This window comes from Eulemur rufifrons, chromosome 24 (assembly GCF_041146395.1).
Source record: "Eulemur rufifrons isolate Redbay chromosome 24, OSU_ERuf_1, whole genome shotgun sequence".
NCBI lineage: Eukaryota > Metazoa > Chordata > Mammalia > Primates > Lemuridae > Eulemur > Eulemur rufifrons.
In genome coordinates this window covers 5,241,845-5,357,114 of record NC_091006.1, presented here as the reverse complement: position 1 = coordinate 5,357,114, position 115,270 = coordinate 5,241,845, and the positions used below count along the sequence as shown (strand labels likewise).

The window sequence follows — 115,270 nt, the reverse complement described above, 5'->3', positions numbered from 1 at the left end:
AAAATACATATAGAAAAAATTAGCCAGGCATGGTGGCGCATGCCTGTAGTCCCAGCTACTCGGGAGGCTGAGGCAGGAGGATCGCTTAAGCCCAGGAGTCTGAGGTTGCTGTGAGCTAGGCTGACGCCACAGCACTCACTCTAGCCCGGGCAACAAGCGAGACTCTGTCTCAAAAAAAAAAAAAAGTTTAAAAATATTTTATAGAATGACAACAGAATACAAAATACATATGAAGAGACTTAAAAGTATACTATAGTACGTTCCACAGTGAGCCACACAATCAGCATTATTTGTATTTTTGAGTGGTAAATGTGAATGTATCATAAATTGTGATTATAAAACACATACATCACATAGGATGTAGAATGCCATTCACTAAACTTTTCCACTCTAAATATCACCATTGTCTTTTGATGTCTTAACAATACAAAAAATAATAAGTCCCACTATTTTTAAAAGAACTTTATTGTACCAGCTACATTTTCTCCACCTTTTTGTAATAAATGTTAATGGCTATATAAAAGGTGTTATTGAGCCCTTTTTGGAATAACAAAGCAATGTTTTTTAATGTCCTTTGATAAGCCAGCCAAAAACCTTACCAAAAACATAGTTATTTATGTTGAAAATGCAAAGCATGCAAAGCTAAGGAATAGTTTAACCTGATATTCAGTAAACCAAACACTGTAAACTTGATTACTCAGCACATTGACTATTTGACAAAAAGTAGAGTTGCCCTTATATATTAATATTATCCACTATTCATATTTTCTTAGTCTTGCTTAAGATGTCTTGCAGCAAATTAGTAGAAGAGATACAATACTCTTTATTCAGGTGTTATAACTCAGAAGTGTTTCATGCTGGGACCATGAAGGATAATTTATTTTCTTTTTTGCAAATTAATTAAGCAATATCCATTTTTATTCTCTATAAATTTCTTTGGGAATGTCCTGGACACTAACCCCCAGGTTTTTCATTATTCCAATGTTTGGGGAAAAAATAACTGTTTTCTTGAGCTGGCATATCATACATATAAAAAAAGAAATGGTTGGTAGACTTAATCATTCAGCAAAAAAAAAAAAAAAAAAAGAAAGAAAGAAAGAAAGAAAGAAAACAAATGGCTACTTGGAATCGATATTTTTCAAGATTTGCCTCTGTGTAAGATTGCCTGAGCCAGAATGAGAAAGAAGATATAACCACAGATATAGACATGATTTTAAAAATGATAGAATGATACCTCATACAACTCTAGATCAACATTTTTTTTAAACAGGGGAAATGGATGCTTTTCTGGCGAACTATAAGTTATGATAATTGCAATAAGAAGTAGAAAACTTCGTAGAACAGTTACCATTGAAAAATTTGGATAAGTGACTGAAGATCTATAATGGAAAAATGCTCCAGGCCTAGATGATTTTATGATTAATTCTATCTACTGTTTTAAAAAACAATACCAGTGTTATTTATTATATGAATATAATATAGTCCACAAACTGTACTTCCCATTTAATTTATGAAGTCAGAATAAGTTTAACACCAGAACCAAATAAAGATAGTTGGAAAAAAGAAAACTCTAGATGAGTTTTATTCATGAATATAGAATAAAAATTACAATTAAAATAATAGCAAATAGAATTCAGGAGTATATCTGAAGAATGACATACTATTATGACCAAGTAAGAGTTGCCAAGAATGCAAAGCCAGTTCAGCAATAGGAAATATGCCAATAAAATCAATATCTTAAGAATCATATGAACTGTCAATAGATGCTGAGAAAGCATTTAATAGAATTTGCAAACATTTCTAGTCTAATAAAACATAAATTAAACTGTAATATATGACAACCAAAGAGATTTTTTTTAACCAAAACCTCATAGCATATATTGTGTCAAAGCCATTTTTTTATAAATCAGGAATTTAATATTGTCTTGGAGGTTTCAGTGAAGGCAATAAAAAGAAAATAATTGGTATAAGCAATGGAAAATAAAAGGTAAAATGACTCCTTTTTTGCTGATGATATGGTTGTATACTAATAAATGATAATTTTTAGTATCTGATAATTTTTTTTTTTTTTTTTAAGACAGAGTCTCGCTCTGTTGCCCGGGCTAGAGTGAGTGCCGTGGCGTCAGCCTAGCTCACAGCAACCTCAAACTCCTGGGCTTAAGCGATCCTACTGCCTCAGCCTCCCGAGTAGCTGGGACTACAGGCATGCGCCACCATGCCCGGCTAATTTTTTGTATATATATTTTAGTTGTCCATATAATTTCTTTCTATTTTTAGTAGAGACGGGGTCTCGCTCTTGCTCAGGCTGGTCTCGAACTCCTGACCTCGAGCGATCCACCCGCCTCGGCCTCCCAGAGTGCTAGGATTACAGGCGTGAGCCACCGCGCCCGGCCTGATAATTTTTTTTGAGTTAAGATAAATTTTCTAAGAAGGCAGGGTACCAAGATGAAGAGCCATTCTCCATACTAACAGTAAACACCTAAAAATGTGATGGATTTTTTAGTAATTACACTATATCTTCTTGTTGTTTTTTTTTCTTATATGAAATGATCTAAAATTTCATATGGAAAAAGAAATGCCTGAGAATCTAGATAAGAAAAGTATGAAAAAGAAAATACCCTACCAGATATTAGAAGATAACATGAAGTTATTCTGATAAAATTAATATTGTGTTGGCAAAGAAACAGATATTAATAAATATATCAGTTGGAACAGAATAGAACGTTCAGAAATAGATCTTGGTATATATGAATTTTTTCATTTTGCAAAAGGTAGAATCTCATACCATAAGAGAAAAGAGTAGTTTATTTAAAAAGAATTCTGGCACAGTTGGCTTTTAATCTTGAAGAAAGTTGAACTAACAGTACAAACCACATCCAAAAATAAGTTACAGGACAGTTTAAGACTTAATATTTTAAAATAAAAATTTTAAAAGAAAATCAAAGGAGACTACATGTACAATCTAGAGGTTGGGAGAGATTAACTTTACCAACACAGGACACTCAAAAGCTATTTAAAAATAAGTATTTGACTACCTAAAAAGTGCAGTCTTTTCAATGGCAAAAGATGACATCAGTCTGGATGTGTTGGCTCAAGCCTGCAATCCCAGCACTTTGGGAGGCCAAAGTGGGAAGATTGCTTGAGGCCAGGAGTTTGAGACCAGCCTGGGCAACATAGTGAGACCCCCATCTCTACAAAAAAAAAATTTTTTTTTTTCAGTTTTAAAAAAATTAGCTGGGCGTGGTGGTGTGCGCCTATAGTCCCAGGTACTCAGGAGGCTAAGACAAGAGGATCACTTGAGCCTAGGAGTTCGAGGGTGCAGTGAGCTATGATCAGGCCACCACACTCCAGCCTGGGTGACAGAGCAAGACAGTATCTCTAAAAAAATAATAATAATTAAAAAAGAAGTGTCTCTAATCACCATGGAATTCTAAAAAATGATGACAACAACGTCAATAGATTAAATAGATTGGGAAAAATATTTGTAGAGCTGATCAGAGGAGAAAGCACTCTTCAAATTGACAGGAAAAAGATAACCCAATAGCAAAACATGGCAAAAATTTGAATAGACAAATATGAGAAGAGCAAATGTAAGTAGCTTATAGACCAATGCAAAAATGTTTAGCCCTAGTAGTTGTTGAGGAATGCAGGTTAAAGTTATAATGAGATAACACTATGCAAAAGTGATTTTTGCTGTGAGAACAAAGGGTATTCTTATACACTGTTGGTAGAAACATAAATTTTGAATAGCAATTCAAATTACTTTTGAAAAGCAATCTGGCAACATCTGTTAAAACTGTAAAAACTTGTGCCACTTTGGAGAATCTTCTTAGAAGTATTTTAATAAAAGCCCCAATATATAAAGGACAGATGAACATGGACATTTATTACAAAATTGTTCCTAATGGAAAAAAACAAAACAAAAAATGAGAATCAAAGAAAATAATATACCCATGAATAGGGAAATTGGAGAAAGAACTACACCAGTGTACCCATTCCATAGAATGTTTATAAAGCCATTAAAGTGGACAAATTAAAACTATGCTAGTGGGCGTGAATGGAATTCCACAAAATTTTCTTGAGTGAAAAAAGCAAGATAAATATTAAGTGTGTAAAATATGACCTCATTTTTGTAAATCATTAGCAAAATATCTATGTGTTTATGAGTGATAATCATGTATCCGTATATGTTTATGTATGCTTTTATATGCATGGAGAAAAGTATACAAGAATATGCATCGAGTTTGAGGGAGGTGGGCGATGCAGGTAGGTTATGGGGGAGTTAGAGGGAGAGGAAAAAGGAAAACCAAAAAGAAAAATAAATAAATGACTGAACCAAGTATATCACAAATGTGTAAGTAAAGAAATTTGGGTGGGGAGAGGAGAGCTACAATTCTAATTTGTGGGGACATTCATGGTATATATTGTTAAGTGAAAAGGGGAAATTGCATAATAAACGATTCTATTTTTTAAAAAATTAAAAGGCCTGTATGTGTACATGTATATGAACAAAGAGAAAAGTATGGAAGGGTATGGACCAAAGTGTTCATTAACATGGTTACCTTGGAAAAGAAAGATAGTAAGTTGTTTAATTTATATATCATTGTATTGTTTTTAACTTGTTAACAACATGTATTGCATCTGTAATTTGAAAAACATAAAATAAAGGGGGAAAACATTTCAGAATGCATGAAGCCTTGAAAATGTTTCTGTTTTCTGACAAGATGGCATCCTGGCTTGGTCTAGTTACCTTTCCCCCAGCTCAGTCCTGGGGATATCACCAGAGTAAAAGGAAAGTATATAGATCTGAAGAGCAAAAGGAAAGACTTTGGGAAACTCGCAAGTAGAGAAAAGTCTTGTTTTTATTTATTTTGAAATAATTTTAGACTTACAGAAAAGTTACAAAATAGAGTTCTCATTTGGCCTTCACCCAGCTTCCCTTAATGTTAACATTATATATTTTATATAATGTTTTATATATTTTTATGTATTATATAAAATTTTATATACATATATATGAAACATGTATTTTATATAAAATGTTACATATTTATATGTAAAATTTATATATAAATATATAACCTACATTTTTTCCTTATATATAAATAAATATAAATAATGTTATATTACATATAATTTTTTATATATTTATAAATTTTACATATAAATATATAAAATATTTTATATAAAATACATATTTTATATATGTATATAAAATTTTATATAATGCATTATATAAAAATATATAATAAAATTTTGTATAATTTTATATATTATATAACTGCAGTACAATTACCAAAATAGGAAATTAACATTGGTATAATACTAATAATTAAATTATAAGTCCTTATTTGAATTTCACCATTTTCACACAAATGTTCTTTGTCTAGCGCAAGATCCAGTCCAGGACCTCACATTGCATTTACTTGTTATTTCTCTTTAGTCTCCTCCAATCTGTAACAGTTCCTCAGTTTTTCTTGTCTTTCATGATTTAGACATTTTTGAAAAATATTGGCCAGTTATTTTGCGGAATATCCCTCAATTTGGGTTTGATTCCAGTGTCTTCTCTAATTATATGGAGGTTATGCATTAATTCAGAAATACCACAGACGTGATGTGTACTTCTTCAGTGTGTCATATCAAAGGGTACATGATGTTTATGTCTTCCCCCCCAGCTCTTTTAAGATATTTAATATGATTGAGAAAAATTATACATAATGGTATACAATGTGATGTTTTGATATATGTATACATTGTGAAATGACTAAGTCAAATTAATTAATATATCCATCACCTCCCTTATTCTTTAGTGGTGAGAACATTCGCATTCTAATCTCTTAGAAATTTTCAAGTATCTAATACATTATTATTAACTGTAGTCACCATGCTGTAATATGCATCTCCAGAACGAATTCATCCTAACTGAAACTTTGTACTCTTTAACCAACATCTGTTCCCCCCAACCCCAGCCCCTGATAATTACCTTTCTACTCTCCACTTCCGTGAGTTCAACTTTTTTAGATTCACCATGTAAGTGATATCATGCAGTACTTGTTTTTCTGTGCCTGGCTTATTTCACTTAGTATAATGTCCTTCACGTTGATCCATGTTATCACAAATGACAGGATTTCCTTCTTTTTCAAGGCTGAGTAGTATTCCATTGTATATATACATCACATTTTCTTTATCCATTCATCTGTCCAGTGAACCCATAGGTTGTTTCCAAATCTTGGCTATAGTGAATGAAGCTGCAGTGAACATGGGAGTGCAGATATCTCTTTCACATACTGATTTCATACCCTTTGGCTACATAACCATAGGTGAGATTGCTGGATCATAGGGTAGTTCTAGTTATAGTTTTTTGAGGAACCTCCATACAGTTTTCCATAATGGCTTACTAATTTACATTTCCCCCAACAGTGTGCAATGGTTCCCTTTTCTCCACATCTTTGCCAATACTTTTGTCTTTTGATAACAGTCATTCTAACAGGTGGGAAGTGAAATCTCACTGTGGTTTTAATTTGCATTTCCCTGATGCCTAATGATGTTAAACATGTTTTCATTATACCTGGTGGCCATTTGTATGTCATCTTTTGAGAAATCTCTATTCAAATACTTTACCTTTTTTTAAAATTGGGTTGTTTTCTTGCTATTGTTTTGTCTTACTGATGATATTAACCTTGAGCACTTGGTTAAGGAGCTCACTGCCAGATTTCTCCACTGTAAAGTTACTATCTCTTTCTTTGTAGTTAATAAATATTTTGGGCAAGATACTTTGGAGAGAGTTTTTTAAATACTTATTAGCAGGCTCTAGTACCACATTATTTAAATCTAATGTTTTAAAAGAAAAGCAAACAAAAACACATTAAAGTTTCATTTAGAAGGCAACTTTTACAATTGCAAAGCTTCCAAGGGAACCATAAGGTTTGTTGGTAGTTATCTAGCAAAATGATAGTTGACCATAGAAAACAATATTATGACACCATTAAAAATAATGATAAAGATCTACACCTACTTAAACAGTAATCATAGTATATTTTGACATGATAAAAGTATGTTATAGTACAGCATGCATATTATGATTACACTTTTAAAATAAAGTCAGGAAAAGATTTGCTGTAAAAATTTGAAAGTGCTCACCTCTGGTAGGATTACACATAATCTTTTTTATTTTTGTGTTCTTCTGTTCTCTCTCTTTACAATAAGAAAACATTAATTATACAAAAGGAAAAAAACAGAGCTGCCTTCAAAAACATAATTATAATTCTGCCAAGAACTAAGACTCTATGTAACACAATTTATAGTGGAGTATTGGTGGAAGCACAGATCTATATAGGTCACAGCAATAGAAAACATGACCCTAAAACATAAGCTAATATAAACACAAATATATTAAGAAGGCAGGAGAACAAATGATGAAGGAATTGCTGAATAAGTAGTTCTGAGATAGAATCTTTCTTTTTTGAGGAAAGTTTATTTTAGACCTTAAATTTACATTTTAAAATATATCTGATTAATAAGTTATATATAAAATTTATAAATATATTAGACAGAAGTGTTAACAGGGTGCAATGGGTTGAACTGTGTCCCCCCTAAAATGATACACCCTAACCCCTGGTACTTGTGAATATGATCTTACTTGGAAATAGGGTCTTTGCAGGTATAATTAAGATGAGATCATTAGATGACCCTAATCCACAGACTGGTGTCCATATAAAAGGAGAAGAGACAGAGATACACAAAGAGAATGCAATGTGAAGATGGAGGCAGAGACTGGAATGATGCAACTAAAAGTCAAGGAATACCAATGACTGATGGCTGTCACCAGAAGTCAGGAGAAAGGCATGGAACAGATTCTCCCTTGTAGTCCTCAGAAGGAACCAACCCTATCAACAAACTTGATTTTGGATTTCCAGGCTCCAAAACTGTGAGACAATAAATTTGTTTTACGCTACCAAGTAATTAGTATTTGGTACTTTGTTACAGTAGCCCTAAAAAACTAGTACACAGGAGAACCTTTGATCATGCATATCCTGACTTATCTGTTTTAAAGAATATTATAAAGGTAAACAAAAGGACCTTACTTTCATTCAACCAGTATGAATTCCCTCATGGCGAATGAGGTCTGAGCGACTACCAAATGCCTTTCCACATTCCCTACAGTCAAAGGGCTTCTCACCAGTGTGAATTCTCTGATGTCTAGTAAGGTTTGAGCCTTTATTAAAGGCCTTCCCACATTCATTACATTCATATGGTTTTTCATCTGTATGGATTCTCTGATGTTGAATAAGTTCTGAGCTCTGAATAAAGGCCTTTCCACATTCTTTACATTCATAGAGTTTCTTGCCAGCATGAATTCTGTGATGGTTAGTAAGTGTTGAGGCACTACTAAAGGCCTTTCCACATTCCTTACATTCATAAGGTTTCTCACCAGTGTGCATTCTCTGATGCTGAATAAGTCTTGAGTGTTGAGTAAAGGCTTTCCCACATTCCTTACATTCATAAGGTTTCTCACCGGTATGAATTCTCAGATGTGGAAAAAGTTGTGAACTTTTAGTAAAGGCTTTTCCACATACTTTACATTCATAAGGTTTCTCACCAGTGTGAATTCTTTGATGATCATTAAGGTTTGAGCAATAATTAAAGGCTTTTCCACATTCTTTACATTCATAGGGTTTCTCACCAGTGTGAATCCTCTGATGTTGAGAAAAATATGAACTACAACTAAAAGCCTTGCCGCATTCCTTACATTCATAGGGTTTTTCACCAGTGTGAATCCTCTGATGCCGAGTAACAAGTGAGCCACGACTAAAGGATTTTCCACACTCCTTACATTCATAGGGTTTTTCACCATAATGGATTCTCTGATGTTGCATAAATTGTGAGTTCTGATTAAAGGTCTTTCCACATATCTTACATTCACAGGGTTTCTCTTCATTATTAGTTTTTTGATGTAGAGTGAGAAAGGTAGGTTGAATAAAAGTGGGCATGTCTTCATGAGTAAGTATTACTTGTCTGAAATGTCTCTTCTTTAGGGACAATATCTTGGTCTCACACATTGATTCCAGATCTGAAAGAAAATAAAAAGGCAAATACTCATTTTTTCTATTCTGAGGAAGTTACCTAAAAAGGATATGGAAGGATTAAATTGAAAATAATATGCAGGAAATTAAATGCTTAGGCAATTTTCAAATATGGCTAAGCAATTTATAAAACTGACAGGAAAAGAGCAGACATTAGAGAGGTAATAGAAGAATCTGAGGATGGTGATTATGTAAGTATTAATATTAATAGATGACCTCTATCATTCTCAAATTTTGGTGTAGATCAGAATCACCTTAAACCTTATAGAATACAGAGTGCTCAGGGTCAGACATCCTTGATATTATATAGCAATTCCAGTCATATATACATGTATATAAATATATACTCATATATACAGAGTACCATACTGTATGTTTTACAATTTGTGGATAACTGTCAGACGTACATCAAAGGACTATTGATCCAGCAATCTCACTACTGGTTATTTATCCAAAGGAAAGGAAATCAGTATATCAAAGGGATACCCGCACCCCCATGTTTACTGCAGCACTATTCACAATAGCCAAGACACAGAATCAACCTAAGTGTCCATTAACAGATGAATGAAGAAAATGTTATATATACACAATGGAGTATTATTTAGCCACAAAAAAGAATGAAATCCTGTCATCTGCAGCATCATGATGGAACTGGAGGTCATCATGTTAAATGAAATAAGCCAAGCACAAAAAGACAAATATTGTATGTTCCCACTCATGTAGGAGGCAAAAAAGCTGATCTCATGGAAGTAAAAAGTAGAATCATAGTTACCAGAGGCTGGGAAGAGGGGTGGGAATGAAGAGAAATCGGTTAATAGGTACTAACATACAGCTAGACAGAAGGAGTAAGTTCTCATGTTTGAAAGCACAGTAGGGTAACTATAGTTAACAACAATATAGTGTACATTTCAAAGTAGCTAGGAAAAGATTTGAAATGTTCCTAACACAAAGAATTGATAAATGGTCGAGGCGATGGATAACCTAAATACCTTGATTTGATCCTTATACATTGTATGCATGTATCAAAATATCACATGTACCCCATAAATATGTATAATTATCAATAAATTAAAAAAAAATCTTGTTAGAGATCTAATGTACAGGAGGGCTATAGTTAGTAATATTGTATTGTATACTAGGAATTTGCTAGAAGAGTAGGCTTTAGGTATTCTTACCATAAATAAAAAAAGAAAGGAAGAACAGTTATAGTTATGTGAAATTATTTGCTTGACCAGTAATTACTTCAGTGTGTATATGTGTATCAAAACATCATGTTGTACGTTCATACAATTAAAAATAGCTTATTCATAGAAAAAATAAAAATAAATTTAAATAAAATATATGGTTGATTTTTGTTATTCATAGTAGTTATGTTCTATGAATTCACTGTGAACACTGAATTAGTGAATACTGAACTACTGCTTTTGTTAGTTGATCAATATATAATGGTTTAGATATGCTTCTGTTTAAAGACACTTTCTTTAATATGTATTGTTGATTGATTACCACTGAATCCATGGCCAACAGCTCTATAACTCATGCCTGAATAAAGTTTAGCTAACACATGTGTTTTCTCCATAAGGCACATTAGTCTTCATGTGCCCAGGGATACTAGGCAGCACTTCAGCACTATGCCTGGGAGGTGATTTTAAACATTGAATCATGAAGAAAAGCACAAAAATGCAAAAATTGTGCCCCTAAATAGACTACAAAAAGAATACTTTTTTACAGATTGAGAGCTAAAACAAGAAGGCAGAGCAACACCTTGTTTGACCTCACCTGGGAATGTGTGCGTTAGGAGATGCAAATTTCTTGAACTCTACATATGTCCACTAAAGCTCTGCAAGTATTGATATTGGGGTTACAAATAAATTTTAGTGAGTTGGTGAATTTGTAAATACAGAATCTGTGAGTAATGAGGAATGACTTTATTTTTAATAAAAAAAGGGGCATAATTTCTATTAAAAATGGCAAATTATACATATGTGTTTAGTATTACTTGTTCATAAATCCACAGTAAAATTATACTAAAAGCTTAACAAAGGGAGGTCAGGAGTTGAAGACCAGCCTGAGCAAGAGCAAGACCCCATCTCTACTAAAAATAGAAATAATGAGCCAGGCAACTAAAAATAGAAACAAAAAATTAGCTGGGTGTGGTGGCATGTGCCTGTAGTCCCAGCTACTCGGGAGACTGAGGCAGGAAGATCGCTTGAGCCCAGGAGTTTGAGTTTGCTGTGAGATAGGCTGACACCACTCTGTCTCAAAACAAACAAACAAAAAATGTGGTGATTGTGGGAACCCAGCCCTCAACTACCAGAATAAAGTATCAAGAAATACTTTTATAATTTCATGTATCACAAAATTTCAAAATAAGCATACTATTCAAAACATGAAGGTAAGTACCAGAAGTATCAAGGTGAGAGTTGAAAATGTGTTCATTTTGATGAGAGGGACTGGGGCAGTCTGGCTGGGAATATATAGATGGAAAAATATGCTGCTGTTTTTCAATATAAGCTTTTCAACACTGTGATTTTAAATGCTGTGAATGTATTAATAAATATCAAACTGAATCTAAAAAAATGAAAAAGGAATAAACAGGGACCACAAGTAGAATGATATGAGGGTCAAGGGAAGATAGAGAAGGGCTTGAATTAGCAAGCTGGTAGGAAGGAGAAGTGGTAAGAGAGAGACAGAGAGAAATGAAATACTTAAGGGCTGCTGAGACCACTGATGGCTGGGAAACAGTGAAGATTCAAAAACTGCCTATGTTCCTAGAGCTTTGTTGAATCCAAATTCTTTCTTAATGGAGGCACAGATCTTCTATTATACTTCCAAAACTAACTCCATAGGTGACAATATCTGCTTCTCTAAGTCTCCAACTATTAACTTACTACTTGGATCAATTTCACTTCTATATTTTTTGACTGTTTTATAACTTTCTTCTGAGCTTCCTCTTTTATATTCTCATGCTGAATCCATTCTATGGAAATTATTTACAGAAATGTCCTAGCTCCTACACTGGACAATAAGTTTCTTAATAAGCCTACATATTTTCTAAACTGCAGCGCCTAGCAGACTACTTAGGTAGTTTTTACAAATCAAAAAGTCAGGCCGGGCGCAGTGGCTCACGCCTGTAATCCTAGCACTCTGGGAGGCCGAGGCGGTTGGATTGATTGAGCTCAGGAGTTTGAGACCAGCCCGAGCAAGAATGAGACCCCATCTCTACTAAAAACAGAAAGAAATTATATAGACAACTAAAAATATATAGAAAAAATTAGCTGGGCATGGTGGCACATGCCTGTAGTCCCAGCTACTTGGGAGGCTGAGGCAGGAGGATCGCTTGAGCCCAGGAGTTTGAGGTTGCTGTGAGCTAGGCTGATGCCACGGCACTCGGCACTCTAAGAGTGAGACTCTGTCTAAAAAAAAAAAAAAAAAAGTCAAATGTTTTTAGAAGATCTGCTATTTAAAAATGTTGATTCTCTACTGAGAGATTCATTTCAAACTGAATCAAAATGCCAAGTTATTTTTTATGAGAATATATTAATATTAAAGCTAGTTTTAAAATTTATATGAAAATGCAAAAGACTAAGAAGAAGCAGGAGAACTTGCTCTACTAGATAAGATTTATTACCTGCTACAGTATTAATTTAGTATGGTATTGACATAAAGGTAGACAAATAAGCCAATGAAAAAGAATAAAATTCAGAGATAAAATCACAGATATATTGTAGAAACACAGGATTTATGACAAAGATGGTCCTACAGAGAGTGGGGATAGGATAATCATTTCAATAAACACTGATGGGTCAATTAGATATTCACATGGAAAAAAATTAAATTTGACCCCTACCTCACAACATACACAAATATCAACTTCAGGGAACTAGATGTAAATGTAACAGGTAAAACAATAAAACTATTAGAATGTAACATGGGAAATATCTTCATGACTTTGGAGTAGACAATGATTCCTACCCAGAATACAAAAAAGCAACTATAAAGAACATTATAAAGAAAAAGATAATAACTTTGACTACATTAAAAATTAATAACTTCTTTTCACCAAGACACCATTAAGAGAGTAAAATGGCAAGCCATCAAGTGGTAGAAGATATTTACATCACATATAACCTACAAAGGGCTCATATACAGAATATAGAAAGAACTTCTCCAAATCAGTAAGAAAAAGATAGACAACCCAATAAATTTAGCTGAAAAATTTAAACAGGCACGTCACATAACACACACACCAGAATGGCTAAAACTAAAACATCTGGCAATACTGAGAACTGGCAAGAATACAGAACAATGGCAACTTTCATACTGCTCGTGTAAGTGTAAATTGGTATAATCACTTTAGAAAACTAGTATCATTTATTATACCAAAGTTGAACATACACTTATTCTATTATCCAGTAATTCCACTCCTAGGTAAATGCTCAAAAGAAATGTGTACATATGTTCACCAAAAGGCATATGCAAGAATGTTCACATCAACATTAAGTATAATAGCTAAAAACTGCAAACAAACCAGCTGTCGGTAGTAGAAAGGATACTTAATTTATAATAATAATGAAGCATGATTTAAGATATATTTACAAGGTGGAATACAACATATTCAATGAGAATGAACTAACATCAGATACATGCAACATCATTAAAATATCAAATAAAAACAATGCTGAACAAAAAAAGCCAAAGGCAAAAGACTAAATACCATATGATTCTATTTACATAAAAATCAAAAACAGATAAAACTAATCCATGGTGCTAGGATGATGTTTACTTTGGAGGAGGAAAAAGCGATTGGGAAGGGGCAAAGAAAGAGTTCTGGGGCATTAGTAATGTTCTATTTCTTTTCCCGAGTGGTGATTACATGGATACATTCACTTCACACAATTCATCATGCTGTAAAATCATAATCATGTAGTTTTCTGTATGTATGTTATATTTGAATTTTTCAAAAAGTAAAAAATAATCAAATGTTGACAAATGAAAGAATGTACTGCTAATCTAGGACAAACTGATCAAAGAGGTTAAATAATTGGAAAGCAGATAAAATGAAAATTAGTACAAGGAAAGAAAAATACACATGTATTTCTTTAGGGTGGGAATATCAACCGTTACACAAGTCTAAATGCAGCATATCCTAAGTAGGAATGAAATAGAAAATGTAGGTAGAATAACTGCTTTGCAAATGAAGAAGGAAATTAATATTAATATGCTGTATTGGACTAGAAAGAAAGTGTAAGAGGAAAAAAAGTGTGGTAGCTCATATGGAAGAGGTCTTGGGCCTTTAAGGCGAGCTTCCTGATAATATCTCAGAGGTAATGGCCCTGCTCTTGCCCTACCATCTATGATCTATTACTTACCTGAACAGAGGCCTCTGGTCAGCTCTCTCTCAACCATCCATGGCTCTTTTCCTTGTTCCAATAAGGAGATCACAGCTGGCTTAGAATTTGAAAGTCCTGCTCACAAGAAAAGACATGGGACATGGTTATGCTGTGGGTGTCCCAGAAATCAGATCAGTTCCTTGGTGATCAAGGAAGAGATGCCACTACAGGAAGGCCCAGAGAAAGATGGAGAAGATGAAGCTTCAGTCACAGCCCACTGGAGCTGCCTATTTCCAACTCTTTCATTCCATTCCAGCTCAAACCACTCCTTGGGGAACAGGGAGTACAAATTCAGCTGGTTACTTGAAGTGAATATTTAAAATGGAGAAGGGAGACATTCCCAAGGGCAGATTTTGAATTTTTGGGGATAGTTATTCTTACCCACTGAAACCAGGTTGCTGAAATTCTCCAACATCACTTCTTTGTATAAATTCATCTGACCAGAGTCCAGACATTCCCATTCCTCCTGAGAGAAGTCTATGGACACATCCCTGAACATCACTGACCCCTGAAACAACAAACATGCTTCACAATGAAGGAGTGAAGAAAAGGATGGTAGTAGAGGAGATGGCAGAAGGCCCTGCAGTAAAGGACAGAGTGGGCTAGGACTCTTATCATATCAGTAGAAGACATATCTCCTGTACACAGACAGATATGTCTAGGAATGTGCAAATAGATGAACTTTTCCACTGATGTGAAGCAGCAAGCATTCAGCTCAATGAGTAAGCTTCTTCTCTATTCCTTTTTTCCCTTTAAGCCCCAAGAGAAGGAAAAATCTGATGGACTTTCAAAAATATTTTATAAGATATTTTGGAGTAACATTTCAGAATGTCAGGGGAAAACAGAACTTTCTAAAAGCTTCCAGGAAAACACAGATCATATAACAATGTTCAGGAATCAGAGTGGAGATGGAATTTTCAACAGCACCATTAAAAATAAGAAAACAAGCAATTACTTTAATATTACAAAGGAAAATAAATTCTGACCTAGAATTCTATGTCCAGTCAAATTACTAAGCTACTATGAAGATTAAATCAAAACAACTCTAGATCTGCAGGGAATGATAAAATTATCTCTGATGTAGCTCTTCTTAGGACGCTACTGGACTATGTGTTCCATCAAAACTAGGGAGTAAATTAGGAAAAAGAAAAGGTGTTATAGTCAGAAACTGGAAACTAACATGAGAATGGTAAACAAAGTCCCAGTATAATTGTAAAAGGCAAGTCCAGCATAGTATCTGGCAGCAGATTTAGAGAGCAGCATCTAGGAACAGAAGAACAGAGGACTATAGGAAAGAGGTCTCCAAGGAAAAATAAGAAGCTAATATATTTGATCACACGGAAAATATTGATAGGCAACTGACAGCAATGTTGGAGAATTTGAAAAAAAAATTAGCAACACATACATGAAACCAGGCAAATGAAGAAATAAGGCAATTTATTCTCAGAAAAATACAAATTGTACTAGAAAGAATCCAGGATTTAGCATACTAATTGGCTTATAGTAACACTAGCTACAAGTCCTAATCACAAGCATAGCAATGATTTTTTTTTTAATTGTGATATAACTTTATTGCACGGTCAGAAAATGAGGACTGTGGTATGGGAAATATCAATCCACATTTATCTACCAGGAAGTCACCAAAAATGTCTATTAAAAAATAGCAATACAGGAATAATAATTTGAAATATAAGAAAAATGCCAAGAGAAACAGCAAAAAGAGTTCAGAGTAGCCACCTAAGGAAATGGGATTGGGTAGTGGCATAATGCCTTGTCATTTTTCACAAGTCTTTTAACAATTCTTGAATTTTTTAAATGCAAAATTGTTCAAGCATTAATTTAAAATATTAGTATTTTAGACAAAAGCATACTTCAAATTTTTTGAAAATTGTACTTCTTTTAAGACTGTTACAAGAATTATTTGCTATTAGCATAAATTCTTTAATTTATATAATTTTATGGTGGCAGAAATTTCTATAATATACATATTACTGAATAAACCTTGTATTTCAGACATTTTGTTAGGTAAAATCCTTAAGATCCTTCCTAGATATGTACTCTCCTCCCCGTACCTTGTCCTATGCATCTCTTCCATTTTGCTCCTCCTTAGTTGCATCTTTTATAACAAAACTATAATCGTAAGTATACTGCTTTCCTGAGTTCTGCGAGTTGTTCTAATGAATTATTGAACCTGAGGGAGAGCCATGGGAACATCTCAATTTGTGGTCAGCTGGGCCTTGGGGATAACCAAGACTTATGGCTGGTGTCTCAAGTAGGGGCAGTCTTGTGGGACTGAGCTCCTTTAACTTGTAGGGTTTGTGCTAACTCTAGGTAGTGTCAGAATTCAATTGAATTGTAGGACACTCATAAGTGTCCAAGAATTGGTTGTTGTTTGGAAAAGGACACATAATACCATCTGATAGGGGAAATGAGGCCAAGTAATGGAGGCCCTTTAGACTCCAGGGTCCAAAGTGGAATGATGAGATTCTTCATGAGAATTTTTGCTATATTCTCTGGAGTTTAGAGGGCACCAAGACTGGTACCTATTCCTCTCCCTGAACCAGGCGTGGACCCAATGAAGGGATAAAAAGACCTCAACAAAGAACTGGATCACAGAATGCCAAAGTATATGTAAGTAGCCATTTCAAGATGTGCTGCCCATATCACAGAAAAAACAATTACAGGTTTCCAATAGGGACTTCTCTGAGAAACCCATAAAAAAACTCTATTAGAAAAGGAGTGTTAAACATCCATCAAGGAAAGAGAGACCAACACCAAAACAAGTCAAGAAAGACTTTCCTTTTCCTTACCTCCTTTTCCCTGCCTCTGTTCTAATCTCATAGGATCCAGAGACTGCCTATTAGGTGGGAGAAAGAGCAGCTCAGGATAAGGAAATTGAGAAGTTTAATATGTCCCCCTTTCACAATGCAAAGTTCTAGCCTGAAGCAAGCCTGAGCTCAGAGAAGAAGCTTTAAATAAAACTTACATATTATTCCACTGAGCTAGGGTTGTAATTAGTAAAATGAGACTGATCTTGTGACTGAAAACCATCAAAGGATACCAAAGAATGATCAAAACAATTGTAGAGCTTGCACAAGTTTTTATCCAGGGCAACAAAAAATTAGCCCACAGAGATGGTTGAGAGTAGAAATTATGATGATTAAAAAAGCAATTTATTTTGCTTACTTAATAAAGAGTCTTGCTTATTTCAAAGTGCTAGTTAGAAGTAGATTTGCTTTTCCAGGTACAAAGTCATATCATGTATTAAAAGTGATAATCTTATATCCTCTTTGGTAATTTTTAACCTATTTTTTTCTTGTGTAAGTGTTTTAGTTAATGTCTCCAAAATAATGTTAAATAACATCAATAGTGCTGTATATCCTTATTTTTTTTACAATGTTAAAATATTTCCTGGATTAAACATTAGGTTAGCTTCTGAGAACAAAATTCATTTTATTCCTTTTAAAATTTAAATTTCACTGCAGTATACTGCTTCCCTAGTAATCCCCTTAATATTGGGCGGCAATCTTCACTGTAGAAATGGTGAGTGTAATTAGAGGCTGATGGGACAGAGATATCAGATACTCTATTTGGGCTTCAGCACTGAAGACAAGATTGAGAGACTCAATCCTCTTATAAAGAAACTCAGATAAAAAGGCCTTACACTGAATAGATTTAAGATTTATTCTTATTCTGATTCTGTTTGCATCTATATCAAACACATACATTTTAAGAATTGAGAGTAAGCCCACTCAGAGTTCCAAATTTATACCTTGAGAAAAAAAGATTCCTATTTTGAGTCCTCTACCCTAATATGGACCCTCTAATTTTAGATAATACTATCATATGGTGAATGGATAACCTTACAATTTTGTGAGTTCCCCAAGATTAGAAGTGCTGAAACACAAATTAAGTAAGGACATTTTTACTACCACTTGGGGGAAGAATCCAAAAACTCTAGTTGCCTGCCATGCCTGCTGCCTCCTCATGAGATGAGGTAAAGTTCTTTTGTTTAATATTGCTTCGACTTGAGCTAAAAGTATCAACTGTAAAAACCAAAAAGAGACTAAGAGGGGAAAAAAAAAAGAACAAGAAATTTTAACCTATGTTTAGTTAGAATCTGAGAAGGAGAAGAAAGAGAAAGAATGAGACATGGGCTCCTTGAAGGGATAATAACTAAGGATTTTCCTGAACTAACAGTAGACCCCTATACACAAATTAAAAGACTCCTACAAACCCCAAGCAGATAAACAAAAAGAGAAGCATACTTATATATCTTACACTAAAATCACAGAGAACCAAAAACAGACAGAAAGTCTTTAAAACAGCCAGAGAAAGAAAAGATAGATTACCTTCAAAGAAGAGCTAAATTAATCAAGACTTTGTGATACTGGCACAGGAATATATAAATAGATCAATGCAACAGAAGAAAGAGCTCATAAATATATCCCTGCACATAGAGACATTGGATATATGTGAAGACCAGTACCAACATATGGTACTGAGAAAATTGGGTATTAATAAGTCGGGAAAAATCTGACTCCTACCTCACAGCTTATACAAAGGCCAGTTACAAGTGGATTATCTAAACAGGAAAGCAAAACTTACAGCTTTCACCATAAGTACAGAGGAATATTTACATGACCTTGGGACAGGTAAGGGTTTCTTAAATAAGATACAACAAAGCACTAACCAGAAAGGAAAAAAATTGATAAACTCAACTTTGTTAAAATTAGAACTTCTGTTCATAAAGTCATCTTAAAGGAAGTGACAAAACAATCTAGATACTAGGAAAATATAATCAATAAAGGCCCCATATCTATATTATATAAATAACTCCTATGAATCAATAAGAGCTATTCCAAGAGAAAAACAGGTAAGGATTTGAATAGACATGTCAAAAAAGACACCCTAATAACCAACAAACATATGGAATGGTGTTTGATCTCATTATTAACCATGGAAATCCAAATTCAAACCTGTGGGGGTGCGGTGTATGTATCAAAATATATATATATATTTTCTTTCTTTCTTTCTTTTTTTTTTTGAGACAGAGTCTCATTCTGTTGCCCAGGCTAGAGTGCTGTGGCATCAGCCTAGTGCATAGCAACCTCAAACTCTTCAGCTCAACCAATCTTCCTGCCTCAGCCTCCTGAGTAGCTGGGACTACAGGTGCACACCACCGTGCCCAGATAAGTTTTTCTATTTTTACTAGAGACAGGATCTTTCTTTTTCTCAGGCTGGTCTTGAACTCCTCAGCTCAAGCCATCCTCCTGCCTTGGCCTCACAGAATGCTAGGATTACAGGTGTGAGCCACCAGGCCTGACCATAAATATATATTTAAATAAGGATTTTAAAGTCTGACACATATGCTCTGAAGAAAAGTATAAACCATAGCTCTCTCATACAAAGAAATATGTATCTTTGAAAAATGGTATTTACCAAGACCATCTGATGACACAGGAGAATATTTATGATACTGTTTAGTGAAAATGTAGGATATAAAATGGTAAATGAAGTAAAATTTGATTTTGGAAAAATAATGAAAATACATTAATATTAGTTATTTGAATGGTCAAATTTTATTTTTTCTTGGTAATTCCATGTTTTTGAAATCTCTAAAATAATCATGCTTTTATTTTAAAATCATATTATATTTAAAAAGAAAAAAATTTAGCAAGCAGAAGTGAAACCATTTTTCAAATAATTGAACATTAGGTATATGGAGGGTATTGGGCTTTAATACCAAGCTCAACAATCCTTTTCTGCAATGGGGAAATTATAGGGACCTATAATCTAATGACATATCTTTATTAAGCAAGAATTTTCAGATAAAAAAGAAGAAACTCCAACACACCTTCGATATTGCTTGTAGAAGTTCATCATGCATTCTTCTCTTCTGAGTTATTCAACTGGAGAACCATGGAAGTGGAAGAGGAAAAAAGTAATTGCGAGATAGCAGGCTTTTCTTAGTACCCAAACGGGTCAGGTCGGAGGTCATCCCCAACCCCATCCCCATTACCCACCACACACAAGGAATGGAGATCAGAGGAGAATGAGGGAGGCATCCTGTCCAATTCATGGAAATCAGGGATAGGCTGAGTTCACTGTCGTCTAGGGCTAGAATCTGATCGGACCTCAAAAAGGTTTCCTAGGGACAGAGTTCTGGAGTCACAAATGTCACAGCTGACAGGAGCCCCACACCCCTACACACAGTGCTACGTACAGTTAGGCACAGTCATTCGTACTTAAACCATGGGGACACACACGGTAATACAGTTACAATCACACATCCATCACGGGACACACAATTAGAGTCGCTGGCACCCTACAGCGTCGCGCACAGTCAAAAGACAGACACACACGGTCACAACCCCACCATGACAGGCATCCCATATCCGCACATAAAACCGTGGTGTCACCTCTTTTTCACAGACAATTCCACAACCTCCCCTCTTCAGGCCCCTCCACCCGCTCAGGCCCCAGGCCCCAGCTCCCCACTGGCCTTGGGTATTCTCACCTAGGGGCTTTCCGGTCTTTCAGGATCGGAACCTACAGACTGAGCCGGTTACCCGGGGAACCAGAATCTCCCACCTCTCTGATCGAACAGTCCCGCCAGGCGTGACGAAACATTCAGGTTCCTGTGAGAAAAGAGGACACCAGGCCCTCTGGGAAATGTGGTCCACAGAAAAACCCAAGCCGATTTCGTCAGCGCCCCACTGTGTCCACCCGAAACAACTGCTCCGGCAACTCTCAACGGCCAGCTGAGGTTCAGAGTTGCGCGTCGCCGTAGCGCCGCGGACCCGGCGCACCCCAGCTCCCTCACATAGGAAACACTGACTGCTTCCGGTCGGAAGTCGAGTCGGGCCGCGAGGCCTTCTGGGAGGTGTTGTGCTCTGGAACGTCGTGGGATCTGAGGGATGGTTTGGTGTTACCGGCGTCTGTCCAGGTCTTATCTCCCGGTCAGCTTCTCCCAGCCTCTCAGAAACTGCGAGCTGGATGCACATTCTGGCGTTTCCAGCAGGTGACGCTGCCGAGTCCCCGTAGCGAGGGGTGAGGGAGGGACTCGTACAGTCTGGACTCTGGACCATACCGGCCGCAGGCGGCTGACGGGACGGAGCCTCTTAGGCCCGGAGTGCCCGGAGTAGCAGCAAGGGGGAGGGCTCGGGGTGCGAGTACGCTACTGGTGAGCTGTTGGAGCAAAAACTGTGGTGGGAGTTAGTGTGGGTGTGTGATTGTGATGCCATGAGTAATTGTGAGGGAGAGATTATGATGTGGATGTTTGTGTAACGGTGATGTTTTTGGTTGTGACTGAGATGAAGTGTGTGATACGTATGTCATTGTGATTAAGGGTGTTGTGTAGTGAGTGTGGGCGTGGTGAAGTGTGCGTGTTTGTGATAAATATAATAGTTCTTTTCTTACTTGAATTGACTTCTCTGTAGCATTTGGTATAGGAGGTAACCGCTTTAAAAAAATTCTATTTTTTAGTGATTCTTCTCTTTTGCCTACCCCTCCTTAGTCTCCTTTGCTGCTTCCCCCGCCCCCCCAACAGTCTTTGGCCCTGTTCTGTAGCTTTCCAGTTTTCCTTGGTGATCTTCTTCAGGTCCATTATTATTTTATGGCTTGCTTCCTTTATTTTGTGTATTAGTTAGCTATTGCCATGATAATAATGATGTTTAACAAATCACTCCTAAACTTAGTGACATACAAGGGCAAGTATTTATTATGTTCATAGGTTTGCAGGTTCCCTGTGTTCAACTGTTCTAGGCTGGGCTTGGCTGAGTGGTTGGGCTGCAGGATGAGTTCAGATCTGCTTGGCATGTGTTCTTTCTGGGGCTCAGGCCAAAACGACAGTAATTACCAGGGCATGTTCTTATAATGGGTCAACAGAACACAGGACAGATCATGCAAACATCCTTAAAACCTCTGCTTCCAAATGGACTAATATTACATTAACCAAAACAAGTCGCATGGCTAAGTTAATATCAATTATACCCACAGGTGGAGGGCAGGGCAAAGTTACCTGGCAATGAGTGTTAATGTATTAGTATAATTCTATTAGAGTGGGGTGAGGAATTCGGACCAAAATTCCAATCTGCCACACTAAGAAACATACCTCTTTATCCTGGTGAGTGCCTTTTAGTCCAAGTTCTCTTTTGTCTGATAATATTGCTTTTCAGGTTTTGTTACTGTATTTGTCAATAATTTAATTTTCTAGCCACTTTCCTATGTCTTTATGTTTCAGATCTGTTTCTTATAAAAGAGCATATTCCTGGGCTTTTTACCCTTTTATCCTGCTTGACTTATTTTAATAGGTGGGTTTACTTCAGTTGCATTTATCATGATTGTTGATAAAATGTTTTATTTTCTATTACTTTGTATTTTTATACCTTTTAAAGGAAATTTTTATTGATATATAGTAGTTGTATATATTATACGTTTTTAATATATATTATAGCTTTGTGCAGGTTCACTTTATCCCTTTTTCTTTCTCTGCTAGTTTGGTTTCTGCTTTTATTCTTGAATTTTTAACATGCATATTTAACAAAATCCAGACATGAGTGAGACTTTAAAACACTTGAACTCCAAACTACACACTAATTTCTATGTTATTGTTGTCTGATGTATTACTTTCTTCTAGTTTTAAATCCCCAAATTAGCAGTAGTAGCTCATTTGTTCTATATACAGTTGTCCCTTGCTTCCAAGGACCCTCCACAGATACTAAAATCCACAGATGCTCAAGTCCCTTATATAAAATGGTACAGTAGTATTTGCACATAACCTACACATACCATATCTTGTCCCACAGGAAAGTTTTCAGGGATAATAAACTGCACAGAACTGTCATAGTCTATGACAATAACACTGCCTTCTGGAATACCTCCTGAAAGACCTGCCTGAGAATGTTTTATAGTTAACGTTGCTCTTGGGCAGACTGGTCTCAAACTCCTGAACTCAAGTGATTCTCCTGCCTTGGCCTCCCAGAGTGCTAGGATTACAGGAATGAGCCACCACACCAGGCTGTATTATCATTTTAAGTATTATAAACTGTACATAATTTTATATGCTACACTTTTATATGACTGGCAACAAAGTAGGTTTGTTTACACCGGCATCGCTACATATATGTGAGTAATGCACTGCAGTAAGAGATGTTACAACGGGGACAAGATATGGAGGTGAAAGACAGTGATATTGGTGATCCTAACACTGTATGGACCTAGACTAATGTGTGCGTTTATGTCTTAGTTTTTAACAAAAAAGTTTAAAAATAAAAAAAAATTTAAATAGAAGAAAGCTTATACAATAAGGAGGTAACAAAGAAAATATTTTTGTACAGCTTTACAGTGTGTGTTTTAGCTATGTTATTACAAAATAGTCAAAAAATTTTTAAAAATTTAAAAATTTGTAAAGTATAAAAGTTACAGTAAGCTAAGGCTAATTTATTATTGAAGAATGGAAAATATATTTTTATAAATTTAGCATAACTTAAGTGTGTATAGTGCTTATAAAGTCTACAGTAGTGTATCATCGTGTCCTAGGCTTTACATTCACTCACTACTCACTCACTCACCCAGTGCTATTTTCAGTCTCGCGGGCACCATTTAGTAAGTGACAGGTATACCACTTTTTATCTTTTATTGTGTATTTTTACTGTACCTTTTCCATGTTTAGATATATTTAGATATACAAATACTTAACAGTGGTGTTACAGTTGCCTACAGTATGCAGTAAAGTAACATGCTGTACAGTTTTGTAGCCTAGGAGCAATAGGCTATACCATATAGCTTAGATGTATAGTAGTCTATACCATCTAGGTTTGTGTAAGTACACTCTATCATGTTTGTACAACAACAAAATTGTTTAATGACACATTTCTTAGAACATATTGCCATCATTAAGTGACGCATGACTGTACAACATAGTTTGTTAGAAGGTGGTAATCGTCATGAAAAAAATGATAACCATATGAGGGGTATTAGGAGTATATCCCAAGCATAGCATTTCTTAAAATTTATTATAATTTAATGTTTTCTATTTTATTATTTCTGTTCTATCATGTAGGGCAAAGATTTACTTTCTTATGAATCTTTTTTTACACTTTGCTCAGTAAAGACTCATAGCAGTTGGTAATTTAATATGTCTTAGCTTACTTAGTAGCCATTTCTTTTACTCATCCAATATAATTATGACATGGATATAATTCTTACTTCAAATGAAAGGTCTTGGAATTCTAAATTGCAGCTCTCTGTACTTCAGTGACCAAGGTACCTTAGATAGGAAATGGAATAGCTGGACTTTTAGTGAAGCTCTCTTTTGCTCCACATCTGGAGTTGCTGCAAATCTTAGTGTTTTTTGACTTAACTTTGTATCTTTCACTGCATTGAGCCTACACCTTTTTACTCATAGAGGATATTTTAAGAGCAGATAGGTGAACATCACTTGTTTCTAGAATCTTGGTGTTTCTGTTGAATACTTGCTTCAGCTTGGGTTGGATTGCCTACTCTTTGAGTTTTCCTCCAGAATCCTGCTAGTCTTTGCATTCAGCATCTCTGGTCAGTGACTTCAGAGAATATGAGTTACAAGCAAGGAAAATTAGTGTTTGGGGATGTTTTAGTTATCTATTATTGTGTAATAAATTACCTCCAAACTTAGTGGCTTAAACAACAGTAAACATTATTTTAAGGTTTCTGTGGGGAGTGACTTAACTGGCTATTTTGGCTTGGGTATCTCATGAAGTTGCAGTCAAGATGTCGTTAAGGCTGCAATCATCAGAAGGCTGGACTGGGGCTGGAGGATTTGTTTCCAAGGATGGCTGGCAAGTTAGTCGATAGGAGGCCCCTCCCTAGGGCTGATTGAATGTCTTCATGGTATGGCAGCTGACTTCTCTCAAAGTACATGATCCAAAAATATTAAAGACAGAAGCCTCAATGTCTTCTATGACTTAACCTTGGAAGTCACACACCATCATTTCTGCAATATTCTATTGGTTATATAGGTCAAATCTATTCAGTGTGCGGTCTACAACAGGCATGAATATCAGAAGCCCATGATCATTGGGGGATTACCACAGGGAGCCAGTGAGTGAATAAGGCATCAGGTAAGTTGAATTTATGTCCTAACCTACAGGTCCTGGCTCCACAAGGATAAAACAGATCTATGGTTTGTGTAGAAAGAAGCCTGAGGAACAGAATCTATCATGGAAGGAGACCTTCTGACCTGAGACCTGCCTCCGAGGCTGGAGAGTCCTGGGAAAGAGTGGATCCCTGGAGTTGCTACACCTGCAGTTTATCTTGACGCTTCTATCCAGAGCGGGAAAGGTGTGAATGACTTCTCAACCTTCAGAGATCAGCAATAGCTGTGTGACCATGGAGCATTTGACCCAGATATTGGAAAGGAGAGGTGAGGTGGCTCAGAGGTGGGCAGAGCTTAGGAGAAAAGGCTGTATGTTCAGGGACAATGTAAAAGAGTTAAGAAATTCAGTACTCATAGCAAGAAAGTTCACATGGGTGTTATTGACTGTGCGAGGTAGATATTTCTTTTTTATTTTATTCACTTGACTGTTTGACTTTTTAAAATAAACTTTTAGATATTTCTATTTTTTTAAAGGCACATTTAAATATATTTTTAAATGCTGTTATTAATATATAACTACAAACAAAAGTTTCTTATCCCATGCCTCCTCATCCTCTACTTTCATTCCCCAGAGGCAACCACTTTGAACTTTTTTGTCTGGATATTCTGGTATTCAACGCCATTTTTCTGAATAACATCCTTATATTGCTAATGCTTGATTTCTCAGGTTTAGATATTTTCTGTTGTTTTTTGACAAGGTAAGGATTTAGCTCTCTTTAACTACCTAACTCCTTCCTTGTCACCTGCACACCAATACACTCGACTCTTTGTTCTTCTTTCTGATATGGTTTATTGGAGGTTGAAAGTTGTCAAGATCTGTTAGGCATTTTCTTTTGGGGTAGTCAATTTTCCCAGCAAGAAGTTCTAAATGTTGCTTGAGGAGAGTATAAGCCGGAAATCCTGCATTTTGGGAGGCAAACAAAGGAAGTGGATGGGGGAGGGGGCAACTTATCTTACAGTATGAGAACTTTCACTTCATTCTTTTTTGTCTACATTGCTTTGGCCCCACTTTTATCTGGGTCTGGTATGCCTGAATCCAGAGCCTATCTCATTCAGTATATCTAGAGAAAAAAATCTCTAATTTTCTGTTGCCATTGTGAGGGAAATATCACCATACTATGTGAGGTGAAAAAAGGCATCATGTGGTCTTAGCATCTTTTTATAACATTTTACATTCAGTTCCCTGTTTTTCAGCCCTACTCAAACTCCTGACTGCAGACATACTTAGTACCTCCATTCCTGAGCCTCACTGGAGTCCTGCCATGGCTTTCCTGCCCTCCCCTTACCCTCACTTAAGCTTCAGCTGTTTCTGGTTGAGCTAGATACCACTCATCTGTCTGCTCTCATTTTGCTGACATCACTTATATGCTGAAGTCTTCTATATTCTTTGTCCTTGTGGGTTTTAGCTTCCTTTGTTCTTTTACTAACATTGTGGTTGGGTTTGGGAGAGAGCAGAAATAAATGCAGGTATTCCATCGTCCATTTTTAACCAGAAGGCCCTGAATTTTCGAGGGTAAAAAATAAATCAGGTTTGTAAAAAAATGTCATTAAAGTTATGACTGTATTTCATTTTACCATATGAATATTCCACATTGCATATAACTAGTCTCTGATCAAAGTTTTTTTCTAAATTCTTTATGGTAAAAAATATCTTTTTTTTTTTTTTTTTTTTTGAGATGGAGTCTCGTGGCTTTGAACTTATCTACTCAGACAATCTTCCTATCTCAGCCTTCCAAGTAGCTGAGACTAGACATATGCACCACTTTGCCCAACTTAAAAATATCATTTTAAGGCCGGGCGCGGTGGCTCACGCCTGTAATCCTAGCACTCTGGGAGGCCGAGGTGGGCGGATCGTTGGAGCTCAGGAGTTCGAGACCAGCCTGAGCAAGAGCGAGACCCCATCTCTACTAAAAATAGAAAGAAATTATATGGACAGCTAAAATATATATATAGAAAAAATTAGCCGGGCATGGTGGCTCATGCCTGTAGTCCCAGCTACTCGGGAGGCTGAGACAGGAGGATCGCCTGAGCTCAGGAGTTTGAGGTTGCTGTGAGCTAGGCTGACGCCACGGCACTCACTCTAGCCTGGGCAACAGAGTGAGACTCTGTCTCAAAAAAAAAAAATAAATAAAAATAAATAAATAAATAAATAAAATAAAATAAAAATATCATTTTAAAGATCATCCTAATCCTTAAATCTTTCTGGTGTTTATTATTATATACTTAAGATAAATTTCTTATTAGGAGTAAAACAGCAAGACCCTAGTGAAATATTATATTGCCAATGGATTCATTGAGTGCCCTTCAGAAATCTCTGTCAGACCCCATATGATTAAATTAGTTATCTGTATACATTTCACTGTCTTTGTAACTAGATGGTTATTAACATTTCTCATGGCTCTGAGGATCATTCATCTTTATGGGGTCTTATAGCCACCTGGTACTGAACATTTCTATATTTCTTTTTCTGGAAGTCTTGAAGCAAATCTGTTCTGTTTCTTTTCCCTCAGCTTGGTGTTCTCAGGACTCTGCCCTTTCTGAGGAAGAGGAGGATACAACCAGATCCCTTGTACGTTTTAAGCATTTATTTGTTTCCTGCATTATTTTGAAATGCAGTTACAGTGTGTTACTGTAACTTACCAGTTAAGTTAGAAAAACTAAATCAATGAAAATCAAAATGAGGAAAAATACAGATAGAAAATTAGAACCAAGGAAAATTTGGGATATGGCTATACAATGCAAAAGCCAAGTACATGAAGAATTACTAAAGTTGAGTTCAAATTTGAATATGATCTGAAGAGTCAAAGTAAACTGGAACACAAAAGTTTATTTCATAATTTGCACTATTTATGAGGAAAGAAACTTAAAACTATTTAAGGAAAGAAAAACCTTTTCATTGGCACCTAGCCAAAAAGAAATTCTAAAATACAGTCAGCCTTCCATATGCATGGGTTCTGCATCCATATATTCAACAAACTGGGGATCAAAAATATTAAAATGGATGGTTGCATGTATACTGAACATGTACAGGCTTTTTTCTTGTCATTTTCCCCTAAACAATACAGTATAACTATTTACATTGTATTAGGTATTATAAGTAATCTAGAGATGATTTAAAGTGTATGGTAGGATGTGCATTGGTTATATGCAAATACTACATCATTTTATACAAGGGACTTGAGCATCTGTGGATTTTGGTATCTATGTAGAGTCTTGGAACCAATCCCCCATGGATACTGAGGGACAACTGTAATTCTATAATTCTTAATAATTTTAAGCTTAGTTTTTATGAGTCTTTGCTGAAGATCAAAAACTAAAATTATCTAGAAGAATAAATGGAACATGTGTCTTTCAAATGATCCTACATATATATGGTCTTCACTTGAGCTTTTAGTACATGTTGAGCTAAATTATGCTAATATTCCATGGCAAAGTCTTGTAGTTCTGGTATCCGTAGCTTTTACATCTTCTTTATGGTCATAGAAGATGCAGTGTTCTTCATTGTCTTTTCTAAATTATTCTACTCTGCCCTTGATTCTTTTTGTTTCCACCTCTGAAGTAAGTCACACTCCAGTGTTTTGAACATTTTTCACTTCACTGCCTCTTTTTCCTCAGCTCATGTCTTTCCTATCATGAAACACACACACACATCTTTGACCATATGATCATATGGCTTATCCAGTTATTTCTCCTGTTAGTATGGTGGTTCTCTGGCCCTGGACAGACATGGGTTCAGATCTTGGCTCAGTGATATATAGAAGTGCATGACTATGGGCAAGTTCCTTAATCTCTTTGTGCCTCAGTTGTATCATCTCTAAATGGGGATAATAATGGTACTTATCCCATAGGAATGTTGGGAGAGTTAATGCACATAGTAAGTGCTCCTTAAATGATAGGTATTGTTAATCATTATTAGCTATACAACCTTTACTGCCTGATACAGTCTTTGGATGTGTTCACTGTATTCATTGGCCTCTTTTTTTAGTTTAACATGTATCCCATAAGATGAAAGAGAAGGTTACCTGATTTGGGTTTATAAAATTAATCTTTTTCTTCAGTAAACCACCATGAACACTGTAAAAAGACAAAGCTGGTAACAGTTTTTGTAATGTATATATAGCAGAAATAATATCAACAATTCTTAAAAACCAATAATTAAGAAAATAGAAAATTAGATGAAGAACATGAAGAAGCAATTGGAAGAAATGTAGATGGGCAACAAATATTTAAAAATAATATCACAAAGAAACTGACAATTCAGATTTGCAGATATATTCTTCAGGCATATTTTGAATTTGGGGTTAATGATCATCTTTTATGAGAAAATTCCACATTATTAGTTTACACATGCATTTTCTTTACAGAGTAAAAAGCTGGAAATTGTGTCAAAGGAATTGTGATCTGTAAGTGGGACACTCTTAGCTGTCAAAAAGTTCTGCAGTTTCTTCCAGATACTAGAGCCAGATGGTTTGGTTTAGACTATCAAATAGAAATGGACTGCTTACATTCTAGGCCATGCAGGTTCAAACTCATTCTAGAGTCTTGATGTAAATATATTCTATGATAGCTCTTATTTATATGTGAATAGCATACACAGCAGTTAGAAAAGTCGTCTGCAACAATAAGTGTGCAGTCATCCAGTGGTATGTGTGGAAGATTGTTTCCAGGACCCCCCACAGATACCAAAATCCATGGATGTTCAAGTCCCATATATAAAAAATGGTATAGTATTTGCATATAACCAACACACAACCTCCTGTGTGCTTTAAATCATCTTTAGATTACTTAATACAATGTAAATGCTATATAAGTAGTTGTTATACTACATTGTTTACAGAAATGTTACTCTTACGTAGCTCTATTCCCTCTTCTTCCATTTTTGTATTATTACTGTTATACATGTTACAAATTCAACTCATTGTAATTATTACTGTATATAGTGGTATATCTAGTAAAGAAGCAGAGAAGAGAAAATATATATTTATTTATAACATTCATTATATTAACCTTCTTATTCACCATTTGTTTTTGGCGGTTCAAGTTCTCATGAATCTGCTGTCATTTGCTTACTCCATTCCAACTTTGCATTCTGGATTTTCTCTTTGACTCTCGCTTTCAGCATTTTTGCTATGATATTTCTGAGTGTGGGTCTCTTTTACTTGGAGTTCATTGGAGGTATAGATTATTGTTTTTCATCAAATTTGGGAAATATTCAGCCATTTTTTCTTTGAATTTTTTAAAATTCTTTCTTTCTCTTCTCCTTCTGATATCCTCCTCCCTTTTTATATTGGTGCACTTAATGGTATTCTACATTTCTCTGAGACTGTTTATTTTTCTTTATTCTTTTTTCCCTTTGTTCTTTCAATTGTATTATCCCTATCAAACTGTCTTCAAGTTTGCTGCTTCTTTCTTCTGCCAGTTCAGATCCAACCTCATCTATTGAATTTTTCATTTTCGTTATTGTACTTTAAAATTGCACAATTTTTTATGACTTCTGTCTCTGTATTGGTATTCTTTATTTGATGAAACATTGTCATCATGCCTTCCTTTCTTTAATCATGACTTCCTTGAGTTCTATATCTATAGTGGCAGCTTTGAAGTTTTAGTGTGTTAAACCAGACATCTGGGCCCTTTCACAGGCAGTTTCTATTGTCTGCTTTCTCCCTATTGTATGGGTTTCCCTTTCCTTTCTGTTTGCCTGTCTGGTAATTTTTTGTTGAAAACTGAACATTTGGGTTATATATTGTAGCAACTGTGGATACTGATTCCTTTCTCCTCTTTTCTTTTTTTTCTTTTTTTTTTTTTTCCTCTTTTCTTGTTTTTGTTGTTTGTATAGTTACTTGCCTAGATTATCTTAGTGAAGTCTATTTCCCTCAAACTTTGCATGTTCAAATTTTCATATCTGTCCTTTCTCCTGCCTTATTTTTCTTCTCTTCTATGCCATGTTCCCCTTCTTCCTAGATCACACAACCACCTGGGCAGGTTCTGAGCCAGTTACCTATGAGTCTTTCAACCCTTCATCTCTGTCACAGCCCAGTAAAAATCAGTGACCATTGTCTGCAGCTTCCTGCATAATGTTGAATTATAAGATTGCTGACACAATAATTAACATATTCTTACAGTATATTTCTACTATAGTTTATTTTCCCCCACAGTATCATATAAAACTTGGTAGATACGAATACCTGATAAACAGTTTTTAATGAATTCTTACCCCTGAATACTAGCTAAACAAGTTCTTATGTGTTTTGTTCATAATGCCTAATTTTGATGACTTCAAATTAATCAGGAATTCCTCTGTTTTTACAGGTGACAGTGACATTTAAAGATGTGGCTGTGGACCTCACCCAGGAGGAGTGGCAGCAAATGAAACCTGCTCAGAGGAACTTGTACCGGGATGTGATGCTGGAGAACTATAGCAACCTAGTCACAGTGGGTAAGAGTAGCTTTGTAATTTAACGGAGAATTCCTTTCCATTTCAGAAATGTGTAAAGACTTTAACTTGCCAGATGAGCCTAATCTTTGCTTTCTTCACATGATTGTACGTGCTCCAGTCTTAGGGTAAAGGCTAATTACTTTGTGTCATTATGGGAGTTCATTCTCCTCCTTCATAAGCCCTCAAGCTTGGCCTCAGCTCAAGATCTGGATGGATGTCTCCAGCATTAACATCCAAGTCCTTTGCTGTTTCCCATAATAGGCTGTCAAGTCACCAAACCGGATGTGATATTTAAATTGGAGCAAGAAGAGGAGCCATGGGTGATGGAGGAAGAAATGTTTGGGAGGCACTGTCCAGGTAAAAAAGTGAAAAACAGCTCTGAATGAGAAAACCACATGATAGTTGTTCAGTGAAGGATTGAGACCATTTCACATTTTCTAAGATTTTCTCAAAGGCCCCAGTCTTCTAGAATGACAAATGGTATGGAATGCCTTGGATTCCTGTGACATTTCTAGATATTCTTTCTGTATTGCAGATATTTTCCTTTTTCAAATTTTGGAGGGCCAGCGGCTCTATCCGATTTCAGGATGACAGCCTTCACTAATCCATTCGCAGCTTTACTTTGAGGACTTATTGTCCCTCTCAGTGATCCTTGGGCTCTCTCTTTTTTTTTTATGATCATGGTTTTATTTCCTTATACATTCAATATTTCATGGTTGTGGAGTATTGTAAAAACATATCTGTTTCACACTTAAGTTCCTTTTAATTTCTTTCCTTCCATTTCGAAAAACGTCAAATTACAGTTGGTAACAATAGTCTTAATTCCCATTGTATTTCTCAACTCTCACAATCCCGTGCCTTAGACGTTTAAAAGTTTCTGGGTTAGAAATCTCATGGTGTCTCCTTGTTTATTCCCACCTTCCAGTCCTTTAATTATTTGAAAATATAGTATATGCATGCTTAGTTAAAAAACATAAATACTCCAAAAGATACTCTGAAAAGCAAGTCTCCCTCTTTTCCTTGACACTAAATCCCTTCCTTTCTTGTGTTGCATACACTTCTTTTTCAGAGTTATCTGGCTATTCTTCATTGTTCATTTTACAATGTGAATTTTAGACTTAACTATCTACTTCCAGAGAAAAACCTGCTACAATTTTTATTGGGATTGTGCTAGATGTATAGATTAACTTTCAGAGATTTGACATCCTTATATTGCCAAAGTTTTCTATCCAAGAATGTACTCTGTCTTTGTTCAGATCTTTATAATCTACTTTTGGGTCCTTCAGAAATGGAGCTTTCTAAGTTTTCCTTTTGTAGCTTTTGTATATTTCTTGTTAAGTGTATATCTAACTATTAGACAAGAGAACAAAATCAGCACTTTAAGAATTGGAAAGAAAACTATAAAAACATGTTTATCTACTGATGATAAGATTGTATTCCTGGAAATCACAAGGGAATCAACTGAAGAAGTGCAACAAATAGTAGGAGAATCCAGTGAAGTTGTAGGATATCAAATTAACAAATAAAAATCAATAGCTTTCATATATATTTCCAACAACCAAGTAGAAGATATTAAGGAAAGGAAACCACATTTGTAGTAGTAACGATAAAGATAAAATATCCTTCTGGGCATGGGTATATAACAGTATAAAAAACAAAATCCTGTCTGCATTAGCCTATAATTTAGTGGAAACTAGAGGCTTTTTGTGTATGAAAGCTAAGGTTTTTCATATAAGAAAGTATCTTTTTTTAAAAAATACATTTGGTTGATAGTTGGCTGTATATAAAATGTTTTTGTAGATAGTTTCTTGAAGGCTTTAGACAGTTCTCTGTTGTTTCCTAGTTTTGAATTTTGCTTGGAGAAGTCTGAAGCCTAATTATTTCCCTTCATAGATGACTTGATTTATTTGCCTGGATACCCATAGGTTTCTTTTTTTTTTTTTTTTTTTGAGACAGAGTCTCACTCTGTTGCCCAGGCTAGAGTGAGTGCCGTGGCGTCAGCCTAGCTCACAGCAACCTCAAACTCCTGGGCTCAAGCGATCCTCCTGTCTCAGCCTCCCGAGTAGCTGGGACTACAGGCATGCACCACCATGCCCGGCTAATTTTTTCTATATATATTTTTAGCTGTCCATATAATTTCTTTCTATTTTTAGTAGAGATGGGGTCTTGCTCTTGTTCAGGCTGGTCTCGAACTCCTGAGCTCAAACGATCCGCCCACCTCGGCCTCCCAGAGTGCTAGGATTACAGGCACGAGCCACCACGCCCGGCCCCCATAGGTTTCTTATTCTTTAAAGCTTAAGAGCTTTATTAGGCCATGTCTTGGTATTGATCAGTCAGTAATCGTTTTTCCTTTCAACTTTTGAGTTCAAGTTTTTTGTTTCTTGTAGCATCATTGTATAGATTTGATTGTTGGTTTCTTTTACAGTTATCATTGTTCATCTTTGAATGAGTGTATTTCCTGCTGGACCCACTATTTACAGAAGGATAGCGTTGAAGATTGTCCAGAAAAATGCTCTGAGCTAGTAGGAAGCCTCTACCTCACACTGGCCTCCTTTATCAAATACAAGGTTTTGTGTTGAGAGTTGGTTTATCCTTTTCTTCTAAGTTGAAGAAGAGATTATCATTTGTGTACTTCATGTAGAACTCAGTGTCTTCTACCTTCCTATGCCAACAGACTGTTTATACAAGAACACTGCCTGTTTGCATCTCCTTGTTCAGCCCTGCCTTCCCTATCATTTGTCAGGGCCAGTGAAGTCTATTATTTTCTGCCACCAGTCTCAACACATGTGGATCCCATTGTTGCAAAAAATGATTTGTTTATTCTGCCCACAAGGTTGCACGTCTGTTTTAGAGAACTCTGTTCCTTGTGCTTTGTGCTTTCTGTCTAAGATAATAAACACTGTTTCTGGGATTCTTCCCTGGCCTGATCCAATCTATCCTCTGTTCTTTCCTCATATTCTGGAGATGGAGTTTAGCTGCCTTTTAGTTCACTGAAGACATATTTTCTTCTTCTGATTGTTCTTCTTTATTTTTGCAGAGTGGAGAGGAGACAGAGATGTTTAATTCCACCATATTAAAACAGGAAGGTCTCTATGTTATATTTGATCCTATGAATTATCCTTCTTGGAAGTATCTTTCTTCTTTTCTCTAAAGGATTCTGATTTCTCCTTGGTTCCTGTTTATTGTTTATTTCTTCTTCCTTTATGAAATATCTTTTCCATGGTTCCTTTTCTCAGCTCTCACTAGACATTACCCAAAGCAGTTCTAATTTACCTATGGACTCCTTTTTCCTCCAAGTATCTTCATGATATATCTGTTCATGCCATTAAATTGATATTTAACTCCAGAAATGACAGTATTAGAATATATATCTTTAATGCCTCTAGAATTGTGAAACTCTTTACATCTCTGCCTTTAATTGAGAATGCTCTTACCTATCTAGGTTCTAGTAGTTATTTAACTTTGGCACTATTGACATTTTGGAGCAAATAATTCTTTGCTCTGGAGGACTGTCTTGTGCATTGTAGGGTGTTTAGCAGCATCCCTTGCCTCTATTCACTAGATGCCAGTATCACCATTCCTCTTTACCCCCCTCCTCTTCCCAATTTTGAAAACTAAAAATGTCTACAGATATTCCAGACATTGCCAGATGTCCCTTAGGAAGCAAAACTGATCAATCTATCTGTTACTATCAGTTTCTTTATATATGTTAGTTTCAGTAACTAACTTCAGTACTGTTAGTTCAGTAACAGTAACACCAATACTACTAACAAAAAAAGATAACTAAATGTTATTTAAGATTTCTTTTATTCTACTATGGATATACAAACTGCCACATGTAAAGTCACTTAAAGTAATTCTTCTCCATGTGATTATGGCCTTAATTTCATAAGTAAATTTACTTGTTTCCATTTGTTTTCAATTTTTAAGAGTTGCTTTGACTTTTCTCCTTTTTTAATTTAATTTTAATTTGGTTATGTAAAACATGTACATGATTCTAATGTCAAAATTATAAAGTTGCGGTCAGAGAAATCATGGTTCCATTCAGGATATATAAATGAAAAAAATCAATGTGCAGAACAGTGTTTAGAATATACTACCTTTTGTATAAAAAAGGGTCAGAAATGTGTGTGTGTGTTTATGGAGGTATATATATAGTAATATAGATATGTAATAAAGTTGACCCTTGAATAACATGAGTTTGAGCTGCATGTTATATGCTGATTTTCTTCTGCCTCTGCCACCCCTGAGACAAGACCAACCCCGTCTTCTTCCTCAGTCTACTCAATGTGAAGACAATGACAATGAAGATCTCTATGATGGTCCACTTCCACTTAATGAATAGTGAATATATATTTTCTTTCTTATCATTTTCTTTTTCTTTTTTGAGATAGAGTCTCGCTCTGTTGCCCAGGCTAGAGTGCAGTGGCATACTCATAGCTCACTGCATCCTCAAACTCCTGGACTCAAGCAATTCTCCTGCCTCAGCCTCCCAAGTAGCTGGGACTACAGACATACATCACCACGCCCAGCTAATTTTTCTATTTTTTTTTTTTGTAGAGATGAGATCTTACTATGTTGCTCAGGCTGGTCTTGAACTCCTGGCCTCTAGTAATCCTACTGCCTTGGCCTCCCAAAGTGCTGGGATTACAGGTGTGAGCCACTACACCTGGCCCATTTTCTTAATAACATTTTTTCCTCTATCTTATTGTAAGAATACAGTATATAATATAACATACAAAATATATGTTAGTTGTATGTTATCAGTAAGGCTTCTGGTCAACAGTAGGCTACTATTAGTTATGTTACATGTGATTTTTCAAATGTGGGGGGTCGCATTCCCAATCTCTGTGTTCAAGGGTCAACTGTATATGTGATATATATATGTGTGTATGTTATATATAAATAAATGTATGCTGTATATGTACATGTGTATATGTGTATGTTGTTTGAAATAGTGGAAGTATAATCTAAGAACTAATAAAAATGGTTACATGTAGGGCAAAGGAGGAAGCAGTGTAGAAAAGGGTAGAAGCTAGACTTCCCCGAATATACTGCTCTTTGATAATTTCCCAATTTTTATCAACTTTATATAAATGGAAGATGAGGTTTAGTACTCTTACAGCACCGCCACCACTTCTCCTTTCCCTTTTTTCTGAATATAGACACATCACAAATTTTGGCTAGTTTAATTTCATTGCTTACTTTGTTATGATTGTGGACATACTATTTACTACTGAGCCAAGAAATAACTATTAATTACATTTCCTTGTATAACTTCTTGTCATTCTTAGAGTTTTACTTGCCTTATTTTTCTGTTTTCTTGGTTTTCTATGTATTTTTAATTTAAATGATACTCTGAAAGTCTTTGTTTAAATAAGGAATTCATCAGTGTCATTAGTTTACCACACTGTTGCATGAAGGGATAAAAGGGAAATTATAAAGATGTTGTATTTCACAAAGAAATTTGTTATACTTTTTTGACTAGTGGACTGTACTGTAGAATGGTTGAATCAGAACACAGAAGTTTTGTGTGTAGTTTCAAATGCCAGTATCTATAGGTCTTTTATTTTTTAATCTTTTCATCTCCTTCCTACCTGAAAGTAAATGTCAGCATTCATGAGGCTAAGCAACAGAAAAGGATTGGAAGTCTCTTGCTATTTGATGTATAAACATTCACATAATTTTTACCTTTTTAGTTAGTATGAGATGTTTCCTCTGCATCTGTCTGCTTCACTTGTTCCTAAGTCTAGAGCTTCTCTGGTTCATTTTCTCTAGAAGGTAAGCCGTCCTTTTCCTGCTTGCATTGTGGAGAAATGGCCACTTCCTGTGTGAATCAGGGGATAGTCGTATATTGTTCAAGGTTTTAGATAAAAAAGTATACTAGCTACTAGTTTAAGAAGGAAGGAATTTATACGAAGAGATTAAATGGCTTACAGAATCTTTGGGAGCACTGAAGAGACAAGCTATAAGATAAGCTTCTAGGAATCAGGTCTCAAAGCTCTACGCAAAAGTAAGCTTCTAGGGGGAGTTCTTTCTCCCAGTATGATCAAGAAGTTGCTTTTGGCTGAACCAGGAGAATGCTTCTACAGCTGTGAGCTCTAGAACCGTACCACTTCTATTACAATGTCATAAGCAAAATTGTTGTAATGTCATAAGCAAAATGCCCACTCTCTTTCTTCTCCTAATTTAGTTATGAATTAAAATGTGTGAGTGCATGGTGAATCTAAATCAGATGAGAACCTTACATGTGATTATGTCTAGAAAATGTAGTTTTAACTGCCTTAGCCTTTGCAAGATGGAAAAATAGTAGGAGATTGGAACAGATGTTACTTAAGCAGATCCATAACACCTGACTTGCAGTCTAACTGTTCCTTATTCAGACTTTAATACTCTTCTTTTTAGTTGCACTCTTATCCTACTATTTTTGTTTTGTTTTGTTTTTGAGGCATGGTCTCACTGTGTCGCTCAGGCTGGTCTCAAATTCCTGGATTTGAGCAGGCCACCCCAGTAGCTAGGACTTCAGGTGGGGCCACTGTGCCCAGATTTTTTTATTAATAAACTTTATTTTTAAGATCAGTTTTAGGTTCACAGCATAATCAAGCAGAAAGTACAGAGACCCCTTCTACCCGCCTGCCACAACACATGCACAGCCTCCCCCACTATCAACATCTTGCACCACAGTGGTGTATTTGTTAAAATTGATGAACCTATACTGACACATCATTATCACTCAAAGTCCATAGTTTACATTAGGGTTCACTCTTGGTGTTGTACATTCTATGGGTTTTGACATAGGTACATTATAGTATCATACAGAATACTTTCATTGCCTTAAATCTGTGTTCTTCCTATTTATTCCTCCCTCTCCTGTAACTTCTGGCAACCATTGAGGTTTTTACTATCTCCATGGTTTTTCTGTTTCCAATATATTTGGAATCATATAGTGGGTAGCCTTTTCCGATTGGCTTCTTTCACTTAGCAATATGATTTAAGATTCTTCAGTGTGTTTTCATGGCTCGATAGCTAATTTGTTTGTAGCATTGACTAGTATCCCATTGTCTAGATGTGCCACCATTTATCCATTCACTTACTGAAGGACATCTTCCATGTTTTGGCAGTTATAAACAAAGCTGCTATAACTTCCCCATGCCAGTTTTTGTATGAACATAAGATTTTAACTCATTGGAGTCAATACCAAGGAGCATAATTGCTGAATGATATGGTATGAGTATGTTTATATTTTGAAAGAAACTGCCAAACTGTCTTCCAAAGTGGCTGTAACATTTTGCATTTCTACCAACAATGAATGAAAGTTCCTATTGCTCCACATCCTTGCCAGCCTTTGACTTATTAGTTCAATTTTTTTGTTGATTTTTTCAGATTTTCTACATAAAGATCATGTCATCAGTGAACAAAGACAGTTTTAGGTTTTTTTTTCCTTCCTAATCTATATACCTTTTATTTCCTTTTTTTTACCTTACTACATTAGCTAGGACTTATAGTGCAATGTGGAAAAGCAGTGATGAAAGGGAATATCCTTGTACCTGTTTATCCCTACCTCTGAATACCTGAATCCTCTAATTCTTAAGCTTTTCCAGTGATATTTGGCCGAGTCACTTTGGTGCATATTGGGATTTGCATCTTTATGATACTTTTACTTTAGCTTCTTAGTGCTGCTATCCAGTTTATAATTCCCTAAATGCCTTTTATTTTGGAGTATTTTGTTGAAACCCCTTGATAACCCTGTTTACACTTCTATATCCTTTTTCTTGTGGGTTTGACCCTTTATTCTTTACTGTTAATTTTAAAGGAATTTTAGGAAGAAGGAGAAAATAAACATGCATTCAATCCAGTGTGTTTAATCACAGTGTTAATTTTATTCTCTCATCATTTGACTCCCTATCCACTCATTTTTATGTTCACCCTTTCATTTTAATTATTCATTTTACTGATTTCTGCACTGTGCAAGAACACTTTTAAAGTCAGTCAAAGATACTTGGGCCTATGATGTTTTCTATAGTAGTTAACTTCTCAGACCTTAGAAACATTTCACCTAGATTTCTTTTATATTGGTTGACTACAGCCAACATCAAAGATTAAACCCTACACTAGCGAATTTCTGAAATGTTATTAATAGTATAGTGGTAGAAAAATATATAAGTAATAATTTTTGGTCCTCCGTTTTAGAAGTTTGGGAAGTTGATGAACAGATCAAGAAGCAACAGGAAACACTTGTGAGGAAATTCACACCCGTCTCCAAGAAAACTCTGATTAAGGAAAAAGTCATTGAATGTAAAAAACTTGCAAAAACATTTCCTCTGAACTCAGACATTGTTACTTCGAGACAAAGCTTCTATGAATGTGACTCATTTGATAATAGTTTGGAACATAATTTAGGCTTAAATAGTTACGAGAAAGGCTGTGTAAGAGGGAAAAATTATGAATGTAATGAGTATGGGAAACCATTTTACTGCTGTTCATCCTATGTTGTATCTCCCTTTAAGTGTAATCAGTGTGGACAAGACTTCAGTCATAAATTTGACCTCATGAGACATGAGAGAATTCATGCTGGAGAGAAACTTTATGAATGTAAGGAATGTGGAAAAGCCTTTAGCAGGAAGGAAAATCTTATTACACATCAGAAAATTCATACTGGGGAAAAACCATATAAATGCAATGAATGTGGAAAAGCTTTCATTCAGATGTCAAATCTTATTAGACACCAGAGAATTCATACTGGGGAGAAACCTTATGCATGTAAGGATTGTTGGAAAGCCTTCAGCCAGAAATCAAATCTTATTGAACATGAGAGAATTCACACTGGAGAAAAACCCTATGAATGTAAGGAATGTGGGAAGTCCTTCAGCCAGAAGCAAAATCTTATTGAGCATGAGAAAATTCATACTGGGGAGAAACCTTATGCCTGTAATGAATGTGGTAGAGCTTTTTCTCGAATGTCATCTGTTACTTTACATATGAGAAGTCACACAGGGGAGAAACCCTATAAATGTAATAAATGTGGAAAAGCTTTCTCTCAATGCTCAGTATTTATTATACATATGAGAAGTCATACTGGTGAGAAACCCTATGTATGTAGTGAATGTGGGAAAGCTTTCTCTCAAAGTTCATCTCTTACTGTACATATGAGAAATCATACAGCTGAGAAACCATATGAATGTAATGAATGTGGAAAAGCCTTCAGCCGGAAAGAAAATCTTATTACACATCAGAAAATTCATACTGGAGAGAAACCTTATGAATGCAGTGACTGTGGGAAAGCCTTTATACAGATGTCAAACCTCATTCGACACCAAAGAATTCATACTGGTGAGAAACCCTATCCGTGTACAGTGTGTGGGAAAGCCTTTAGTCAGAAATCAAATCTCACTGAACATGAGAAAATTCATACTGGAGAGAAGCCCTATCATTGTAATCAGTGTGGGAAAGCTTTCAGTCAGAGACAAAATCTTCTAGAGCATGAAAAAATTCACACTGGAGAGAAACCATTTAAATGTAATGAATGTGGTAAAGCTTTCTCTCGAATCTCATCTCTTACTCTTCATGTGAGAAGTCATACGGGGGAGAAACCTTATGAATGTAATAAATGTGGAAAAGCTTTTTCTCAATGTTCATTACTTATTATACATATGAGAAGTCATACTGGTGAGAAACCCTTTGAGTGTAATGAATGTGGGAAAGCATTCTCTCAAAGAGCATCCCTTTCTATACATAAGAGAGGTCATACAGGTGAGAAACACCGAGTGTACTAAGTGAAAGAAGGCCTTCTCTTAAATTCAACATATGTTTTACTTAAAATATCTTGGTGTAAGCTCAAAAAAATGAACAAGATCTTTACGGAAAAATTATAATACTTTGTTGAAGGTTGTAAGACTTCAGTTAGTGGAAAAAAATACCATATAAATAGTTAAAGAAGCTCAGAATCATAAAAATCTCCATTCTAAAAATCTATAGAGTGAATGAAGTTCAAAACAAAATCTAATAATAATTTTCTAGGATCTTTACAAAATGATTCTAAAATTTATGTGAAATAGAAGTCTATGGATTGCTGAGACAATTTTGAGAAAGGGCAGAGGAGAGACCTTCACCATATACTACACATATAAAGTTATAGTCATTAAAATGTGGATGGTATACGTGTATCAGTAGCTACATAAGCAGATTTTAAAGAATACAGTGCCTAGAAACAGACCCGTCAACTTGGTGTATATTAGACCTGACATCATGAGTTAGTAGGGAAATGATGGCATGACCTAGTCAGTAAAAATTATTGGTGTATTTGACTCTCCATACTGAGAAAAATAAAATAAAATTACATACAACCTTACAACATGTAAAGAAATAGTATTCGAATGCAGTTGAATACCACAATGTGGAAAGCCAAACTCTGAAAATAGAGGGTATTGTTTGTGACCTTGAGGCAAGGAAGCATTTTTTTTTAAAAGACAAAAAGACCTTACAATTCCACTTCTGAATATATATCCTATAGAAACTCAAAAATATATATCTAGCTGGATGCAGTGGTACATGCCTGTAGCTGTAGTCCCAGCTAATTGGGGCTGAGAGAGGAGCCTCACTTGAGCTCAGGAGTCTGAAACCAGCCTGGACAACATAGTGAGATCCTGTCTCTAAAAAAAGGAAAAGAAAAAATTATATATATAATACACACACACATATATATATATGAATTGAAAACAACCTAAATATTCATCAGTAGGGTAATGGATGAATAAAATGTGATATATTCAAATGATAGAATAGTATACAGCAGTTAAAAGCAATGAACTAGATCCATATTGTATAACATGGATAGTTATCTAAAACAATGTTGAGTGGAAAAAATCAAGATACAAATAAAATATTGTATAATGATATTCTTGTAACTTGGAATGAAATCATTTATGAAGAACAGAACTGTTTTTATTACTGAGATATGTCTGTAAAACTATTTAAATGGACTAGAAGGATACATACCAAATTATTGATAGTGTTGTTTCTGGCAGGAGATTGTGTTTGGGGGTATTGGTTAAAGGGGACCTTTAGCTTTAATTTGTAATTTTTATGCCTTAAAAAAGACTGGTAGCATATAAAATAAATCATAAAAGGTAATGATATGCAATGATAATATGAATGTCTTGTTGTAATAGTGTTTTTCTAGTTATTTCTCAGATGTAGTGGGCCTGGGGAAGTTTGTGCCCATAAAAAGAAATGTTATAATTGATTCATATCTCCTATCAGTTGCTAAACTATTTCATCAAAAAATTTCTGGAAAATTAGTAATTAGAATAATCCTGTTTACTATATAACATGAAATTAGCATGTTTTGTCAATTCTGTGGTGCTTTTGTTACATTTTAACATTTCTAAAATTGGACTCATCTTTCAACTGATGTATTAGATTCAAGTAAATATTTAATTATTAAACATTTAAGAATCAGATGCCAGTGTACCAAATGAAATATATTTTTATTTACTAGTTCAGGGCATGATGGTCTAATCATGGTCCCCTACCTCTTTGTGTGTCTAGCATTATTTGGCAACAATTTTTTTAGGTTTATAGGTAACTAATTAGCAATGTGTTTAGAATCTTTAGGGAGAGAATAAAATTTACTTGAGAAATTGACTTTGAAATATTAGTTTTCTTGCCCTGTGATTTTCCATATAACCAGCATAGGCATTAATATTATTGTCATTATGATATTTTGAAATGAGAAATTTTATTTCCTGAGATGGCCACAAGCAATTGTATAAAGTTGTTTCAGTCTTAACCTACAGACCATTTTATTCTTTTCACAACCCTTGACTTATACAATGTATCTAGTTTTGGTTGGAAGTAATGGTGCACCCTGAGCAGTAATAATAGAATTCCTCTAAATGAGTCTCATTCTCTGTAACAATACAAGAATCAGCCCTGACTCGGGTAATTTTTTATTATCTCTACAATATTTGATAAACAGAAAAAACCAGTAGCCTTTTTTTAAAAAGAAGATAAGAATTGAGCGTTAGTCAAAAAAGATCTTTAGTTTTTATGTTTGAACATTAACTGCATTTGTTTAAAGTTGATTTCACAAAAGTAAATTTTTCTGAAACTAAAGTTAAAAAGTACAACCATGACTATCAATTTTGACTGTTATTAGGTATCTTTGAAGATTGACAGTGACTTGTAATAAATAGGGGCTGATTTTAATGAAAACAAAACTTAAAATTTACCAAAACTTAAATTTCTAAATGAATATTGTCATTTCATAGTCTGTTCTTAAATAGGTTTTGTGCTAAATCCAGTTTTGCCAGCATACCTAATATTTGTTGACCTTTCTTAAAAAAAATAGTTTTCAAATTTCATATGTTATCTACATGAGAAACCCTATGTAAATATTTGTAAGACATTATTTTTTGCCTAAACTATTGTTTTTCTTTGTGATTTTCTTCTCCATGTTTCTGTATTTGGCCCATACTTCATTCTTTAAATTTTCTGCCCCTTTCTGTATGTACCTTTGGAATCAACAGAGAAATTTAAAATTTTGTGTAAGGTTCATAAGGACCTTAGGTCTTTTTGTTTTGTGTTTTTTGTTTGTTTGTTTGTTTGTTTCATTTTGTTTTTGGCCTCTCTCTCTCCCAATCAAGACTGGCTGAGCTTATCAGGTGAGATAAAGTGCCTGAGAGTAAACATGAATCTGAAGTCTAAGAAGGGTGTTTTACTGATTGTGTGTCAGCAAGCAGATGATCTGGTCTCTATAAATTCATTTTTTTCCCTATGTTCTAAGGGGTGGATATAATAAGGTAGGTATAAGTGACTGAGTTAACATCTGACAAAATCATTAATCAAATCAAAGTTAATTCCTCTTTACTAGGACACACATGAACTGAGAGAGATTCCATTCTAGATTTCAAACTTAAGATTGGATTCCTGTGAGTGACCTTGGAAGACACAGAATAAAACATATTACATATATATATACTCGGGTATCCACCTCTCAGATCAAAAAATGGAATATTTCCATTCCCCCAGAAAGTCCCCTTGGCTCCTTCATAGATAATAACTACCATCCCATTGTGAAGTCACTACTCTTCTGATTTCCCTCTCCATAGATTAGTTTTGCCTGTTCTATAACTTTATATAAATGGAATCATATAGTATCTGGCTTCATTTGCTTAGCTATTGTGAGAATCATCCATATTTTTGTATGTCTTGGTAGTTTTTTTGAAGTGGGGGTTGTGTTTTGCTTTTTGGGGTTTTTTTTTTTCCTTTTTTTTTGAGACAGGGTCTCACCATGTTTCCCATGCCAGTCCCAGCTCTGTTTGTTTTTGTGGCTGAATAACAGCACCACAATTTGTTTATCCAATCACCTGTTGATGAATAGTTGGGTTGTTTCCAATTTGGAGGCTATTACAAATAAAGCTACCATGAATATTAGTGTACAAGTTTTTGTATAAACATATGTTTTCATTTCTCTTGGATAAATACCTAGGATTAGATTGGCTGGGCAGTGTGGGAGGCATATATTTGTGGAAATTCTTAATTTTTAGTGCTGTCAGTTCAGTCTCAGTAGTTTCATTTTTCTTAGCTTGCTAAGCCATGTAAATACTAACCACAGTGGCATGTCGTTTTGACTGATAACTTTAGGTACAAATACAGATGAATGTCAGCTGCACTAGGATTTGGGTATACTGCCAGTGCAAAAGCCAACGCAAAGGCTCAGCCTGCTTCTGGAGCATAATGACTGTGTCCTAAAGATATTTTAATGTTACCATATAACCAGCTGCTGTTGCTCCTCTAACTAAATTTAACAACTGACAGCAGCATGAACAGCCATTTTACAAAATACTCCCAATATAGTTTCTGTTAAATGTGCTTGGCAGATGGCTGTGTTATGCCTGGTCCCCTATTTCAGAGTTGTTTCTTATCATTGATGATAACCTTTCACACATTAGAGAGGTCAAAGTCACATACAAATTTGTTATATTAGCCTCAGAACCTTTGTGAAATATTTTTTCTTGCATGTTAGACAATAACTTTCTAATATATCCTGTGTCCAGAGTGCGAGCTTGATTTCTGCTGTGTCTGGGCATTCCTCAAAGAGATAAATACTGAATGCAGAAAATAAGCCGTAAGTGTTATCTGAAATATGAGGCATCTGAGCCTGATTTTCATTGAAGTGAAGGTGGAAGGTATCCATCTTTATTATTTTGAGCTTGCAGCAGATGAGAAGGCATGTCCCATGCGGTTACTGATGCCTCTGATGTTAGAGGTGGAAGAGGACCACCTCTAAATAAATCATCCTCTGTACTCTCTTACTTAAGACAATGGCCTTTAGTCTTTGGGGATACACAAGCGCTATAGGAGGGACTTGTATCTATACAAAGACTTGTACAACTGGGCTTCAAATTTTCATTAAGGATGTAAACCTATTTTCCTGGGAGTCTTTGGTCATTGTTATGGTTTTAATGTTTATTCCCTCCAAAACTCATGTTGAAATTTAAGTGCTATTGTAACAGTATTAACAGGTGGGATCTTTATGAGATGATTAGGCAGTGAGCACTCCATCCTCACAGGTGGGATTAATGCTCTTATAAAAGGGCAAGTTTGGCTCCCTTTTGTCTCTTTGTTCTGCTTTCCACCATGTGAGGAGAACCATGTGACGTGAATCTGGCCAATGAGATATGAGCAGAAATATTTGGGGGTGAGGGGTGTTTGAAAACATTTTCTTTCTTAGTAAGTATAGTAATCAGCTGGCACAGTCTTTCCTCTTAATTTTCGTCAATAGCAGACACACCAGCATTGAGTCCCTGATACCATATCATTCCTTTTTGGAACCAGCTGGCCACCTGGTAGAAGGCCAATTACATTGGGCCTCTTTTATCATGGATAGGACAGAAATTCATCCTTACAAATATAGACAAATATTCTGGATATAGATTTTCTTTTCCTGCCCATAATGCTTCTGCCAGCATCACAACCATGGACTCACAAAATGCCCTTGTTCTTAGGAGATACATGCTGATGTATTTAGTACTGAATATAATGGTACTTGAATTTATTTTCAAATGAAAGAGACAGTGAATCAAAGTGGCAATTGTTAACAATTAGTGAATCTAGGGGACAGGCACACGTAAGAGTTCTTTATATGATTCTTTCTATGCTTCTGGAGATTTACAATTTCTCAAACAACTGAAGTAAATGTGTCTCTGAGGTGACTCCACTCTGCCACATAAGGAGAAATAAATGTGGGAGGGCACTGAGCTCCTTGGGGATGAAGCCAAAGGCCCACTGGAATAGACTAGGGAATTTGTTTCTTTAAGAGAGGAAGTTCAGGAGAAGGAATGTAAGAGTTTCTATATCTTAACTGGGGGAGGGTGAAAAAGTTTCTCAAGTAAGGAGGAAGGACAAACTTATCAAGGACATGGCTTTCTGATGAATGACAGGTCATTCCCACCTTTTCCTGCTCTGAGGGAAGATTTCCTCATCCAGAGAGTGGGGTCAGACTCCAAAATGGGTCCTGAGGGTGCTAGTAGAATTATGTTCCTTCTGTGGGGTCTCGGGGAGAATCTATTTCCTTGCCTTTTCCAGCTTCTAAAAGCTGCCAGCATTCCTTTGCTCATGGCCCCTCCTCCATCTTCAAAGCACATCATTCCAATCTCTGTTTCTGTTGTCAGATCTTTTCTCTGACCCTCCTGCTTTCCTCTTATAAGGACCCTTGTTAGGCCTACTCAGATAATCCAGGAGAATCTTCCCATCTCAGAAGGTATGCTTCCCTTAATTGAAGCATACCTGCAAAGTCTCTTTTGCCATGTAAGATATATTCACAGGTTCTGGGGATTAGGATTTGGACATCTTGAGGGGCAGGGCATTATTCTGTCTGCCACATCATCTTGTTAGCATCATTTGATATATGAATTTTTTTTTCCTTTAATTTGTTCATGCAATGCATTTTATCATCAGAGTTCTTAATGTTCTTCCAATATTAGAAAATCTTTCAACATAATTCATTGTATAAATTTTATACATTATTGAAATCAGCCTTTTATGTGGAATTTTTGTATGTATAACCACAAGTGAAACTGATTAATACTCATCTTTTAGCCTGTCTTTATTGGGTTTTATGCTAGTTAGACAAAATTCATTACAAAGCATAAATTGGATATAAATGAATTGAATAATCTTTAGTCTAAAAATTAGCTAAAACTCAGCTATAACCATCTGTGTATGGTACCTTTTTAATTGTACATATTTTTAAATATCTTTAAATTTTATTATGGTTATTCTGTTCAGGTTTTCTACTTCTTAGTAGGAATTAGTAATTTAAATTTTAGTAAAAAAATCTACTTTTCCTCTACTGTGGTTATAGAGTTGTACATCATAACAACTAGAAATATTCATTTTATATTTAACAAAATTTAATAAGTGATGTTTCACAAAAAGGAAATAATAATGGCCAAAATAGAAGGGAATATAATATTCTTAAACTGAAAAGAAAAAAGTCATTCACAATTGCATATCCCAGAATCAACTACTGTTAACAAATGTTAGTGTAACTTTACAGATATTGTTACCCAAGTGCCTATATTTCCGTGTTTATTTATAAAAATTCTAAACTGGCCGGGCGCGGTGGCTCACGCCTGTAATCCTAGCACTCTGGGAGGCCGAGGCGGGTGGATTGCTCAAGGTCAGGAGTTCGAGACCAGCCTGAGCGAGACCCCGTCTCTACTAAAAATAGAAAGACATTATATGGACACCTAAAAATCTATATAGAAAAAATTAGCCGGGCATAGTGGCGCATGCCTGTAGTCCCAGCTACTCGGGAGGCTGAGGCAGTAGGATCGCTTAAGCCCAGGAGTTTGAGGTTGCTGTGAGCTAAGCTGACGCCACGGCACTCACTCTAGCCTGGGCAACAAAGTGAGACTCTGTCTCAACAAAAAAAAAAAAAAAAAAAAAAAAAAAAAAAATTCTAAACAATACTACATAGTATATAGAGTTTAGTAATACTTTTTCCACCTAAAGTACTTCTCGAACATATTTCTGTCATTAAATATCCTACAACTTAATCTTAAAATAATGACATATTAATAGCATCCCACTACATTCATGTTCTATTACTTCCAGCGCGGACCTAGCGTTATCCCTCTTTAGCTTCCTCCAGTCCCTTGTTCTCTATCCTGAGCCCAAGGTGGTGTCGCCGCGTTCCCAACTGCAGATTGCACTTCCCAGCGGATCACTGTACTGGGGCTTGAATTCCCAGCCCAACTTGGCCTCTCGGCTTTATCGGGATTGTGGCGCTCAGGGCTGAAGCGCCCGGTCTGGGAAGGCTCCTGATTCGTGGCGTGGCAGGGAGTCATCGTGCGCGGCTCCTGGTGGCGGGAACTCTGAACGGTCTGCGCCCTGGCTTTTAACTGCAGTTCTTAGAGGTCCCCGGGCACCCTCCCCGCTCGGGCGCTGCAGCGGGTTCACTTTGCGGACTCGGGAAGTCCCGGCGGCGGCCCGCCCCTCCCCTCCCCGGGTTTGGGCTACATTTCCCAGAAACCCCCACGGCCCACCCCCTTTTTCTTCCCCTCGGCGGCAGCCAGTTGCTGTCCCGGCCGGTCGGTTCGCCCAGGTCCTGGGGGAGGCTCAGGCGCGGCTGGGCGGGCTGGACCGGACTTCCTCAGGGAGGGTTTGGAAACGGACTCGACTCGGCGGAAAGGACTGCCATGCCGGCCCAGGCCTGGGTGGTTCTCCCCGACCCCGGGACTGCGTTTCCCAGGGGGCTTAACCAGTTGTCTGGCCTGCGGTAAGTTGGCGCGAGTCAGGATGCAGAGGATCGGGACGTTGCGGGCGGGCTGGCTCCCTGGTTTGGGCCGAGCTTGGCCAGACCGGACTGCAAGGACCCTGAAGCAGTGGACGGTGAGGCGTCCCGGCGCGGGGCTGGGGTTCATCTGGAGTTTAAATGCAGGCGGCTCTCGGGCGTGTCGGGCTGCGAGCTAAAGGACGTCCGAGCCGCGCGACTGGGAAGGCAAGAGTGTCGGGCCGTGCCATCGGGATGCGAGGGGAGTATCCGGGTGGTTCGTCCACGCTCTGGCGAGGGCGGTATCGGGGCGGTGGGACTGTGTGGGTGGGTGTGGTTTGAGACTGGCGCAGGAGCGGGCTGCGAGAGTACGAAGGTCTAGGGTATTGCAACTGTGTGCCTTCTTACAAGGACAGAAAGTCGGTGCGCTGCTCCCTGGACGTGGATTGTGGGCCCGGCCCCAGGTGTTCGGCGACCAGTGCCTGCGGGGCTGTGGTGGGTTCCCTAGCTGAGCGGGACTCTGTGTGTCCCTGGCTGTTTGTGTGTGTGTGTGTGTGTGTGTGTGTGAGAGAGAGAGAGAGAGAGAGAAGAGCCCCTCATGTGGCCGTGTCCTCCACTCTGCCTTTGGGAGATCTGGGAGGCCCTCGATGCATATTTTTCAGGGCGGGGTCTGCCAGTGGATGGGTCCTGGGCATCTAGCTAAAACCCCAGCTGCGTTGTGAGCCTTTGCAGCTCCCATTGCACTTTCAAGCCCAGCCGGAATACACACAGTCGCCTCCACTCAGTCTCTAGGGCCTTGAATGGTGTTCCCCTGGGGGCTACCTGTGGTGTGTGTTGAGGGGTTGGGGTGGTTCTAGAGTTTGTAGCTGGGGAGCCTCTGCTAATTCCACTTCTCTGTTTTTTTCACCCTAGTGTTTGGGGATCTATTCCTGTAGAGATGCCCCAGCCTAAAGGACAAGAGTGAGGGACCCTGACAAGTGGGTCCACTTAGGCTGTGTCTTGGAGCCACAGACTTCGGCTTAGCGTAAAATGCTGGGCCTGAAAGTTCCCCACCTCAGGTTCTTAAAGAAGGAAGAAGGCTACATACAGTCTGGGAGTCTCTCCCAGGACTCCTGTTTGGGCCCCTAAGGTCGCCTGCTTTTCTTTGTGAGGATGAGAGAGGGTAATGGGTTGCAGGCTTCTTTGGCCTCCCTTTTCGTGCCTGGGGTGGGACAGGGATTTGTTCTGACTTGGCCTCCTCTGGGATTTAGGAAGGGACTGTTGTCTTAGAATTTCTTAACACTTTTCCACCTTTTTCTTTAAGAACCCAGAAGAGGAGGAGAGAATTGCTGTGCAACTAAAGTCATGGCGGTAAGTTGCATTTGCCACTTTCTTCTCGGAAAGAACTTCCTTGGTTTTCAGGACATTATCTTATTTCAGGAATCCATCCAAAAGGTTTACATTAGTGATTTGGAGAAAGGGGAAGAGGAAAAAACTGCATGTATGGAGCAGTTGTCCTAAACTAGCCCCATGGCTGTCTGTTTTGCGTACGTTGTCTCATCTGATCTAGAATTTCCACTTTGGATTTTGTTCATTCTCAGAACATTCTTGACAGTGAACATGCCTCAGTGATTTGGCAGGGAAGCTGAAGAACAGAATAAGTTTCTTCGGTCTCACTAATTTCTTTGTTGTCTCTTCCAGGGTCACATGCAGCAATATTTTTGCTTACAAATTTCTGTCTTTTTAAAATTGCTTTTATTAAATACTGAATTATAGAAAATGTATAAGGTATAAAAGATGACTGAACACCATGTTTAAGAACTAGGATATTAATTATTGTTAGAAACCCCATGTGTGCTGTGATCATCCCAATCCAGTCTCCTTTTTTAGTCTTCAGAGGTAACTATTATTCTGAATTTTGTGTTTTGCATTCCCTTGCTTTTCTTTTCAGTTTTAAGCACATGTATTTATTTTCTTTTTTAAATTTGATATAAGGAAATCATATTAGTATTCTCCTGCAACTTCATTGCTAGTCTCTCAGTGTATATTCAGGAGATTCATTCATATTGTGAACTTATCCTACTGTATACCCATCCATTGTATGAATATATATTTTCTTATTTATATTGCATATATTACTCCTGTGAACATTCTTGAACTTGTCTTTTGTTATCTTGTACAAGAATTTCTCTAAGCATGTAACTAGAAATGGAATTGCTGGGACATAGGGTGTGTGCATTTTCAACCTTACTAGACACTGCCTAGTTGTTTTCTAAAGTGTTTATACCCATTTACAATTCCTGTTACTTCATATCCTCACCAACACTTGGTATTGTTAAACTTTTAAATTTTCACCCACTTGGTGCATATGAATTGATACATTATTTTGATTTCAAATTTGCATATTTTGGTACTAAATGAGGTTGAACCCCCTTTCATACCTATTGGCATTCATGCTTTTTAAACTTCACTGAAGTACCACTTACGTAATTTTCTAATTTTTTCTGTTCATTTTTATATTTTAAGTTTTTTTGTTCTCTTTAATACTTTGTAGGCATTTCTTAAATATTGTAGATTGTCCTCCTTTGTCAGTTCTATGTGCTATACGTGCTTTCTCAGTTTATGGCTTGACTTGTAACCTTTAAATAATGGTAGAAATTCTCAATTTTAATGCCATCAAATTTAAGATATTTTCCTTTACTAATTTATTTATATCCTGTAAGTGTAAAGATTTTCTCTATTGCTTTCTATAAATGATATTGTTTTGCCTCTTACATTTACCTCTTCAGTTCATTTGGAATTAATTCTAGGGTATGGTATATGGTAGGGGTCTAATTTTACTTTTTCCATATGGAGAACTAATATTCTAGGACCATTTATTGAAAAGGCCATTCATTGCAAAGGATTAGGCAAACTGCACAGTCTGAGGGAACAGTTCTCAAAAAACTGCCATCACTTCAGACATCAGCTATAAGTTCAGGGGTTCCCACAAACCACCCTCAGGTATAATGATCCAGTAGAAAGACTTACAGAATTCACTGAAAAATATTATATTCAAAGTCACATTTGTAACAGCGAGAAGATACATTCACATCAGCAAAGAAAAGAGATGCACAGGGTGGGAACTGGGAGGATTCCAGACATGAAGCTTCCATTGTTCGTTGGATATGTTACTTCCCCAGTATTGATGTGTAGCACTATACATAGAGTATTGTCAACCAAGGAAGTGCACCCAAGCTTCAGTGTCCACAGTTTTGATTGAGGCTTCATTACGTAGGAATGATTATTTGAATCATTTTCTGTGTGCTTGAACTTAGTTTCCAGTATCTTCCCTCCCTCCTTGCCTGGAAGCCCAAAGTCCCAAGACAGATTACATGGTTGGTCTTTCTGGCATACCTAGAGTCATTGCATTAGCATAAACTAACAGATATGGTCTTAGGGGTCCACTGTAAGTAACAAAGACATTCCTATCACTTAGGAAGTTCCAGGTGCTTAGTGGTTACTTCCCAGGAGCCAGGACAAAGGCCAGACTCTCTTTGGAGGCCAGGTTCCTTACTACACTGTCATCCTTTTTACTCTGTACTTCAGTGGCCAATTCGGTCATAAATTAAGTTTCCATTGGTATGTTCTGGGCTCTCCTTTCTAATGCACTAAAACCACATTGTCTTAATTAAAGACAGCTTTGTAGTTATGTTTGCTATTTGGTAAGTCATGTCCCTCCACCATAGAATCTTATTCTCTTGGAGTGTCTTTTAATCATTCCTGGCCTTTGGGTTTTCCATATAAATTTTTAGAATTGGCTGATCAGCTTCTGAATGCATTATTTTTGTTTTGGAAGATTTGAACAGTATATTTCTTTCTCCTGAAACTTCCTGCCTCTCTCTAGGAACTTGCTCCCCACTTCTTCCCATTCCAGTCAGTGGTGCCACCAAAGGCTGCTGTCCCTTCAGTGTTCTCCAACAAGTGTTTAGATATTCAACAGCAAACCACTTAGCATTTCTTAAGTGCATATCCTTCAACCAAGAGTACCAATGGAGTAGGAAAACTGACCTTTGCTGGAAGTTTTCCATCTCCTTTCTTAGAGTTGTGATTTCATGAAGTGTAAGTGAGTGGTTAAGTGGAATCACATGTTGCAAACTTGGGTTTTCCAATTAGAAGGGAATTGATGTTGACTTGTTTCAGTCTCAGTATCTGCCAGTATCTTTAGCTCTCTGAGGTTTTTAGGACTAGAGATATGATAGGGATATGATAGATGGAGCGTATGGAGTTATGGGATATTCCCAAGGAGTCTATGCCAGATGGATACCAATAAGTGGGTCCATTTTGAACTTGTGTTGCGTGTGCTCGTCTGGATCTTTCTTCATCAGATTTGGTAGCTTGGGAACAAGGGGAATATTATAGTTAAGGATAATTTGTGGTTACAGGAACCATTTAGCCAGATTTATAAATTATTGAGAAATAATGACTGTTAAAACTGCAGAAGAATCTTAGAGAACTTATCCAAACTAGTGCTGCAACATAAGAACATTGAATACATAAGATGAGGTGTCAAGCAGCCAGTAAAAATGATGTCTATTTAAGAATTTGTGGAGACATGGAAAAGTGGTTATGATTTAGTTGTTTTTTTTTTGTTTTTTTTTTTTTTGAGACAGAGTCTCGCTTTGTTGCCCGGGCTAGAGTGAGTGCCATGGCGTCAGCCTAGCTCACAGCAACCTCAAACTCCTGGGCTTCAACGATCCTATTGCCTCAGCCTCCCGAGTAGCTGGGGCTACAGGCATGCGCCACCATGCCCGGCTAATTTTTTCTATACATATATATTTTAGTTGGCCAGATAATTTCTTTCTATTTTTAGCAGAAATGGGGTCTCGCTCTTGCTCAGGCTGGTCTCGAACTCCTGAGCTCAAACAATCCACCCGCCTCAGCCTCCCAGAGTGCTAGGATTACAGGTGTGAGCCACTGTGCCCGGCCCAATTTAGTTTCTTGAATTGGAGAATGAGGAGGAAGCAATGAGAAGCAGTGTGTGCTGAACATAGGATGTGCTATGTGCTACATATGCTTACATGCACAGTTTCATTTAATTGGGAAGCACCACTTATCCGGACTTCCTCTTCAAACCCGGATGGATGGTGGAAGTGCCCAGAGTTAATCTGCAGAAGGAGGCATGCTCAAGAACCATGTGGGCACTTGATTGTGATCACCCTTGTTTCCTTTCTGACACATCCCATGTTGAAGGGTCCAGCACAACCTGTTTTCCCAATGAAGCTCCACTACTGAATTGCTTTTTGCATTTTCTCTTTTATACTGTCTTAAAAATTTTGTCCATTAATTTCACAAATACTATATTTACTTGTGGTTTCAGGGCTTGAAGTTCAAAGATGTCATCATTTACTTCTCTCAAAAGGAGTGGGAATGCTTGTACTCTACTCAGAAGGATTTATACCAAGATGTAATGTTGGAAAATTACAATAACCTGATCTCACTGGGTAAGTTTGTTTATCTAACCCCCACCCCCAAATTCAGAATTAGCCTCCTGGAATTCTATGTTCTTTATTGTGAGTTTTTCATAAGTGCTTTTCAAGTACCTGGTTGAGTTAATGATTCTTGCTCACCAAAGAATGGTTTGTCTTTTGTGAAGTTGGAAATGGGCTGTTCCATTGGGCATCTTTATTTTCCTCATGTGTTTCTTAATCTACTTGCTCCTCTTTCTTGATAATCAGGGCCTGATTTTAATTTTGACACCTACACCATAACCTTGTTCCTTTTTTTTCTTGAGCAGGACTTTCTGACACTAAGCCAAGTGTGATCTCCTTATTGGAGCAGGGGAAAGAGCCCTGGATGGTTAAGAGGAAGGAGACAAAAGAATGGTGTCCAGGTGAGTGATAATGAATCATACTGGGGAGGCTGTGGTGACTTGTATTAAGTCGCCTAGCTGGCCTGTGAGAAGGCAACACTTCTGAGATGTTGGTAAGAAAGCTCCCTAAAAAGGACTGATATCTGGTCAAGAAAGTTAAGGATGTTTCAGCATAAGGCCCTAAAATTTTACTTCATTTACCACTCTCTCGCTACCCTTCTATCATATTTCCATCTCATTTCAGATAGGAAGTGCTCTCCTCCCTCCCTGTGACTTGTACTTCGGGTCCAGTTTTGTCCTAAGTTTTTAAAATAGCTTTATTGAGATGTAATTCACATATTATAAAATTCATCCATTTAAAGTATATACTTCAGTGGTTTTTAGAATATTCACAGAGTTGTGCAACCATCAGAACAATTTAATTGTAGGACATTTTCATCCCCTCAAAATGAAATCCTATACCCATTAGCAGTCACTCCTCACACCCAGTCCTAGGCAACCACTAATCTACTTTCTGTCTGTATAAATGTGGCTACTCTGGCATTTTGTATTAATGATGCCACACACAATACGTAATTTGTGATTGGCTTCTTTCACTTAGCAGAATGTTTTCAAGTTTCATTCATATTGTACATATATCAGTACCTCATTTTTTTATATTGCCAAATAGTATTCCATGGTATAAATATACCACATTTTTGTTTATCCCTTCATCAGTTGAAAGACATATGGGTTGTTTCTACTTTTAGGCTGTTAGGAATAGTGTTGCTATGAACATTTGTATACAGGTTCCCTTTTTTCCTAGTTTGTTGAGTGTTTTTGTCATGAAAGGATTTTAGAGTACTTATTTCAATAACTTTTTCTCCATCTATTAAGATGTCCTCTGGTTTTTGTTCTTTGTTGTAATAATTTTGATATATCACAGTGATAAATTTTTGACTGTTAAACTAACCTTGTATTTCTGGGATAAATTTCACCTGATTGTGTTACATAATTCTTTCTCTATGTTGCTGGATTTGGTTTGGTTTTATTTGTTGAGGATTTTTGCATCTATATTCATAAGGGATATTGGTCTGTAACTTTCTTGTGATATCTTTGCTTTGTCTGGTTTTGATGTCAGGGTAAAACTGGCCTCAGAATTAGGTGGAAAATGTTTCTTCTGTCTTTTGGAAGTGTTTGTGAAGGATTTGTATTAAGTTTCCTTTAAATGTTTAGCAGAATTCAGCAGTGAGGCCATTTGGTCCTGGGCTTTTCTTTGTGGGAAGATTTTTGGCTACTAATTCAGTCTCTTTATTTGTTATTGGTCTATTCAGATGTTATATTTTCTCTTGAGTCAGTTTTGGTAGTTTTGTGTCTTTTTAGGAATTTGCCCATTTTGTCTAAGTTATCTAATTTGTTGGCATATAGTATTGTTTATAGTAGTTCCTTATAACCCTTTTTATTTCTGTAAGGTCAGTAGTGATATCCCCTTTTTAATTCCTGACTTTGGTATTTTTTTGTTGGTCAATCTGGCTAAAGGTTTGTCAATTTTTTTATCTTTCTTAAGAACCAGCTTTTGTTCTCATTGATTTTTTCCCGTTGTTTTTCTCTTCCCTATCTTGTTCATCTTTACGGTAATCTTTATTATTTCCCTCCTTCTAAAAACTGAGTTTTCCTCACTCTTTATTGTCTAGTTCCTTAAGCTGTACAGCTAGACTCTTGATTTGAGATCTTTCTTTTTTTTTTTTTTTTTTGGTTTTTTGTTTTTGTCTGAGTAGTTCTGTATTTTCTCATAAACTTCTCCTCCCTAACGTCCTCATTTTAGACTGAAATACACTTTTGTTTTCTCTAAAATTTTCCCTTATGTTTTTTCTCTAAAATTTCCCCCTCTTGGTCACATTTGTTTTTAACAGCATTAACTCAAAATATTTGAAGGCAGCAGTAGTAAATCTACTTATCATATCCTTAGACTATTTTTATCCATATTATATACAGAAGAATAGCCATGTTTCCAAATTGTACACCTAAGCATTTGTTATTTACTTTCCAGCTGGTGTGATGGGAGTAGGATGGTAAGTAAAGAAGAAGTAGGCAAGATTGAAAGCTGTGCCTCACAGCATTTTAGGGAATAGTGACAAAGGTCTTTCATAATGGTATGGAGAGGCACTATTCAGATGACAAAGTTGCCAAGCACTGAGTTTACTTTTAACATTCTTTACCCTCCCTCATGGCATCCAGTGACTTCATGATCTCTTATAATTGCAAAGAACAAGCATCTCTATCTATAGCTCTTAGGCTATAAAACCTATGCTCAGGTTTGAGATTACAAATTGCCTGTTGGCCACATCTACCCAGGGATGTTTTTTAGTTTGGTCTGCAGGGCTTGAAGTGATTAACTTGACATTAATTGAACTATGTGCTGCGGACTGGTAATATCATGGTGAGTCAAAGAAATATTATACTAGTTCTAGGCCACTTTGGGGGAAATGATAGCAGTAGATAAATTGATGAAGAAATAAACATGTAATTCCAGGATTGAGAAAAAGATAGTAAGGACAAAGAACAGGGTGCCTGACAGAAAATTAAGATATTTAGAATGAGAGAAGCTGGTTGTACAGAGATCCTAGAACAGAACATTCACAGGACTGAAACATTGTCTCAAAGAGTCTAAGATGAAAAAGCAATTGGCATGATACAGGAGTTGAATGGAGGTGAGTATAGTGGACATATGATAAATAAAGATGAGACTGCCTGAAAATGAAAGTGATAGGGATGTAGGCTTCAGATAATGCAGAGTTTTGCAGGTCTGGTAAAAAAGTTTAGATTTTATTCCAAGTACAGGGGGAGGGCACTGTATTTAGACAGTGAGTCTCACACTTGCTGTTGCCTCAGAATCATTGAGGGAGAATAACAAAAGTACCAGTGGCTGTTCATTCATAGAACAAATAGTTATTGAGTATTTACGTTATGCAGGCACAGTGAGGGGCAGACAGACAACACAAATGCAAACAAGTTAAAGTATAACATAATCTATTGAGTTTAGAAGTGAAGTATACAAATGTCTGGAATATGGATTGATGGATGGATAGATATTTGATAAGACAAATAGAGCCAGATGTTTGTTACAGAATCTAGGTAGTGGGAATATGAAGGTTCTTTTTCTGTATGTTTGAAAATTTTTATAATGTTGGGAAAATAGATAAGATGATGTGACGATAAGTGTGCTATGGAAAAATAGGGTAAGTAGAGTGAGTGGGGTCTTGTTCTGTAAAGGGTGGTCTTTTAAGTTGGCATTTGAATAAAGGTCAGAATGGAGTAATTGAATGAGCCATATTGATATCTTAGAGAAGATATTTGCAGGCAAAGATCCCGAAAGAGGGGTGTGCTTGGCAAGTGTGAAGAACATCCAGTAGTGAGGGAGCTGGAGGAAAGTCAGCTAATAGGAGAAGACAAGAAACAAGGTCAGAAAGAGGTAGTGCGGGACAAGTTTATGGAAGGCCTTTTAGACCAGTTAAGGACTTTGACTTTTACTCTTAATGAGGAGATCCAGTGGAGGATTTTGAACAGAAAAATGACAGCTCTGACTTATTTTGACAAGAACACTCTGGTTACTGTGTTAGGTATGGAATATTAGGAGTGCAACAGTGGAGAAAGACCAGTTAGGTTAGTATTCTGTTACTCTTGGTAAGAGATGGCTTTGGACAAGATGGCGGAAATACAGGTAGAAAGAAGTCAAAATCTGCATAAAGTTTGAGAATAGAGATAAGAGGATTTGCTGTTATAAATGTCTTAGTCCTTTAGATTTTTATGAAAAATCACTGCCTTTGCCTTTATGAGCTCTCTTCATTTTCTCTATTCTCATTCCCCCTTCCCTTTTTTTCCAAATTGCACTGTAGTGTTAAGAGTTGTTTAAATTATTCACTATTTTTAGTTTGTCATTTGTGTGTTAGAAATTTTTTTTTCCTGCAATGTGGAAAATGCCTCCTGTTTTCTTTCTTGTTGCCTTACAGATGGGGAGTCTGGAGAAGAAACCAAGACTTTATCTCCAAAAGAGGACAGTTATGAAATTAAATCACTGCAGCAGAAGATGGTCAGAAATAACAGAAAAATCAAATGCCCAGTGGAGAGACAACAAGGGTATCAGGAGGGATGTTTCAGACAAGTTGTAATAACCTCTGAAGAAAGGTCCACGTCTATTCAGTGCACAGCCCATAGAGAAGATCAGAGAAATCATACTGGAAAGAAATCCTATGACTGTAAGCAATGTAAGAACACTTTCAGGTGCCAGTCACATCCTATTCAACATGAAAAAATTCATAATGAGGAAAAGGATTCTGAATGTGGAGAATGTGGGAAAATCCTTAATAGTAGATCAGACTTGATTAAGCATCAGAGATGTCATGAAAGCAAAAACTGTAATGAAAATAAGAAATGTGCCTTTATTCATGACTCTGGAATTACTCAACCTCAGAACATTAATACTGTTGAGAAACCTCATGAGTGTAAGGAATGTGGGAAGGCCTTTCATTCTAGTTCACAACTTAGTCAACATCAAAGGATGCATATAGGTGAGAAACCCTATAAATGTAAGGAGTGTGAGAAAGCTTTTCCATCCACTACACAACTTAATCTACATCAGAGAATTCATAGCGATGAGAAATACTATGAATGTAAGGAATGTGGGAAGGCCTTTACCCGTCCCTCACACCTTTTTCGACATCAGAGAATCCATACTGGTGAGAAACCCCATAAATGTAAGGAATGTGGGAAAGCTTTTCGTTATGACACACAACTTAGTCTTCACCAGATAATTCATACTGGTGAAAGACGCTATGAATGTAAGGAATGTGGGAAAGTATATAGTTGTGCTTCACAGCTGAATCTACACCAAAGAATTCATACTGGTGAGAAACCCCATAAATGTAAGGAATGTGGGAAAGCTTTTATCTCTGATTCACATCTTATTCGACACCAGAGTGTTCATACTGGTGAGAAACCCTATAAGTGCAAGGAATGTGGGAAGGCCTTTCCACGTGGCTCAGAACTGACTCGACATCAGAGAGCTCATGCTGGTGAGAAACCCTACGAATGTAAGGAATGTGGAAAAGCCTTTACTTGTAACACAGAACTTGTTCGACATCAAAATGTTCACACTGGTGAGAGACCCCATAAGTGTAAGGAATGTGGGAAGGCTTTTATCCGAAGGTCAGAACTTACTCATCATGAGAGAAGTCATAGTGGTGAAAAACCCTATGAGTGTAAGGAATGTGGGAAGGCTTTTGGTCGTGGCTCAGAACTTAGTCGACACCAGAAAATTCACACTGGTGAGAAACCCTATAAATGTAAGCAATGTGAGAAGGCCTTTATTCGTGGCTCACACCTTAGTCAACATCAAAGAGTTCATACAGGACAGAGGAGTGAATAAAGACATGTGGGAAGGCTCAGCATTTTATTGAGCCTTCAATAAAATTCAGAAAATTCATATTAGTTTGAAAGAAAACAAATGTATGATTGTAAGGAACTTGGAAAACATTTGAGTCTAACAATTTGCTAAATATCAGAATTCATACTGTAGATATAAGGCCTGAAAGACCTTTATTTAAGGGCCAGAATTGATTTGACATACGTTACTGATGAGAAATCTCATAAATGTTGGAGTTGGGAGGGGTTTATTTGTGTTTCTGAATTTACTAGACATGAGTTCAATTGGTAAAAAATTGGAAACTCCATGAATGTTAGAAAAGTGAGAAGGCCTTTTCAGTGTACAGGTCAACCTCAGGGAATTCATAATGGGGAGAAGCTTAGGAAAGCAGTGAATGTGTTAGAGAAATTAACCATTCAGACTTTTGTCAATATCAGAGTTATTACCGTTAGGGGAAATCACCAGATTCATAATATTAATGCCATATATGTGGGATACCAATTTTCTTTAGCTAACAATTCATCTGACTATTGGTACTTGAGGAGTCCTACATTACTGTTAAAAATGTAGCACATTCCTCCATCCCACTCAAATCTTGTTAAATATTTGCAAGCTGATTCTCTAAAATTAACCTGAACTGAATCAACATAGGAAAAGATTTAACCAATGTTTACTTTTTACTCACCCTCACCATTATAACTCATTTTTTATAGGAAAAATCACTTAACTACCTCTAAATTTTCTCATTTATACATTAGTAATACTAGCATCATATTTCTTACTTGCATTGTGAGGGTAAAATACATTTATATCCTTTAGAACAGTAGCTAGTATTGAAAATGTGCAAAGTGAGAGCTGCCTTTATTATTCTTCATTATTTTCATAATTGTGCATTATTACAGGTCATATGAGAAGGCCTTATATGTGCAGTGACTATAGAAACGTTTTGCATTATCTCTCTCTTTTTTTTGTTTTTTTGAATGTTAGGTATAATAATTCCTTCTGGAGAAAAATTTAAAACAGCACAGCTTTCATTCGTAGTTCTTACTTATGGGATTCATAATTTAAAGATACCCAGTAGAAAAAAGATGAGTTGCTATGACGTCAAGGGGTAGATTTAGATTATTTATTAAAACCTTAAAAAACAAGATATGCCATAATATCTGACATCTGTTACAGAGAGTTAGAAAATAACACAGCCTTAGCCAAAATCTATTTCTCCACTAGGAAATTTAAAAGCTACCAGCATAAATAATTTTCATATTAAAAAGAAAGTCAAGGCAAATTGCCATTAGGAATGAATGACAAAGACAACACTACATGTCAAAATTTGTATTATGTGAACAAAGCTATACTCTGAGGAAAAACTAACTTTTAATATGTGTAGAAAACAGGGATGACTAAGGGCCAGGATTCACTCTGAGTTCACAATACCTGGTGCATTACTTATTCCTAGCAGATTCTCAGTAAATATTTGATCAAAGGAATGACAGAGTGAATGAATAAGCATTCAACTCTAGTATGTATAGAAGCTCTAACAAAATAAATGCAAGGCAAAAACAAAACAAAAAACTTTTGAAAACTTTTTTTTGGAATGAAAAAGATTGGACTCTTACAAAGAAAAAAATTCAAGCATTGTGAATGAGAAAGCATGTGTAACTATAGAAATAGAGGAGATGTTACAGAAATAATACCATATTGTATTAGCAGACACTTGATTGCCTGTCCATTAGTGTTAACTGTTCTCCCTTTCCCAGGATTGCCTGCTGCTCACCAAAGTCTATAAAATGCCAGGTGCTTGCTCTCCTAGCTTGCCTTGCATATGGTCGTATGTATAATAGTTCTGGACAAAGAAGATCTGAGCAAAAGTCTGAAAATGGACTCGTTAGATTTTCTTTCCTAACAAAATAGGAGGAGGCCGGGCGCGGTGGCTCACGCCTGTAATCCTAGCACTCTGGGAGGCCGAGGTGGGCGGATCGTTTGAGCTCAGGAGTTCGAGACCAGCCTGAGCAAGAGCGAGACCCCACCTCTACTAAAAATAGAAAGAAATTATATGGACAGCTAAAAATATATATAGAAAAAATTAGCCGGGCATGGCGGCGCATGCCTGTAGTCCCAGCTACTCGGGAGGCTGAGACAGGAGGATTGCTTGAGCTCAGGAGTTTGAGGTTGCTGTGAGCTAGGCTGACGCCACGGCACTCACTCTAGCCTGGGCAACAGAGTGAGACTCTGTCTCAAAAAAAAAAAAAAAAAAAACAAAATAGGAGGAAATGGTCTCCTTAGATACAGGATATATGTCTGTGTGATACCTGGAACTCTGGCCATTTTGCAACCAGAGGGTTAAGAGGCTGAGATTGGCACAGGCAATAGATTGGAATTACCTGTGTCCTTACATTTCTGATCTCATGAAACAATTTGGAACTACCCTTTCCCTGTACTTGTATGAAATAAGAAACTCCATGCATTTGTTTTAAGTTTATACTCAACTTTTTACAATGTATCTGAGCCCTGGAAAATTATCCTTTTAAAAAATATTTTTACATATACACACATTCAACTTTAGCAAAATGATAAAATGTTCATGTTTATATTCAGCTTTTTATAGTATAGCTGATATTGTAGAAAAGCATTATTTTCTTAAATATTTTCTTATATAAAGTTGAAATATATACATATATTCAACTTTGATATAGTAAGATATAGGAACTATTTACATTCAGCATCATCTTACAGTGTATGTTTATATTCAGCTTTTTAAAGTATGTCCAAAATCCTGTAAAAGTATTATTTTCCTGAATAAAGTAAGAACCAAGAAGAAACTGATAAAACGGCTATACCATATAATTCGTCTAGTACCAGATTATCTTATTGATTAAGTTTTCTACCGCTTGAAGATACAAAGAAATCATGGCTATGAAGCTAGCATCACCCTTTTACCAAATTTGGAAAAGGACAGCATCCAAACTCAGGTGTCAAAAATAATCTATTGTACTTACAGTATATGAGTATTCCAATTAAAATAGCAAATCAAATCCAGCAGCCTATTAAAAGAACATGATAGGTTATTTATCCAGAATGTTCAATCACCTGGCCTGTCCAATTGTTATTATGTAAATATAGTGTTTACACATTGGGAACTAGACAACTAAACTATCTATTACCCACTGAAAGTAATAACTGAGAACTAGTACAACATATTATATGCAACTGCTTTGAAGTCACTGCAGTTGTCCACTCGATCATACCTCCTGGTCTGTAGACATTCACAACATTTAGAATAATCACCATCCAATAGATTCCACTTCTACCCCACACAATAGGGAAATAATATATATTTTAATTAAATGAAATGTAAACAATTTGTTATGTGGTAAATAAAATCAATCCTCCCATTGTAGGGCAATTTATAACAAAAAATTTAAGCATCAGATTTTTCAAAGGGAGAAATAAATACCGTTTTCTGCATTGCTGTACTTACTTCAAAAGTTTGTTCTTGAAAATTTTAAGTATTCTTCTAAGAGGAGAATTTGTACCCATCGGAATGATTAATAAAACCAGGCAAAAATAGGTGTCATTATAGTACTGGTTACAATTTCTAACCCTTTTGAATTACAAAAATTGTTGAAATGATTCTCTTTCATTTTCTCCTTACGTATACATATTTCTCTTTTCAAGACTTGAAATTTCTCTTCCAAATCTAAATAACGTATTTCACCAAAAACCAGAAATAATACACAGTTATCCCCTCAGTATATGTGCAGGATTGGTTCTAGGACCCCCTGCATATACCAAAATTCACACATATTCAAGTCCCACAGCCCTGCAGAACCATTTTTATATTACTCTCGTTAGACACGTATCACGAAAACAAAATCCTTTAAATACATATTATTAATAACTCAGAAGACATAGTTGTTTTCATTAAACCAACATTATACTAGTCCTTTTTAAACAGGTTTAGCCAAGTCTTGTGAACTAAAAGTTATCTGAGTTAGTTTTTATTTTTCTGATAAATTATTTAAGTGCTTTTTTTCAGCCAATTAGAGATATTTCATATATTTTGGTAGTGAAATATTACATATACATAACATAAACATAGGCATACAGACACACACACACACAAGCAGATCTTATAGCTCTATAAGATTCATTTGCCAGTTTTCAAATAGTTTCTCTCACCCCTGTAGACTATCAAGCCCTATCAAACAATTGTTAGCTAAGCAACCCTAAATTTAAACTCCCAAAGACAACTCTTATGTGAAAATTTACATCCCAAAGGCACAGAACTTAACACCACTATTTGCTGAAACAAACAAACAAAAAGGGCTCAGGTAAAGGTTCAGTCTAGACAAGACAGCTGGGCCATGCCTGGGAGGCTGAGGAGGGAAGATTCCTTGAGGCCAGGACACAGTGCTCTATGATTACATCTGTGAATAGCCACTGCACTCCAGCCTGAGCAACACAGCAAGACCTTATCTCTAAACAAGCAAACAACAAGATTGCCAGGAAAAATATCTTAAACAAAGGTAAGCTTTGTTATGTAAACTTTAAGCCACTGCCTTCCCTATAGTAAGTTTCTAAGGGTTTAGGTGCAGCAAGGAAGATGCCTTTACAAACGGAAATTTCCTTTATAGATGTAAATTTATCTTACAAAGAGTTTCAAAATAGCCAGCTAAATGCCAGAGTATTTTATTTCAGAGACCAATCTAGTTAGATAGGTGGCCTTTTCAACTTGTTTCTTGATTAGATTACTGGTTTCAGGGTGGAGGCCCTTTAATGAATAGGGCAAAGAAAGCATTTGCAGTTTTTAGGGCCTAATATTTAGATATGTGAAAAGCAAACAAAGGTGGAAGGCAGTGCATCTAGATCTTTAAAAATCAAGGATCCCACTTTTATACTGAGTCCTGGATTCCATCCCCCGCCCCCCCCACACACACACAAAGAGGGAAACAACATAAAACCAAGCCACACATGCTTCTATGGTGTGTTTTGCTGCAAGGCTAGTGTGTGACCAACATCAATCAGCTCATTCTGTGATTAGCCCATTCCTCCCCAGGAATCTTTTTGTTGTTGTTGTTTTTTGAGACAGAGTCTCACTCTGTTGCCCAGGCTAGCGTGCCATGGCGTCAGCCTAGCTCACAGCAACCTCAAACTCCTGGGCTCAAGCAATCCTCCTGCTTCAGCCTCCCGAATAGCTGGGACTACAGGCATGTGCTACCATGCCCAGCTAATTTTTTCTATATATATTTTTAGTTGTCCGGTTAATTTCTTTCTAGTTTTTAGTAGAGATGGGGGGGGGGTGTCTCACTCTTGCTCAGGCTGGTCTCGAACTCCTGACCTCGAGCGATCCTCCCGCCTCGGCCTCCCAGTGTGCTAGGATTACAGGCGTGAGCCACCAGGCCTGGCCTACCTCCCCCAGGAATCTTATCCTTTGGTGGAGAGTATAGCCAACTGTAAGTGTTCAAACCTGTCTTATTTTGGTAATTACACAAAGAAAAGAAAAAGTAGCCCCCTGCAGTAACAACCATTTACTGCAATTGCTGTCAGCAACTTCCAAACCTGCAGCTTTTACCAGTGACTTTTCAGCCACTGAACACACAAAAGTCAAGTTTGCTCTCCCAGTACAAAGTAATACCTGGTACCCCCAAATCCAAAGATATTAGGCAATGCAATGCAAAGGAGAGCACCTGAGAGGAAACAATTTGGATGCTACGATGAAAACAGAAGACCTCAGTAAAAGGTTATTGGTGTTTTTTTTCTGCATTCCTCCAGAGGTCTCAGAGACATTAGAATCTCCTCTAGATTTCTTCATGTACTATTGAAAATGGCAAAAGGAAAGAGGAACAGAAGTGGAAGAAAATGGAAGTGTAAAGGCTTACTAGAAAACTTATGCTTGCTCGCTAGGTGATCGATGTCCGCTTGACCTAAGTCTATAATTTAAACCTATGTTTGCTCGCTAAGTGACTATGTTCGGCTTTACTTATGTCTGTAACTGGAAAGATGTACCCTGCAGAGATAAAACAAAGCAATTAACTTGTAACTAATTGTTTAAACTTTTCAGCTGCCTGTCGTGAAATTTATTGTGCTTGCTTAATGCCTGAAAAAATGTTCCTTAATTGGTGCCATCTGCTTCTGTAAACCTGTTTTCTTAAAGATTGTAACCAAAATTGTGGGGGAGAGGTCCGGTCCGAGGCTGGTCCCAGACCCCACAGCTGTAGAAAAGATGATATAATGTTGTTTCAACCACCGTGCCTAAAGTCACGTAGCTCTAACTTAGGAGAGTATAAAACCTTCCTGTTTTTTTGGCTCAGGGCCATTCTCTGTACCTGTACCCTAACAGGGCAGGGGGTGGTCGCTGGCCAGCTAATAAAGACTCATAACTTGGCTCAATTAGGTCTCTAGGTGGTCATTTCTTGCACTCCATACTATAACAGAAGAACAAGTCTTAAAGGATCCAACTTGGGGAGACTTTAAACTTTTTAAAAGGCCAATGAAGTTTTACATATTTCTCAGCAAAAATCATGAAAACAAGATAGGAAACAAACATAGGGGTAAAACATTTTAAAATTTCAATTTAGTCAACTGAATAAATTCCCAAAATTACAAAAGAAGACAAAAAGCCTCCTTAAAAAAAAAAAAAAAAAAACAGTTACAGTCTAACTATCAGCTTTTAATTCAACTGATATCTGACCATAGTGTTACTGAAAGCTCAGCACCCTGTCCCCAAGGCTGCATCAGGAATGAGGAAAGGTGGTTTGAAAAAAAGAAAATGGAGTTTGTTGATTTGCTGGCAACTGAGGAGGATGGAGACTCCTGTCTAAAATGCCATCATCCTAATCATAAGCAGAAATACACAGCTTGTAAAGGGAGGGCGTTCAGTCCTAGAATATCGTTGTTCGACTACAGTTGGTGATTCTGATTGTACCATCTCCATCTCATAAAATCCCAACCTCTGCACACTGTCTCCACAGTTCTGCTGAGCCATCTCCTGAGCACAAAGAACAAAGGACACTACCCTGCCCCTCCCAACTGCTGGCCCCAGTCACAGATGCAGGGTCTAGCTCTCAAAAAGGACTGCGGCATGTTTCAAAGAGACAAAAAATATTTCTGCCATTTATTTAGGCCTTTCCCTCTGTTACATATTCCCCACTGTCAATTTTACCCATTCATATGGATGAGATGAGGGGAACACAGTCATTAACTTACTTCCACCTGAATTGGGGTGATGTCTTAGAAGGAAAATTTATATTTATGTATATCAGGCAAAGCTTCAGCAGGATGTTTACAACAGATTACCAGGCAAAAAAATGTCATAAGCAACAACTATAATAGTGAGTATTGAAAGGTAAAATGGACTGTTGCCTTGTACACAATGTTGGAAACAGGGCTGGGTTAAAAACAAACATGGGATCTCTGAGTGTACAGCTATTACTTGCACCGTGTAGCTGATGCCAGAGACCAGCTTTTGCAAATCAGAAATAATATATGCAAACCTTTGCACCAAACATGGTTTAGGATGACAAACCCAGCCGCAAGACAGAATAACACAAGAGGTGATTGATTGGCCAGGAGACCTCATTAGAAAATTGTCTCTCTATCCTATAGATAGAAAAAATAAACAAAGAAAAGTTAGCAAAAGTATCAATATTTTCAATTTTTCCTTTTTCTCAAACAGGTACTTTAGATCGCTTAAAGGCTGGCTCCTCCAAAGAGACGGTGGAGAGGCTCTATTCTACTTAGCTTTCCTTCTCTAGAGCCCCTTCCTCCCCTTCAGCTTGGATGGTATGGCCTAGGAAATCTCTTCTCCTTGTGTTTCCTCCCTTAGTTTGTGAAAGCCTGGGGGAGATGGGGGCTGACTGGAACCTACAGGCATAGGAGAAACCTCCCCATGGGGAGGGGCTGCTTTACCCAACCTAAAACAACCACATCACATATGAGGACAGAAATCTCAGAAGGAATCTACTATCGGCATACAGGACAGGTACAGACAGACTTCAAGCAAAGTGAAGCTATCTCCACTCCGTTTTGCCTCTGGTGGTCACATCTCTCCTCATGGCCCAAGGATTAGAAAACAGCATGAGGTAGGGACAGTAGGTACCAATCAAACCGTGGTCTTTGGGACCACCACGCCACCTTTGCTCTGCTTCCCTTATCAACGTTGATGGGCAGTGGGGAGTGATTTCTCCTTCGTGGGCTGCCACCTCTCCAAGGTCACCCCTCTTTCGTTGTCCTGAATCTTTTTCACGGGCCTAGACTTTTCTGCTTCTGGATCCATCTTATCAACAAAATATTTCTCCCAATTCATACACGACAACATTATTGGGGATCCATTTCTCTACCCTTTTTACTTACAGACTGGGCATGCAGAGCTTCCTTTTCATGCCTTGTGCTCACAGGGGAAACCTGGGTCACAAGGCCCCACCTTCAGATGACTGACAGCTTCACATTGAATGAGGTGTAGCCCAAGACCTCAGGAATTTGCCTTCGAATGAATGTGGTGTTTCCCTTCATCTGCACTTTGTTTTTCCTTTACACCTATGGGGTAAGGGGGGGGGGATGCGCATACTTACTGCATTCCTGGGGTCAAGGATGGGGGGGATGGGGGGGCCAGGATAGCAGCGCAGAACCCTTTGGCTGCTTCTGCTTTCACACGGAAGAAGGGACTAGGGATTGAGTGGGTGCAGGTGGGGGAGTCGTAGTGGTCCGAGTTGTCGAAGGTGGGGCTTTCTTTGCTTCTCGAAGGGCTCTTTTGCCTTCAGGCAAGATTGCCCACTCTTCCCTGGGACTCTAGCAGCAGGGCCAGTGTGGTCCCACCTATGCTTGGCTTCTCCCGGACTTTGTCAGGGCCTTGAGTGCTCCTTGGGAGCATACTTGTGGTCATTGTCAGTCTGGGAATAACCCAGAGCTGCTTCTGAAACAGCTGCTTCGCTCCACCTGCCCTTCGGGGATCCCATTTCCCCCGGTGGCCTAGTTGCGGTCACCTTTGCAGTCCCTCGCCCACTTGCCTAGGTCGGTGTTTCCCCCTTTGCTGAGCAGCGGTGGGGATAAGCAAGAGCCTCTGGCATCTGAGGACAAGGCAATACCTGGTAGGCCCAGGTCCCAGAGAGGCAGGCAGCGGACACAAGGATCAGACAATTGTCAGCCGACCCCTGCCCTCGGGGACTCTGGTAACCTGAGGTCCGCCAACCAGCCGAGCCCCCCTCTCCACATTTCGCTCCCACCACCGTGTGAGCCCATCCCTGTCCACACCATGCAACCTGAAATCCGGTCCAAGGGGGATGGCAAGGGTTCTGCCCTCACCCTGCAGCTGGGCCTCGACGAGGAAGAGACCCAGAGCTCGGTTCCAAGGGGGCCAGAGCACAAGACGCTTTTAGGATCTGGCCCTCGGTCCCCGCCGCAGCCTCCTTGCAGCTCCCGGACAACCCATCCACAGCTCACGCCCCATCCTGACCCGGCTCTGGGGCCAGCGCGAGGCAGCATGGCTGGCAAAGCCTGGCTTCTGGGATTCCCGGCCACCTTGCAACCGCGCATGCGCGTGTCACGGGTCTGGCGCTTGGCGTCACAGTGACCGCTGTGGTTGCCTAGGGACCGTGTCAGTGCGGCGTTGAGGCCTCTGTGTCCCTGCTTGGGTACTGGGCACCAGCTTGCCCTTCCTATGAGTCGATGTCTTGTTATCCGGAAGCCTAGGGGCGGTATAGGGCGCTGCGGAAGGTCCAGGAAACGTTGGGAGCAGCGGGGACTCAGGGAGAGATCCGTTGCTGCCTCAGGCCTGCCTTGTCTGTGTTTATGTGAGTCACCCCCAGTGTTGTGCCCCCTGTGCCCTGCACGGATGACCTGCCAGTGTGCCCGTGGGCTGGTCTGAGCCCAACGAGGCTCCCTCGCAGGAGGCAGAACAGCACTGGCCCAGGAGTCCCCTGTGTTCCTGTGTGTGTCCATGCGTTTGTGTGTGAGTGATTCTGTGGGAGGGGTGTGTGTGTGTGTGTTTGTCTGTGTTTTCCCTGTGGTGTGTTGTGCGAAGAATGTGTGGTTTGAGCTGCGGACTGGTGGGGGTGGGCTCCTTTCAAATTAGCTTTACCACTATTGAGCCCCTTCCCGTTTCTGCTTGGGCTGTGTGGCCTACGGAAGTCTGTGTTTTTTTTTTGTTTGTTTTGTTTTTTGAGACAGAGTCTCACTCTGTTGCCCGGGCTAGAGTGAGTGCCGTGGCGTCAGCCTAGCTCACAGCAACCTCAAACTCCTGGGCTTAAGCGATCCTACTGCCTCAGCCTCCCGAGTAGCTGGGACTACAGGCATGCGCCACCATGCCCGGCTAATTTTTTTGTATATATATATTTTAGTTGTCCATATAATTTCTTTCTATTTTTAGTAGAGACGGGGTCTCACTTTTGCTCAGGCTGGTCTCGAACTCCTGACCTCGAGCGATCCACCCGCCTCGGCCTCCCAGAGTGCTAGGATTACAGGCGTGAGCCACCGCGCCCGGCCGGGAAGTCTGTTTTTGTTGTGGTTCCTGCCTGAGTTGTGAAGGCCTGGGTGAATTGGCGGACTGACTGGGACTGGTAGACATAGGAGTAACCTCCCCACCCACCGGGAGGGGCCCCTTTTTCAAAGTAAGATGACCACTTGACAGTTGAAGATAGTTGAGGAAAGCTCAGAAGTAACAAATAATCTGATTAAAAAATGGGCAAATGATCTGAATAGACAATTCTCAGGAAAAAAAAACCCATGCAAATGTCTATTCAGATCATTTGCCCATTTTTTAATCAGATTGTTTTTTCTTTTGTTTTGGTTTTGTTCAACATGAGTATTCATCAGGGAAATGCAAATCAAAACCACAGTGAGACTGGCTATTACCAAAAAGACAAAGGATAACAGATCCTGGCAAGGGTGTAGAGAAAGGGGAATGCTAGTATATACTGCCAGTGGGAATGTAAATAGTATAGCCATTATTGAAAACAGTGTAAGGGTTCCTCAGAAAACTGAAAGTAGATCTAACATGTGATCCAGCAATCCCACTGCTGGTTATATCTAAAAGAAAGGAATTCAGTGTATTGAAGAAATCTGCCCATCCATGTTTTTTGCAGCACTATTCACAGTAGCCAACATACGGAATCAACCTAAGTGTTCATCAATGAATGGATAAAGAAAATGTGGTATATATACACAACGGAATACTGTTAAGCCATAAAAAAGAGTGAGATCCTGTCATTTGCATCAACATGGATGAAACTGGAGGACATTATGTTAGGTGAAATAAGCCAGGCACAGAAAAATACATATCACAGTTGTCACTGATATATGGCAGCTAAAAAAGTTCAGCTCATGGAGTTCAGAGCAGAATGATGGTTACCAGAGGCTGGGAAGTTGGGGAGGGGGGGATGAAGAGAAGTTGATTAATGGGTACAAAATTACAGTTAAATAGAAGGAATAGGTTACAGTGTTTCATAACAGTATGGTGACTATAGTTAATTTATTGAATTTTTCGAAGAGATAAGATTTGAAATATTCCCAATACAAAGAAATGATAAATGTTTGAGATGATGGATCTCTTACTTACCTTGGTTTGATTATTACACATTATATGCATGTATCAAAATATACCCCATAAATATGTACATTATACATCCTTAAAAAAAAAAAAAACCAAAACACTGAGGTGAACTGTTCACATCACATGCTACACCATCTAGAAGTTTCCTTGATGAGCACTAAAAGGCTTTCTGAAAGCACACCCAATGTGAAGCCTCAAAAGACATTGTGCGGCCGGGCGCGGTGGCTCACGCCTGTAATCCTAGCACTCTGGGAGGCCGAGGTGGGCGGATCGTTTGAGCTCAGGAGTTCGAGACCAGCCTGAGCAAGAGCGAGACCCCACCTCTACCAAAAATAGAAAGAAATTATATGGACAGCTAAATATATATATAGAAAAAATTAGCCGGGCATGGTGGCGCATGCCTGTAGTCCCAGCTACTCGGGAGGCTGAGACAGGAGGATCGCTTGAGCTCAGGAGTTTGAGGTTGCTGTGAGCTAGGCTGACGCCACGGCACTCACTCTAGCCTGGGCAACAGAGTGAGACTCTGTCTCAAAAAAAAAAAAAAAAGACATTGTGCAAGGATGGAGTACTATCCTCCAGAATGCAGTATACATATACAATTATTTGGCACTGTGTTGCAAATAAGAATACTACTGAGAACCTTTATTTGTGTTATATAAATAGATACAAGTTACTTTTCCCATTCTTTTAATCAAACAATCAAAATTTAATTAAAAATGTAACCATTTTGGGGGTCAGGAATTTGGGAAGACCTCAACTGGGCAGGTCTTGGTTGGAGTTTCTTGTGTGGCTCAAGTTGGATGTCAGCAAAGGCTACAATCATCTTAAGACTTGATGTCCAAGAGGGCTCACTCACATGGCTGGCAGTTGATGCTAGCTGATGGCTGGGAGCTCAGCTGGGGTTGTTGACTAGGGTGCCTACACATAGATTTTCTAACATTATAGTCTAGGTATGATTGGACTTTTTTCATGGAAGCTAGCTTTCCTCAGAGTTCAAACTCCCAAGCCTAATTTCTTTCCTTTTAATTTTCCTTTCTTTTTTTTTTTTTTTTTTTTTTTTTTTTTTTGAGACAGAGTCTCACTCTGTTGCCCAGGCTAGAGTGAGTGCCGTGGCGTCAGCCTAGCTCACAGCAACCTCAGACTCCTCGGCTTAAGCGATCCTACTGCCTCAGCCTCCCGAGTAGCTGGGACTACAGGCATGCACCACCATGCCCGGCTAATTTTTTCTATATATATTTTTAGCTGTCCATATAATTTCTTTCTATTTTTAGTAGAGATGGGGTCTCGCTCTTGCTCAGGCTGGTCTCGAACTCCTGAGCTCAAACGATCCGCCCACCTCGGCCTCCCAGAGTGCTAGGATTACAGGCGTGAGCCACCGCGCCCGGCCTAATTTTCCTTTCTTTAGTATGAATTCTTTGATGTTGTATAAGGAGTGAGCTATGGTTAAAGTCATTTTTACAATCACTTCATTTGAAGAGTTCCCACCCAATGTGAATTTTCTGGTGTTGTGTAAGATTTGAGCTATTGCTATAAGCTTTTCCATATTCATCATTTGCATATGACCAGTAAGATATAGGCTGTGGGTAAATGCTATATTCCTCCCCACCCCAACTTCAATATACTCATAGGACTTTTCTCTAGTTAGAATTCTCTGGTTTTGGGCAAGGGAAATTCTGGATGCCTCCTTTAGTATGACTTTTTTATTTCAAAGAAGGCATTAACTGTGGCTAAAGGTAATCTCACATTTATTATATATGTCTGGTATTAAGATTTGGGCTGTGGCTAAAAGCCTTTTTGCATGCATTCCATTCACATTCCCAGTTTTCATAACAATGCTGATAGTTTCCCTCTAGCATAAATTCTCTGGTTTCAGCCACCAACATATTGATAAAATTCATAGTTGTTTCTCTTCAGAGTGAATTATCTCATGCTGTGAAAGTTCTGAGTGGTTTGGCAGTATCTATCACAGCTGACTGAACATACTTACGCTCTAAGACCCAGCAATTCCATTCATAAGTATATACATGAGAGAAATGCATATATATAGGAAAAGACAGATAGGTTTTCAGAAGCATTATTTATTATGACCCTAAGATGTAAACAGTGTAAAAGTCCATCAACAGAATGGATAAATTGTGATATAATCATGTAATGGAATTCTATATAGAATAAAAATAAACTTCTGCCACATGCACTACTAGTGATTAGAGACATAATGATGATTGAAATAAGCCATATATAAAATAAACAATATATAATCCAATTTATATAAAGTTTTATAGTGTGTAAAAACTAATTTATAATGTTAGAAGTCAGAACTGTGGTTAACTTTGAAGAGGTAACAACTAATTTTTATTTCATATTTGCAATGAGAAATACAGTTCACATCTCCTTTTTATTCCCCTGCTTTGTCCATGTTGAGAACATACCTCCTTTCTTTTATAGAACTTCTATTCACAGTGTAGTTCATGGACCACTGTCAGTTGGCCAGCTGCTTATTACTGGTTCACAAAAAGATATATAGAAATTTAAAATAAACAATTTCAGGCCGGGCGCGGTGGCTCACGCCTGTAATCCTAGCTCTCTGGGAGGCCGAGGCGGGTGGATCGCTTGAGGTCAGGAGTTCGAGACCAGCCTGAGCAAGAGCGAGACCCCGTCTCTACTAAAAATAGAAAGAAATTATATGGACAACTAAAAAATCTATATAGAAAAAATTAGCCGGGCATAGTGGCGCATGCCTGTAGTCCCAGCTACTCGGGAGGCTGAGGCAGTAGGATCGCTTAAGCCGAGGAGTCTGAGGTTGCTGTGAGCTAAGCTGATGCCACGGCACTCACTCTAGCCTGGGCAACAAAGTGAGACTCTGTCTCAACAAAAAAAAAAAAAAAAAAAAACAATTTCAAATGTTTATAACAATTTGACAGAAGTAGTTTTCTTCTGCTGAATCTAATAAAAAATTTGGGCTTTTATTTCAATGATTTTTTGTCACTTAATTTGTCTAGTAATATTTGGTGTGTGTGTATCTTACAGGCTAGCTGCTAGTCTAGCCAATAGTAGGTTTATATATGGTAAAGTACCTTAAACTGTTGGATATTATTACACTTGCAAGCAACATATCATGTACGGGATTTACTATGACTTAAAAGTTTTTTTTACAAAAAAGTCCCATTACTTACTGAGTTCCCATGGTTTCTACCTTGTGAGTTTTCTGATGGACAATGAGGTTTGACTTACAACTGAAGAACTTTCCACATTCTTTACATTCATATGGTTTCTCTCCTGTGTGAGTTTTCTGATGGCGAATAAGGTTTGATTTCCTACTAAAGGCCTTTCCACACTGAGGACATCCATTGGATTTCTCTCCTGTATGTATTCTGTGATGAACAGTGAGGATTGCCTTCTGGCGGAAGGACTTCCCACATTCATTACAAATATAGGGTTTTTCCCCTGTATGAATTCTCTGATGAAGAGTGAGGGTTGTCTTTTGGCAGAAGGACTTCCCACATTCGTTACAAATATAGGGTTTCTCTCCTGTGTGAGTTCTCTGATGGACAGTAAGGGTTGTCTTCTGGATAAATGCCTTTCCACATTCATTACACTGATATGGTTTCTCTCCTGTGTGAGTTCTCTGGTGATCAATGAGGTATGACTTCTTTCTAAAGGCACTTCCACACTGAGTACATTCATAGGCTTTCTCTCCTGTATGTGTTTTGTGATGTCTAGTGAGGGTTGCCTTCTGGCGGAAGGACTTCCCACAATCAATACAAATATAGGGTTTCCCCTCTATATGTGTTTTTTCGTGAAGAGTAAGGGCTGTCTTCTGACGGAAGGCCTTTCCACATTGATTACAAACATATGGTTTCTCACCTGTGTGAATTCGCTGATGTTCAATAAGGTATGACTTCCTTCTAAAGCCATTCCCACAGTAAGGACATTGAAAGGGTTTCTCTTCTGTTTGAGATCTCTGATGCATAACACAAACAGACTTTCTACAGAGGAATTTCCCATATTTGTTGTAGGCAGAGGGCTTCTTTTCCATAAGACTGTGTGGATGGATGTTGAGATTTGACTTTTCGATGAAGGCAATTCCATCTTTATTGTATTCAAAAGTTCTTTCTCCTCTATGAGCTCTAGTTTGTGTAAATAACATTCCTTTCATAAGGAAGGATTTTTCACATTCCTTATGCTCAAATGGTTGTTCTGGAGTTTGAACCTTCTGATACTGAATAAGTTCCTGTTTACCACTGAGATCTTTTTCTGTTTGTTTATGGAGATTCACTGTAGGATAAATTTTCTCATGCTTCGGATTGAGAAGTGATTTCTCCCATCCATTACTTTCTCCAAACTTCTCTCTTAAGGGGCTTATATTTCTAATGACTAATTCTGAAATATTTTTCAAAACCTTTCCATCAGGTTTATATTCACATAGTGTTGTTTTTGAAATAATATGGTTCTTGCCTAGAGTAAGTCTTTTACCATAAATATTACTTTTCTCCTTAATTAGTTTTTTGTGGTTGATGAATACAACTGATCTAGAATGTCCATCTTGGTATTCTTTGAACTTCACTAAAACATCTTCAGCTTTTCCATCTTCTAGAAAAGAACATGATTAACACTGTAAGTTTTCACATAAATACTATATATTAGATGTATATACAAACAAACTATTGTGGGACTATCTTGCTATTGTGGTCTACAAAAAGGCCAGAATAAATTACCTCTTGGTAGGGAAAATATACAAACATAAACACAAATCGTGCTATACTGTCAAAATGGAGAAAAATCAGCATAAGCAAAGAATACTCATATCTTTGACATGTTGTAAATATAAGCTGCATGGAGAAAGTGTAAGTGAGCTGAAGACAAAAAATGATGAAAGAGGGATTGTTCTTGGAATGAGAAGATTCAGAGATAATGAAGTGAGCCTACTGAAGATACAAAACAGTAAGCAATGTTCAAGGAAAACTACTTAGGAAGAGATGGAAAACTGTACATTTATCCCCTCCTAAGTAAGTGTTGTAAAATGCTTACATTGCTTTCTTCCTCACTTCCTTTTAGCCCACCCATGACAAAACAACTTTCTAAAGCTCATTTCCTAGTGTTTACAGAAACACTAGTCTACAGTCTAGGCCCTAACTCTCCATATAACTGTGATGTATTTTCTCTTGAAAGCAGAGAATCAGGAAAACATTCCCATTAGGAATTATAAAATAAACCAGAAGACAAAGAATATTTGCAACATGAATATAATTACTGTTGAATTCTGGTTGCTGCTATCATCAATTTATTCTTCCAAAGATGGTAAATAATGAAACTCTCTTGACTATCAATTCTAACTTTTCCTTCTTTCAATTTGCTGAATTACTTTTTTCAGTTATGGAAAGATGGGTTCAAGTTTTCCTCCCAATGCAGTAACATACCTTAACTCTGCTCCCTATTGGGGCTGTGAAGGACTGGATTCTTCATTGTATGTGTAGGGTACTGATTAACCTTAACTATTATTTTTCTATAAACTCTTGACTATATTCTTACTGTTGCTGCCTTACTACCACTCATATTTTGGGGGATGGAGCAACTTTAAAGATGGATTACTCTTATCTACAATTTGCAATTTTATTTATAATAGCTTCATATTGGAAACAGCCCACATATCCATCAAAAGATAAACAGGTAATACTGTGTCATGTATTTATACTATGGAATACTACTACCTCAGCAATAAAAAGGTAAAAAACCTACCGATAAACATTGACAACAAGGATGCATCCCAAACATTTGGCAGAGTGTAAGCTTTATGCAAAAGAGTACATATTGTACAATTCCATTCATGTGCAGTTCTAGAATAGTAAAACTAATCTTGGTAACTGAAGTTACGTTGTTTTCCTCATAACCTCAAATACCTCCAGGTACATGCTACTATCAAATTTTTCTTAAAGCCTTCACATAGTATTTCTACCCTGTAGTGTCTAATTTGTCTGAAATTGTAGTATAATTTTGGTCTGGCACATCCATTTCAAGAAATATTCCAAAAACCTGGTATTTTAACATAACTATTCTATGTAAAATTCTCAATTTGATAATACTGCTTTCCCAACTAAAACTTATGTTCTTGGAGGTCAATATTTTATTGACTATCTTTGAAACCTTCTGGGTATACATTAACACACTGTTAATCTGAAGTGAGGGGATGTGATCTTGGCAGGTCTGCCTAAAAAGAACTTACCAGTAAATGATTTCTGAAATGGATAAGAAAGATGTTTTCCTTGCATGGTACCACAATCAGTTAGATAACTACTGAATACCTAGCCTCTGTTACAAGCTACAGTAAGGAAAGGTAAAAGAAAGGACCTTATTTTGGGGGAATTATTAACCAACTGGAGAAAGAAGCCTCAGATAAACGAGTGTTGAATTAGGTACCAAATTATTAGATCATATCAGAGGATATGTCTGTTCACATGTTACAGACATTAAGTAAAATGGGAATGAAGAAAAAAGAAATAGACCTTGTCTATAGTAGTCAAGGAATATTTTGTGGAAGAAGTGAAACTTGGAGGATATATAATATTGGGTGGTAAATAATTTAACCTTCCAGTAAGAGAGGTCTGACCTTTGACTCTGGCTTCAGGGAGGTAATCTTTAAGCCCTTGGAACATCATGGCTAATAGAAGCTTATTTGTTTGCCTGGGAGACTTTAGACAGCCAGATAGCTACAATGTGATTTAGGGTAAGGGCTTTGGGTCATGCAGTATCAGGCTGACCTCCTAAGAGTGTGGAAACTGAAATTAGCCACATGGGCAGTCAATCATGTGTATCTGATGGAGCTCCAATAAAAACACTGGATACTGAAGCTTGGTTGAACATTCCTGCTTGGCTGTACATTGTATGTATCATCATACATTGTTGCCAGGAATGCTGTTTAAGACTCCATAGAGAAAGGATGACTAGAAGCTACATGTTTGGTACTTTCTTGGACTCTGCCCTATGTCCTTCTTCCCTTGGCTGATTTAAATCTTTCCCTGTAACAAACTGTAACTGTGAATATAACAGCTTTCAGTGAGTTCTGTGAGTCCTTTCAGCAAATTATTGAACCTAAGGGTTATCCTGGGGACCCCTGAACTTACAGTTGGTGTCAGAAGTCTTGTGTAGACTACAGGATCCTCAAGCTTCATAGTTGACTAACTTTGCAAGTATTTATATCAAACATATGGTATGTCATATAATGAAAGGTCCAGCTGTAAGGAATAAAACCAATTATAGTTGTCCCTCATTATCTGACCCCCCGAGGATACCAAAATTTGAAGATGCTCAAGTCCCTCACATAAAATGGCATAGTATTTGCATATAACCTATACACATCCTCCCATATACATTAAATCATCTCTAGATTACTTAAAATACCTCATATAAATGCTATGTAAATAGTTATACTGTATTAATATTATTTATATATTAATATATCTGTGCTTGTATGTGTGTGTGTTTTTATTTTTTTGAATATTTTCGAGCTGCAGTTGATTGAGTCTGTAAATGTGGAAACTGTGGATATGGAGGGCTGATTGTATATAGAGTATATTTAGGAGACTTGAACAAATAGAGATGATCAAAATTTCTTAGTCAAAGAGAGAAACAGATTTAGAATGACCAAATGGGGTACTATTCTCTCAGCCCTTGAAGAAGGAGAGCTATAATAAGTCATATATTTTTAGCAAACTGACAGAATAAATTTAAAAAAACTGTGGAAAAATCATGGTAAATCCAAAGAGTCATTACAGCAGTCCACACCTGAAATGACAAGGCTCTCACTTTGGAAGATGTCAATGGCAAATGAGAATATAAAAGGATGTAAAGATATTTCACAGGCTGAGATAATATAACACAAATTGTGGAGAGACTATTAAGAAAGCATAATAGAGATGACAGAGTCAATCTGATACTACCGGGCTGATTATAGAAACAAGAGAATAAACAAATAAAAGATAATTACTATTCTGATATACTGATAACCAAAAGGATAAGACAACTGAGAGTCATACTCTCATATGAAGATAAACATATACCACTAGAGTTCAAGTATGAGAAATGGGCTGATATGTCTATCTGAAAGCCAGTCATGTAAAACAAGGAAATCACAACTTGAGAATGGGCCAGATTATTATAGTCTGCAGGACTTTTATGAAGATAAGAACTGAGGGGGAAGAAAGATCCTTTACGGACACATCAGAAAAACACCAATCAGAGGCCTAATGAAACAAGATTCATTTGTTCAACAAATATTTATTGTCCCAGGCAATGTAGATAAAGGAAAGAAAAGCAACCAAGATGTGAAAAGGTACTCAAGGAAATAGGATGAGAATGAGTTAGTATTTTTCACCCAAATCAAGGTGGGTAGATATCAACAATGCTCAGCACTATGATATGAAGCACATACTGGAAAGAAATGGTGATCCTGAAATTATCATTGGCATATGGATTTTGAAATCTGATGGTAAGTCTCATGGCGAAAATGGGACATGAAACTGAGTGCAGGAAACAAGCATAAGGCATTGCACAGGAAAAGAAAAGAAAACCAAGAGGAAAGCAAATATTAAACAATGATTTCATTTTTATTTTTTAGATAGATTTAAGAATTCTTACAAATAGGAGATTATAACAAAAGAAGGAATATAGAGGACTGAAATGCTAAAGAAAGAGAAGAAAAACAAGACGAAACAACTAAACCACTAGTTCCCAAAGTGTGATACATGAACTTCTGGCACTTGAGACCCTTATGTTGGGGGTGATGGGGAGTATCTGCAAGGGAAAAACTATTTTCATTAATAACACTTCATTTGTCTTTTTTACTGTGTTTATGTTTGTACTAATGGGTAAAAGCAATGGTGAGTATCTCATTTGTACCAATGGATTTTAGTTTATGGAGTGACTGAATGACACCATGGAGCAGCTAGTGCTGTTGAAAGAAGATTATTATTATTTACATTTTCTGAAATGAAGGGGGCATGCCACACTACAAATGGCCACATGAGGAAGCACGAAGTTTGGTCAGAAGGCAGAAAAGAGCAAGGGGGAAAAGCCTAGGCTACAACTTTCATTGGCGTTTCTAGGGGAAAGGCAAGGCAGGGCAGAGCAAACAGCTTAGAATTGGCTAGTTTGAATAGTGTTGGCAGGCTATGGGTTATAGGAGTGGTCTTTAGTTGTCTGGTACCTGGACTTAGGTGATTTAGGGCAGGGAATATATTGGCTTAGTTTTTGAGAGCTGAATAAAGGAGGTTGTTGGGAGTTTGGGCTTAGGTTTGGTTGGTTTGTTATGAAAGGTGAGCTCACAGATAAGTTGTTTACTGTCTCTAGGAATTAGCTAACTCTGGGAGGGCAGTCTCTCTCCCCAGGTAGCAAGGTCCACCCCCCCTGCCGTCAAAGATGTCAAAACATATAGAAAATTAAAAATTTGATTAATGCAGTGGGTAAAATGCTGGTACATGAGCATAAATCATTAATTTTATTAGATTTCCATCCTTGAGTACATATCTTTTTAATATTCTATATGATGATTAAAGAAGCATGCATAAAGCACTTCTATCGTATACCAGAGTATGATATATATATATATTTTTTTTTATTTTTAAACCTTTTTTTTTTTTTTTTTTGAGACAGAGTCTCACTTTGTTGCCCAGGCTAGAGTGAGTGCCGTGGCGTCAGCCTAGCTCACAGCAACCTCAAACTCCTGGGCTCAAGCAATCCTCCTGCCTTAGCCTCCCGAGTAGCTGGGACTACAGGCATGCACCACTATGCCCGGCTAATTTTTCTATATATATTTTTAGTTGTCCATATAATTTCTTTCTATTTTTAGTAGAGACGGGGTCTCGCTTTTGCTCAGGCTGGTCTCGAACTCCTGACCTTGAGCGATCCACCCGCCTCGGCCTCCCAGAGTGCTGGGATTACAGGCGTGAGCCACCACGCCCGGCCCAGAGTATGATATATTTTGTAAGGAAAAGTTACAAAAATTATTTGACTTGAGAACTGAATATTCATAGTTTTGAGGGAAGATCATTTTTACTTAATAGTACAACTATTATTCAGATATGGGTATCTGGCAGACATTTTCTTGAGAATGAACAAAGTGAACCTGTTACTCCAAAGAAAATATCTGCCAATATTCGTTGCCAATGATAAAATTTAAGCTTTCAAGTACAGATTATTACGTTAGAAAGCTTGAATTTTCTACTGTGAATCTGTCAGTTTCCCAATACCTAACAGACTTTTCTGATGAGATTGATGATGATATTAACAAATGTGGGTTTTGGCTTTTTTATATTGTATATGGAAATGTGTCACCATTTGAAAGATCTGTATTGGTCAGTGAACAGATACAGCTTTATTCATAATGGTCCTAAATTGGAAACATGCCACATGTCTTTCAAGTGGAGATGCATAAACAAACTGGTATATTCATATAATTGAATACTATTTCACAATTAAAATAACAAACTACTTATGTGTGCAAAAACGTGTATAAATCTCTCAGAGATTAAGTTGAGTGAAAGAAAGCAAACATGAAAAAGGTCTAGAATAGACAAAACTAATCTCTGTTGGTAGACATCACAACTGTGCCTGTCCTAATGGGAGGGACTGACTTGGAAGAGGCCTGAAGGAACTTAATGGGTTAATGGAAGTGTCTTTTATCTTGACTGGGGTGTGGGATACATGGGCTTATACTTCTGTCAGAACTCAAAGAACTTTACACTTAAGATCTCCATGTACCTTATACCTGGAAAACATGAAATAGATTCTTGGTAAAGTAATAGCATCCAATATTTCTATAAACACAGGCAAACAACGAAACAATTTACATCAGGAGTAATGTTCAAACCTAAAATTTAGATTTTAGAGGCATGAAAGTCAGCCATGTATAGGTACTTCACAGATCTAAGGCCTTTAGAAATAGATTGCTAATAGGATGGCTACTCTCAAGAAAAGAAAATAATAAATGTTGGTGAAGATGTAGAGAAATTGGAACCCTTGCGCACTGATGGTGGGAATGTAAAAAGGTATAGCTACTGTGGAAAACAGTATGGTGATTGCTCAAAAATTAAACATAAAATTACCATACGATCCAGCAAATACTGCTGGGTATATACCCAACAGAACTGAAAGCAAGAACTCAAATTGATATTTGTATACCCATGTTCACAACAGTATTATTTACAATAGCCAAAAGATGGAAGCAACCCAAGTGTCCATCAATGAATGAATGGATAAAAAAAATGTGGTGTACACACACACACACACACACACACACACAGGAATATTAATCAGCCTTAAAAAGAAAGGAAATTCTAATAGATGTTACAACATGGATGAACCTTGAGGACATTATGTTAAGTGAAACAAGGCAGTCACAAAAAGGAAAACTACTGTATGATCCCACTTACAAGAGGTACCTGGAGTAGTCAAATTCACAGAGACAAAAAGTAGAATAATGGTTGCAGGGGTTCAAGGAGTGGGGGTAAAAGGAAATTATTGTTTAATGGGTATAGAGTTTCAGTTTTATAAGATGAAAGTTCTGGAGATGGATGATGGTGAACTATAATGCTGCTGAACTATATGCTAAAAAATTTTTAAGATGGAAAATTGAATATTATGTATATTTTATCACATTTAAAAAATAAATCCCTAAAAACATTCAAAGGCATCAACTGCCTGAGATTTAATGTCCATTGGATTTTATTTGTACAGACTCACCTAGGTAGCTCTGACATGGAAAAATTCCCTGTGTCCATAGCTCTTCTCCTTGTTCCAACTTGCGGATCATATCAGGCTTAGTCATGCGAAACCCTGACAATGAAAAAATGAGACTTGGTCTAAACTGTTTGGGCTTTAAAACTATTGAAGTAAGAGGCAGATACATGTTCAAGGTAGCAGATGACCATCACCTTGCATTATACAAGTGAGGATATAATCATATTTTTTGCTAACGTTTTGGGATCAGAGGATTCATCACCTCTGATCCCTGAAATTCAAAGTTCTGTAAGTCTCAGGAATGCCTGGAAAGAGATACATGACACTGAAAGATTCAAGGAGTGTTCCTTACCCACAGAGATGAAGTGGCAATAGTTTTCCAACATCACATCCCTATAGAGGGCCTTCTGAGCAGGGTCCAGTTGCTGCCACTCCTCCTGGTTGAAGTCCACAGTCACATCCTTGAATGACACTGATCCCTGTAAGGGCATACTCTAATTCATCCTGAAGTGATCGGAAATGGGTAAGAACTAGATATTGGAGACCTAGTTCTGACAATGTTTGATGGTCAGACTAGTTTTCTTATTTGTGTTTTATATTGTACAAAAGCCTCTCTGAAAATACATTCATCTGTATTTACTTATTATCTCATGCTAAATATACTGAGATCACACTATTTGTCCTGAATGTAACTGGTTGCCTGGTAGACTAAAATGAATAAAACCATGACCCTGCTTATGAGAAGTTATAGGCTAAGAAAGAGGCACACATGTAAATACATGCACTCAATAGGTATTATAGATGCAATGACAGAAATACGTACAAGGTAAAGTGTCATAAAGCAAAGAAAAATTTCATTTTGTACTCCGAGGCTTCATTGAGGACATAAAAGTTTTGTACTCACAATGAATTTGTTTTGTAGGAATACAGGGCATCAGCTTTTAAAAATTCATGGGGAGAAAAAACCAGTTAGTACATTCAGGAAATAGCAAAAGGCATAGTATGTTAGTAAACAGTCTCTGAGCTCTAAGAAGGAAAAGGCACATGGAGATAGGTAGTGGGCATATTATGGATAATATTAGACTTTTTTCCCTACATAGCAGTGGTCTTAAAAATGTACTGAGCACATTCCCAAAATTGTAGTTATTTATAAATCATCAATAGGCATTAGTGGCAACCCACAATGTTAATGATTAGTGCTCTTGAATGTAAACTGTTGGTATTTTCTTTTTCTTTTTTTTTTTTTTTTTTTGAGACAGAGTCTCACTCTGTTGCCTGGGTTAGAGTGAGTTCCATGGCGTCAGCCTAGCTCACAGCAACCTCAAACTCCTGGGCTCAAGGGATCCTCCTGTCTCAGCCTCCCGAGTAGCTGGGACTACAGGCATGCACCACCATGCCCGGCTAATTTTTTCTATATATATATTTTTAGCTGTCCATATAATTTCTTTCTATTTTTAGTAGAGACGGGGTCTCGCTCTTGCTCAGGCTGGTCTCGAACTCCTGAGCTCAAACGATCCGCCCACCTCGGCCTCCCAGAGAGCTAGGATTACAGGCGTGAGCCACCGCGCCCGGCCAACTGTTGGTATTTTCTTTCCTTCCAATATACTGTCTTATACATTCCACTGTGAGGCATGCCCCACTTTGGGTCTTTAAGGAATATAAAGAACATGAAGAAACTAAGTCAACACACATACGATAAAATTTATACTTGAGAGGCAATATTCTTGAATACTGGAAAGGCTTAAGGTGTGTTAGGTGGGAATGACAAGTAACCATAGTTAGAGATGCCTCCTATATTAAGGTAGTGTTAGTGGGCTGACAGAGGACAATTGGTTCCTACGTGATACACTGCAAAAGAATTGGTCATAAATTGGTTGTAGAGTGGACAAAAGAGAGGCAAAGCTCTTGGGTTATCTGCATAGGCAAGTGTGTGGCTGCTGGGACTAGAAAATGAAAATGGGAAACAGAAGAAAGAATAGGCTGGCCCACAAGAGGTAATGAGGTAAACCTTGGAAAGATACTTAAGTGTCTGTGGAACCTACAGGCAGTGATAGCTGCTGGAAGTTGAATACATGATTCTGACACTCTGGACAGAAGTCTAGAATGGAGAGAGGTATTTGAGAGTCAGATAAGTGTAGCACTGAGAGTGAATCTGTGCATAAAGAAAAAGAGACTGAAGAGAAGAGAACCAGTTAGCATCTGGAGAAAATCAATATTTTAAAAGTTGGTAGATGAAGAGGAATTTTCTGAAACAAAGATATGAAAACAGGACAAAATACTGTTTGACTCAAGAGTAGAATATTTCAAAAGTGGACTAGTGTATGTGTTTCCTTCTTCTGTACCCACATATAAAAAATCAAAAGAAACTAAAAAGATAAGAATAAATCTATAACAGCATTGGGTTATCATTTGCAAGGTTTTCATTTGCAGGCCATAATTTGTAGGAACTGCTGGCAGACATGGATAAAATAGGGAGATCAGAGAGGAGGAACACAAAACCTCAATTTTCTGTATAAGCTTGCAATCAAATCTCTATCCTAAAAACCTCACAAAGAAGGACATCTTTCCACAAACTAATAATGTGATCTACCAATTCTACCTCTCATTGTATCATTGCAAAACCTAGGTTAGTGGAGATGATCAGGGTTTTTCCATGTCTGCTCCTTGACTACTCAACAACTTAGATCTCAAATCAGTGTCAAGGTAGATTAAAGTAATATATACCCACTTAAACCAAGATACCTTTCTGTTCCCACAGGACTTTTGTGAGAAGATTGAGAAAGATGATGAATGATACACCCAATCAATATGTGAACATTGGCTACAACTAGAAGGTGCACTTGGAGAAAGCTTAAGTTTATCTGGTTGGAATGGAGAAATTGCGAACAGGGTTGAGAATTGGGTAAGTCAGGTGAGGCACCTAGAATGCAAAATTTAGGAAGGCACAGCCCTGAGAGTACGCCATAAATACTGTACCCCATGCCACTTGCTTGCCTTACCCTAATTTGGGCCCTGATTAAATACCAGTTTCATGGAAGAAAATACCAATATCCAGGAAGTTTAAGGACAGAGAAGCAAGTGTTCATATACCCTGAAAAAAGGTTATTTCAGAAGGAGAGGAAACATCAATCTCACCTGAGACATGGCTTTGAGATTTGTAAGAGATGAACCTTCTCTTTTGAGCTCTTCTTTTGGAAAAAGGAAGAGTCCTGAGAAGGCAAAGATAGAGGATACAAGTATGTAAGATCATTCTTGACTTAGAGCTCGCAGAATAACTCAGTTAAATCTGCATTAATGTTCACTGTTTCAGCACCTGCTCAGTCTGCATACCCTTCAGAAATCCAAGACAGAGGTTAGTGGGAAAATGGACACATCCTGTTCCCTCACAAACATCAGAAACTTAGTCTCATGGTGAGGTAGAAAGGATTCTGGAGAACCTGTTGTAGCTTGAAGAGAGGTAACATTGTGTTTTTCCCTCTGCATGTCTACTTTCCATCTCCCATTGAGCAGGGGTTTACTGTTTATTTCCAAATTGTTCTTTATGGACTTTATGCCAATTTACACTGTCACCAGCAGTGCATAATATCTTCCTATGCACTGATGAATACAGTTGACAACATTTTAATCTTTGCCCATCAGGTCTATATTGTAGTTGAGAATAAGCTTCTTTTAATATGTTTAAAGACATTCCTTATTTCTTTTCTGCAATGATATCTCTTTATAGTATGTCTATTTTTCTCTTGGGTTTTTATTTCCTAGTTAGTTGACATTATCTTCTTCTGTTTTTTTAATTTAAGAAATTAACCCTTTATCTACTTTAAGTTGAAAATACTTTTTCTAGGCCGGGCGCGGTGGCTCACGCCTGTAATCCTAGCACTCTGGGAGGCCGAGACGGGTGGATCGCTGGAGGTCAGGAGTTCGAGACCAGCCTGAGCAAGAGCGAGACCCCGTCTCTACTAAAAATAGAAAGAAATTATATGGACAACTAAAATATATATATACAAAAAATTAGCCGGGCATGGTGGCACATGCCTGTAGTCCCAGCTACTCGGGAGGCTGAGGCAGTAGGATCGCTTAAGCCCAGGAGTTTGAGGTTGCTGTGAGCTAGGCTGACGCCACGGCACTCACTCTAGCCAGGGCAACAGAGTGAGACTCTGTCTCAAAAAAAAAAAAAAAAAAAAAAAAAAAGAAAATACTTTTTCTTAGTTTCTCATATGACTATTAAATTGTCTTTGCCTTGTGAAGATTCTTCCCCTGTATGTTTTGTGGTTTAGCAATACCATATATTGTATAATTCGTATTTTCTCAACTGATGTGAAATGCCATCTTTATCACATTTATAATATATCATAATCTTTATCATTTCCCTATATACTTGAGAATATGTCTGGACTTTAATTTCTCTACTTCAACTCTTTGTTGATTCACTTGTATAACGCTACTTAAGAAGCATGGTTACTGAAATTAAGTATTATTTATTACTAACTTGCTAATAGTTAATTTAAGTATTAACTATTGGACAATACTTTTTAGTAGTACAGGTATGGAAATAGAAAAGAAACTGGTCAGGTTGCTGGGTAGAAAGCCACTCTGCAGGCTTCCAGGCAGAAAGAATAATATTTTGCTAAATGATGCCTGAAGTACTGACCACTACAATGAACACTTTACTTAGCAAAATAACTATTTTAACTACTACAGTGAGACTAGCTTTGTGATTAAAAGTGTATGAAATACTATTGATTATTTTAGAATGCCTGAAGAAGCTATTGGTCTTGCCATTGATTTCATCCAGGAGCAGGAAACCTCACCCATATAGAAGTGTTGAAATTGGTAGTTATGGGTAAAAATTGTTTGTTTTTTCCTGCATGTCCCCCATGGAATGGTATTCATTTCAATACACTAGTTTTAGTTATTATAATATAGTGTTTTCTGGCAATAAATTTACCATCTGGGAATTATGAAAACCTTACTTCTTCCTTTACAATACTTATGCCTCTTAATTTGCTAAATTGCTACTTAGTTACACTTTTGGAGGCAGGCTTTAATGGCTTACTATTCAGATAATCAAATCTTACACAACCAACTAGACATGGTCATAGAAGAGTTCTTCAATCATTCAAATATTTCGGTTACCATAGTCACAAAACCATCAGAAATAACAGCAGGTTACAAACACATGCATAGTCATAGTCAATCAAACATCCTTCAGAAAACCAATCCATAGGCCGTTGTCATTCACAATCTCAGCACATTACACAATTCCAGGCAAAGTCACAATCATTCACAAATCACTTTCAATTCTCCAACAGTCAACAGAGTTTCAAATACGACTCACACCTAATCTAAAAATAGACACATGCAGAGGGAATCTCACGCAGCAACACGAAAATCCGTCCACTTTACACACACAAACAGCTTCAACATCTTAGAGTAGCATGCACCTAAAATGCAGCAGGTTGGGCACGGGAGACCACTCCCATTCGGCGCGCGCTCATACTAACTCTCTCTCTCTCTCCCCCTCCCGCCCCCCCAGCGCCTGCTGGGCGCGGGAACCCGCTCCCCGCGATGTCGCTTCCTACGGGTCAAAACAGGCAAAATACCCCCTCGCGGAGCTCGCTCGCGGTCACCCTCAAGGTCACGCCCACGGACCACACCCGAGGCCCTGGTCGTACTGATATGAGCGTCTGGATAGCGCGGTCCCGGTTCCCTCCTCAGAATTACCAGGCCCAGCTCGGACTCCCGGTTTCTTCCCTGGCCTCCCCACCCGGTTCCGCTTCCTTAGTCAGCTCTCCCGAGAACGGATCTCCCAAACCCCTCCTCGGCCTCCTCAGAGCCCCTAAGACCCACCAAACCGCACCCCCGGCCAAGGCTCACTCGTCTGCGCCTGCGCACTCGCGTGTGGGCGTGCGCTCCCAGGAGTCCCCGGGGCGGCCCGTTAGGAGCTGCACGGCCCTCGCTGCCGGCGCTCCGCTGTCTTTGCTTCAGCGTTGGATCTATTCCGGCTTGGACTACATTTCACCTCCGACCCTACGGCTCTGATGAACTCCCGCTGGTTCGTTTTCCGCTGACCTTGTGGTCGTTTTCTGTGTGCTGAGTTGAGGTGACCCAGGTCTGGATGCGAGAGGAGCTCGCGGTAGGAGCCCTGCGTCCCCGTGATAGGGCAGGTGGAGGCGAAGCCCCAGGCCCGTGTGTAAGTCACTTGCTGAAGAGGGTGATTGTGAGTGTGTGTACACGTGTGATGGGGTCGGGGTTGTGCGCGCTGGGGAGGCCCTGACTGGGCCCGTGGGACTGAGTGGGGGCGGGGCCATTCGTAAGACCGTGGTTAGCGGTGACTGTGAGGTGTGTCCTATTGTGATCGAGTGATCCTGTGACAGCGCTGTTGTGACCGACTGGAGACTGTGATCAAAACTGGCCAAGCGTGGCTTTTGTTTTATTCTTAGGGAAGTAGCGTTTCATTTTTGCAGTTCTGGTACTGAGGAATATGTGGACCGTATCCCCGCGTGGCTGGTTATGTGCATGTGGAAGACTCCGAGGCCTCCTGTTCTAAAGCATGGCCTCTGTTGGTTTCATCCGTGCACACTGTATCCATCGTTGAGCCTAATGCTTAATACACAGTAGACATACAGTGTAGCCAACCCCTGGGGCCAATTTTAAGTACCATGATTTCTTGGAATTTGTTGCACAGGGTTTTGTTTCTGTCATTTCACCTTATAGCCACACTGCACGGGGTGCAGTCAAATGGCAATGAAAAGGGAAGTTGGATATTTGAGACCTAGAATGAAGGTTGCAAGTAAAAAAGCACAGCCTGTGTTTGGGATGGAGATTTTAGAGCTGGAATTGCCCGCAAGGCAGGGTCCTGGGAAGACAGGATATTGAGACCCCAAGAGTAGGATTACTTCCTCCAAGATCCCTCTTAGAAGCTCTGTGGGGGCAAGTTGAACATTGCAGATTCACATTTTCATAGCTCTGTCTACAGGAAGCTACTGTGAACATAGAAACAGATTCCAGTCCCAGGCTTCAATGAACCTGACTTTTCTTTATGATAAAGGGGAAGGTCAACAATATTCCATTGTTTCTTATTATTCCATCTGGGTATGTTTAATGTGGTGGATGGAAGCTTGCTAGTGGTGAAGAATGTGTTCTTATTTTCCTCTGTCTGGGCTCCAAGAAAGGCCACGATTCCCTTTTCTTTCCATGTTTTGGTATTTTCCAAGAGAAGAGCCCTGAGAGGAGAAAAGCATTGCCGTTGTTGCTCATCTTAAAGTCAAGCTAGAGGTCATTTTGAGTTTTTTCTGTTTTGTGAAATGCGTTTTTGTTTTTCTGAGTGTAGATATAATTTCATCTGAAATGCCCTGCCAAATAGTGACTTATCTATTTACCTGGTCTCTAGTTTTTCTCTTCCCAGTTAATGATGGTATAAGGGGGCTGGGCGCGGTGGCTCATGCCTGTAATCCTAGCACTCTGGGAGGCCATGGCACTCTAGCCCGGACAACAGAGCAAGACTCTGTCAAAAAAAAAAAAAAAAAATATGATGGTACAAGGGGACAAATCTTCTTTCCCAGTACTTCATCAAATGCCTTTCCTAGAGTTAATTTTCATCTAACCACTTGCCAGTAGGTTTAATTCCCCCATGTGCTGTTTTTATCTAAGTATTCTCATGACACAGTGGTTTGTTAAGGACGAGACCAATGCTTAGGTAAAATTACACATTAGATCTTTTAGATCTTCTTCAGAGACATTAGTGGAAAAATAGCAAGGTAAGAGATGGTTTGATTGGTTTTAATAAGTAACAGTTGTCTCTTTTGGAGGACTTTAGGAGTTAAAATATTATTGGGGATATGTGTAGAGAGAGCTGTCAAGAAGGGCAGGAATTTTTTCTGAGGAAATCCATTAGGAGATATATGTGGTACCAGCCAGTTCTTGTGTGAGGTTTGACAGCATCCAGTTTTTTTCCAAGTCACATAATTGTGTAGACTATGGGAGATCGTACAGTATAATGGTCTCTGAGTCTAGAGCAGGGGTCAACAAACCATGGTTGTGCAGGCCAAATCCAGCTTGTAGCTTATTTTTGTATGATCTGTGAAGTAAGACTAGTTTTAACATTTTTCAGTAGTTGACAACAAATAAAAAGGAGAGTAATTTTCGTGACATATGAAAATTATATGAAATTCAAATTTCAGTGTCCATAAAGTTTTGAATTTTGTCAATAAAAAATTTGTAGAAATTTATCTCTCTTGTTATATAAATTCTTATATAATATACTTGATTTTGCCTGTTAACCCACAAGGCCTAAAATATTTACTATATTGTCCTTTACAGAAAAGTTTGCCAACCCCTAATCTAGAGTATCTGAATCAAAATCTAGGTTTTGCCACTTACTGTTTGTGATTTTGGGCAATATACTCAGTATCTTTCTGTTCTACAGTTTATTACTTGTTTATTAATACCAATTTCAAAGGGGTTTTATGAAGATTAGAAGAGTTACTATTAACAGAACACTTTAACAGTGGCTGACAATAATAAGCACTTAAATTAAAAACCTATTATTATTATGTGGATATTCTAAGTCATTCCACATTCATAGATCAGGTGCAAAGAAAATATGAAGTTAATTGTGATGGGCATTTATAAGTAAGAAAATGAATCATATGCTCAGATGGTCTAGAATAGGCATACTTCACCTGAAATAATTTGCCTTGGAATTATATGCCAAATTACTGTATATTTATTTTATTAATGCATCTTTTTCTGGGGGAAAATGTCTATAATTTTATGAGAGTATTAAAGGTGTACATGACTCCAGAATGTTTTGAACCACTGACCTATTAATAACTCATACCTGGAAATGAACTTTAGAAGTTTGTACAAAAACGATTTTCTATATTATGTAAATATTAAGTTAATCCTTTACATCCAAGTGATGTAATACTATATAGATGATAAAAATTAGGAAGAGATACTAATATAAACAATATAAGATGTAGGCTGGGCGCGGTGGCTCACGCCTGTAATCCTAGCACTCTGGGAGGCGGAGGCCGGTGGATCACTCAAGGTCAGGAGTTCGAGACCAGCCTGAGCAAGAGCGAGACCCCATCTCTACTAAAAATAGAAAGAAATTAGCTGGACAACTAAAAATATATATAGAAAAAATTAGCCAGGCATGGTGGTGCATGTCTGTAGTCCCAGCTACTCGGGAGGCTGAGGCAGTAAGATTGCTAAAGCCCAGGAGTTTGAGGTTGCTGTGAGCTAGGCTGACGCCATGGCACTCACTCTAGCCCGGGCAACAGAGTGAGACTCTGTCTCAAAAAAAAAAAATGTATATATATATATATATATATATATGATGTAATATTATTCAACACTCATATTTATGAACAAAAGTACTCAAGAAATTGCTACATTATAAATCAGTTTAACCATGATAGGCATTTATTAGCAGTGTTTCAAGGATTATATCTAATGTGATACACTAATTGGTCATTCAATAGAGAAAGGCAATGGGATAAAGCCACATTTGTTAAGCCTCTACTGGGGACCAAACACTACTTATTCAGTCTGAAAGTGCCACTTACCTCAATTGTGTATATTTGAAGGAAGATCTTAATATTGAAAATGTTTCATTATATTGATAAAATATGGTAAAAGGATGTAAAAGATTTAGTAGGCTTGTCTCAGTCTGGTTTTAGTGCTGTTCACTCTCATTTTGCCAGCTTATTTGCTCACAGTTTTTGTATTAAGTAGAAGATAGCTTTCCCTCCCAACTCTTTAGAAAAATGCTTTTAATGGATTTGGTTTTATTATGTATTCCTGATGACAGAATTAACACAGATGTAATAGTCTTTTTTTATTTATTTATTTTTTTTTTTGAGAGACAGTCTCACTCTGTTGCCCGGCTAGAGGGCAGTAGCGTTATCATAGCTCACTACAACCTCAAACTCCTGGGCTCAAGTCATCTTCTTGCCTCAGCCTCCTGAATAGCTGAGACTAGAGGCGCACACCACCAAGCCCGGCTAATTTTTCTATTTTTAGTAGAGACAGGGTCTCAGGCTGATCTCAGGACAAGTTTATTTCTTCCTTTCCAATCTGTATGCCTTGTATTTATTTATTTCTTCTTATTCCATTGGCTAGGATTTCCAATACTACATTGAATAGGAGTTATAAGAGCAGACAGTTTTCCTTGCTCTTGGTGTTAACAGGGAAGTATTTAGTCTTTCACGATTAAATACAGTATTATCTCTGTAGGTTTTTTTGTACAGGTTGAGAAAACTCTATTTTATTAATATTTCTATTTTGCTGAGGTTTTTTTTTTTTTCTCTAGTGCATTTTAACTTTTTATTACTTTCTATAATGCTTGCAATACTCTGTGGAAAAGTGTTAGGAACTCAACAAAGAAAGTGACTGACTTGATCAAGGTCACAAAACAAATAGAAATGAGAAACCAGAACTTTCTAATTTTCCTGTATCCTAGTATGGTAGTCATTTATGTCAAACACATTTTACATAAAGTGTATTTGACTGGGTTGCCCAGACTTTGCTGAGTTTTTATCATGAATGGGTATTTTATCATGAATGGGTATATGAATTTTGTCAAATGTTTTTTCTGTACTAATTGATACAATCATGTGGTTTTTCTTCTTTATTAATATAATGGATTGGTTATATTGATTGATTTTTTTTTTTTTTTTTTGAGACAGAGTCTCTTTCTGTTGCCCAGGCTAGAGTGAGTGCCGTGGCGTCAGCCTAGCTCATAGCAACCTCAAACTCCTGAGCTCAAGCGATCCTCCTGTCTCAGCCTCCCGAGTAGCTGAGACTACAGGCATGCACCACCATGCCCGGCTAATTTTTCTATATATATTTTTTAGCTGTCCATATAATTTCTTTCTATTTTTAGTAGAGATGGGGTCTCGTTCTTGCTCAGGCTGGTCTCGAACTCCTGAGCTCAAACGATCCGCCCACCTCGGCCTCCCAGAGTGCTAGGATTACAGGCGTGAGCCACCGCGCCCGGCCGATTGATTTTTTGAATATTTAAACAGCCTTACATTACTAGGATAAACTTGCTCATGGGGCATTATTCTTTTTATTGAATTTCTGGATTCAATTTGCCAGTATTTTATTGAGGATTTTATGTCTATGTTCATGAATGATATTCGTCTGTAGTTGTCTTTTCTTTTACTGTCTCTGTCTGCTTTTGATATCAGGGGAATGCTCCTCATACTATGATTTGAAAAGTCTTCCTGACTCTTCTATTTTTCTGGAAGAGATTGTGTATATAATTGGTGTTAATTCTTATTTTTAACTGTTGGGTAGAATTCATCAGTTAAACCATATGGACCTGAAGATTTCTTTTTTGAAAGGTTTTAAACCATGACTCAATTTCTTTAATAGTTATAGAACTATCCTGGTTATCCGTTTCATTTTGGGTGAGTTTTTGTAGTTTGTGGTTTTTAGGAATTGGACCATTTCATTTAAGTTGCAAATTCATGTGCACAGAGTTCATGGTATTCTCTTATTATCTTTTAATGTCTGTGGGGTGTGTAATGCTAACTCTCTTCAGTTTGTGATATTCATAATTTGTGTCTTCCCTATTTTTTCCTTTGTCAGTCTTGCTAGAGGTTTATCAGTTTTATTGATCTTTTCAAAGAACCAACTTTTTATTTTACTGATGTTCTCTGTTTCTATTTCCTATTTCATTGATTTTTGCTCTTATTTTTATTATACCTCTGCTTGCTTTAAGTTTATTTTGCTTTTTTTCTAGTTTCTTGAGATGAAAATTTAGATTGTTGAGATCTTTCTCATTTTCATATAATCATTTAATGCTGTAAATTTGCCTCTAAGCCTCATTCATTTAGCAGCCTCCTGAAAACAATGATATATTCTACTTTATTTAAAAATATTTTCTAATTTTCCTTGACACAGTGATTATTTAGAAGTGTGTTGTTTAATTACTAAGTAGGTGGAGAGTTTCTTGGTTACTTTGTGCTATTGAGATCTAATCTAAACACATGGGCAGAGAACATTCTTTGCATGATTTCAGTTCTTTTAAATATGTTAAGGCTGGTTTTATGTCTCAAGATACAGTCTCCCTTGGTAATTGTTCCATGTGCACTTGAAGATAATATATGTTCTGTTATTATGGTGTGGAGTGTTTTACAAATGCTAATTCAGTTGGCTGATGGTATTGTTTTGTTCTATATCCTTGATGATTTTTTGTCTACTAGTTCTGTTGATTATTGAAGAAGAGGATTGAAGTCTCAAAGTATAACAGTGGATTTGTCTGTTTCTCCTTTTAATTCTATGTCATGTATTTAAAGCTTCATTGTTATATGCACGCACATTTAGGATTGTTATGTTTTCTTGATGAATTTATCATTTTGTAATGTTCTTTTAGATCCCTGGTAATTTTCTTTACTCTGTGGCCTACTTTGATCATATGAAAGCCACTTCAACTTTCTTTGATTAGTTTTTTCAGGATATTCTTTTTCTATCCTTTTACTTTTATTATAACTATATTTGAAAAGGGTTTCTTATGAATAACATGTAATTGGATCATGTTTTTAAAATCCACTTTGACAATCTCTGTTGTTTAATTAGCAGGTGGTAGGCAGAGTCTAAGATGCTCCCCAATTATCTCTGTTTCTTGGTACTTGTGTCCTTGTGTATCCTTTCCCCTTGTATGTGGGCAGGGTCTGTGACACCTCTTCCTTCTAACCGTTGGTTAACAGAATATGGGAAAGGTGAAAGGGTGCCACTTCCATGATTGCATTATATTATATATTATGACAGCAGCCTTGCCAAGAAATTTTCTCCCTGAGGCTGGCTCTGATAAAGGAAGCAAGCATATTGAGGAGGTCCATGTGGCCAAGAACTTAGGGTAGCCTCTGGCCTATAGCCAGCAAAAAACAGAGGCCCTTATTTCAACAGCCTGCGAAGAACTGAATGCCACCAACAAGCGTATGTGCTTAGAAGTGGATTCTTCCCTCAGTTAAGCCTTCAAGTAAGACTCCAGCCCTGGCTTACTACACCTTGAGTGCAGACTTGTGAAAGACTCTGAAGCAGAAGACCCAGCTAACTGTGCCTAGATTCTTGGCTTGCAGGAAACATTTATAGTGTGCTTACCTCATCTTACCTAGAACCAGTAGCTCTGCACTTTTTCCCCAAATGCTCCTGTTAGTAGAACATAGCTAGTTAAATCTGATTTCAGTGTACAACTTAATACATTAATCTTTGAAATTATTCTTGCTTTCTGACACAAGATGTGCCAGGCTTACCTTCCAAATAGGCACTTGAATTGTTGACAAGTGTATTTTCCTGGCCATCTCATTTTTTATTATCGTTAGATATTATTTTTATTGAAAATGTTTGTAAAAACATTTTTTGATTTTTATAATGTTACAGTGCTGGCCTCTCATAGCCACATCTGGTGGTGTCTGTGTCATATTGACATGACCAATTAGAATTTGAAAGCTTACTTCTTTCTGGCACAAAATGTCCAGGGCTCATCTTGTTCTTCCCTGCCATAGATCACAATTCAGCAATGATGTGATGTTTTTAGAATCCTGGCTTTCTAGAGTATTTTTTTCCCCCCACATTGATATTTCTACAATTGACCCAAAGCTCATTTAGTAGATTGCTTGTTTATTTCCAAGTGGAATGGTTTTTGGTTCACAAATCCCTGTTTATTATAGCCAAATAACATTATATTATTTCACTTTGTTATACATACCATGCTTTAGTCTTAGGAAAATTATACTTGATCCCATCTCATGCAAGGTTCATCACTTCAGATATTCTTTAGGTTATTTGCTAATCTTTATTGCCATCATCTAGCCAATAACCAATGTATCACATAGAACCCAAGGCACTCTGGTCCCACAAGGACTTTTTCCATCTTATTGAATTGGCATATTCTCCATTGTAGCTCCAAGCCTCTTTGCTCACAATTTCATAAGCTTTACAGTATTTTATACCTTTTGCAATATCTGAAAAATATTTGAGATGCTTTTCTAAGAAATATAAGGATGGTTGGCCTTTGCTATGCTAATTTGGATATGTTTTTATTCTCATCTGAAATGGAAATAATATAGGAAAGAGTATGTTTCATTACTCTAGTAAACTATGAGAGAGATATGAGTCAAAGACATACAGTAACTATTGCTTAACTCTTTGGGCTAAATATTTTGATATTCATCTATCTCTTTCAATAGCTTATCTAATATTTATTTTCATTGAAATTTATTTTCTTTTATTCATTAACTTGTTCTGTAATTAACAACTGCATTAGGAGTTTGTTATGTAGTGCTGTGTATAAGAATGATTGTATCTGCCCTTGTGGAGCTTTAGAGATAAATAAATGCATTAATGTAAATAATAAAGTTATTAAATAATAAAATAAAGAGAAATCAACATATAATGAAGGCAAGGAAATAAGTGCTGGAATAGAAAGACAGGCAAGATAGGGTCAGCTGATAATATGTGTTTTGAGTAAGTGACCTTTAGAACTGAAGGATAAAAAGGAGCCAACTATATATGGAGCCCATCTGTGAGAGATATAATAAAAGAGATGGGTAACTCTAGGAGAGAAAATACTGTATGATCTGGGAACTAAAAGGAAGAGAATTTTAGGGAAGAGGATATAATGGAGTAAGTCTTAGAAGCAAGACCTTGTTATTCATAAAAAATTGCTTGGATTTTATTCTAAGTAAAAAGGAACCATTAAAAAATTGTAAGTAGGGACTATCAAATATTGATATGCAGCAGTATTAACTAGTAGAAATATTAAAAAGACAGATGTTTAGGACCTACCCTAAAGATGGTGATTCAGTTCATCTGCATTGGTTGCTATCAATACTTACAACAACTTTCCCAGTTGATTCTGATCAACACCTAAATTTCAGAACCATAGATATAACTGTTTGCTCTTTTATAACCTCCACATTTTATATATAGTGTCCTCATTCTCTGTTTCTTGCTTTACTTCAAATTTCATAGTATTATTTTAGCTATTGATTGCTAGTGTTATTTTCGACTTGTTTCTTCAATGTCTTTAATAGCAATTTTATTTTTCTGATACAGGGGAAATAAAATCATTTGTTTCCTTTCTTCTGTTCTTTCAGATTTGGAGTCCAGATGTGAGACAAAGACATTTTTTGGGGGAAAAAAAATGGCTCCCAGTGGGAGGTAATGGAAAGAAGTACAGTCTTTGACCTTAAGGACTCCATTTTCAGAAATGAGTGGCAAAACAAAAGCAAGACTGAGACAACGGTCTCAAGAGGGATATTTTAGGTAAATGAGAATTAATTTCTGAAAATGTAACCAAGTATAAAAAGCATAAATCTCTTTTCTATATTAGGAAATTTATAAGAAATGCTCTATGAGTAAAGAAATATGGGAATGTTTTTGAGTTAGGTTCAGAGGTGTTCATGATGAATTTTTCTATTGAGAAAACCTATGAATCTAAGGAATATGGAAAGGCTTTGGTGTGTACGAATAATGAGCTGCATATCTGAAAATTCCTACTGTTGTGAAACCTTGTAAGGGTCCAAAGTGTAGGGAATGCCTTAGGTTTTCACAGAAATTTTAGAGTATACCAGAAATAATATTGATTGTAACACATGTGGAAACTCTTTAAAGTATATGGACTACTTAGTGGGTATCTGAAAATCCATATTGGTAAGAAGCCCTATGAATGTGAAGAGTGTGAAAAGACCTTTAGATTGCATAGAGAACATCAAATAATTCATTTTGTTAGAAACCTTATAAATGTATGGAATGTGGGAAGGCATTAGATTTTGTTCACAGCTTAGAAAACATGAAGGAATTCATAAGGGTGATGTTCTGGAAGTCCACACCCACATTAAGAGATTCACCAGAAGGGTTTATAGGACTCAGCATGTAGTTGTACTCACGGCTAAGATTTATCACCACAGTGTACTAAGGATGTATAGCTGGATCATAAAGGAAAAAGACACAACACAGGTAGAGTCTAAAGGAATCCACATGCAGGTTTCCTTATGCCCTCTCCCTCCCCTGAGGGGTCACACAGAGTGTACTCTTCCCTCAGCAGCAAAAATGCAGCGACATGTGTGTGACATTTCTCTTCAGGGAGAAAAATCACTGCCCAAGATTTTAATTGGGAGCTAGTCACATAGGTACCCTCTGGCTAGCAAGTACAAAAAAACCAATCTCCCAGAAGGGAAGCATGTGTTCAGTATAAACTATATTGAATGCAGAAATAGTTTGGGCACTGTGATATCCACCCTTAGCAGTTAGGGTATAGTGAGAATACTTGTGAAATGAAAGTTTCCAGATACCAACTGAGGACCAATTTTGCAATCAGGGCCTTTCTAATGATAGCAGTATCAGACCTGCTGTGTTAACCCTTTTCTGCTCAGGCTTTTTCTCTGGCTCTTGGCCAAAGCATCTTTACAGCAAAATTATTATCAATAGAACCCCTGCAGCACAGTGTAACCAACCTGCACTATTGGCCTTAGTTGTATCCTCCAGGGGTCCTCAATTTAGCCTGTTAAAACAAACACTACATTGAACCATAAAGTTTTATCTTAGAAAGCCAAGTGGCTTTTTCCTTAATTTCCCGTATTATCCTTTCGTTATCTGTCCTGAGGCATCAATTTAGGCACAGCACAACTGTGTCAGTATGTTAAAGCTTATCTGGGTGCTTCTTGGGCTCAGACAGTGCCATCAGAAAGTATATACAGAAGTACAATCCTACAGGACATATGTGGTACTCCTGGAAACAAACGAATTTATAATAAATTGCTAAGGTATCCTAAGCAGGACATTCATTCTTCAGGCACTACTGGTGTAGTAAGTTTGAGGATTTAGGGGTTGATCAGGAAAAGACAGGACCACAATAGACAGTAACATATGTTATCAAAAAGACCACGAGATCTGCAGAGTGAAAAGGAGAGGCTTTTGTTCCAAAAAAACAATCTATATATTGGGGAGTCACAGCATTTGGTGACAAGTGAAAATGTGCTTCAGAGAACAAAGGGAGGGTTTGGCTTTTATAAAGAGAGTTCTGCCCATGTTCCCAGTCAAGCTCCCGTATGCAAATGAAGGAGTCAAACTTGTTTAGCTCCTATTGGTTGATATAGCTGAGCCCTGTTTGGTTGAGGCAGCAGAGTCCTGATTGGGTGACCTTCAATTCTGAAACCACAAGCCTCTTTTTTTATGTTTGCTTTTAAAAATTTTTTTTTAATTATTATGGGTGCATAATAGTTGTATATCTTTATAGGGTACATGTGATGTTTTGATACAGGCATACAGTGGGAATTTGATTGAAGATTTTCAGCTGGTCAGTTGGAGAATTTTCAGTCCTTGGTTCCAGGATCTACTCCCACTTGGGGTTGTGCAAGCAGGATGTTTGTCAAGGGCTGTATTTTCTTCTGAGAACACAGAGTGTGTGACTGCTCTCTCACCATGCTATGGCTGCTTGGTTCTGCTTGAAGTTTAAAGTATCTCTGTTAGCCACAGGGAGCCCATCGTGACTGGAGAGCTTTGTGTCTTCACAGTTTTATTTCACACACACAACAAGCTTTATTGGGTGGTGCTTGGACAGGGTTGCATGAGAGTGCAACAAGGTACCTACCAGGAGAGAAGGGTAAACTAGAAAAGGGGCTTATATGTCTAGGTAATGTTTAGCAGATGTTACTCAGCAGCAAAGCGGGGAACTCTGGGTCATCCGCAGTTGGGGTTTTTTTTTTTTTTATTATTTATTTATTTATTTATTTATTTTTATTTTTTTTTTTGAGACAGAGTCTCACTCTGTTGCCCAGGCTAGAGTGAGTGCCGTGGCGTTAGCCTAGCTCACAGCAACCTCAAACTCCTGAGCTCAAGCGATCCTCCTGTCTCAGCCTCCCGAGTAGCTGGGACTACAGGCATGCACCACCATGCCCGGCTAATTTTTTCTATATATATATTTTTAGCTGTCCATATAATTTCTTTCTATTTTTAGTAGAGATGGGGTCTCGCTCTTGCTCAGGCTGGTCTCGAACTCCTGAGCTCAAACGATCCGCCCACCTCGGCCTCCCAGAGTGCTAGGATTACAGGCGTGAGCCACCGCGCCCGGCCCGCAGTTGGGGTTTTCTTTTTTGGGTAGTTACAGGGCTTGTCTTATTGTTAGCAGGTGTTGGGTACAGTTTCATGGGGTATGCTAAGTAGGTAGGCTCAAAATGGCCAATTTAGACTATATTTAAAGCAGTTGGATGTGTGAGAATTTAGGTTTGGCCCTGGTGGGCTTTGGACTAAAGGTCCAAAATCATAAGGGAAATTAGAAAATACTTAGAGATGAATGAAAATGAAAACACAACATACCAAAACTTACAGGTTGCAGTAAGAGTGGTGCTAAGGGGAAAATTTATACATGTAAATGCTTACATAGAAAATATTAAATATTTCAAATCAGCAACCTAATTTTATAACCTAAGGAACTAGAAAGAGAAGAAGTGAACTCAAACCTAGAAGGAAGAAAATAATAAAGATTAGAGCAGAGATAAATGAGATAGAGGATACAAAAACTACAGAAAGTCAATGAAACAAAAAGTTGGCTTTATGAAAAGATTAACAAAATTGGAAAACCTTTCACTTGATGGTCTAAGAATAAAAAGACTCAAATTACTGAAATCAGAAATGAAAGTGGAGACATTACTACTGATTCCACAGAAACAAAAAGGAATGTAAGAAGAGTACTGTGAACAATTACATAGCAAACAAATTGGATAATCTAAATGAACTGGACAAGTTCTTAGAAACGCAAAACCTACCAAGATGAAATTACAAAAAAAATAGAAAATGTGAATAGACATAATTAGTAACAAGATTGAATTAATAATTAAAAATCTCCAGACCAAGAAAAAAAAATTCTGGAGCTGATGGCTTCACTGATGAATTGGACCAAACATTTAAAGTAGAATTAATATCAATTCTTCTTAAACTTTTTCAAAAAATTGAAGAGGGAACACTTCCTAACTCATTCAAGAGGGCAGCATTATCCTGATACCAAAGACAACAACAATATAAGAAAAGTACAGATCAATATCCCTATGAACAATGATGCCAAAATTCTCCAGAAAATACGAGCAAACTGAATTCAGCAGTACATTAAAAGGATTATACACCATGATCAAGTGGGATTTATTCCTGCAATGTAAGAATGGCTCAACATATGAAAATCAATCAATGTAATACACTACATTAACAGAACTAAGGGGGGGGGAACCCACATGAGCATAGTCTTAGAACAAAGCACAGAGCAATGATTTCTTGGCTATGACACCAAAAGCTCAGGTAACAAAGAAAACATAGATCAGTGGATTTCATAAACTTTTTTTTTTTTTATTTCATCTTATTGTTATGGGGGATACAGAATTGCAGGTTACATACGTTGCCCATGTACCGCCTTTCCCCCCAAGTCAGAGCTCCAGGCGTGTCTGTTCCCCAGATAGTGCACGTTGCACCCATCATGTAGGTATATATCCCTCCCTTCTCCACCCCCCCCTTCCCGAGTCAGTACCTTCTAGCGTTACCATTCCCCAAACGGTGCGCAATGCACTCATTGTGTAGGCATACACCTATCCCCTCCCCCACCCCCCACTCATAAACATTTAAAAATTAAAAATTTTGTGCATGAAAAGACAATATAAACACAGTAAAAAGACAACCCAGAGAATGTGAGAAATATTTTAAAAACATTTTTCTGATAAGGGATTAACATCCAGAATATATACAGAAATCCTAAAACTCAACAAGAAAAAATAAACCCAATTCAAATATGGGCAAAGGCCTGAATAAACAATTCTCCAAAGAAGATACACAAATTGCCAATAAGCACATGAAAAAATGTTCAACAACACTAACAATTAGGGAACTGCGAATCAAAACTACAATAAGATACCACCTCACATCCATTAGGATGGCTACTATCAAAAAAACAGAATTAACAAGCATTGGCAAGGATGTGGAGAAATTGGAACACTTGTGCACTGTTGGTAGGAATATGAAATGGTACAGCCACTGTGGAAAACAGTATGACAGTTCCTCAATAAATTAAATATAAAATTACCATATGATCCAGCAATTCCACCTCTGGGTATATACCCAAAAGAATTGAAAACAGAGTCTTGAAGAGATGTTTGTATACCCATCTTCATAGCTGCATAGCATCTTTAGCTTCACAATAGCTAAAACGTGGAAGCAACCCCAGTGATGGATGAATGGATAAGATGTGGTATGTACATGCAATGGAATATTATTCCTTAAAAAGGAAGGAAATCCTGAAATATGCTACAAAATGAATGAATCTTAAAGATATTATGTCAGGTGAAATAAACCAGTCACACAAAGACAAATACTGTATGATTCCACTTATATGAGTTACTTACAGTAGTCACAATATCATAAAGACAGACAGTAGAATGGTGGTTGTCAGGGGCTAGGTGGAGAGGAAAATAGGGAGTTATTGTCTAAGAGTATAGAGTTTCAGTTTACAAGATGAAAAGACTTAGGGAGATGGATGATGGTGCTGGTTACACAGCACTATGAATGTATTTAATACTACTGAAAGTGTATACTTAAAAATAGTTAAGGCGGGGTGCAGTGGCCCACGCCTGTAATCCTAGCACTCTGGGAGGCCGAGGCGGGTGGATCGCTCGAGGTCAGGAGTTTGAGGCCAGCCTGAGCAAGAGCGAGACCCCATCTCTACTAAAAATAGAAAGAAATTATCTGGCCAACTAAAATATATATAGAAAAAATTAGCTGGGCATGGTGGCGCATGCCTGCAGTCCCAGCTAACCAGGAGGCTGAGGCAGTAGGTTCGCTTAAGCCCAGGAGTTTGAGGTTGCTGTGAGCTAGGCTGACGCCATGGCACTCACTCTAGCCCGGGCAACAGAGTGAGACTCTGTCTCAAAAAAAAAAAAAAAAAAAGTTAAGATGGTAAGTTGTATGTTTTGTGTATTTGGACACAATAAAAAATTTGGAAAAAATAGAACCTGAATGGGCTCCTTCCAATGTGGTTCATGTGCAGTCTTTCACTGATGTCTTTTCCAGAATACCCAGTCACCTGGTTTCTGTGCAGTACAGAGTTCTTGTGAGCTTAAAAGTCTCTGAAGACTTGACTGGTTGGGAATAAGCTTTTGAATACTTCATTAAAACCTTACAATATTGGGTCACATCAGAATTTCAAATATCTGGATGAGCATGGGGTTCTATTATTAAGGGCATGGGTTGCCCAGTGACAATTTCATAAGGAATCAGTTTACGTTTTCTAAAGGTCGTTGATCTCATTGTCATAAGAGCTACAGGCAACAACTTGGGCCAGGTAATCCTGTGGTTTATTTTGCCAAATTTAATTTTAGATTGCCATTGATGTGACTAACCTTTCCTGAAGATTGAGGATCATAAGGACAGTGGTAGTGCCATATCTGAATATTTGTTGTTTTATGATGTGTCAAGTAAAGTGAGTCCCTCTATCACTTGAAATTTCCCTTTGGATTTACCAAGGAGTAAACACATTTCCTGGTAACTTTTTGGCTACAATAATTGCTTCAGCCTTTCAGCAGGGAAAGGCTTCTACCCATCCAGAATACACACATGCTATTACAAGCATAGATTGATAACCCAGAAAGGTAGTTAACTAAATGAAGTCTATCTGCAAGTATTAGAATGGTCCTGATGGTTGAGGAGTTGTTTCGGGGGCCACTTTAATGGTCTTTCTCGGATGATGGTTTTGACAAGTCAAGCACTGATTACAGACATGTTTAGCTAGAAAACAGAATCACTCACTAGAAAACTCACTAGAAAACTGAGGTCTGTGGACACAGTGAAGGCTTTCCCTTGTATGGACTCTTCTAAGTACTCACTACTTTTTTTTTTTTTTTTTGAGACAGAGTCTCGCTCTGTTGCCCGGGCTAGAGCGCCGTGGTGTCAGCCTAACTCACAGCAACCTCAAACTCCTGGGCTCAAGTGATCCTCCTGTCTCAGCTTCCCAAGTAGCTGGGGCTACAGGCATGTGGCACCATACCTGGCTAATTTTTTCTATGTATATTTTTAGCTGTCCACATAATTTCTTTCTATTTTTAGTAGAGACGGGGTCTCGCTCTTGCTCAGGCTGGTCTCGAACTCCTGAGCTCAAACAATCCACCCGCCTCAGCCTCCCAGAGTGCTAGGATTATAGGCGTGAGCCACCGCACCAGCCAAGCACTCACTACTTTGACATCAAATCTCTGTCTAGACGAGAAAGGTTCATTAAAGGAATATATGCTTATTTCATTTAAGGGAATGCATTTCTGTTTGTGGGAGTGAAAAAGGAGCACTGAGTGAAATATCCAATTAATAAGCGAACAGTAGTTAAAACTGGAAGGGTATCTTGGAGAAGGCACAGGTTTATCTGGCTAGAATAAAAAGAAATGGGGAATCTTATCTTATGGAAATTTCAAGATGGGCAAAGGTTTATCTATCCTGCAGGAAAAGACTATTTTAGAAAGGAGAGAAGAAACATTCTCACCTGAGCCATGGCTTTGAAGATTTGCAGGAAAGGACCTTTGCTCTTTTGGATTCTTTTTTTAAAAAGTGAACAAGAAGGGAGGCAAAAGAAGCCATGTAAAATCTCACCTGAGAGCTTCTATAATGACGTGGTTAAATCTGCCTAGTTAACTAGTAAACATTCACTGTTAAATATTAATAATCATTATGCTAAATATTAACTAGTAATACAGGTTGGGGGAATAGAGAAGAAATTAGTTTACACCATAGGCAGACAGGTGAAAGAAATTTTTCCTTTAAATGAAGTTTTGAAATACTGATTTTTTATAGTAAATATTTTAATTAGAAAATGACTATTTTAATTGCTATGAGGCTGACTTTGTGATGAGAACTTATTTCAAGTACTTTTGCTTGGTTCAGAATGATTTCAGAAGTTATTAAATATCACCCACAATTTCATCAAGAAACAGTGGGAAAAAAAATACCTCACTCAAATCTGACTGTTCAAAGTGGTAGGGATGAAAGTATTTTTATTCTGTACTACTGACAGAGACCCAGTCATTTTAACATACTGGATTTAGTTTGTATGATGTTTCTAGGTATGTAACCCTGTCATTTAAAAATTATAATTTTACCTCTTTCCAATTATTTTACTTGTTTATCATAAAGTCATAATTCTGCAACCAAAATTACATATACTAAACAGAGTTTCTTAGTCATTCACTAGTATCTCTTACATAGTATCCATCTTCAGACATCACAAAACCCTGATAAGTAACAGCTGGTACAGAGACATTCAGTTTCCTATGATCTAACTCACTTTACAAAGCCATAATCCCATGGACCCTACGTTGCATTCATAACACAGCTGAGGCTATCTGATAATTCCACAGATACCAAATTCAGAAACAACTTACTCCAGTCATGTACAATCTCAAACACATCACTCACAACTAATCGTTCTAAAAGGTTTGTCAGTTTCTTGGAATGTTAAACATAGACTTACCAATTATCCAGCAACATTTCTTCTAGGTATTTATCCAGGAGAAATGAAAACATGCCAGCTTAATTCATAATATAGAAAACCTGGGAATACACCAAATGATCAACAAAAAAAGACTAAAATTTTGGCATATTTGCACAATGGAATGCTGTTTAGAAATTTCAAAAATGAACTATACAACTGATAAATCTCAGAGACGTTGGGATAAGCTAAAAGAGACATATGGAATTTTGAAACTCACAAACTAAATTACAGTGACAGAAATCGGAACTATGGTTTCTGTTTTGAAACTGGAAAAGGGCACCAGAGAACCTCCTGGTGGTGACCAGGGTGAGCACACACACATTCAGCTTCCGCTACGTGCCAGATGCTGCTCTGCGTTCTACAGTTTTCTCATGACGCAACACTGACCAAAAAACCCCGGTCACCCTCAGGTTGACAACCAAGGACCACCCCCAGAGACCCCGCACTTACAAGCCAGAGTCAAGCAAAGCCTCGCCTGACCCAGGCTTGCAGATCTCGCCTAGACCCTCCCTGGCCAGAACCCCAGTACCGGCTTCACGAGTTCTCAGCCCGGCCTCTCTCGGCTACCCAGCCGGTTCCGCGATTCCCTTTTCCTTGCGCGGCCAGGGATTCCGCTTCTTTCCTGGGGAGTGGAGATGGGGGCAACCTAGGCTTCCGGTTCCCTCCTCTAGCAGCCTCCGCCTGGCTTCCGCTTCCCTGTTCTGCCCTCCCGCTCCCGAATTCCCCGTTACTGTCTCCATCCGAGGCTTCGGTTCCTTCCTCCACTTCACTTCGTTCCCAGAGGACCATCCCCCGCCGCCTCCGCGCCCGGAGGACCTGCCGGCTGCAACCGCCCACCAAGGGCAAGCGGTCTACGCGCCCGGGAACTCCCAGGAGTCTCTGGGGCATGACGCTGTCTTTGTGGCCAGTGGGCTGTTTGAATGGCCGGACGTTTTCGGTGTTGGACTACGTTTCCCACAGGCCCCAGGGCGGTGAATGAACTTCAACCTTTGCTTCCCCCTCCGGTATTGTCGTGGTTGTTGAGTTCTGCCTGGTTGAGTTGAAGTGACCCCAGGCCAGGTTGCCGGAGGAGCTCGCGCTGAGGAGGCCTCAAACTGCCAGGGTGCGGATGGACCACGTGGAGCCGGGAACCTCAGGCCTGTGTATGCGTGAGCTGCGGACGACGGTGACTGTTAGTGCTGTTTTTTGTGACGGATAGTGTGTGTGTTTGGGGTGGGGACTGAGTGTGTGTGTGACAAGACCCCGGTGTGTGCCCTGACTGGTGTCTGATCTGGCTCATAGGATTGTGAGTAGGTTCAGGGCCTATCGTGTGACCCTCGTCTGTGGTGACATCGTTATGTGACAGTGTGACTGAGTGATCGTGTGACAGACCATAAGTAATTGTGAACGAGGTGGAGTGTTTTTATTTTTTCCCAATGAGCCTGCAGAAGTTTGGTTGTGTTTTGGGTAAAGTGTCATTTTTACCAATTCTGTAAGCATACATACATATATGTAAACTCATTTCTGTTCTGTGAGCGTATCTGTGTCCGTGAAGACTCAGATGCCTGTGTTAACCATAGTCCCCCCGCACTTATGGGTGGTCTGTATTGTCTTCATCTGGGCATTTTGTCCCCAGTACTCAGCCTAGTGCTTAACACAGTGCTGACATTGGTGGAGTGATTGTCCACTGGAGGTCCAATTGTAGGCTGCATGGTTTCTTGGAACATGTTACCCTGGATTCTCTTCTTTCTATTTTCTACTGTCTGTCTGTGGCAGCCAGGCAGGAGGTTGAGTATGAATGGTGTCATCCCTTCTGAGCTCTGGAAGGTGTATAGATGGGAAAGGAGGATCCCCTCAGGGCACATCTGAATGGCATAATGTCAGGTCCAAATCCACATCAATAAAAGTGGTAGATTGGCTAGAAACCTTTCTGCTAAAGTGATATTCCCTATGCAGAAGGGTCTCTGTTCTGTGTCTGTTGCGGAACAACTCTATTTCCTGGGACTTATCTGGACTCCCCTCTTATTGCATGCATTTTGTGTGAGTTCAGGTGGAGATGTTTGAAATCAGAAAGATAATAGAAGAAAAAACTGTATTATGAATAATTCAAGTTATTTTGGGAACTCTTGAGGCACGTTTGGTCAAAGAGACTCTTTTTTCTCCCCCAGCTCTGGCTACTGTGGAATCTGCTTCTCTGGGAAAGGATCCCCAGAAAAACTGGCTTTATTTATTTATTTATTTATTTGCTGCTGCTCCATATTTTTTAAATAACAACTTTACTGAGGTATAATTCATATACCATACAATTCATCCACTAGAAGTATATCGTTTAGTGCTTTTTGGTATATTCACAGACATCATTTTTGCAAGCATCATCATGCTGGAGGCAAGGACAATTGCATGCATGTCTGAGTGATTCCCCAGCTTTAGGAGCTGAGTGCTTGGTAGGTAGGGGATACAGCTGCCCTAGATCTCCTTGGCTTGCCTGTCTTGTGTGGAACTTCTGCTCCAAGAGCCAAGGCAACACATTTGGAAACCCACTATGCTCAGCAGTGCCATAAGTTAAAGACTGTACCTCATGTGTGGGGGCTAGGCAGAAGGGAACCCCATTCTTCAGCTGTGCCACAAGTAGCTAGAACAGAGTGAAAAATGATAATGTCCTACTCTGTCTGGGAAGATTGCCATCTAACTGGGAGCAAAGGTTGAGAAGTGGTAAGGAAGCCCTGTGTACTTGGCTCCACCAGTCTGGAGTGGAGTCTTTGTCTCAGAAAGATGGGATAGACAAGGGAGGACACAGGTTTGGTTCATACAGTGTAGACTCTCACCGTTCTTAACAAGTTTTTCTAAATTTTTTTTGCACAACTGTTTCATGTTCCTAGAGCCATTTCCAGAGACATTAAATGGTTGTTTTTAATAATTTTTTACCAGTTTCATTAGGGAGCATGTCCATGGAGCTCCTCATGCTGTCACATCAGAAGTGGAATTCCCTGACCAATTCTTTGCAGTTCTAACCATGGACCATGTAAGTTGCTATTTCTCTCTTCTTCATGAATATTTCCTTTCTTTGATTTCTCCTGCCAAACAGCTGTCTTAAAGAATGTACACCACATCCCCATACATTTTCACTTTATAGGAGGGCTGAAGTTAAACAGCATGGTGTCCCTCCCATGTGCCTGTGTATTCTCCAAATAATGTTCCACACTCCTATGTATTTAGTCTTTTATCAAGAGCATATATAGAATAGAAATGAACTTTTCTTTGTCATATCCTTGGTCAGGGAAAAAGAGCAGGTGGATGTGTTTGATGACACATGGACAAACTCTGAACTTCTCCACAGACCTGAGTTTCCAGGTAGATTGGATTTGATGTTGACTGGCCTCAAGTCATACAAAATGATGATTGTAGGCTCCCAGAATTGGAAAAGACCTTGTCTAACCTAAATGTCTAGGTATAATTAGGTCTAATATATGTTCAACAAGAAGACTGACTACTCCATAGCCACTAAACTTTAGCACTTACGAAATAATTTATCATTAGAAGTAATAATTCTCATTATATAATGTGAAATAATGATAAGTAACAGTGATGAACTTGGGGCTACAAGAAATTTTTAATTTTGTTCATACCCCAATTTCTTTTTAATTTGTAAACTTTCCAGACATGTTTGGTTAATTAAGAAATCCCATAGAATGCAGGAAGATTTCTCTAAACCACATAGATTCTTTAGAAATGCAGATAGTCTGGTTGGGAAGCACTAATTTCCTTACTTCCCATGTCATAGGCCCCTACCCCTGGCCTACTTGTTTAATATCTAGCCCCCTTCCTATAATGCAATTCCTTATTTCCTGTCTTTTTCTAAAAAATATTTCCTTCAATTTTACCTATAATATGGATTTGTTGTTTCAGGAATTGGTGACATTCAGGGATGTGGTCATCAACTTCTCTCAGGAGGAGTGGGAGTATCTGGATTCTGCTCAGAGGGACTTGTACTGGGATGTGATGATGGAGAATTACAGCAATTTAGTCTCACTGGGTAAATTTATCTGCCTCAAATAACTTAAAATATGCTCTCTAGAATATCAGCTGATATTTAATGAACTCAAGTCTATCTTTTAAGAAACTAGGTGAATTTCTTCTGTTTCCAAAGGCATGCTTTTAGTGCTGTTGTGTTGCAGATGATACCACCATTAAACATATTCAGCATTCTTTATTATGTTCTTACCTTCTCAGGCTCTTCATATAATTTCTACCTTCCTTGATACCAGGGAGCTGGATTTGGCTTGGGGGATACATACAGCGTATCACTGAGATATTATAGGTTTGAGGTATCCCTTATCTGAAATGCCTGGGACTGGAGTGTTTTAGATTTCAGATTTTTCCAGAATAGATATTCTGCACATACATAATGAGAAATCTTGGGAATGAGACCCAAGTCTAAACACAGAATTCATTTATGTTCCATATACACCATATACATAGAGCCTAAAGGTAATTTTATACAATATTTTAAATAATTTTGTGCACAAAACAAAGTTTATGTTAAGTACTTACATGTGGAATTTTCTACTTGTAGCATCATGTTGGGACTCAAAAAGTTTTGGATTTTGGAGCATTTCAGATTTTGCATTTTCAGATTAGTGATGCCCAACCTGTATATTGTATTTGAGCTCAGAATTGCAATACATGCTTTACTTTACTTTACTTTCTTATCCACCTTTTAGGAGAATAGCTAAGATGCCATGTCCTGATTTGTTATAATTATCAAAAGAATCTCTCTGGGAACGACACCAATTGCATATCAGACTGAGGTGGGGGGTGGGGGAGGGGATGGGGGTATGAAAAAAAAAAAACAATTGTAAAATGTATTTTATATGATGTTTTGAACATTTAGCCACTATTTAGTGATAATGCCATGTACAATGGCTTTTTGAATCTGTTCAAAAAAAAATAAATAAATAAAAAACTGTAAAAAAAAAAATTATTAAACATGGAAAAAAATAGGAACATCTGAAAAAATAAAAGAATCTCTATAATTTATATGTTGCTGGATTGATAAACAATTCATATTCATTTCCTCCCACAAATATTATACCTGCTTTGTGGTTAGAGAACTTTGCATTTAACATTAAATCAGTATTCCAGCAAGGACCTTTTAATGTCTCAGAAAGCTATAGAGTCTCCTCTCAACTTCCATAATTCTTGTTTTGTACTTAGCCCTGTCTTAAGCACTTTAAATAATTGACTCATTTTATTCTTACAATAACCCTATGACATAAGTACTCTTTGTATTATTATTTTACGGAAGAGATTGCTTACAACAAAGAGTATTTAGGTACTTTTCCAAGGCTACAAAGCAATTTAGTGTCGGAGGCAGGTTTTCTACCCAGGCAGGCTGGCATGAAAGACAATGTTCTTAAATGTTACACTATACTGCCTCTCAAGACAAAGAATTGGCATGAGTTTAAATAACATACGATCTTTCTTTACCTGTCTGTGGTTATTCTAAGGAGAATGTTTTTTTAATTCCCTCACATTTCTCTTTTCTGAAGTCTTTATCAATATCATCTTGACTTTATTTTTTAACTTTAACCAATTCTCAAAAGTATATTTTAAAAATCAATTATAATTTAAAAATATATATATATATTATGTTACATTTCTTTGTTGTAGGCAGGGTGTTCTGTTTCTAATCCAGTTGTGATCATCTTATTGGAGGAAGGGAAGTTGCTCTAGAGGTTTTGAGGGATGTGACAAGAAAACAAGGCCAGGGGAGTGAGGGCTGATGAAGCATAGAAAACCATTAGCAGAACACAAAGCCCAGATGGTCTGGGAGATGAGCCCTTGTGATATTGCTGGGAAAATCCCTTCAAAGGCCTGTGATTAAAAAAGCCTGACAGATGGGGAAGCAAATTAAGATCTTCCTCAATGCAACCAAATCTTTTCCAGTTCCTCCTATATTTAGACTTATATATGTCTCAGTTGACCAAGGAAAAAACAGGTTATTCATATACTTTATATTTATTCAGCGTTTACACTGACACAGATATTGTGCTAGCCTTATCAGTACTGTGGTGAACAAGAGCAATACAGACCCTGCTTTCTTAGGATTGACATACTAGTAGTTGAAATGCATAATAAACTAGTAAACGAGTAAGTAGAGAACATATATAGTGATGTATGTAAAAATAAAGGAATAGAGAATGATGGGGGAAGAGTTAATCCAGGTAGTGTCTCAGAATAAAGTCCCTGTGGTCTAAGTTTGGCATTCTATGCATATACAGTTCCTTATCAATGATTCACCTAATGTATTTTCATTAGAAATCCTTATCTGAATCATTGTTTTTCAATTTGTCATTCCTTTTACATTTATTAGTTGCCCCCATGCTCTTTATTAAACTTGAAATGTAATTCTATTAGGAAAAGCAGGAAGACTGTTTATGTGTTTTATATTGTTTTATATAATTAGTGGTGCTTGAAATCTTGACCTTGAAATCTTCTAACCTTCTCTTGTTTGAGTCTCATTATGGATTTATTGATTTTTTTATTAGTTCAGTATACTTTAGCCCACCAGACTTTGATTTTTGATCTCCAGTTGTATGAATATGCTGATTTCTGTTCCCTTTGAATTGATCCTTCAGTCTTTGAATGTATTCTTGCTTCCTGATACAAGCTTTCCCAAGGCTCACTTCATACCCTCCCTATCCCAGACCTGACACTTGAATTAGATGCAAGCGCATATTTCTGGATTTGTGTTTTGTTTTCTTTAGGATGTTTTAGTACACAAACTTTTTTTCCCCCTCTTTTGACTCTTGTATTGTCAAAATGGTGGCTTGCCTTAGCAATTAGTGATTTCTGCGTCCTTTTGACGTGATCCACCAATATTATAGAACATTTTTGCTTTCTGGAAAAATATTCCAGGGCACATCTTGTACCTTACCTGCTCCAGATCACGATTCAGACCTTTGTTCTAGTAACCATGGTTTATATTCTGGTTTATTGCAACAACATGGGCAACGGGTATGGTTATGACTTTTTTGTTTCATGGGAAGCATTTGAAAATTTTATCTCTTTCTAGGAAGTTCATCTTTTTCAACTTTATGGCCTTTGGGGTTAGTCTTGAATATCTGTTTATCTAGAAATTAATTTATTAGCCTACATTTTCAACTCTTATTGGCATGAGAGTATTGTAACATTTTTTAAAAATACCCTTTCTGATGGTTCTTGTCCTTCTGTCATTTTTTATTTTTGTTCCATATTTTTTATGTTTTCATCACATTCTAATTCTGTTTATTGATTTCTCCTCTCACCTTTTCTTTGGGTCACTTTGTTCTTTTCTATTTTTAAGAATGGGATATATACATTGGTTATTTTCGTTCTTTTGTTTAAAAAAAATACAAGCATTTACATTTTTACTTTTTATGAGACTAATACCA

The 115,270-nt window shown here is 37.7% G+C and overlaps 4 protein-coding genes across 5 annotated transcripts; 2 read left to right on the top strand and 2 right to left on the bottom strand.

Moving 5' to 3' along the window:
• Positions 1-8,055: 8,055 nt before the first annotated feature.
• Positions 8,056-14,987, bottom strand: ZNF829 (zinc finger protein 829). The gene is made up of 3 exons (XM_069457918.1): positions 14,858-14,987; positions 14,456-14,551; positions 8,056-9,070 (listed from the first exon to the last, which is right to left on the bottom strand). The coding sequence occupies exons 1-3, from the start codon at positions 14,973-14,975 to the stop codon at positions 8,091-8,093; spliced, it is 1,194 nt and encodes a 397-aa protein (XP_069314019.1). The 5' UTR covers positions 14,976-14,987; the 3' UTR covers positions 8,056-8,090.
• A 10,763-nt stretch (positions 14,988-25,750) lies between these two features.
• On the top strand, positions 25,751-41,822 carry LOC138374732 (zinc finger protein 568). 2 transcript variants are annotated; one of them, XM_069457828.1, is made up of 5 exons: positions 25,751-25,880; positions 28,124-28,182; positions 31,923-32,049; positions 32,311-32,406; positions 40,243-41,822. In XM_069457828.1, the coding sequence occupies exons 1-5, from the start codon at positions 25,805-25,807 to the stop codon at positions 41,820-41,822; spliced, it is 1,938 nt and encodes a 645-aa protein (XP_069313929.1). In that variant the 5' UTR covers positions 25,751-25,804. The 2 variants fall into 2 exon arrangements, with proteins under 2 accessions (XP_069313929.1, XP_069313928.1); XM_069457827.1 differs by having other exon boundaries at positions 40,240-41,822.
• An 8,168-nt stretch (positions 41,823-49,990) lies between these two features.
• LOC138374930 (zinc finger protein 568-like) lies at positions 49,991-61,062 on the top strand. The gene is made up of 7 exons (XM_069458139.1): positions 49,991-50,141; positions 50,240-50,323; positions 51,132-51,178; positions 53,031-53,033; positions 55,167-55,290; positions 55,584-55,679; positions 59,648-61,062. Exons 1-7 carry the CDS (start codon positions 49,991-49,993, stop codon positions 61,060-61,062), a joined length of 1,920 nt encoding a protein of 639 aa, XP_069314240.1.
• A 14,711-nt stretch (positions 61,063-75,773) lies between these two features.
• On the bottom strand, positions 75,774-84,825 carry ZNF382 (zinc finger protein 382). The gene is made up of 4 exons (XM_069458112.1): positions 84,687-84,825; positions 84,338-84,430; positions 78,746-78,748; positions 75,774-77,194 (listed from the first exon to the last, which is right to left on the bottom strand). Exons 1-4 carry the CDS (start codon positions 84,823-84,825, stop codon positions 75,774-75,776), a joined length of 1,656 nt encoding a protein of 551 aa, XP_069314213.1.
• Between the last annotated feature and the right edge of the window lie 30,445 nt (positions 84,826-115,270).

Excerpts from the sequence above, each read along its gene's own strand:
- ZNF829 (XM_069457918.1), bottom strand. The coding sequence starts at position 14,975 with ATGTTCAGGGATGTGTCCATAGACTTCTCTCAGGAGGAATGGGAATGT. Across the intron at positions 14,552-14,857 it reads CAGCAACCTGGTTTCAGTGG|GACTTTCAAATTCTAAGCCA; the intron begins GTAAGAATAACT and ends TCTTGTGAGCAG. Across the intron at positions 9,071-14,455 it reads GACCAGAGGCCTCTGTTCAG|ATCTGGAATCAATGTGTGAG; the intron begins GTAAGTAATAGA and ends ATTTTCTTTCAG.
- LOC138374732 (XM_069457827.1), top strand. The coding sequence starts at position 25,805 with ATGACTTCTCAACCTTCAGAGATCAGCAATAGCTGTGTGACCATGGAG. Across the intron at positions 28,183-31,922 it reads AGGATACAACCAGATCCCTT|GTGACAGTGACATTTAAAGA; the intron begins GTACGTTTTAAG and ends CTGTTTTTACAG. Across the intron at positions 32,407-40,239 it reads GTTTGGGAGGCACTGTCCAG|AAGTTTGGGAAGTTGATGAA; the intron begins GTAAAAAAGTGA and ends CCTCCGTTTTAG.
- LOC138374930 (XM_069458139.1), top strand. The coding sequence starts at position 49,991 with ATGCAGGCGGCTCTCGGGCGTGTCGGGCTGCGAGCTAAAGGACGTCCG. Across the intron at positions 50,324-51,131 it reads CCAGTGCCTGCGGGGCTGTG|AACCCAGAAGAGGAGGAGAG; the intron begins GTGGGTTCCCTA and ends TTTTTCTTTAAG. Across the intron at positions 55,291-55,583 it reads CAATAACCTGATCTCACTGG|GACTTTCTGACACTAAGCCA; the intron begins GTAAGTTTGTTT and ends TTTCTTGAGCAG.
- ZNF382 (XM_069458112.1), bottom strand. The coding sequence starts at position 84,825 with ATGCCCTTACAGGGATCAGTGTCATTCAAGGATGTGACTGTGGACTTC. Across the intron at positions 84,431-84,686 it reads TTGCCACTTCATCTCTGTGG|GGTTTCGCATGACTAAGCCT; the intron begins GTAAGGAACACT and ends TTTCATTGTCAG.